Consider the following 132,128-nt stretch of genomic DNA (forward strand, 5'->3'; position numbering starts at 1 on the left):
AGTAAAACAAGACAAGGTCCACTGGTAGAAAGTAAAACAAACTCTGCAGACATAGCAAAGCAATCCCGGGCACCTGGTGTTTTTTAAGTAAGCCAGCTCCTTATACGTGCCTTCAAGTGAGCACAGGGGTCAAGATGACCTTAGAGCTTTACTGTCGGCTCCAAAAAAATATCAGAGGTAATATTAACATATTATACTAGGAAACGAGATCCACTAATATAGCTTACGGTTAGTAGATTTGAACTACTTTAATCATGGGATAATCTTATGTGTTAGTATATGATTTGATAAATGACTTTAACTATATGAAGATGTAATAGTCACACTGCAAATATTTTGAATCCCTTTTGTGACTTAAATGTACAAATATTTAAAATTCTGTTGCATTTCTGTTTTGCTGTTTAATAAAAAGATGTTTCACAAAAAAAAAGAAGATGTAGCGTATTTCCATCACAAAGTATGAGTAGGCCAGGAACAAGAAGGAAATGGTGTCATGTGCTGCCACATCTGTAGAACTACAGATCGCTGTGGAAAATGCAAGAAGTCAGACACAGAAAGGCAAATGCACTTTCTTGAAACAGACAAGAACGGGGCAGAGGAATTGTCAGCAAGTCCAGAAGGGTCCAGGTGAGAAATGGAGTCCATGCAATGAGGTTGACCAGAAACCCAGGGTGAGGAGTCACAGCTGATCCTCTTCTGAGCAGACTGACAAATTTCTGCTTCAAAATCACCACTACTAATGATGAAAATCAGTAGGGAATTAGAGAATGAAGCTACCTCCTCAGAAACAACCAGGCATGAAAAGAGATCACTCAACACCCTACGTTCAGGAATATGCATGAAATGCTTACCTCTAATCTCCAAATGGGGTCTCTAAGGATGAAAACATTTTTAGAAGAAAATGGCCATTATTGCCAAAGAAATTCATGTACAGGAATATCTCATTCTATTTTCTTTCTTGTTTTGTGCCAGTCCAGGGGTTTGAACTCTGGGCCTGATGTTGTTGCTGAGCTCTTTTATTCCAGACTGGCACTCTACCACCAGAGAGTGGAGATAAGAATTGGAGATAAGAATCTCATGGGCTTTCTTCACCAGGCTGGCTTTGAGCCTTGATTCTCTAATACCAGGCTCTGGAGTTTGCATCAGTACAGGCATCCACTTTTCTTTTCTAACAGCATATATTATGAAAAAACAAAAGGAGACTGAGATGAGGAGGGCTGGGAAGGTGGCTCAGTGGTAGAGTGCTTGCCTAGCATGCATGAAGCCCTGGGTTCAATTCCTCAGAAGCACATACATAGAAAAAGCCAGAAGTGGTGCTGTGGCACCAATGGTAGAGTGCTAGCCTTGAGCAAAAGCAGCTCAGGAACAGTGCCCAAGCCCTGAGTTCTAGTCTCTGAACGGGGAAAAAAAAGGAAGGGCACTTTGGGTAAGAATCTTTGGGGACACATGACTTACATACTGCTGATATTGTTTCCAGAAAGTAATATCAAGTTGAGCCTCAGTGTCTCCTCCTGGCCTGCTGGGATCCAGGAGAGATAAGCGACTGCACCCCTCCCCTGTCCCCTGGAGAAACACCCATGAGAACGTGAAAAGTGTCTTGATAATTGTCACATGGGGGAAAAGAAAAAGTTTACTGGGAACTTGGCTTGCCACCCCAGGTGAAGGGAAAATCACTGCTCTTGAGGGAGACGAACTCAGCTGCGGCCCTCCTGGACCCCTATCTAAGGAGCCCTCTGCAGCTCTGAAGTGCCCATGTGCATCTCAGAAACGACCCGCCCTCCCATACACATCCTAAGAGAAGAGGTGAGCACTTATGTTCACTGCCACTGGAGAGGCGCAGCCTGCAGGAGAGACCCCAGGTTCCACACTCTGGGTAAGGTATCACCTTAGGAGCAGGGATTCTTGATTGAACCCGGTTGCATAACAAAGAAACAGGAAGAATAGGAATGGGCTAGGCCAGTGAAAAGAACAGGAGTTCCAGGCCCCTCACCCCCAAGTCCTGTTGGTTTCTCACTTCGACTCCCCTCACAGAGTCTGTCCTGGTTTATGACAAGTGAGGAGGAATCCTGATTGTCTATGGACTGGGGAAGATATGTTCACATAAGTGACTCTAGAATAGGATTTGACCCTAACATTACCCCCTCTCTGTCTCTAAGTGCATGTGACCCCGGGAACATGTCAGACATGTTTCAAGTTTCTTTCTTTAGACAGTCAGAGAGCTTGAACTTGAGTCTTGCCCATGTTCCTTGAGCCCTTTTTGCTCAAGACTAGGCCTCTACCACTTTGTGCCACATATCTACTTTCGGTTTGCTGGTGCTTAACTGGAAAGAAGAGTCTCACAGACTTTCCTTCTATGGGTGGCTTTGAATTGGGAATCCAAGGTCTCAGCCCCTGAGTAGCTAGGATTACAGTCTTGAACCACTAGGGCCTTGCTTGTTTAGAAGCTTAGATCTGATTCTACAGAGGAGAAATGCAGCCGCCTTCACCTCAGAACCTGACTAACCTTCCCTTAATGCTATTTCTCCAGGTTCACCCATTTCTCTGGACATGCCATCTTCCTCTTCCCGATGGATGAATAGAATTGGATTTTTCCTAATACATGAGAGACAGTAGGAGATTATTTCCAGTGGTGTGAATGTTGGAAGGAAAATATTGTGATCCCTTGGCACCATGCAGGCCTCAGTTTCCCAAGCCAGGGCCTCTGAATGAGACTCAAGGAACAGAGAGGATGGGAGATGCTCATGTGTTTATGGGGGTGACCCTCTTAGCCCAGACTGTGGTTTGGTTTGTAGGTAATTTGTCTCTTCTCTCCCACTGTCTATTCCTTTCCTGCATGGGGAACAGGATGAGAGCCACAGACTTGATTCTTAGGCACTTAATTGTGGCCAACTTCCTAAGTCTTCTGTGTAGGGGTGTTCCCCAAACCATGGTGGCTTGGGGCTGGAGAAATTTCTTCAATGATGTGGGGTGCAAAATGGTCTTCTATCTTCACCGAGTGGGCAGGGGGGTGTCGATTGTTAGCACTTGCTCCCTGAGCATCTTCCTTGCTCTCAGCATCAGTCAGGGGCACTCCAGGTGGGCAGGACTGAAGGGGAGAGCCCACAAGCACATTGTCTCCACCGTCTACCTCAGCTGGGGGGTTTTCCTCCTGGTGAGCATTGTTAATATCAAGTTCATGACCGGACCCAAAGCATACGAAAACATGACGAGCTTTAAGGCCTATGGATACTGTTCTTCCGTGCGTCAGGACCCAGCTGCTGATGTGCTGTATATGACCATGCTCTCGTTGCCTGATGTTCTATGTCTGGGGCTCATGCTCTGGGCCAGCACCTCCATGCTTTTTATCCTGTACAGACACAAGCAGAGAATGAGACACATCCAGAGGATCAGCGTCTCCACCAGAGCCTCTCTCGAGTCCAGAGCTACCATAATCATTCTCTTCCTGTTGAGCGCCTTTGTCTCCTTTTATACCATGTCCTGCATCTGTCAGATTTGCTTGTCTGTGATTTACAACCCCAGCCCAGTGCTGCACCATATCTCGGTGTTTGCTACAGGCTGTTTCCCATCCCTCAGCCCTTTCCTGCTCATGAGCAGACATTCCACTCCCTGCAGCCTCCTCTTCACCTGCACAAAGAAGAAGAAAGTGGTCCTGCCCTGAGGACCACCAAGCTTGCATCTCTGCTGAACTTTGCTTGTCCATTCAACAATCTCCATACCTAGATAAAAGTCATCTGCTGAGGGATAGAAGTGTGCACACAGGTCCACATCTGCACATTTGTGTGCTATATATCTGTGTGTGTGTTCATCTGTCTCTATTGTGCTGGCCAACAAAATTATATGAAAGTGGAAATGTTAGATTTTGAACTAATGCTTATTAGTTCAGGTCAACTTCTTCCAGAGAATCTGCCCCATTAAATGGTAGTCGTATCAAATTCAAGATAAACTGGTTAAACTCACTTTACATGTTTTCCTAATTCCATTTTGAGTCTTTTGATTTTTTTTCTTTCTTTCTTAAAGTTCCCTATGCAATGAAACAAATAATTCTTAAAGCCCTTTCTGTTCTGGAGACGAAAGTAGTTGGAAGAAAATAGCACGTGGCAATTGTTTCTATCATATTTATAAGATGATTTCTATGCTGCTTTGTATGTCCTTCCCCCACAGTATAACCCATGCTTTCACTGTATTTGATGTTGGTATATTTTGTGGAGTGGAAGGGAAAAAACAACTCATTTAACTAGGGATACAGGTGGACCCATTGCAACAATGAGATGTACAGTCGTTATATCGAAAAATGAACTTTACAACTTTGGTGTGTGTGGGGGGAATCAGGTTGGGGGAGGGCTGGAGTATGGGAACGGATAGGAATGAGAAACAAAGAGGAGGCAACAATACCTGATAAGAAACGTACTCGTTATCTTGCCCATATAATTGTAACTCCTCTGCAGGGTATTCCCACAATAAAAAAAAAATAAAGAAAAGAAAATAGCAGCTGGGTGCGGTGATTAATGCCTGTGTTCTGAGTTCATGAGGAGGCGAGATCAAAGGATCACATTTCAAAGCCAGTCTAGGTAGAAATCTCTCTGAGACTCTCTTTTCCAATAAACCACCAAAAAACCCTGCAAACAAACATGGAGGTGGTGCTGTGGCTGAAGTGGTAGAGCACTAGCCTTGAGTCAAATTTCCCAGGGACAGAATGGAGGCCCAAATTTCAAGCCCCAGGCCTGGCACAAAGAAGGAAAGAGAGAATGAGGGACACAGACACACAGACAGAGACAAACAGAGAAGAGAGAGGGCAAGCCAGCAAAGAAGGAAGGAAAGAAGGAAGGAAGAAAGAAGGAATGAAGGAAGGAAGGAAGGAAGGAAGAAAGGAAGGAAGGAAGTGCTGCTGGTATAGCACTAACCACAAACATCAAGACTCCTTCCTGGCAGTTAGTCCATTAGTCTTGTCCTTGCTTATTTCTTACACATAATTTATTTTCACAACTCTTTCTTTTTCTTGGCAGTCTATGTTACATATCTCTAGACTCTGCTAATTCAACAAGCACATTAATTGTACTTCTGAAAAGCACCTTTGTTAATATAAAGTTGTTTTTAAAACACGAAGGCTCCTTGAGAATGTACCTTGCTTGGCTATTGTGACATTTCCTGCAGTGCTCCTCATGTCCGTTGTTATGAGGTCCCTTTACCACAGCCTCTGGGGTGCAGGTCAGGGCTGCTGTGCTGAATGTGAGGAGGGGTCTCCTGTCCAGGGCTCTCCACCTCCACCCTTTTCTTCTCAGGAATGAATTGAAAGGTGACAGCAAGCCAGAAGTAGCACTGATGTCCCGGGGACAGTCATCAGCCCTGAGAACAAAAGCTCAGGGATAGGACACAAGCCCTGAGTTCAAATCCTGGGACCAGCACAGAAAAGGAAAGCAAGCAGATGGCAGGCCTGCCACCAGGAGTCAGCCAGGGACTATGCCCGGTGCTGAGTGGACTCTGGGCTCTGAGCCAGGCACCTCCTCCTGATCCTGTAGTTTCCACAGCCAGGCCACCACAGAAAGGCTTGAATCACAAGCCTTGCCATCCCTGTACTCCCTCCCCCCACACTCGCTTTAGCCAGATTCCGTACCTGCCCCATGCCCTTAATCCAGCCTAAAGTCATTCCACCCAGCACACTCATGCTCTGGTCTCCTTGGGGAGCTGTGTGGTGTCATCATTAACCTCACACACACCTGTTTCTCTCCTCACCTGGTGTTCCCTTCCCCAGAGGTCTTCCCCGTCTGTGTCACCTTGGAGAGTGTGGATGTGGACTTAGCCTTCTGACCTAGGGGCAGCGTGTGTCCTCCACCAGCTCCCTGCCTTGTGAGGGGACGCAGGCTTTCCCTGTCCTCACTCCACCCCCTGTCAGCACTCGCTCCCCAGGAGCTCCCCACCCTCTACTGACCTCACCTTCTGTCTTTAGCAGGATCCAAATCCAAGACAACCCACGCCCTGTGCTTCCCCTACCCCACAGCTCTCAGCAATGCTCCTCCCTCTTTTCCTTTTTTTTTTTTTGGTCGGCCCTTGGGCTTGAACTCTGGGCCTAGGCACTGTCCCTGAGCTCTTCAGCTCAAGGTTAGGCTCTGCATCCCATGCATCCCTGCAGTCCACTGGAAGCACAGCTGCGCATCGTCATGCTGACATGCAGCCCTGCCTGGACTTGTTACTTCTGGAAAGTTCGCACATTCAGGTTGTCTTCCTCCATCTCTGTCTCCTTTCTTCCTGAGCACCCTCGGTTCTACGCCACTATCTTGTATGAATCCCTTTCCTGTTCCCTGTGTCCTTGCCACACAGTGGCCGGCCACCTGACTCCTGCTCTCCTGCTGCACACCTGCCAGGCAGAGCTCACAGCCAGCTCCTGACTTGGCTTCATTCACAGCAGCACCTGGTGACTATGCTCAATATCCAGGAGGGATGAGACATGCTCACCTCTTACTCCTGTTGATGAGTTGAAGCTCCTGACAAAGCCTTCCAGGAAAAATGGGTCAGGAATATGGAAACAACCTAGATGCCCCACCACAGATGAATGGATCCAAAAATTGTGGTATCTATACACAATGGAATATTATGCAGCCATTAGAAATGACAAAATAATGGCATTTTCAGGGAAATGGATGGAGCTAGAAGGAATCATGTTGAGCGAGGTAAGCCAAGAACGAAGAGACAAACGGTACATGGTCTCCCTGATAAGTGGATGCTAAATCCAAAAGGTTAGGTGATACGACAAAACTAACAGGACTTAAGAAACAAAGAACTCCCGCTCATCTGGTTGAACCACTACTAAATATCCCCATGCTGCTGATCACAAACATGGTATATAACATGTGAACACTGTTATATATTACAGACTATGGTAGACAATTTGCTCCAGGGAAGATAGAATGAACTTGTGACTTTGAAATTATGTAATCATTTAATCACAATCAAAAAAAAAAGAACCTCAGGGAAGGGAGGGAGGGAGGGGATGGTAGGGGGAAAACAATGGAGGGGGTAACAATGTTCAAGAGGAAGTGTACTCATTACCTCACTCATGTAACTGTAACCCTCTGTATAGTAGCTTTACAATAAAATAAAATTAAAAAAAAAAATGGGTCAAGAAGGGGGGACCAAGATGGCGACGGGGCAGTAGGGAAACGCCACACCTCTCTCCAACCAAAAAGAGAGTTCGAGTTCCAACGTTTAATCTCCCCAAGAGACCGACAACAACAAAAAGACGAACACTCAGAGAAAAACCAGAGGTGGAAAATAACAAAAAAAGAAAGAGAGGAAAAGAAGAAATTCAGAACAGAGAAGAGCGAAGACCCCTCCCCCAACCTTTACTGGCCGCGCGGCAGTGCGCCAAGCCGCCGGCCAGCTGGCCCAGCGGGGGCTGTCGGAGCCACAGAGACACAGGGGGCTGCTTGCAGATCACCAGGTACCGGATTGCAGAACAGCGGATCGCCAGGAACAGAGAAACCTACCAGCCGGGAGTCTCCACGAGGATCCCACCCCCACCCATCACTCTCCACTGGAGCGGAGAGGCTCCATCCCTCCAAAGCCGCCCGGCACCAGCAGCGCGACAAAGGGACCTGTCGGCAGACCACCCGCCCAATCGCCATCGCAACTACCCGGCGGGGGGCCGCCCAACCCAGCCCGCAACCACCCCAACTGAACTCGGATTGCAACAACAACTGACGACCTACAGGGTGAGTACCCAACAGGGGACAGTGAATCCCTCAAGGGAGACCAGAGCTGGAGGGAATCCCCAGACCCTGACCTAGACTCCCTACCCCAACACCCGGACCACAGGACCCACTAAAACTGGGAACTGTTCGAGAGCTCCACCAGCCGGTGGAGCACACTCTGTTGGCCAGGCCAGAGCAAGAGCGCCCCTGGAAGGGAGCTTAAATGCCCAAGCCAGGAACAGCGCCCCTGGGTCAAGACTACCAACAGTAGAAGAAATCTGAACTGTGTCCTCCAGGCTGCATAACCTAGGTGGTATACACATTAGCACAGGCCTAACGAGCGCGCTCCAGGCTGGGGCCGGAACCAGGCCCGGGGACCGGCGCCTGAACAAAGCAAAAAGGGTCAGAAGTGGGGCTGTGGCTCAAATGGTAGGGTGCCAGCCTTGAGCTGAAGAGCTCAGGGACAGCACCCAAACCTAGAGTTCAAGCCCACAACCAGCCCAAAACAAACAAACAAAAACACATCAGGAGCCCATAGCAGACTCCAGTATTTGGGAGAGTGCATCCAGAGCATCTGATCTTCCCAAGAGCACCCGCAGGAGCAAACACAAGCAGTCTAGGCTGCTCAACCCTTCCAAAGGCGGGAATTGCTACAGCAGAGAGCTGAGAATCCTAAGTAAGTCAGAATAGCAGCTGGAAATAGGCTCCCAACAGAATCCAGATCAGGCACAGACTCTCTCTACCAATACAGAATCAGCAACCAAGCAAAGACAGACACACCAAAACAAGATTGAAGAGCAGTCTCCTGAACCCCCATGCGAAAATCACAGAGAAAAATCACAAGGTTTACCACTACCCAGGACAGCAAGCTCACCTCAAAAGCCAGCAGCCACGCAGGGGAGAGCCCCAGTGGGAGCAAAGCAGGAATGGAAGACAAAAGCTACATCCAAGGGTTGCTGGAGGCAATGACTCAAGAAATAAAGCGAGAAATGGATCAGAAATTGAAAGAGCACAAGGATGAACTATCAAAAGATATACAGGACATCAAACAAAAGTTGGATGCAAAAATAGAAGCGGCACAAACCTCAGTAAGAAGTGAGATAAACGCCAAATTAGAGGTAATGCATATGATCTCACCTCATTGAGAGGTGAGATCAGTACTCTGAGAACCAACATTGAATCCATAAAGGGATCCATTTCCACCATGCAAACAACAATAGAAGCCACGGTCAACAGAGTGAATGAAATGGAAGGTAGAGTGTCAGATACAGAAGACAGAATACACCAACTGGACCAAAAAGTGACAGATATGGAAAAATCACTCAAATTAAACCAAAGGGAAATTCAAGAGCAAGCAGATAATGCTAAAAAATTTAACCTTCGCATAATCGGAGTGGACGAAGGTGAGGAATTCCAGAGCAAGGGAATGCAACACCTATTTAACAAGATAGTCAATGAAAATTTTCCCCACCTCAAAAACGACCATCTTAACTACATCACAAAAGCTTATCGAACACCCAACAAGCAATATCCCAGGAGAAACACTTCTAGGCACATTATAGTAAAAATGATGGATCTGAATAATAAGGAAACAATCCTGCATGCAGCAAAAATGAAGAAGGAGCTATACTACAACGGGAAAAAAATTAGAATCACTGCAGATCTCTCCACACAAACAATGAATGCAAGAAAAGCCTGGGAAAGCACCATACAAGCCCTGAGAGCCAATAACTGCCAACCCAGACTGATATACCCGGCAAAGCTAGCATTCACATTCGATGGAGAACTGAAAACTTTTAATAGCAAAGAAAAACTAAATGAATACATAAACATTAAGCCAGCATTACAAAGAATTCTAAGAGGGGGGACACAACCTGAAGAAAGCAACCAGGAACTGGGACCTGCCCCAAACAGGCATTACTCAAAGTCTAACTGAGCAAGCACAGGAGGAAAGGAAAGAAGAAAAACTTAGGAAAACGGAATGGCAGGGACAACAATGCATCTCTCTATACTTTCTCTTAATATAAATGGGCTGAATTCGCCAATTAAAAGAAAATGAACTGAGGACTGGATCAGAAAACAAGACCCATCCATCTGTTGCCTTCAGGAGACCCACCTCTCAGCCAAACATACAAACAAACTCAGAGTGAAGGGGTGGAAAAGGATCTACCAATCAAATTCCCCCAATAAGAAAGCAGGTGTAGCTATCCTGATATCTGACAAAATAAACTTTTCATTAAAATCAGTACAGAAAGACAAGGACGGACACTACATATTAATAAAGGGAACAATCCAAGAGGAGGATATAACCATCATCAACTTATATGCCCCAAATATCGGTGCACCCAGATATGTTAAACAAATGCTCTCAAACTTACAGAATAAAATAGATCCCAATACGATAATACTAGGAGACTTTAACACGCCACTCTCACCAAAGGACAGGTCTACCAACCAGAGGATTGGCAAAGAAGCTACCGAATTAAGTGAGGCCATACTTCAAGTGGAATTAACTGACATCTACCGAGTATTTCACCCTAAAGCAACACAGTACACATTCTTCTCAGCAGCTCATGGAACTTTCTCCAAAATAGACCATATCATAGTTCATGCAAGGAACTTAAGCAAATACAAAGGGATCGACATAATCCCCTGTATCCTATCTGACCACAGTGGACTCAAGCTAGCTCTCAATAACAAAGCATACTGCAGAAATTTCTCTAATACATGGAAATTGAACAGCACACTCCTTAACAAGGCCTGGGTAACAGAAGAGATCAGAGAAGAAATAAAGCATTTCCTACAACTCAATGAAAATGAAAACACCTCACAAAGAAACTTGTGGGACACAGCAAAAGCAGTCCTGAGGGGCAAATTTATTGCCCTCAGTGCCCACATCAAGAGAATGGAGACAGACCAAGTAAATAATCTCATGTTGCAACTAAAACAGCTAGAAAAACAAGAAAAAATGGGACCTAAAGCTACTAGACGAAGCCAGATAACCAAATTGAGAGCAGAGATTAACCAATTAGAAAATCAGAAAACCATAACCAAAATAAACCAAACAAAAAGCTGGTTCTTTGAAAAAATAAACAAAATTATGGCCCATTGGCAAGATTAATTAAAAAAAGAAGAGAGGAAACCCATATTAATAGGATTAGGGGTGCCACGGGAGACATCACAACACGTACCCAAGATATCCAAACAATTCTAACAGACTACTTTCAAAAGCTATACTCTCTAAAGGAAGAAAATCTGGCGGAAATGGATGCATTTTTAGAGAAATACAAGTTACCCAAACTGAGCAAAGAAGAAGTTAACCAATTAAATAAGCCAATATCCTATAATGAGATACAGGAAGCTATCAAAAGTCTTCCAACAAAAAAAAGCCCAGGACCAGATGGATTCACAGCAGAATTCTATAAGACCTTTAAAGAAGAACTAATACCCATACTCCTCAAGCTCTTTAGAGAAACCGAGAAGGAGGGAGCTATCCCAAACTCATTCTACGAAGCCAATATCACACTGATCCCCAAACCAGGCAAAGACCCAACCAAAAAGGAGAATTACAGGCCAATCTCCTTGATGAACACAGATGCAAAGATCCTTAACAAGATTCTAGCTAACAGAATCCAGAAACACATTAAAAAAATAATACACTATGATCAGGTAGGCTTCATCCCAGAGACACAGGGATGGTTTAACATACGTAAGTCAATAAATGTAATCCAGCATATCAACAGAGCCAAGGTCAAGAATCACATGATTATCGCCACAGATGCAGAAAAGGCCTTTGATAAAATTCAACATTCATTCATGCTAAAAGCTCTGGAGAAAATAGGAATAGAAGGAACATTTCTAAAAACAATAAAAGCCATTTATGACAGACCAATAGCCAATATTATACTTAATGGGGAAAAGCTACAACCAATCCTCCTAAAATCAGGAACAAGGCAAGGATGTCCACTGTCTCCACTCCTCTTCAACATAGTCCTAGAACCCTTAGCCAGGGCAATAAGGCAAGAAAAAGACATTAAAGGGATCCGCATAGGGAAAGAAGAAGTTAAACTATCCCTTTTTGCAGACGACATGATACTATACCTCCACGATCCCAAAAACTCCATCCCCAAACTTTTAGAAATCATAAGTCACTTCGGCAAAATAGCAGGATACAAAATAAACCCACAAAAAATCAGTTGCCTTCCTATACACTGATAACGCACAGGAAGAGAGGGAAATAAAGGGAGCAACCCCATTCACAATAACCTCCCAAAAAATAAAATATTTAGGAATTAACCTAACCAAAGATGTAAAAGAACTATTTAATGAGAACTATAAAAAGTTAAAGAAAGAAATTGCAGAAGACACTAGGAAATGGAAAGACCTCCCATGCTCCTGGATAGGCCGACTTAATATAGTAAAGATGGTGATACTTCCAAAACTAATATACAAATTCAATGCAATTCCTATTAAAATCCCAATGACATACATCACTGAAATACAGAAAACAGTCCAAAAATTTATATGGAACAACAAAAGACCTAGAATAGCCAAAACAATTCTAGGGAATAAAGACAATATGGGAGGGCTATCCATGCCGAACTTCAAACTCTACTACAGAGCTATAATCACAAAGACAGCATGGTACTGGCACAAAAACAGACCCGAAGACCAATGGAACAGAATAGAAGATCCAGATATAAATCCACAGGCCTACAGCCAGCTGATATTCGACAAAGGAGCCAAAGACATACAATGGAAGAAACACAGCCTCTTCAACCGCTGGTGCTGGGAAAACTGGGCAGGCACATGCAGAAAACTAAAAGTGGACCCCAGCCTATCACCATGCACCAACATCAACTCAAAATGGATTAAAGACCTTAACATTAAACCTGAATCTCTGAAACTACTACAGGACAGAGTAGGAGAGACACTTGAACTAATAGGCACAGGAAGGAACTTCCTGAACAGAGTCCCAGGGTCACAACAAGTTGGAGAGAGACTCGACAAATGGGACTACCTTAAAATAAAAAGCTTCTGCACAGCTAAATCTATCGCAACTAAGCTAGAAAGACAACCAACTAATTGGGAAAAGATATTTACCAGCAATATATCAGACAAGGGGTTAACATCCTGTATATACAGGGAACTCAAGAAACTAATCCCTCCCAAACCTAACAAACCAATTACTAAATGGGCAAGGGAACTAAAGAGGGACTTCTCAAATGAAGAAATAAAAATGGCAAAGAAACACATGAGGAAAGGTTCATCATCCCTGGTGGTGAAGGAAATGCAAATAAAGACAACCCTGAGATACCACCTTACCCCAGTCAGAATGTCCCACATCCACAAATCAGCCAATGACAAATGCTGGAGGGGATGTGGAGAAAGAGGAACCCTATTACACTGCTGGTGGGAATGTACACTTATACAACCACTTTGGAAAGCAGTCTGGAGGGTCCTTAGAAAGCTAAAGATTGACCTCCCTTACGACCCAGTCATACCACTTCTAGGCATCTACCCTGAACAACAGGAACCAATATACAAGGACACGTGCACCTCCATGTTTATTGCAGCACTGTTCACAATAGCTAGGATATGGAAACAACCTAGGTGCCCCACCACAGATGAATGGATCCAAAAATTGTGGTATCTATACACAATGGAATATTATGCAGCCATTAGAAATGACAAAATAATGGCATTTGCAGGGAAATGGATGGAGCTAGAAGGAATCATGTTGAGCGAGGTAAGCCAAGAGCGAAGAGACAAACGGTACATGGTCTCCCTGATAAGTGGATGCTAAATCCAAAAGGTTAGGTGATACGACAAAACTAACAGGACTTAAGAAACAAAGAACTCCCGCTCATCTGGTTGAACCACTACTAAATATCCCCATGCTGCTGATCACAAATATGGTATATAACATGTGAACACTGTTATATATTACAGACTGTGGTAGACAATTTGCTCCAGGGAAGTTAGAATGAACTTGTGACTTTGAAATTATGTAATCATTTAATCACAATCAAAAAAAAAAAAAAGAACCTCGGGGAAGGGAGGGAGGGAGGGGATGGTAGGGGGAAAACAATAGAGGGGGTAACAATGTTCAAGAGGAAGTGTACTCATAACCTCACTCATGTAACTGTAACCCTCTGTATAGTAGCTTTACAATAAAAAAAAATATTAAAAAAAAATTAAAAAAAGTTTTAGAAAAGAAAAAAAAATTTTGTAAAAGGTATTTAAAAAAGAGAAGAAGAAGAGGAAAAAGGGGGGAAAAAGTTCTTTGATATTTTGGGGAGGGTTGGGAAAAATCCTGTATCTCCCTTGTGTCTGTAATCAGTCTCTGGTTGGAGTCTCTGGTCTGCTTGTGGTCCTGTGGCTTGGTTGGTTTCTTAAGTCAGTTTGTTTGGACAGGCAGAAAAATGCTCTGCTTTACCCAGGATTTTGTGATCCTCCTCCCAAGTTAGTTCAATGGGAGGGGGATGTGCTTTGAGTATCACAAAGAGGGAGATGGCTTTTTCCTCAAGTTTGGAGATGCTGTGATGAGGCTAGGTTCTGGGTAGAGTTGAGGCCTTTCAGCAAACAGTAGCTTTTCCTGGGTGCTAGTTTGTGAGAAACTCACAGAGCCCAGCCTGGAGCCACTCTCAGGGTTTCTGTTTATTGATGTCAAGGCTACTAAAGAGAGGGTCAGCCTCTGGCTCTGATTACGCGGTGAAGAAAGCCACTCCTAGGGCTGGCGCCCAAACTGGGTGACTTTTCCCTGGGTGGAGCTGAGTCTGGCAGGTCACGCCATTAAGTTCTTGTGACCTGCTAAATGACCCTAGTTTTATTCCAAGGCCTGAGTTGGAGCTAGCAGCTCCGCTGAGCTTTATCAGTATCCAAGATGGAGATCTCCGGTCCTGGGGGGGGGGGGGGTGGATTGGTGGCCTTCCCTCCTCTGCTCCCTGAGAAGGAGTGAGGACATCAGGCTTCTACTCACGCCGAGTCTTGGTTCCTGGGTCGTCTCTGGTCTGCGAACTGCAGGATGAAGATGTCTGCTCCTTGTCAGTTCTTGCTGGTGTTGAGTAGAATCCACTCGCCCGCCACGCCTGGCTCTTTCGTCCCAGACTGTCTTTGTTTCAGGAATGGCAGCACCACTGGTGCCGCCGCTGACGCCACAGCGGCAGCAGCTGACAAGAGCTCCAATCTGTCTCCTTGTCTGGATTTTCCCTCTCTGGCCTAACTCTCTGTCCTGTGATGGCACACTTGGTGTGATTCTCTGGCTTAGGACTGTTCACTGGAACTCTAAAACTGCTTTCTAGGTGAGAGCTTGTTTTGCCTCCAGCTTCTCCTCCACCATCTTCCCAGAACTCTCATTTATGAAATCTTATACTAACACATAAGATTATCCCATGATTAAAGTAGTTCAAATCTAATAACCGTAAATTATATTAGTGGATCTCGTTTCCTAGTATAATATCTTAATATTACCTCTGATATTGATTCCTTTACCAAATGGAATCTATGAACTAAATTTTTAGAAATTGTTATGAGAATGACTAAAATTCTACCAACCAATTAGTTGAATTTACAGAGTGAGATAAAAATACTGAGCTTACCAATTATTATATATATAAAATTCTCTCATTCATGATTCTAAAACCAGTACACTCTTCAAGGAATTTGGTAATATTTAATTGGCTAGGTACAACAAATAAACTTTGCCACCAAACCCTAGAGCTGGAATAGCATAGCATGTGGTATATGTAAGATAAGTCAAACTTAACCCATTTTCATATATATATATATTCCCTGAAAGATCTGTTCTGTGCAGAGATAATACAAATCTGGAGAGAAAACATTTGGAATTGGTTGCTACATTTATCACATTATTTTTTACCTATTTCTGTGTATTCCTCCCAGACTTTCTACTTCTAATTGATACAAAACCAAAATTCTTTATTTTAGGGGGCGGGGGCCGGTCATGGGTCCTGAACTCTAGGTCTGGGTGCTGTCCCTCAGCTCTTCAGCTCAAGGCTAGCGCTCTACAACTTGAGCCATACTGCCACTTCCTGCTTTTTTCTTTTTGCTTATGTGGTGCTGAGGAATCAAACCCAGGGACTCATACATGCAAGGCAAGCACTCTACCACTGAGCCACCTTCAGCACCCATAACCAAAATTCTTATCTTTTCAGATAGCAAGTGCATTATTTCCTGCAAAAGCAAGTTGGTTCTTTGTTTTTAAACAGATCTCAATTTGATAACTTAGTTTCAACATAAAATCCTCTTTATAGCCCAAATCTGTTTTCAAATGATTAAAGAGAAACCATTGGTCCTATCTTATGCTTAGAAGGTACAACTGACAAACTTTAGGCAAGGTTTTGGTTAACTTCAGGACTTACAGATCAGATTACTGCCCGGTGATTACTACTCAAAGTACTTTTACAAATGTGAAACTATCTTGACTTAGGAGAAGGTAAATGGGGAGGATGAGGCAGATGGAGGAGAGGCACACAATGGTGAACAGATACATACATAAAGCTATGCATTCAGTACATGATTTTGGTCACATTTTCACAACATGGTTATTTTCTTGTATATCTTACTAAGTAAGCCTTTAATAAAAGACTAAGCCTATATATCAAAGCAAATTCAAAAAAACATTCATTTTCAAGTTTCATAAATATATGCAATTCTAAAGTCTCTACTACACATCTGCACATTTCCTTAGACTAACATAATACACAGACTCATGGAAGTCTCCTCTTAAGTAGTTAATTTTGCCTAGATTTGAAATTATTTTCATAAAAATTCAATGAAGCCACAAACAAAAGTACTGTAACGTTCGGAATCTACCAAAGTTTTAAAGGAGGAGAGAAGGAGGGTAGGTGAAGGGATGGAGAGAAGGAAAGGGAGAGAGAGAGAAGGAGAGAGAAGCAGCAATTCGATAAATGAGAACGGAACTCAATCCCTTACTTTCTTTTGCTTTTCATTTCAGTTGTTTGGAAAACACTAGAAGCAGACATGAGGTTTTCTATATATTGTCCCAAAACGTGGTCTTCTGATTTTAGCCTCAGGGTTTCTTCCTTAACTGCATCTACTCTTGCTGAGAGATCTTCAAGTGTGTGTTGGAGTTCCAACACTTGATTAATGTTGTGCTTTTTCCTCTCATTTTTGTACTTTTTTTAAATGCAGATTTCATTGGATGGGGAAGACTGTGTCAAAGTATGATCAAGCAGAAAGGGTGTGACAGGGTGCAGACAGGGTCAGGCTGGGGGCCTAGCAGCACCTCCACCTGCACCCTGTGGCCCTTCTGTTGGCACATTGGGTTGGACCCATCTCGTAACGGGTGTTGGGATGTACCATCTGACACTGATCACGGTTCTACTGCCATGGCTCTGAGATGGAAACGCTGGGCGCAGTAGTTACCATGGCCCTCTTCTGAAACAAAGCTCTGGTCCTATGGCCTGCATTCCGGAGGGAGTTAATGAGCAAGAAACTGTGCACCCAGACCCACCTGTACAGTCTTGGGTTTCTGTTCACCCATGGTGCTGTCCACAACACGGCTGAGGTTGCCCCTCTGTTGTCATTGTTAGTTTGAGAAAAGATCTTCCTATGTACCTCAGGCTGGTTTTGAAGTCACGATTCTTCCACATCACTCTGCTGAATACTGGGATTACAGGTGTGCATCAGCCTACATGACTTTTGCTTTTGTAGTAATAGTATCCTATGGTTTGTTCTCTCATCATCACCGTAAGTCACGTCTTGAGTTTAAATGACTGCTCTGCCAACTATCCTCTTAGCTCTGTCAGCTGGCAAGAGGTTCTGCCTTGTGCTGCGCCTCACAGGATTGACGCTGTGAGCCAGCTTCATGCCTTGTATGATTGCTTTGAGGGTTCAGTGAGGTCTCAGGTGTGTGTGCCTTGTCTAGGGCCGTGCCCAGAGCATGCTATGCAGCCGCAGTTACTAAGTGGAGTATGTGGTGTAGTAGCCAGTGGTGAGAAGCATGTGTGATCTTACGTGAACTCAGAAAGTGCGCTGTTTCTACTGAACTGTGAGATCCAGGTCAGAGGATTGCATGGAGGGTGTGCTGAGCGTCTGCTCCCAACACTGTGGAGCTCCCTTGAGTCTGGGATTACTGACATTCTCCCTTCTTATTCTCTCCTCAGCTTCGCCTCAACAGTATCAAGAAGCTTTCCACCATCACCTTGGCCTTTGGAGTGGAAAAGACCAGAAGTGAACTCCTCCCCTTAATTACAGGTGGGGACTCTTGTGGCACAGTGCAGTTGGGGTGCCTCGAGATGGCTTCTGCTTAATAAGAGAAGCCCACGGCAGGGGCCTTGGATAATGGGGTAAGAGGGTGAGGTGCAGGTAGACAAGCTTTATGTACTGCAGGACTGTGTTGAGGGGAAGGCTGAGGAAGAAGATGGAGGCAGGATGTCCTCTCGGAAGTCTGCTGGAAGACAGCTGCAGTCCCGGAGTGAGGCCCCCAGCCTGAGACCTGCCTTGGGCTCTGCAAGGTGGAAACAGTCACGTGACTCATACTAGAGACATGGAGAGCATTCAGTCCATTCAACACATAAGTGTCGGCTGTGAGGACAGTCTCATCAGACAATGTTCTGCTTGCCTGGATAGAAAGAACTGGGGCAGTGGATGGCGGGAATGTGGGAGCTTCAGACCAAGAGCTGCCAGGGAATCCAGACACTTGGGGTCAGAGTCCCAAGTGACTTTCAGTTCCTTCTTCTCTGTACTTGCTGCCTGGGAGCTTCTCCAGTCGCATGTGGCAGGAGCCGTCTATGGGAAAACGTGTTGCTGTCCACACAGAAAAGCAGAAGCCTTGGCCTCACGCCTGCAGAACATGCAGGATTGGTTTTCTGAGTGATTACTGCAGCATGATTGTGGACTAGAGCAAAATGCCAGGCTGGCATCTTAAAGGACAGCAGTGTAGTGTCGCTGTTCTGTAGGTGGTGCTCTGAGCCTGGGTGCTTCTCTTCCTGTGGTGAGTCCTAGGTCAGAAAGGAAGAATCCCTGAGATTGCCGGTGCCCCAGCCTCCCCTGCCCAGCCCTGAGGCCTGAGACTGTGGCTGGGCTTGGCGCTGTCTTCGGGTGGAAGCCGGGCAAGGGGCCGGTGGTTGGGGGCAGGCTGGGGGAGGGACAGCCTGCAAAGCCTCCAGGAGGCAGTAGCTGAACCGAGTCTGAACCGATAGAAAAGGATTTTTGGCAGAGAACAGTGCTGAGAGTGTAAGCTGTACCTGAGCAGGAAATCTGCATGCCACTGTGTTGCACAGGATGGGACTCAGTCTCCCCTCCCTGAGGGGTGTAGAGTGGCCCTGTCACACAGTGCTCCCCCACCCACCTCCAGCTCATATCTTTTTCTCTGTGCTGGCCATATGGGAAAACTCTGGGTACTGACAGCTAGCTTGTGCATCTTGGGGCCAGGATCCCAGGGTGCAGGACCCCAGGAAACTGGAAGTGGCACTAAGCTCCAAGTAGTAGAGCACTAGCCATGAGTAAAAGAGCTCAGGGACAGCACCCAGGCTCTGAGTTCAAGCTCCACTACTGATTTCCCGCTGCCAATCTCCCCCCAAAAAAGTCATTATAACAAGGATCCATCTGCTTTAAAGGTTTCTCTGCCAAAGCACTATCAGCTGTAAGAAGTGAGTAGTTGGGATTTTAATGAAGTAGAAACAATGGGAAAGTAGATACAGTCTGGCAGGGACTTGACTAGGCAAGGTGTGTGCAATGTGCAATAGTGGCTACCATAATGCCTGGACTCGGGTGTGACCCAGGAACAAAGTCAGATGGCGCCTGTCCTAGGCATCAGTCAATGGTTACTCCCAGATCTAACCAGGCATGAGGGCTTCCCCCCCAAAATTCCCCAGGACAAGACTTTCTTAGCCCTTCAGAATTCCACTGTTTTACTCCCAATGGCCGCACTTCTCCAGGCTGGTTCTTTTGCGAGGATTGCAACCACAGTGTGGCATGCTCTACCAGCAGGAGGTGCACAAGGGGTGGGGCCTGGAGCCCCCAAGCTAAGCATGCAGGGTGTGGGGGGGAGCTGACCTCCCAGCTGGTTCATGAGCTGAGTCGCACCTTTGTGTCACAACCCATTTTTCCTGGAAGGCTTTGTTAGGAGCTTCAAGTCATCCCCACGAGTGAGAGGTGAGCGTGTCTCATCCCTCCTTCATATTGAGCATAGTCACGAGATGCTGCTGTGAATGAATCCAAGTCAGGAGCTGGCTGTGAGCTCTTGCTGGCAGGTGTGCGGCAGGGGAACAAGAGTCGAGGGGTCCGGCCACAGTGTGGCAAGGACACAGGGGACAGGAAAGGGATTCGTACAAGATGGTGGCGCAGAACTGAGGGTGCTCAGGAGAAAAGGAGGAGACAGAGATGGAGAAATGCCACGCCTACTCCGGTGGAGTCTGCTTAGCATGGGAAACCTGCTTTCAGATCTGAGAATGGGGCTTCAAAGAGGCCTACTTCCTGGAAAAGGCTGGCAAACCCCTGGGAAAGATGTGTTTCTATTCCTGTTTTTCTTTTCTTCACTGTATAGGAGTGCCTATTAATCTTTTACTGTTTCTGCTGCTTGTTCTACTTACTCATGCTCAACGTTCCCTTATTCAAGGCTCTTTCTTGGAAGTGTTGACGACTCCAACATCTGATGAGTGTCCTGAGAATATGACTAACTCACCAGAGTTAAGTGCTACTCTGAAAGCCCCTCTTATGGAGGCTAGTAGACAAGTCATAAGTAAATATAAAAGTATTGGGGGTTTCATGACGTCACTTCAGCAGAAGGAATTGTTTGTAAGAGATTTACAAGAAGCTGTAGGCACAGCTAGAGCAGAAAGAGTGTATGGCTATTGGAGACTTCCGTTTAATCCTAAAGCATATACAATAGACTCATATAGATATCCTGTAGATAAGAAAGCTGTAGAGGGCTATTTAGACCAAAAGCTAAATAACATTCCTAAAAAGTTGGTAGATGGAAGGTGGCAATGGCATATCAGAGGAAAATGGTGGGATCCTCCATTATCTAGAGGACCCTAAAGACTTCCCCCAGATCCATAGCCTTTAACAGGTGTGTATGATAAGGATCACAACCGTTGGGAAAACTACTTAGGAGAAAGAACTTCCTATTACTCTCTTTCATTTACTGAGAGACTTGCTAGATCTAGGCCTCCTTGGTGCTTACTATCAAAGAAGGAACAAGAAAGATCTTATGAGACAGTTAAGGCCTCTATGGAGAAGAGTAAACGATTATGTGAAAGGGTTACAGAAAAGACACTATGAGCTTAAATTTGATATATGGCCAGATTTAACTAAGTATACTGAATATCATGATTTTGGGCCACAAATTGGGGACCCTCTAAAGAATGGCAAAGAAGCACAATTGCTCAGAAAAGATTTGAAACTTATAAAGTATAAAACTAAACAAAAGTAACTATGAAGTACTAGACTTCATGCCTTTCTGTTCAGCAGCTTGCCCATATGCTCTGGTTAGTGGTTAATAGGTGATAAACATCGAAACCAATTGTATTTCTTAAAAATAGAGGTAAAGCCTGGAACAAGTGCCTATCGTCATACCTCGTCATCCAAAAAACAAGATCAGGCGACCAGCTGGTGACCACCCAAGAATGAAGTCTTGCAGCAACATTGTGTAAACTTTTGCCCTTTCTCATGGAGACTTTTGCTATAAAAGCTTGTAATCCTCTGCAATAAATCGCACTCAGCATTCACCCCTCTTGTGTGTGAGTTGTCTGTTTGCCATCTCCCCACCTATTCCAGTTCCTCCACTAGGTGTCCTCCGTCGTCCGGACAAAGCCTCTTGTGTGTGAGTTGTCTGTTTGCCATCTCCCCACCTATTCCAGTTACCTCCACTAGGTGTCCTCCGTCATCCCGACAGAGCAGGTCCGCAGCAGAGAAAAACCTCCTAAATGTGGGAACTCTCCAGAAGTAATGAGTCCAGACAGGGCTGCATGTCAGCATGAGGATGGGTGTCTGTGCATCCAGTGTACTGCAGGGGTGCATGGGGTGCAGAGCCTAACCTTGAGCTGAATAGCTGAGGGACAGCACCTAGGCCCAGAGTTCAAGCCCCAAGGTCAACCAAAAAATAAAAGAGGAAAAGCATGTGGAGCTTGCGGAGCGCTGTGGGGGAGGGGTAGTGCAGGGCTTGGGTTGTCTTGGATTTGGATCATGCTCAAGACAGAGTGTGAGGTGGGTGGAGGGTGGGGTGCTGCTGGGGATCGGGTGCTGAGAGGGGGTGGGTTGGGGGCAGGGAATGCCTGTGTCCCCTCACAAGGCAGGGAGCTGGTGGAGGACACGCGCTGCCCCTAGGTCAGGAGGCTAAGTCCACATCCACACTCTCCAAGGTGACACAGACGGGGAGGACCTATGGGGACGGGAACACCAGGGGTCAGGAGAGGACCAGGTGTGGGTGAGGTTAATGATGACACCAGACAGCTCCCCATGGAGCCCAGAGCATGCGTGTGCTGGGTGGAATGACTTTGGGCTGGATTAAGGGCATGGGGCATGGAGGGAATCTAGCTAAAGCGAGTGTGGGAGGAGGGAGTGCAGGGACGGGACCTGTGGTTCAAGCCTTTCTGCGGTGGGGTGGCTGTGGGAACTTCAGGATCAGGAGGAGGCACCTGGCTCAGAGCCCACAGTCCACACAGCACCCGGCATAGTCCCTGGATGGCTCCTGGAGGCAGGCCTGCCATCTGCTTGCTTCCCTTTTCTGTGCCGGTCCCAGGACTTGAACTCAGGGCCTGGGTCCTATCCCTGATCTTTGTGCTCAGGGTTGTTGACTGTCCCCGGGAAATCAGTGCTACTTCTGGCTTGCTGTCACCCTGCAATTCATTCCTGAGAACAGAAGGGTGGAGGTGGAGAGCCCTGGACAGGAGGCCCCTCCTCATATTCAGCACAGCAACCCTGACCTGCACCCCAGAGGCTGTGGTAAAGTGACCTCATAACAAGAGACATGAGGAGCACTGCAGGAAATGTCACAATAGCCAAGCAAGGGACTTTCTCAAGGAGACTTCGTGTTTTAAAAACAACTTTATATTTAAAAGGTGCTTTTCAAAAGTACACTTCATGTCCTTGTTGAATTAGCAAAGAGTCTAGAGATATGTAACATAGACTGCCAAGGAAAAGAAAGAGTTGTGAAAATAAATTATGTGTAAGAAATAAGCATGGACAAGACGAAGGGAGTAACTGTCAGGAAGGAGCCTTAATATTTGTGGTCAGTGGTACACCAGCAGGACTCCCTTTTTTTATTCCTTCCTTCTTTTCTTCCTTCCTTCCTTCCTCCCTCCTTCCCTCCTTCCTCCTTCCTTGCTTCCTTCCTCCTTCCTTGCTTCCTTCCTTCCTTCCTTGCTTCCTTCCTTCCTTCCTTCCTTCCTTCCTTCCTTCTTTCCCTCCTTCCTTCCTTCCTTCTTTGCTGGCTTGCCCTCTCTTCTCTGTCTCTGTCTGTGTGTCTGTGTCCCTCATTCTCACTTTCCTTCTTTGTGCCAGGCCTGGGGCTTAAAATCTGGGCCTCCATTCTGTCCCTGGGAAGATTTTGCTCAAAGCTAATGCTCTACCACTTCAGCCACAGCACCACCTCCATGTTTGTTTGTTTGTTTAGTGGTTTATTGGAGATGAGAGTCTCAGAGAGTTTTCTGCCTAGACTGGCTTTGAAATGTGATCCTTATATCTCGCCTCCTAATGAACTCAGAACACAAGCATCAACCACCACACCCAGCTGCTATTTTCTTTTCTTTATTTTTTTTTTATTGTGAGAATACCCTACAGAGGAGTTACAATTATATGGGCAAGATAACGAGTATGTTTCCTATCAAGCATTGTTGCCTCCTCTTTGTTTCCCCTTCCCATCCCTTCCCATACTCCTGCCCTCCCCCAACCCGATTCTCCCCCACACCAAAGTTGTAAAGTTCATTTTTCCACATAACAACTGTACATCTCATTGTTGCAATGGGTCCACCTGTATCCCTAGTTAAAAGATTTGTTTTTTCCCTCCCCCTCCACAAATTATACCAACATCAAATACAGTGAAAGCATGGGTTATACCATGGAGGAAGGACATACAAAGCAACATAGAAATCATCTTATAAATATGTTAGAAACAATTGCCAGCTGGTATTTTCTTTCCAACTATTTTCTTCTCCAGAACAGAAAGGGCTTTAAGAATTATTTGCTTCATTGCATAGGGAACTATTATGAAAGAAAGAAAAAAAATCAAAAGACTCAAAATGTAATTAGGAAAACCTGTTAAGCGAGTTTAACCAGTATACCTTGAATTTGACACGACTACCAATTAATGGGGCAAATTCTCGGGAGGAACTTGACATGACCTAATAAGCATTATTCAAAATCTCATATTTCCACATTCATATAATTCTGTGGGCCAGCAGAATAGAGACAGATGAACACACACAGAGATATATAGCACACAAATGCACAGGTGTGGACATGTGCGCACACCTCTATCTCTCAGCAGATGACTTTTATCTAGGTGTGGAGATTGTTGAATGGCCAAGCAAAGTTAAGCAGAGATGCGAGCTTGGTGGTCCTCAGGGGAGGACCACTTTCTTCTTCTTTGTGCAGGTGAAGAGGAAGCTGCAGGGAATGGAGTGTCCGCTCATGAGCAGGAAAGGGCTGAGGGCTGGGAAACAGCCCATAGCAAATTCCGCTATATGGTGCAGCACAGGGCTGGGGTTGTAAATTACAGATAAGCAAATCTGACAGATGCAGGACATGGTATAAAAGGAGACGAAGGCACTCACCAGGAGGAGGATGCTTATGGTGGCTCTGGACTCCAGAGGGGCTCTGGTGGAGACACTGGTCCTCTGGATGTGTCGCATTCTCTGCTTGTGTCTGTACAGGATGAAGAGCATGGAGGTGCTGGCCCAGAGCATGAGCCCCAGACACAGAACATCAGGCACCGAGAGTATGGCCACGTGCAGCACGTCAGCAACTGGATCATTACACATGGAAGAACAGTATCCATAGGCTTTTAAGCTCATCATATTGTCATGTGCTTTGGGTCCGATCATGTACATGAGACAAACAATTCTCAGGAGGAGGAAGATCCCCCTCAGCTGAGGTACACTGTGGAGACAATGTGCTTGTGGGCTCTCCCCTTCAGCCCTGCCCACCTGGAGTCTCAATGACTGATGATGACAGCAAGGAAGATGCTCAGGGAGCAAGTTCTAACAATCGACACCACCCTGCCCACTCAGTGAAGATAGAAGACAATTTTGCACCCCACATCATTTAAGAAAATTCTCCAGCACAAAGCCACCATGGTTTGGGGAACACTCCTACACAGAAGACTTAGGAAGTTGGGGACAATTAAGTGCCTAAGAATCAAGTCTGTGGCTCTCATCCTGTTCCCCATGCAGGAAAGGAATAGATAATGGGAGAGAAGAGACAAATTACCCACAAACCCAACCACAGTCTGGCCTAAGAGGATCACCCCCATAGACACATGGGCATCTCCCATCCTCTCTGTTCCTTGAGTCTCATTCAGAGGCTCTGGCTTGGGAAACTGAGGCCTTCATGGTGCCAAGGGAACTCAACATTCTCCATCCTGCATTCACACCACTGGAAATACTGTCCTACTGTCTCTCATGTATTAGGAAAAATCCAATTCTATTCATCCATTGGGAAGAGGAAGGGAAATGGGTGAACCTGGAGAATGGCATTAAGGGAAGGTGAATCAGCTTCTGAGATGAAGGCAGCTACATTTCTCCTCTGTAGAATCAGATCTAAGATTCTAAACAAGCAAGGCCCTAGTGGCTCAAGCCTGTAATCCTAGCTACTCAAGGGCTGAGACCTTGGATGCCCAATTCAAAGCCAGACCAGAGAAGTAAAGTCTGTGAGACTCTTCTCTCCAGTTAAGCACCAGCAAACCAGAAGTAGACCTGTGCTCAAAGTGGTAGAGGCCTAGCCATGAGCAAAAAGGGCTCAAGGAAAATGGGCAAGCCCCAAGTTCAAGCTCTCTGACTGACTAAAGAAAGAAACTTGAAACATGCGTGACACATTCCTGGGGTCACATGCACTTATACCTCAATACACTGGCTGGGGGCGTGGGTCCCAGGTGTCACCGTTTCCTCAACACGGAGCCCACATTTCACAGAAGAAATACCAGGAAGATGAATCAGGTCTGCAGTGGGGATGGTGCAGTTGAAGGAGGAGGTGGATGACAGAGAAAGAGAGGGGCAATTTTAGGTTCAAATGCCATTCTAGAGTCACTGATGTGAACACATCTTTCCCAGCCCCTGGACAATCAGGATTCCTCCTCACTTGTCATAAACCAGGACAGACTCTGTGAGGAAGAGGAAATGAGGAACCCACAGGGCTTGGGGGTGGGGGGCCTAGAACCCCAGTTCTTTTCACTGTCCTAGCCCATTCCTATCCTTCCCTGTTTCTTTGTCATGCATCCGGTTTCAATCCAGAATCCCTGCTCCTAAGGTGATTCCTTACCCAGAGTGTGGAACCTGGGGTCTCTCCTGCAGGCTGCGCCTCTCCAGTGGCAATGAACACAAGTGCTCGCCTCTTCTCTCAGGATGTGCGTGGCAGGGCGGGTCATTTCTGAGATGCACATGGGCACTTCAGAGCTGCAGAGGGCTCCTTAGATAGGGGTCCAGGAGGTCGGCAGCCAAGGTCATCTCCCGCGGGAGCGGTGATTTTCCCTTCACCTGGGGTGGCAGACCAAGTTCTCAGTAAACTTTTTCTTTTCCCCCATGTGACAATTACCAAGACACTTTTCACTTTCATGTGGGTGCTTCTCCAGGGGGCAGGGGAGTGGTGCAGTCACTTACCTCTCCTGGATCCCAGTAGGCCGGCAGGAGACACTGAGACCCAACTTGAGATGACTGTCTGTAAACAACCTCAGCGGTGTGTAAGCCATGTGTCCCCAAAGTTTCTTACCCAAAGTGTCCCTTCTCTTTTTTTCCAGTTCTAAGACTTGAACTCTGGGCCTGGGCACTGTACCTCAGCTCTTTAGCTCAAGGCTAGCAGTCTTCCAGATGATACACAGCTCCACTTCCGGCTTTTTTTTCCTGCTTATGTGGTGCTGAGGAATTGAACCTAGGGCCTCAAGCATGCAAGGCAAGTGCTCTACCACTGAGTCACCTTCCCAGACCTTATGATTGTATTTCTATCCACTGTTCTGGATTTGCTTTCATATTGTGCTTCATCATTGATTGCATTTGAGACAACTGTTTTCATGCCAGGCCCAAATAGCTGTAAATTCCTGAGAAGCTTTTGCTGCATCCCAGAGGTTCTGGAAAGTTGTGCTATGGTTTTGATTCTTGAATTTGTAAACTTGTTCCTTTATTTGATCCTTAAGTCTTATGGCTGACTTTGGGCTCGACAGCCTATCACTTGATGAGAGGGGTCTTAAGCCAACATTCTAACTTGGCCTGGACTTAAGGGTCTATGGCCTCCAGTAGTACTAGCTCATGAAACCAGGGCAGCAGTAGGCATCTGTGCACTGGCTCACTGTCTTTCAGCAGAGGGTGACAGTCTTTATCTCATCAGCCTAACTTGGGTTTGATATCTCCCCTGCTCTCATGGGACATGCAACTGGGGCTCCCTTTCAGGTCAGTTCCCATTTGCTTGGCATGGTTTTCCACCCTGAACTTTCAGTTTTCAGTCTTGGCTGGTGAAATGTCATCTCTATGCAGTGCTGGTTTATAACTGGGCCAGGCCAGCTCTCCCTCCTGGCTGAGAGGCACAGGGTAGAGCTGGGTCATAGCTTTATAGTTCAGGCAGGTGTATACAGATCCGGAAAATACTGTCTGCTTTATGCTGTATATCAATTCCCCACCACCAAATAGCTCCAAATTTTTCATATGCTATCTATTGCCATCTACTCCTTTCTATCTCGTATATTTGTCTGTTCTGCTAAAAAAAACAACTTTCCATGAAGAACAAAGCCTGGCACCTGCAGGAAAATGGATGAACCTGTATTTCATCATACATCTTGGGAAGGAAAACAAGCCAGACAAGAAACGTAAATATGTTTTTCTCAAGTAGAATCCAGACTTTAAAAGACACAAACCTAGCCAGGTGCCGGAAAACCAGAAGTGAGGCTGTGGCTCAGGTGGTACAGTGCTCGCTCTCAGCTGATGAGCTGAGGTCCAGCAGCCAGGACCAGAGTTTAATACACATGAGAAACCAAAAAAAAAAAAAAAAAGATATAAAGCCGTAAAGGAGACTCACACTGATGTCCTCGACCACAGGGGCCTTGGGAATGCTTGCCGTACCCAGTGGGAAACCCAGGCTTTGGGACAATGCTATGTGCTCATCAAAATACATGGATGATTTTCCCAGGGCAGGGGTGTGGCTCAGTGAACAGTAAGAGGACTTGAGCAGTAGGAGGATGTGAATAATAGGAGGATGTGAACAGTAGGGCCTCCGCAGGCAGCCCGGGTCCTTGGCCAGCTCTGCCACAGCAGGCAGCATGCCTAGGGGTCAGGACACTCAGTGTGAGCACTTAGGACTAATTGTCCTCACAGAAAAGGGCAGAGACCAAGGCCCCAGGACACTCCCCAGAACCCTCACTAAGACCTGAGGGTCAACTGTTTCTATACCTTTATTTCTTTGTGAAAAGAGGGGGAAAGGAAATAAAATATAAAAAGTACAGTTGACACAAATAAACCACCAGGGTAGGGGGTGGGGGGAGGGAAGGGGAGGGAAGTGGGAGGCAGGTGGGAATGGGGTCCCCATCTCAGCAGCAAGAGGCAGTGACCCGGATACTCGCGTCTCTCCCTACAGGGCAGAGTGGCACCTTCCTCCTGGCTGCTGTCTATCCCATCGCGTGTCCCTCAGCCTTTGGGAGGGGGCCAGGTGCCGTCTCCCCAGGGACCTTAGGGAACCTGCATAGGGCCAGGTCTGGGTTCAGGCCATGCACAGGGAGGGCTGTCAGCGACACACTGGCTCCTTGAGGGAGGAGATCAGTGAGGGCTGAGCGGAGGGTGGGCCGGAGCCAGGCACTGGAGGCCCAAACACTGGCTCTTCTTCCAGCATCAGGCAAGAGACAGAATTAGAGGAACAGAAAGGGCCGGCTCAGAAGCCCAGCCTGGCCCTCTTGCGCTCCTGCCCAGGCCCCACGACCCTTTCCCCATCCACCTGCCTATCTGGCCCCCAGACCCTGCATGGGCACTGCCACACTCTGGCCCTCCCGGGCCCCTGCCTGGGCACCACCACCCCTCCCACCTGCCACTGCCCGCCCACCCACAGCCCGCACCAGTCAAGGCCTCCAGGGCAAAGTCCTGGTCCTGGGTCAGATTCTCCAGGACTGGCTTGACCTCGCTCTGCAGGGTGCTGGAAGCAGAGGTGAAAGGGCTGCAGCCTGAAGTTGATGGGGCCCACAGCTGGGAACTCAGTTCAGGCCTGGCCACCCCCTTGCATCTCCAGACTGCTAGCCATGCTGAGCCACCCCTCACCTCCCTTCCATTCACACCCCCTCCCCATTCGGCTCGCCACCTCCACTGCTGACTCTTCAGTCTACAGTGAAGCCAACACTGGCAGGAAGCAGCAGGGAGCAGTGGCAGCTGAACACAGTGGTGCACATCTGGAATCCCAGCCACTGAGGAAGCCCTAGCAATAGCTGGGTGTGGTGGCACCCCTATTCCTAGCAGTGTGAGCAGCATGCACAGACCAGGCAGCCTGGGCCTACACATGCACTCTGTGAAATATAACCAAGGTAAAAAGCACTGGGCGCATGGCTCAAGTGGCAGAATGCTTGCCAAGTGAGGTCAACCCTCTCTATCACTACAAAGGAAGGAACAGTGTAGCTGGAGAGGAGCATAACAACAGCGAGTCCCAGCTCACCTGTTGTGGAGGATGGGCCTGATCTTCTGCAGGGACTTGGCCACATTGAAGCGGACTTTGGTGACGGGGTCCCCTGCCATTCGAACAACGGTGGGCAACATGTGCTTGGTGGTGATGTCCTGCCTGCACACCTCTGACAGAACCTGGCCAAGCATGGGCACACAATCAGTACAGTCAGTGCCTGACAGCTGGGCCCGGGTGTCGAGGCGGCAAGAACCCTCACCGGCATCCAAAAGGCACACACAATTGACACCACCTCCCCGCAACTACGATTTACAATGAGCTCAACTCTGAACACGCAGCCAACGGTGTGTCTCACACCAGGTCACCCACACCCAGTCCAAGGTTGCCGGAGGCCTGGAGTCCACCCAGCTCTGGATGTGTAGAGCTGGCCCTGGCCCCCGGCCTCTCCACTCCCAAATTTGGTGTCACGACGGGGCTGTGTGTGCCTCTCCCCTGGCAATCCGGCTCCTGGGTGCAGTTGGGGAGCGAGCCACACTCACGTTTATGCAGAAGAGGGTGGTCATGCGATGCAGGTAGTTGGGGTCTCCGGACATGGCCAGCACTTTGGGGATGATGGTGGCATGGGCCCACTCCTTCCTGAACTTCTCCACCAGCTTCTTGAGGTTGCTGGTGGCTGCCTTACAGATGGCATAGACTGCAAGGGGGACAGGAAGGCTGCCACGCCGACTCCAGTGGAGTCTGCTTAGCATGGGAAACCATCTATCAGACCAAGATAAGGGCTTCAGAGACCTATCTCTGAGTTTTGGGACTTCACTGAAGTCTACCTCAGAGAATGGGGCTTTACAGAAACCTATCTCCAAGTTTTGGGACTTCACCGAAGTCTACCTTGGAGAATAGGGCTTCTAAGAGGCCTACTCCTGGAAAAAGGCTGGCAAGCCCCTGGGAAAGATGTGTTTCTGCCTTTCTTTTCCTCACTGTATAAGAGTGCCTATTAATCTTTTATTGTTTCTGCTGCTCATTGTGCTTACTCATTGTCAACGTTCCCTTATTCAAAGCTCTTTCTTAAGAGTGTTGACGACTCCAATATCTGATGAATGTCTCAAAAATATGACTAACTCACCAGAGTTAAGTGCTACCCTGCAACCCCTCTTATGAAGGCTAGTAGACAAGTTATAAGCAAATATAAAAGTATTGGGGGTTTCACAAAGTCACTCCAGCAGAAGGAATTGTAAGAAATTTACAAGAAGCTGTAGGCACGGCTAGAACAGAAGGAATGTATGGCAATTGCTGAGATAACTACTTAGGAGAAAGAACTTCCTGGTACTCTCATTTACTGAGACTTGCTAGATCTAGGCCTCCGTGACCTTACTATTAAAGAAGGAACAGGAAAAATCTTATGGGATAATTAAGGCCTCTATAGAAATAAGGTAATGGTTAGTTGGTGACAAATGTCGAAACCCATTATATTTCTTAGAGATAAGCTGGAAACAAGTGCCTTTCAGGCGACCAGCTGGTGACCACCTAAGAATGAAGCCCTGCAGCAAGATTGTGTAAACTTTTGCCCTTTCAGGCGACCAGCTGGTGACCATCCAAGAACGAAGCCTTGCAGCAAGATTGTGTAACCTTTTGCCCCTTTCTTATGAAGACTTCTGTTATAAAAGTTTGTTATCCTCTGCATTAAATCGCACTCAGCACTCAGCACTCAGCATCCACTCCTAATGTGTGTGAGTTGTCTGTTTGCCATCTCCCCATCCTATTCCAGGTTCCTCCCCTAGGTATCCTCCATCGTCCCCACAGAACCCGGTCCGTGGCAGAAGGCGATGGGGGAGTGTTAGAGTGGGTCAGGGCTCAGCACCAGCATCCCTCAAGGTTCCAACAGCAGGGGGCTACACAGACAGAACAGTGGTGTGCCCCGCCCACTGGCTGCCAGCTCCTTATGGCAGGACTCACCATGGTCCACCAGCCATGCTATGCACAATGAGTTGAGTTTCTCATCAAAGAATTCCACTCCCTGCCAGAGGAGAGAGGTGGTGAGGGCTCAGAGGGTGAAGGAGGATAGCCAGCCTCCTCTCCCCTCCCTGCCCTACCCGCCATGCCCTGGATCACGCACCAGCTGCCTAGCCACCAGGGACATGTACTCAATGATGGCCAAACGCACCCGCCACTTGGCGTTCTGGGCTAGCTCCACGATGGCTGGCAGAAGCGACTGGGACAGCTGCCGGATGGCGAAAATCTCCTTCACATAGTCCAGGTTGGAGATGATGTTCAGCCGCACCTCAAGGGACTGCAGAGGATGGGGATCCAGTGATGCCTGGCCCAAGGCGGCCCTGAATGGGGGGAGGGGTGTGCCACCCCACAGCAACACCCTACAGACCTGCCATCTCCCCAAGGTCACTGCCCCAGCCCCAAACTGGCCCTGGGGATACCTGCTGGACTCCGCAATGGCAATCGATCACCTGGGTGGGGGACTCGGGGAGGGAATACTCACCTGTCCCTCAGCTGGGCCAGGAAGAGTGGCAGGAGGTGATCAATGGTGTTGTCTTTGCCCAGAAGGGGAGAGAGGCCGATGATGACAGAGGCCAGGGTAGACTTCACGTGCTGGTTGGCATCTGACACCAGTTCCTGGGAGAGGGGAGGGAGGCCCAGGGGGACCTGCCTCAGCCTCCTCTGCACATGATTGGCAGGGGGTTTGGGGGCAGGCTGCAGGGGTCCTGTCTCCATCTCCTTGGCTGAAGACTATGACCCAGGTGCCTGGGGCATTTCCACAGCCTGTTCTGGGCCCTCTTTAATGCCCAGCTGACTCCCTCCTCCAATCCGGTTACCTTGATGCACAGCAAGATCTGGGTCATGATCACTTTCTCCCGACAATCTGCAGAGAGGTTCTCGCAGAACGCTGCAGGCCAGGGCGGGGGATGAGATGGTGCCGGCTACACCTCCACCCTGAGCCCCCCCTCCTCAAGCATGGGTCACGGGCACCCACCTTTCACCTTGTGGGAGTCCGCGGCCCTCACCTTGGCCTCGCAGTCCTTTATCAGCTTCTAGAAAGCAGGCACCAGGTCTGTCCTGGTGATCTCAAGCCCCACTGCTTTCTGGAGCTGTCAACCTGGAACCAGGGAGAGGCGGGATGTGTGGAGCGAAAGGGGGTCTGGCAGCCTCTCTCAGTTATTGAGGACAAAATCCAGGCAGAAGTGGTGCAGAGGTGTGGAGACTAGGCAGGCTGCTCTCCCCAGAGCCAGGCCACATCCCCAGCAGCGTGTGCCAAAACCAAAGAACTTAGTTCGCACTGTCCCAAGTGGGGCTTTCTGTGACCGGATCCACAAACATGCCAGTGATGCAGACTCTCCCGCTTTTACATTTATACTAAAATATAGTGGGCTGAGTCACTAAATGGGCAGGGGAGCTAAGGAGAGACTTCTCAGAAGAGAGAAGAATGGCAAAGAAACACAGGAGGATATGCTCATCATTCCTGGGCTTGAAGGAAGTACAAATCACAACAACCCTGAGATTCCATCTTAATCCAGTTAGATTGGCCAGCATTGTGAATTCGAACAAATGCTGGTAGGGATGTGGAGAAAAGGAGCCCTACTGTGCAGCTGGTGGGAATGTGAACTAGTGCAGCCACTCAGCACAGCAGTCTGCAGGTTCCTCCAAATACTAAACACAGACATTCCCTCCCACCCATTCCTGGGCATCTACGCTGAATGTCATGACAAGGACACCTGCACACCCATGTTCACTGCCACAGTACTCACAATAGCCAAGATATGGAAACAGCCCAGATGCTCCACAGTAGATGAGTGGACCCACAATGTGGCCAATGGAACTTTACACAGCCATTAGAAAGAATAAGATAATGTCACTTGCAGGGAAATGGATGGAACTAGAACAAATCATGTGAAGTGAGGTAAGTCAAGACTGGAGATAGATGGTGCACGTTCTCTCTGATATAAGGAAGTTAGATCTAAAATGCACTGGGATATGACAAATGCCACAGGATTCCAGAGACTCACACACAGTGAGACCAAAGGAGAATAGTCTTAGGAGAGAATCACAAAGGCCCAATGCCTAAGCGTCTCTTCATATTCATATAAAATATTACACATATGGAAACAAATCCCAAGATGTGGAAACAAAATACATATATATATTTTGGTTTTAGCTTTTGATTTTTCTGTGTTCTTTATCTGATAAACAGCCTGTTCTCATGTTATGTTTGGGAGGGTCCAAGGAGGGAAAAAGGATGGAAAAAAGTGCATCCATGGAGCTCACTGGACATTGATGAAAGTGAACTGCTCAGCTGGTGGGTAGAGACGGGAGGGAGGGGCTGGGAGGGAATGAGAGAACAGCAGGCACTCACTGCACAAAAGAAAATGTCCTGTCAAAACTAAACCAAGATGGGTTAAACCATCTTAACAGGGCCATATCAAGTATTGAAATAGAAACAGCAATAAGAGTCCTCCCATCTAAGAAAAGTCCAGGACCAGATGGCTTTACAGTGGAATTCTACAAGGCCTTCAAAGCAGAACTCACACCAACACTCCTCCAACTCTTCAATGAAATTGAAAGAGAAAGTTCACTACCGAACTCATTCTATGAAGCCATCATAACCCTCTTCCCAAAACCAGGCAGGGACTCATCAAAGAAAGAGAACTATACACCCATTTCTTTGATGAACATTGATGCAAAACTTCTAAACAAAAGTTTGGCCAACTTCAACAATTCATCCAAAAAATCATACACCACGATCAAACAGGATTCATTTCAGGGATGCAAAGCTGGTTCAATATACCCAAATCAATTAATATAATTCATCACATCAACAAGAGCAAGGATAAGAACCACATGGTTTTCTCAATAGGTGCAGAAAAAGCATTTGACAAGATCCAACACCACTTTGTGATAAAGGTTCTGGAAAAATTAGGAATCCATGGGACCTTCCTCAATACAATAAAGGCCGTATATGACAAACCTACAGTCAGCATTGTACTTAATGGTAAAAAACTAAAGCCATTTCCTCTAAACTCAGGAACAAGACAAGGATGTCCACTCTCTCCACTGCTCTTCAATCTAGTATTAGAATGCCTAGCTACAGCAATAGGACAAGATGCAAACATAAAGGGGATCCAAATAGGGAAAGAAGAAATAAAACTCTCCATATTTGCAGATGACATGATCTTGTATTTAAAGAAACCCACAGACTCCATTCCCAAATTACTCAAGCTGATTCAAAACTTTGGCAAAGCAGCAGGGTATAAAATTAACCCTCAAAAATCAATGGCTTTTCTGTATGCTAACAAGGAGAAAAGTGTGGCTAAAATTAGGAAAGCAACTCCATTCATAATAGCCCCACAAAAAATAAAATACCTATGAATTAACTTAACCAAAGAAGTGAAGGACCTCTATGATGAAAACTTTAAAAACTTGAAAAAGGAAATCAAAACAGAACATAGAAAGTGGCAAAAACTCCCATGCTCCTGGATTGGAAAATGGCAATACTTCCCAAAGCTAAGTACAAATTCAATGTGATACCTATCAATATTCCAACCTCATTCTTCAAGGAAATAGAAGAGGCAATCCAAAATTTCATATGGAACAATAAAAGACCCGAATAGCAAAAATAATCCTTAACAGAAAGAACAGTGCTGAAGGAATATCAATACCAAATTTCAAACTCTACTATAAAGCCATAGTAATCAAAACAGCTTGGTATTGGCACAAGAACAGAACTCAGGACCAATGGAATAGAATTGAAAACCCAGAAATGAACCTACAGATGTATAGCCATCTAATCTTCGATAAGGGAGCAAAAAAAAAAAAAATAGAATTGAAGAATGACAGCCTCTTCAGTAAATGATGTTGGCAAAATTGGTTAACTACTTGTAGAAAACTAAAACTAGATCCTTATATATCACTCTGCACCAGAATCAACTCCAAATGGATCAAAGACCTTGGAGTCAAAGCAGACACTCTGAAAATATTACAGGATGGAATAAGAGAAACCATCGGTCTCCTTGGCACAGGCAGAAATTTTCTTAATAGACATCCAGAAACACAACAAATCAAAGAAAGGTTGGACAAATGGGATTGCATGAAATTGCAGAGCTTCTGCATGGCAAAGGACATAGCTAGCAAGATCAATAGAAAGCCCACAGATTGGGAGAAGATCTGCACTAGCTATACAACAGACAAGCGTCTCATATCTAAAATATACCTGGAATTCATAAAATGAAATCCCCCAACAACAAATCTTCAAAGAAACAACTGCCCAATAAATAAGTGGACTAAAGACTTAAAGAGAAACTTCTCTGAAGAGGAAAGAAGGATGGCCAACAGACACATGAAGAAATGCTCAACCTCCCTAGCCATAAAAGAAATGCTAATCAAAACAACATTGAGATACCACCTCACCCCAGTTAGAATGGCAAAAATCAAGAACTCCAATAACAACAGATGCTGGAGGGGATGTGGACAGAAGGGAAGCTTACTTCATTGTTGGTGGGAGTGTAAACTTGTTCAGCCCATGAGATTCTTATCTCCAATTCTTATCTCCACTCTCTGGTGGTAGAGTGCCAGCCTGGAACAAAAAAGCTCAGCAACAGCATCCAGGCCCAGTTAAAACCACTGGACTGGCACAAAAGAAAGAAAATAGAATGAGACATTTCTGTGCAGGAATTTCTTTGGCAATAATGGCCATTTTTTTCTAAAAATGTTTTCATCCCCAGAGAACTCATTTGGAGATTAGAGGTAAGCATTTCATGCATATTCCTGAAAGCAGGGTGATCTCTTTTCATGCCTGGTCGTTTCTGAGGAGGTAGCTTCATTCTCTAATTCCCTACTCATTTTCATCTTAGCAGTGGTGATTTTGAAGCAGAAATTTGTCACTGTGCTCAGGAGAGGATCAGCAGTGACTCCTCACCCTGGGTTTCTGGTCTACCTCATTGCATGTGACTCCATTCCTCACCTGAACCCTCCTAGTCCTGCTGACAATTCCTCTGCCCTGTTCTTGTCTGTTTCAAGAACATGCATTTGCCTTTCTGTGTCTGACTTCTTGCATTTCCCACAGCGATCTGTAGTTCTACAGATGTGGCAGCAAATGACAGGATTTCCTTCTTGTTCCTGGCCTAGTTGTACTTTGTGATGGAAATAGACTACATCTTCTTTTTTGTGTGTGTGACACATCTTTTTATTAAACAGCAAAGCAGAAATGCAACACAATTTTAAATATTTGTAAATTTAGGTCACAAAAGGGATGCAAAAGGGATGTTTGCAGTACGACAATTACATCTTCATATAGTTAAAGTCATTTATGAAATCTTATACTAGAACATAAGATTATCCCATGATTAAAGTAGTTCAAATCTAATAACCATAAGCTATATTAGTGGATCTCATTTCCTAGTTTAATAACTTAATATTACCTCTGATATTGATTCCTTTACCAAATGGAATCTATGAACTAAATTTTTAGAAATTGTTATGAGAATGACTAAAATTCTACCAACCAATTAGTTAAATTTACAGAGTGAGATAAAAATACTGAGCTTCCCATGCTGCTGATCACATGTATGGTGTATAGTGTACACCACTGTATGTTATAGACTTTGATAGACAATTTGCCCCAGGAAAGTTAGAATGAACTTGTGACTTTAAATGAGCATCATTATTTCACAGTACTGTGAAATTTGGGAAATTATGTATTCACTTAACCACAATTTTTAAAAAAAAGAACATCAGGGAAAGTAGGGAGCGAAGGGATGGTAGGGGGAAAACAATGGAGGGGGAAACAATACTCAATAGGAACTGTACTCATTACCTTGCTAACGTAACTGTAACCCTCTGTATAGTATCTTTACAATAAAAAAATTAAAAAATACTGAGCTTACCAATTATTATACATATAAAATTCTCTCATTCATGATTCTACTACCAGTATACTCTTCAAGGAATTTGGTAACAGTTCATTGACTAGGTACAACAAATAAACCTTGCAACCAAATCCTAGAGCTGGAATAGCATAGCATGTGGTGTATGTAAGATCAGTCAAACTTAACCCATTTTCATATATATATATATATATATATATATATCCTGGAAGATCTCTTCTGTGCCAGAGACAATACAAATTGGGAGTGAAAACATTTGGAGTTGGTTGCTATGTTTATCACATTATATTTTTACCTATTTCTATGTATTCCTCCCAGACTTTCTACTTCTAATCAATACATAAACAAAAATTATTTTTGGGGGGGGGAGTCCAGTCATGAGGCCTGATCTCTAGGCCTGGGTGCTGTCCCTTCAGCTCAAGGCTAGCCCTCTACAACTTGAGCCATAGCGCCACTTCCGGCTTTTTTCTTTTTGCTTATGTGGTGCTGAAGAATCAAACCCAGGTCCTCATACATGCAAGGCAAGCACTCTATCACTGAGCCACCATCGCAGCCCATAAGCAAAATTCTTATCTTTTCAGATAGCAAGGGGGTTATTTCATGCAAAAGCAAGTTGGTTCTTTGTTTTTAAACAGATCTCAATTTGATAATTTAGTTTCAACAATCCTCTTTATAGTCCAAATCTGCTTTCGAATGATTAAAGAGAAACCATCAGTCCTATATTATTATTAGAAAGTACAACTGACAAACTTTAGGCAAGGTTTTGGTTAACTTCAGGACTTACAGATCAGATTGCTGTCGGGTGATTACTATCCAAAGAACTTTTACAAATGTGAAATTATCTTGACTTAGGAGAAGGTAAATGGGAAGGATGAGGCAGATGGAGGAGAGGCACACAATGGTGAACAGGTACATACATAAAGCTGAGCATTCAGTACATGACTTTGGTCACATTTTAACAACATGGTTATTTTCTTGTATATCTTATTAAGTAAGCGTGTAATAAAAGACTAAGCCTATATACCAAAGCAAATTCAATAAAACATTCATTTTCAAGTTTCATAAATATATGCAATTCTAATTATAAAGTCTTTACAACACATCTGCACATTTTCTTAGACTAACATAATACACAGACTCATGGAAGTCTCCTCTTAAGTAGTTAATTTTGCCTAGATTTGAATTTTAATAAACATTCAACGAAGCCACAAACAAAGGTACTGTAACGTTTGGAATCTTCCCTAATTTTAAAGGGGAGAGAGAAGGAGGGTGGGGGAAGGGATGGAGAGAAAGAAAGGGGGAGAGAGACAGGGAGAGAGAACCAGCAATTCCGTAAATTCGAAGGGAACTAAATCTCTTACTTTCTTTTACTTTTCATGTCAGTTGTTTGGAAAACACTAGAAGCAGACATGAGGTTTTCTATATATTGTCCAAAAACATGGTCTTCTGATTTTAGCTTCAGGTTTTCTTCCTTAACTGCATCTACTCTTGCTGAGAGATCTTCAAGTGTGTGTTGGAGTTCCAACACTTGATTCATGTCGTGCTTTTTCCTGCAGTTCCATCTGATTTTCAGCATCAACATCCATGTCAGCTTTCATCATCCTGGCACTGAACTGTGCCTCAGACTCAAAAATTCTGATGAAAGGTCCTCAAAGGCACCCGGAGGGGCAGCATCTCAAGATCATGCCTCTGGCCCGGGACTCAAGCACCGACTGACCAGGCTAAATCTTCTTTATGCATTCATCCACAGTTGGGCCTGTGACTCCACTGCTCTGAACCTGGCTGACTTTGCTACACATGACCATGTTCAGTGTCACTCATTTCTCTGCAGACACCATGGAGCTTCTGGGTTGTTTCTTGGCTGTGGTGAATAGTGCCCCAGTAGACATGGTGTTCAAGGACCTACATATTCTTGAGAATATGCCTACATATTTCATTTTCTGTTGTTTTTCTCGGTCAGTTGTTGGGCCTAAACTCTGGTACAGGGTGATGTTCTTCAGCTCTTCAGCTCAAGGCTAACACTCTACAACTTTAGCCACAGCACTACTTCTGGCTTTTTCTGCTTAGGTGATGCTGAGGAATTGAACCCTAGTCATCATGCATGCAAGGCAATCAGTCTACCACTGAGCTACCTTCTCAGCCCCTCATTTTCTATTCTTTTTTCTTGTGGTCAGTCATGGGGCTTGAACTCGGCCTGGGCACTGTCCCTGAGCTCTTCAACTCAAGGCTAGGGCTCTACCATTTGAGCCCCAGTGCCACTTCCAGCCTTTGCTGCTTATGTGGTGCTGAGGAATCAAACCCAGGGTCTCCTGTATGCAAGGCAAGCAGTCTATCACCGAGCCACCTCCCCAGCCCCTCTTTTGCTTTTGAAGACAGGGTCTCAACGCTGTAGTCCAGGCTAGCCTTGTACCTAGTATCCTCTTGCCTCAGCCTCCTCAGGGCTGGAATTTCAGGTGCATGTCACTAAGCCCAGCTGCATTATTTACCTAGCTGTTCATCAGTTCCATTGCGATCCCAAAGAGATGCTTAAATGTCTTGATGAGAGGATCATCTGCAGAGAAGCTCTCAGTCACTCTTTTCTTTCCCGGGGTGTAGGGCCTACTCTTCACCTCAGTGCAGCTTCCTGGTCTGCCATACCCTGGGGGAGGAGGCCTTCTGTGCCCACCAGGGTTAGCTGGTCTCAGTGATGTCGCTGCACTCAGCACACATGACATCATTGTGTTCCATGCACTGGAGCTAGGCAGGAGAAGCACACAAGGTAGGGTTTGCAGTCCACTGCAGTGGTCGCAATTGGAGCTATCGGGTTAGGAACCTGTCTACGCAGGCTGCCCTCGACAGGTGTCCCTTGTTCCCACCCTAGTTTCTTCAGGGGAGGGAGGGTCTCGCTGCTGCTTCTCCTTTCATCTAAACACACTACGAGAATTTGATGCACCTGTTCTCTGGGACTGCTGGGACAAATAGCCTCACCCAGTGGCTTACATTCACAGCTTCTATGGGGATCCCTCTGAGTTCCTCTCCTCACTTCAGGCCCAGTTATGGTTCTTGATTTTCTTGGGCTTATTGATGTATCCTCAGCCTCCCCCTGCCTCTGTTCCCAGGCTGTGCCCTGTGTGTACTGAGTCTTCTCCAGCTGGGGTGCCTAGGACACTGTGGTTTGCCCAAGGACCCACCCTCAATTCAGAGTGAACTTATCATGGGATGTTGAAACACTCACCCACAGACACTACTTTCCTATTCACCAGCACTGGCTCAGGACTTGGAAATAGCTTACAGCCCATGTGTAAAGACAAACAAAATTCCCTGATTTTTCTCCACATTTCCAGCACAGTCAACAGAAAAGCTGTGGCCCTGAAAAGTGGGATCATTTCTGCCCAGTAGAAAGCAAGCATTTCCTTTTTTTTTCTTTCTTTGTTTTTCTTTATCTGAGACTAGAACTTCAACTGGGTATCTGATGCTTTTGTTCATTGGCTGGTGCTCTACCACCAGAGTCATAACTCCCTCCCCGAGTATTTCCTTATGCAACAGCAGACACAGTCCGGCACCTCTAATTCGGTTCACTTCTCACCCTAACTTCCCCTGCTGCGGATGTGAAGTCCCAGGTTGCTTGCCTGTGTTTCTTACTCTGCCCCCACATGGGGCTGATCAGCTCAAAGGAATCAGGACCAGGGACAAATCCTCACGGGTTTACCATAAGGATGCCACTGAAAAGAAGTGTATGGCAAGGCCCCAGGAGCCGAGTGCTTTGTCTACACCCCCTATGCTCCATGAACCCTCACATCTTCAGCTTTCTGGAAGCTCTCCAAACCCTCTGGTTTTGTCCTATATATATATATATATATATATATATATATATATATATATATATATATATACAGACTTCATTGGATGGGGAAGACTGTGTCAAAGTGTGATCAAGCAGAAAGGGTGTGACAGGGTGCTGACAGGGCCAGGCTTGGGGCCTAGCAGCACCTCCGTCTGCACTCTTTGGCCCTCCTGTTGGCACGTGGGGCTGGACCCGTCCCGTAATTAGTCTTGGGATTTACCGTCAGACACTGGTCAGGATTCTGCTGCAATGGCTCTGAGATGGAAACTCTGGGTCCAGTAGTTATCATGGCCCTCTTCTTAAACAAACCTCAGGTTCTATGGCCTGCATTCCAGAGGGAGTTAATGAGCCAGAAACTGTGCACCCAGACCCACCTTTACAGTCTCAGGTTCCCATTCACCCATGGTGTTACGCACAGCACAGCTGTGGATGCCCCTATGTGGTCATTGCTATTTTGAGAAAAGATCTTACTATGTACGCCAAGCTGGATTGAAGTCATGATTCTTCCACATCAGTCTGCTGAGTACTGGGATTACAGGTGTGCATCAGCATAACTGACTTTTGTTTTTGTAGTAATAGTATCCTATTGTTTGTTCTCTTATCATCACCGTTAGCCACAAGTCTTGTGTTTAAATGCCTGTTCCACCAGCCGTCCTCTTAGCTCTGTGAGCTGACCAGTTTCTGCCTTGTGCTGAGCCTCACAGGATTAACGCTGTGAGCCACTTCACACATTATACGATGGCTTTGAGGGTTCAGTGAGGTCGCAGGTGTATGTGCCTTGTCTAGGGCCTGGCCCAGAGCATGCATGCATGCATGCTATGCAGTGGCTGCTACTAAGTGGAGTATGAGGTGTAGTAGCCAGTGGTGGGCAGCTTGTGTGATCGTACATGAACTCAGAAAGTGCGCTGTTTCTATTGAACTTTGCGCTCCAGGTCAGAGTAGGGCATGGTGGGTGTGTTGAACGTCTGTTCCCAGCACTGTGGAGCTCCTTTGAGTCTGGGATTACTGACATTCTCCCTCCTTATTCTCTCCTCAGCTTCACCTCAACAGCATCAAGAAGCTGTCCACCATCGCCTTGGCCCTTGGAGCAGAAAGGACCCAAAGTATACTCCTCTCCTTCCTTACAGGTGGGGACTCTTGGGGCCCTGTGCTGTGGGGGGTGCCTGGAGATGGCTTCTGCTTAATAAGAGAAGCCCATGGCGGGGGCCCTGGATGATGGGGTACAGAGGCTGAGGGGCAGATAGACAAGCTTTATGTACTGCAGGACTGTGTTGAGGGGAAGGCTGAGGAAGAGAAAGGTGGAGGCAGAATGTCCTCTCGAAAGTCTGCTGGAAGGCAGCCGCAGACCAGAGTGAGACTCCCAGCCTGAGACCTGCCTTGGGCTCTGCCAGGAGGACACAGTCGTGTTACTCGTATTAGAGATATGGAGAGCGTTCAGTCTGTTTAACACCTAAGTGTCGGCTGGGAGGACAGTCTCATCAATGTTCTGTCTGCCTGGATGGAAAGAACTGGGGCTTGGGATGGGGGGAATGTGGGAGCTTCAAACCAAGAGCTGCCGGGTATCCAGACACAATGGGCTCAGAGCCCCAAGGGACTTTAGGTCCCTTCTTTGGACTTGCTGCCTGGGAGCATCTTCAGTTGCATGTGGCAGGTGCCGTGTCCTTTGGGAAAAGGTGGTGCTGTCCAGACAGAAAAGCAGAAGCCTCAGTCTCACGCCAGCAGAACATACAGGATTGGTTTTGTTAGTGATTACTGCAGCATGATCGTGGGGTAGAGCAAAATGCCAGGCTGGCATCTTAAAGTATAGCAGTGTAGTGTCGCGGTTCTGGAGGTGGTGCTCTGAGCACTGGGTGCTGCACTTCCATTGGTAAGTCCTAGGTCTGAATGGAAGAATCCCAGAGATCACCTTTGCCCTGGCCTGCCCTGCCCAGCCCTGAGGCCTGAGACTGTGGCTGGGCTTGGCACTGTCTTCAGGTAGAAGCCAGGCACAGAGGACGGTGGTTGGGGCAGTCTGGGGAAGGGACAGCCTGCAAAGGCTCCAGGAGGCAGCAGCTGAACGTGTCTGAACAGATAGAAAAGGATTTTTGGCGGAGAACAGTGCTGAGAGTGTAAGCTGTACCTGAACAGGAAATCTGCTTGCCACAGTGTTGCACAGGATGGGACTCTGTCTCCCTACCCTATGGGGTGTAGAGTGGCCCTGTCATGCAGTGCTCCCCCACCCAACCCAAGCTCGTATCTTGTTCTCTGTGCTGGCCATATGGGAAAACTCTGGGTTCTGACAGCAAGCTTGCGATCTTGGGGCCAGGATACCAGGGTGCTGGGGCCCCTGAGTGTGCTGTGATGGGAATGCCCTGCCCCTGCAGATACCATCTACACTGAGGATGAGGTCTTTCTGGCCCTGGCTGAGCAGCTGGGACCCTTCACGGGCCTGGTGGGGGGTCCAGAGTATGTTCACTGCCTGCTGGTGAGTGGCATGCGTGGTCCTTGCTCCCATCCCCAGGGCAGAGACAGGAGCCATGGAGCTGGGATGGTAGAGGGGTGGGCTGCTGTCCAGGGGAATGGCTTCAGGGCTGGAGGGCTGAGCAGAGCATCAGTGCCACCCACCCCTCCCCCACCCCTGCAGCCCCCACTAGAGTCTCTGTCCACCTTGGAGGAGACGGTGGTGCGGGAAAAGGTAGTGGAGTCCTTGTGGGCCATCTCCCACAAGCACTAGCCCTCTGACCTCGTAGCCCACTTCGTGCCCCTGGTGAAATGGCAAGAGGGGGGTGACTGGTTCGCCTCCCACACCTCAGCCTGCCGCCTCTTCTCCATCTGCTACCCATGAGTGTCTGGCGCTGTGAAGGCAGAGCTCCACCAGTGAGTCCCGGGATCCCTTGCCACCACCTGCCCAACTGCCCCTGGCTGTATCCTCGGATCAGCTCACCTGCTGGGCCTCAGTGGCAGTACCCTCCCCTCCATGGGTGCCTGAATGTGCAGTAAACCTACCTGCTGCTCCGTTGAGCTGCCCAAGCCGAAGGCCCCCCCTCTCTTCCTCCTATCCTGTGTGAGGCCTCCAATGCCCTGGGCAGCAACCATGGAGCCCAATGGTCCATGCCCTCTGATCGCTCTGGGTTCCTTGAGTTCCTCCTGCCTAGTGCCACTCTGGATCCCCAGGTACTTCCAGAACCTCTGCTCAGATGACACCCCCATGATGCAGCGGGCTGCAGCTTCCAAGCTGGGGGAGTTCGCCAAGGTCCTGGAGCTGGACAATGTCAAGAGTGAGATCATCCCCATGTTCTCCAACCTAGCCTCTGATGAGCAGGTGGGTCTCTGCTCCGCCCTTCCTCCTCCCCCCCTTGGACCTTCCCCCATCCTGCCACTGTGCCCTCTGCCCTTATGCCCCATGGGCACTCAGCACCCCTTCTGAGAGAAGAGATGTTTGAACCCTGGGAAAGGCTGGCTTTGAGCCATGACCCACTCTAAAACTCCCCTATGGCCTTACTTTCCCCCGTGCAGTCTATGCCATTCATGAGGCAGCCACCAGCAACCTCAAGAAGGTGGAGAGGTTCAGGAAGGAGTCAGCACATGCCACCATCATCCCCAAGGTGCTGGATATGTCTGGAGACCCCAACTACCTGCACCGCATGACCACCATCTTCTGCATAAACATGAGTGCGGCACACGTGCCAACTGTACCCAGGAGCCGGCTTGCCAGGGGAGGGGCATGCACAACCCTGCCGTGACACCAAGCTTGGGAGTGGAGAGGCCCGAGGCCAAGGCCAGTGGTACACATCTGGAGCTGGGCGGACTCCTGGCATCTGACACCCTTGGCCTGGGCGTGGTTGAGCTGGTGTGAGATACACCATTGGCTGCATGTTCAGAGTTGAGCTTATTGTAAATCATAGTCTCGGGGAGGTGGTGTCAGTTGTGTGCAACCTTTGGATGCCAGAGAGGTTTTGCTCAGCCTCACCACCCGGGCCCAAGTGCCAGTCACTGACTGTACTGATTGTGTACACGTGCTTGCCAGGTTCTGCCGGAGGTGTGCGGGCAGGATATCACTACCAAGTACATGCTGCCCACTGTCATGCGCATGGGAGTGGACCCCGTTGCCAAGGTCCCCTTCAATGTGGCCTAGTCCCTGCAGAAGATCAGGCCCATCCTCCACAACAGGTGAGCTGGGACTCGCTGTTCTTATGCTCCTCTCCAGCTACACTGTTTCTTCCTTTGTGGTGATACTGAGGGTTGACCTCGCTAGGCAAGCATTCTGCCACTTGAGCCATGCCCCAGCACTTTTTGCCTTGGTTATATTTCACAGAGTGAATGTGTGGCCCAGGCTGCCTGGTCTGTGCATGCTGCTCACACCACTAGGATAACGGGTGCCACCACGCCCAGCTATTGCTAGGGCTTCCTCAGTGGCTGGGATTCCAGATGTACACCACTGTGTTCAGCTGCCACTGCTCCCTGCTGCTTCCTGCCAGTGTCGGCTTCACTGTAGACTGAGGAGTTGGCAGTGGCATTGGCAAGCCTTATGGGCAGGCGGGTGTGAAGGGAAGGGAGGTGAGGGGTGGCTCAGCATCGCTAGCCATCTGGAGATGCAAGTTGTAATTCGGCAGGGGTGGCCAGACCTGAACTGAGTTCCCAGCTGTGGGCCCCATCTGCCTCATGCTTCAGCCCTTTCCCCTCTGCTTCCAGCACACTGCAGAATGAGGAAAAGCCGGTCCTAGAGAAGCTGACCCACGACCAGGATGTGGACGTCAAGTACGGTGCCCAGGAGGCCTTGGCTAGTGCAGGTTGGGGGTGGGGGGCGGTGGCAGGTGGGAGGGTTGGTGGTGCCCAGGCAGGCGACGTGAGGGACAGAGGGTGGCACTGCCCAGGCAGGGGCTAGGGGGCCAGACATGCTGATGGATGGGGAGAGGGTGGTGGGGCCTGGGCAGGGGCGCAAGAGGGCCAGGCTGGACTTCTGTGCCATCCCATTCCTGTTCCTTCAGTTTTGTCTCTTGCCTGATGCTGGAAGAAGAGCCAGTGCTTGGGCCTCCAGTGCCCAGCCTTCAGCCCACCCTCGGCTCAGCCCTCCCTGAGCTCCTCCTTCATGTAGCCAGTGAGTTGCTGACAGCCCTCCCTGTGCATGGCCTGATCCCAGACCTGGACCCACTCACGTTCCCTGAGCAGCCTGGGGAGACATCGCCCGGCACCCCCAAAGGCTGAGGGACACACGGTGGGATGGACAGCAGCCAGGAGGAAGGCGCCACTCCTGCCCTGTAGAGAGAGACGCGAGCATCTGGGTCACTGCCTCTTGCTGCTGAGATGGAACCCCATCCCCACCTGCCTCCCACCTCCCTCCGCTTACCTCCCCCCACCCCCACCCCGGTGTTTTGTGTCAACTGTACTGTTTATATTTTATTCCTTTTTTCCCTCTTTTCAAAAAGAAATAAAGGTGTAGAAACAGTCGGCCTTCGGGTCTTAGGGGGTGTTGGGGGGAGTGTCCTGCGGCCTTGGTCTCTGCCCTTTTCTGTGAGGACAATTAGTCCTAAACACTCACACTGAGTGTCCTGACCCCTAGGCATGCTGCCTGCCGTGGCAGAGCTGGCCAAGGACCCAGGCTTCCTGTGGAGGCTCTACTGTTTCCATCCTCCTATTATTCACATCCTCCTACTGCTCAAGTCCTCTTACTGTTCACTGAGCCACACCCCTGCCCTGGGAAAATCATCCATTTTTTTGATGAGCACATAGCATTGTCTCAAAGCCAATTGATATACAACATAAAACTGACAGTATTTTCCAGATCTGTATACACCTGTCTGAACTGTAAAGCAGTGTCCTGGCTCTACCCTGTGCCTGTCAGCCAGGAGGGAGAGCTGGCCCGGCCCAGTTATAAACCAACACTGAATAGAGATGACACACTTCACCAGCCAAGACTGAAAAGTGCAAGTTCCGAGTGGAAAACTGTCGCAAGCAAATGGGAACAGACCTGAAATGGAGCCCCAGTTGCTTGTCCCATGAGAGCAGGGGAGACATCAAACCCAAGTTAGGTTGATGAGATAAAGACCGTTAACTTCTGCTGACAAACAGCGAACCAGCCCACAGATGCCTGCTGCTGCCCCAGTTTCATGAACTAGTACTACTGGATGCCGTGAACCTGTAAGTCCAGACCAAGTTAGAATGTTGGCTTAAGATACCCTCTCATCAAGAGATAGGCTGTCGAGCCCAAAGTCAGCCATAAGACTTAAGGATCAAATGAAGGAACAAGTTTACAAATTCAAGAATCAAAACCATACCACAACTTTGCAGAACCTCTTGGATGAAGCAAAAGCTTCTCTGAGGGAATTTACCGCTGTGCGGGCCTGCCAGGAAAAAAGTCAGGTGTCTCAAATGCAATCAATGATGAAGCACAGTCTAAAAACAAACCCAGAACAGTGGATACAAAGAGAATCATAAAAATCACGATAGAGCCAGCCAGGAACTGATGACTGCTCACCACTAATCAGAGCTACTTAAGAAGCTCAGATCTGAGGACTGTGGTTCAAAGGCATGAGAAAAGTCAATGAGGCTCATTTTCAATAAACTATCCCCAGAATGTACAAAGCAGAGCTGTGGCTCAAGTGGTAGCGCACTAGCCTGGAGCGAAAGAAGATTAGCAACAGTGCCCAGGCCCTGAGTTCAAGCCAAAGGACAGGCACACACATAAACACACACACACACACACACACACACACACACACACACAAATCAGGGTAAAACTGAAAGAAATGGTGATTAAAAGAACAATGTAAAAGAAAATCAGTGAAAGAAGCTGAGCTCTGGTGGCTCACTCCTGTATTCCTAGCTACTCAGAAGGCTGAGATCTGAGGATCATGGTTCAAAGCCAGCTGATTCAGCAAAGTCCATGAGACTCATCTCCAATCAACCACCAGAAAACTGGAAGTGGCGACTGTGGCTCAAGTGATAGAGTGCACACCTTAAGCTGAAGAGCTGAGGGACAGTGCCCAGGACCAAAATTCAAGCCTCAGGACTGACAAAAAAAAAATCAGTGAAGGTAAGAACTTTCTTTGGGAAGATAGCTAAGACTGACAAGCCTTCAGCCAAGAACAGTGAAGACATCAACCAAAAAAACTAGAATATCATAACAGTTAAAATTCAAGTTGTCACTGAAATATAGTAGAAAATTAATCCAACACATTAGTAAACATACAAGAAATGGATTCACCTCTTTGCACGTTGGACCCATCAGGTTTGATCCAAGATGATTTTAGTCACCTAACTTCATCTTCAATCAAGCAGTAAATAGAGTCACTGATGGGTTACACCAGGTGTTCAGAGTTACCACCAATGCCTCTCAGACAGGTTCAAAAACTAGCAAAGGAAGAATGCTAATAAACTCCCTCTCATATCAAAATGAGAACAGACTAGAGACAGGATTAGACACCCATTTCCTTGAAGAGCACAGATGTAAAATATTTAATATACCTGCAAGAAATATCAACAATGCATTTAAAGATCAGCACCATGCCCACTTTGCATTCCACCCAAAACTGCAAGTGTGGCTCAACCAGTCCTGGATAATTTGAAGAGTAAGTCCCTGGACACCTGTGGATCCCACCTGTCATCTTAGAGACTGAGGCTGAGATCTGAGGATCACAGTTCAAAGCCAGCCTGGGCAGAAAAGTCCAGGAGATTCTTCAGTTCCCTACCAGAAAACTGGAAGTGGCACTAAGCTCCAAGTGGTAGAGCACTAGCCATGAGTAAAAGAGCTCAGGGACATCACCCAGGTCCTGAGTTCAAGCCCCACAACTGATTTCCCACCCACACCCGCCAAAAATTCATTATAACAAGGATCCATCTGCTTTAAAGCTTTCTCTGCCAAGGCACTATCAGCTGTAAGAAGTGAGTAGTTAGGGATTTTAATGAAGTAGAAACAATGGGAAGGTAGATACAGTCTGGCAGGGACCTGACAAGGCAAGGTGTGTGCAGTGTGCAATAGTGGCCACCATCACGCCAGGACTCAGGTGTGACCCAGGAACAGAAGTCAGATGGCGCCTGTCCTAGGGGTCAGTCAATGGTTACTCCCATATCTGAACTAGCATGAGCGCTTCCCCCCAAAACCTCCCCGGGACTTTCTTGGCCCTTCTGAATTCCGCTGTTTTCATCACAATGGCAGCCATTGGCCAGGGTGGTTGTTTTGTGAGGATGGCAAACAGTGTGGCCTGCTCTACCAGCAGGAAGTGCACAAGGGATCGGGACAGAGCCCCCAAGCTAAGGGTGCAGGGAGTGAGGGAGAGCTGACCTCCCAGCTGGTTCACGGGCTGACCCATTTTTCTTGGAAGGCTTTGTCAGGAGCTTCAACTCATTCCCAGGAGTAAGAGGTGAGCATGTCTCATCCCTCCTGGATATTGAGCATAGTCACCAGGTGCTGCTGTGAATGAAGCCAAGTCAGGAGCTGGCTGTGAGCTCTGGCTGGCAGGTGTGCAGCAGGGGAGCAGGAGTCGGGTGGCCGGCCACTGTGTGGCAAGGACACAGGGAACAGGAAAGGGATTCATACAAGATAGTGGCGTAGAACCGAGGGTGCTCAGGAAGAAAGGAGACAGAGATGGAGGAAGACAACCTGAATGTGCGAACTCTCCAGAAGTAACAAGTCCAGGCAGGGCTGCATGTCAGCATGACGATGCGCAGCTGTGCTTCCAGTGGACTGCAGGGATGCATGGGATGCAGAGCCTAACCTTGAGCTGAAGAGCTCAGGGACAATGCCTAGGCCCAGAGTTCAAGCCCCAGGGCCGACCAAAAAAAAAAAAAAAGGAAAAGTGGGAGGAGCATTGCTGAGAGCTGTGGGGTAGGGGAAGCATGGGGTGTGGGTTGTCTTGGATTTGGATCCTGCTCAAGACAGAAGGTGAGGTCAGTAGAGGATGGGGAACTCCTGGGGAGCGAGTGCTGACAGGGGGTGGAGTGAGGACAGGGAAAGCCTGCGTCCCCTCACAAGGCAGGGAGCTGGTGGAGGACACACGCTGCCCCTAGGTCAGAAGGCTAAGTCCACATCCACACTCTCCAAGGTGACACAGACGAGGAAGACCTCTGGGGATGGGAACACCAGGGTCAGGAGAGGAACAGGTGTGTGTGAGGTTAATGATGACACCACACAGCTCCCCAAGGAGACCAGAGCATGAGTGTGCTGGGTGGAATGACTTTAGGCTGGATTAAGGGCATGGGGCAGGTACGGAATCTGGCTAAAGCAAGTGTGGGGGGAGGGAGTGCAGGGATGGCAGGGCTTGTGGTTCAAGCCTTTCTGTGGTGGCCTGGCTGTGGAAACTACAGGATCAGGAGGAGGTGCCTGGCTCAGAGCCCAGAGTCCACTCAGCACCGGGCATAGTCCCTGGCTGACTCCTGGTGGCAGGCCTGCCATCTGCTTGCTTTCTTTTTCTGTGCTGGTCCCAGGATTTGAACTCAGGGCTTGTGTCCTATCCCTGAGCTTTTGTTCTCAGGGCTGATGACTGTCCCCGGGACATCAGTGCTACTTCTGGCTTGCTGTCACCTTTCAATTCATTCCTGAGAAGAAAAGGGTGGAGGTGGAGAGCCCTGGACAGGAGACCCCCTCCTCACATTCAGCACAGCAGCCCTGACCTGCACCCCAGAAGCTGTGGTAAAGGGACCTCATAACAAGGGACATGAGGAGCACTGCAGGAAATGTCACAATAATCCAAGCAAGGGACTTTCTCATGGAGCCTTCGTGTTTTAAAAACAACTTTATATTAACAAAGGTGCTTTTCAGAAGTACACTTAAGGTGCTTGTTGAATTAGCAGAGTCTAGAGATATGTAACATAGACTGCCAAGAAAAAGAAAGAGTTGTGAAAATAAATTATGTGTAAGAAATAAGCAAGGACAAGACTAATGGAGTAACTGCCAGGAAGGAGTCTTGATGTTTGTGGTTAGTGCTACACCAGCAGGACTTCCTTCCTTCCTTCCTTCCTTCCTTCCTTCATTCCTTCTTTCTTCCTTCCTTCTTTCCTTCCTTCCTTCTTTGCTGGCTTGCCCTCTCTCTTCTCTGTCTGTCTCTGTCTCTGTGTCTGTGTCCCTCATTCTCTCTTTCCTTCTTTGTGCCAGGCCTGGGGCTTGAAATTTGGGCCTCCATTCTGTCCCTGGGAAATTTGACTCAAGGCTAGTGCTCTACCACTTCAGTCACAGCACCACCTCCATGTTTGTTTGCGGGGTTTTTTGGTGGTTTATTGGAGATGAGAGTCTCAGAGAGTTTTCTGCCTAGACTGGCTTTGAAATGTGATCCTTTGATCTCGCCTCCTCATGAACTCAGAACACAGGCATTAATCACTGCACCCAGCTGCTATTCTCTTTTCTTTATTTTTTTTTTATTGTGGGAATACCCTACAGATGAGTTACAATTATATGGCAAGATAACGAGTACGTTTCTTATCAAGTATTGTTGCCTCCTCTTTGTTTCTCATTCCTATCCATTCCCATACTCCAGACCTCCCCCAACCTGATTCCCCCGACACACACCAAAGTTGTAAAGTTCATTTTTCGACATAACGACTGTACATTTCATTGTTGCAATGGGTCCACCTGTATCCCTAGTTAAACGAGTTGTTTTTTCCCTTGCACTCCACAAAATATACCAACATCAAATACAGTGAAAGCATGGGTTATAATGTGGGGGAAGGACATACAAAGCAACATAGAAATCATCTTATAAATATGATAGAAACAATTGCCATGTGCTATTTTCTTTCCAAATACTTTCTTCTCCAGAACAGAAAGGGCTTTAAGAATTATTTGTTTCATTGCATAGGGAACTTTAAGAAAGAAAGAAAAAAAATCAAAAGACTCAAAATGGAATTAGGAAAACATGTAAAGTGAGTTTAACCAGTTTATCTTGAATTTGATATGACTACCATTTAATGGGGCAGATTCTCTGGAAGAAGTTGACCTGAACTAATAAGCATTAGTTCAAAATCTAACATTTCCACTTTCATATAATTTTGTGGGCCAGCACAATAGAGACAGATGAACACACACACAGATATATAGCACACAAATGTGCAGATGTGGACCTGTGTGCACACTTCTATCTCTCAGCAGATGACTTTTATCTAGGTATGGAGATTGTTGAATGGACAAGCAAAGTTCAGCAGAGATGCAAGCTTGGTGGTCCTCAGGGCAGGACCACTTTCTTCTTCTTTGTGGGTGAAGAGGAGGCTGCAGGGAGTCGAATGTCTGCTCATGAGCAGGAAAGGGCTGAGGGATGGGAAACAGCCTGTAGCAAACACCGAGATATGGTGCAGCACTGGGCTGGGGTTGTAAATCACAGACAAGCAAATCTGACAGATGCAGGACATGGTATAACAGGAGACAAAGGCGCTCAACAGGAAGAGGATGATTATGGTAGCTCTGGACTCGAGAGAGGCTCTGGTGGAGACGCTGATCCTCTGGATGTGTCTCATTCTCTGCTTGTGTCTGTACAGGATAAAAAGCATGGAGGTGCTGGCCCAGAGCATGAGCCCCAGACATAGAACATCAGGCAACGAGAGCATGGCCATATACAGCACATCAGCAGCTGGGTCCAACGCACGGAAGAACAGTATCAATAGGCCTTAAAGCTCGTCATGTTTTCGTATGCTTTGGGTCCGGTCATGGACTTGATATTAACAATGCTCACCAGGAGGAAAACCCCCCAGCTGAGGTAGACGGTGGAGACAATGTGCTTGTGGGCTCTCCCCTTCAGTCCTGCCCACCTGGAGTGGCCCTGGCTGATGCTGAGAGCAAGGAAGATGCTCAGGGAGCAAGTGCTAACAATCGACACCCCCCTGCCCATTCGGTGAAGATAGAAGACCATTTTGCACCCCACATCATTGAAGAAATTTCTCCAGCCCCAAGCCACCATGGTTTGGGGAACACCCCTACACAGAAGACTTAGGAAGTTGGCCACAATTAAGTGCCTAAGAATCAAGTCTGTGGCTCTCATCCTGTTCCCCATGCAGGAAAGGAATAGACAGTGGGAGAGAAGAGACAAATTACCTACAAACCAAACCACAGTCTGGGCTAAGAGGGTCACCCCCATAAACACATGAGCATCTCCCATCCTCTCTGTTCCTTGAGTCTCATTCAGAGGTCCTGGCTTGGGAAACTGAGGCCTGCATGGTGCCAAGGGAACACAATATTTTCCTTCCAACATTCACACCACTGGAAATAATCTCCTACTGTCTCTCATGTATTAGGAAAAATCCAATTCTATTCATCCATCGGGAAGAGGAAGATGGCATGTCCAGAGAAATGGGTGAACCTGGAGAAATAGCATTAAGGGAAGGTGAGTCAGGTTCTGAGGTGAAGGCGGCTGCATTTCTCCTCTGTAGAATCAGATCTATGATTCTAAACAAGCAAGACCCTAGTGGTTCAAGACTGTAATCCTAGCTACTCAGGGCTGAGACCTTGGATTCCCAATTCAAAGCCACCCATAGAAGGAAAGTCTGTGAGACTCTTCTTTCCAGTTAAGCACCAGCAAACCAAAAGTAGATATGTGGCACAAAGTGGTAGAGGCCTAGTCTTGAGCAAAAAGGGTTCAAGGAACATGGGCAAGACTCAAGTTCAAGCTCTCTGACTGACTAAAGAAAGAAACTTGAAACATGTCTGACATGTTCCCGGGGTCACATGCACTTATACTTCAATACTCTGGATGCAGGAGTGGGTCCCAGGTGTCATCCTTTCCTCAACACGGAGCCCACATTTCACAGAAGAAATACCAGGAAGATGAACCAGGTCTGCATTGGGATGTTGTGGGTTAAGAAGGAGGTGGATCACAGAGACAGAGAGGGGGTAATGTTAGGGTCAAATCCTATTCTAGAGTCACTTATGTGAACATATCTTCCCCAGTCCATGGACAATCAGGATTCCTCCTCACTTGTCATAAACCAGGACAGACTCTGTGAGGGGAGTCGAAGTGAGAAACCAACAGGACTTGGGGGTGAGGGGCCTGGAACTCCTGTTCTTTTCACTGTCCTAGCCCATTCCTATTCTTCCTGTTTCTTTGTTATGCAACCGGGTTCAATCAAGAATCCCTGCTCTAAGGTGATACCTTACCCAGAGTGTGGAACCTGGGGTCTCTCCTGCAGGCTGCGCCTCTCCAGTGGCAGTGAACATAAGTGCTCACCTCTTCTCTAAGGATGTGCATGGGAGGGCGGGTCGTTTCTGAGATGCACATGGGCACTTCAGAGCTGCAGAGGGCTCCTTAGATAGGGGTCCAGGAGGGCCGCAGCTGAGGTCGTTTCCCTCGAGAGCAGTGATTTTCCCTTCACCTGGGGTGGCAAGCCAAGTTGCCAGTAAACTTTTTCTTTTCCCCCATGTGACAATTATCAAGACACTTTTCACGTTCTCATGGGTGTTTCTCCAGGGGACAGGGGAGGGGTGCAGTCGCTTATCTCTCCTGGATCCCAGCAGGCCAGGAGGAGACACTGAGGCTCAACTTGATATTACTTTCTGGAAACAATATCAGCAGTATGTAAGTCATGTGTCCCCAAAGTTTCTTACCCAAAGTGCCCTTCCTTTTTTTTCCCCGTTCAGAGACTAGAACTCAGGGCTTGGGCACTGTTCCTGAGCTGCTTTTGCTCAAGGCTAGCACTCTACCATTGGTGCCACAGCACCACTTCTGGCTTTTTCTATGTATGTGCTTCTGAGGAATTGAACCCAGGGCTTCATGCATGCTAGGCAAGCACTCTACCACTGAGCCACCTTCCCAGCCCTCCTCATCTCAGTCTCCTTTTGTTTTATCATAATATATGCTGTTAGAAAAGAAAAGTGGATGCCTGTACTGATGCAAACTCCAGAGCCTGGTATTAGAGAATCAAGGCTCAAAGCCAGCCTGGTGAAGAAAGCCCATGAGATTCTTATCTCCAATTCCTATCTCCACTCTCTGGTGGTAGAGTGCCAGTCTGGAATAAAAGAGCTCAGCAACAACATCGAGGCCCAGAGTTCAAACCACTGGACTGGCACAAAAAAAGAAAGAAAATAGAATGAGATATTCCTGTACATGAATTTCTTTGGCAATAATGGCCATTTTCTTCTAAAAATGTTTTCATCCTTAGAGACTCCATTTGGAGATTAGAGGTAAGCATTTCATGCATATTCCTGAACGTAGGGTGTTGAGTGATCTCTTTTCATGCCTGGTTGTTTCTGAGGAGGTAGCTTCATTCTCTAATTCCCTACTGATTTTCATCATTAGTAGTGGTGATTTTGAAGCAGAAATTTGTCAGTCTGCTCAGGAGAGGATCAACTGTGACTCCTCACCCTGGGTTTCTGGTCTACCTCATTGCATGGACTCCATTTCTCACCTGGACCCTTCTGGACTTGCTGACAATTCCTCTGCCCCGTTCTTGTCTGTTTCAAGAAAGTGCATTTGCCTTTCTGTGTCTGACTTCTTGCATTTTCCACAGCGATCTGTAGTTCTACAGATGTGGCAGCACATGACACCATTTCCTTCTTGTTCCTAGCCTACTCGTACTTTGTGATGGAAATACGCTACATCTTCTTTTTTTTTGTGAAACATCTTTTTATTAAACAGCAAAACAGAAATGCAACAGAATTTTAAATATTTGTACATTTAAGTCACAAAAGGGATTCAAAATGTTTGCAGTGTGACTATTACATCTTCATATAGTTAAAGTCATTTATCAAATCATATACTAACACATAAGATTATCCCATGATTAAAGTAGTTCAAATCTACTAACCGTAAGCTATATTAGTGGATCTCGTTTCCTAGTATAATATGTTAATATTACCTCTGATATTTTTTTGGAGCCGACAGTAAAGCTCTAAGGTCATCTTGACCCCTGTGCTCACTTGAAGGCACGTATAAGGAGTTGGCTTACTTAAAAAACACCAGGTGCCCGGGATTGCTTTGCTATGTCTGCAGAGTTTGTTTTACTTTCTACCAGTGGACCTTGTCTTGTTTTACTGCATCTGTTTTTATTGAAATTTTCCTTGTTTTTCTGGACTATTATAACCTTATGTTACCTCTTGACTTCTAATAGTATATATTAGGGAAAGTTAAAAATAAACGATGCTGTAGTCTTGAGCTGCAGACCTCCTGACCCCATCATTTGTCTTATGTCTTTATTTTTCTCGTCCTTGCTCCCTAATTCAGGATTCCCTTTCGTTGCTGGCAGGCTCCGGCATGTGGCGCCCGATTCGGGACCTGAAAACCTGGGATCAAGGCAGAGGTCCCCGCTAAGGTAAGAGGACGCGTCCAGAAAAAGAAGAGTGGGTGAAAGTATAGTTGGGAGTAAGAAATTATGGGGCAAGGTAAGAACCGCACATCATATGTGCAGGCTCTTAAGGGCATGCTTCAAGTTCGAGGAGTGAAAGTTGGACAGAGGCAGTTAGAGAGTTTCATTCGCTTTGTCAAGGAAGTATGTCCATGGTTCCCAGAGTAAGGAACCCTTAGTTTAGAAACTTAGCAAAAAAAAAAAAAAAAAAAAAAGGAAGAAAGAATTCAGGGACACTATGATGCAAATGGCCTGTAAGTTAAAACATTGCTGCTTTGTGATTGTCTGGTTCTGTGTAGCCTGCAGGTTCTGTATTGGGTTTGGCTAGAGTCTTGGCAGACGCACTATAAGACAGCCAACTGCGCCTCGGGGAGACATCTCCCGGATCCCCATCAGGGTAAACTATCCACTAGTGCTGACATTTTGGCCTGTCTATAGTTAGGCACTTTCTGTCTGACAGTCTACAAAGCGCATGTTGTAAATGTGTTTTGTCTCAATGTTTGTGTGTATGTATTTTGGAATTCTTGGAATGTTTCTTCTCTCAGATTCATCCTGAAGCGAGAGCCCTGAGGAGGCTGGCTAACACCCCCTTTTAATATCTGTTTCTCTCTAGTTCCTTCTTTTTTACTTATACTTTAAACTGACCCCCCTTTCTACCCTTCACTGCCACCTCCTCCACCCTCTCTGGATCCAGAAGTAGGGGAGCGATGGGGGGTGAAAAACCTGGAGGATCTAACAATAACTTAAAAGGGCCAGGAGGGAGAACTTGCAGCCAGATGAAAATCCAACTGACCATCTGCAAGTGACACCAGCAAGATCTTAGCCTGGGGCCTTGGCCCAGGGGGTCAGAGCATTGGGGAGAACCTGTCAGTCTGATGGGACGACCACTAGGGACTTCTTTCCCTTGCCCCAAGATGACTGGGAATTCTCCACCTTGGAAGGCCCCTCTGTCAACGTTTGCAGGAATCTAAAAGAAAAATCCTCCAGAGGTGAGTAGAGGGGGTTCCAGTCCCCTGGTAAGTAGATTTGAGTCCCACTTGTGAATGGTAGTGAAATGTTGCCCCATTCACTGAGATCTGATTTTGTCTTTGTGGCCACTTGCCTGTTTTGTTTACTTCAGTGTGTTTTCTGTTATGTTTTCTGAGGTAGGGATAAACTGGGGGCCCATTAGCCCCCCAACTCAGCGTTTGGTTGTTGTCTTGTCTAGTTCTGTTTTAGAATTGGTACCAGTTTTAAATGTACATACAACTGATTTTCATTTTTGCACGGTTTAAGATCTGTGTGTGTTTTATATGTATTTGTGAACATGTTCAAGATAAAAATTATCAGTGTGCTGTAACAATTGGGTAAGTTTAAGTTAAAATTTAAAAGGTTATGAGGTTTGGACACTACCAAAAATTTTAAAGACTTTTTACATTGTTTTCAATGACTTTTTAAGGATTCTTTACCATAAAAAATTTAAAAAATCTGATATTTTAAAATGCATAAGGCTGTTTACACTGTTATCAGTTATCTGGCTTAAAAAATGCATTGGCTGTTTGGAATTTAGTTCTCTTGGCTAAAATTTGGGGATAAATAATAAAAGTTGAAATACCAAAGTTTGTTTAACACTGTCAAATACATTACCTGTTCTACCTTTCTAAAACTGTGTATGTTCATTCAAAAACCAAGAGATAAGAAAAGGAAAAACTTAAAATCCATCATCAACTGACCTATCTTTAGGTGTAAGGGGTAAACTCGTAAAAGTGCAGTTCAGCTGGTCATACATGGTGGGACGGGCCATGGGAGGAGTCCACACATGGTAAAAGAGGACAAGCTGGCACAAACGCAGTTCATCTTACCCTAAAGAGTGAGATTTGTTGCGTTCCCATTCAATAGGAGGGGCTAAGTGGCCCAGCTTTGTTCTGTCCTTTTTCTCTATAGATAAATACTAGCAACATGATGGTAAAAATTAGTGATGTGATGATCAGATTAGTATTGCTAAAACTGCCCCTTGGTCTTAAAAAGAGGGTTAAAAAATGTATTTGTATAATATGACTTTCTTTCAATGATGTTCTACAATTAGGATATGTTTTTAAACTCATAAATGTGTTGTTTAACTTCTTGGTACAGTGATGATTGTAATTCTTGCCTTAAGAAAAAAATTGTCATTTGAGTTTAAAAGTTTTAATGTGTATCTGTTTTAAAACAAACAGCAAAGAGACAATGAGTGACAGTTGCCCTCAAGATTTTAAGGGATTTTTTTAATGTAACTAAAAACTAAAATATAAAAGAATAAAAGAGATTAATAGGAGGCTTAAAAAATAAGAATGGATTTCTGGATATAAAGTTTAAAAGTAAAATTGTTCTTAACATTTGCCTCAAAGTAAAAAAATTAGGATTACCAAAATAATTGCTTAATTGCTATTCCAGTTTGCTCTTAGAGGTTTTCTAAGTTTCCAGCAAGCCAAGAACAAAACACAGAGGATTCTTATAAGTTTGTCAGATGTAACTTTGGCTCTTAATAATTTTCAGGTAAGAGCATGCTTAAAAGCTACTTATATGTTGACCACTTTGTTGTTTTTAATTGGAGTTAAGTAGCCTTTTATAAGACTCATTGATCTGCAAACTGGTTCAAAGCCAGCCCGGGCAGAAAAAGGTCCCTGTGAGACTGTCACCTCTACTCAGCCAGCAGAGTGCTGAAAGAGCAAGCAGAGTTGCCTTGGGACTCATAGTGGCAGAGTGCTAGCCTTGAGTTGTAAAGCTGAGGGACAGCACTCAGGCCCGAGTTCATGTCCAGCAACTAGCTAAGGAAAATACAGATAAGACATCTATCCCAGTGTAGAGAAGACATTCCTGGGACAAGAGCAATGGAGGATCATCCAGAGGCAGTAAGCCACTGCTTGGATGACAAAAATGTCAAATCCTAGAGTCATTTGTGCATGGCTCTTCAAAAATTGGTCAGAGCAAGGAGGTCATGTGAAGATAGTTTGTAAGCATGCCTAATATCTATGAGTATCTACTTTGTAGGGACAGAAACTTGTGATAGTATTAAAAAGCTAAAGTTATAAAATGTCGGCAATGGTTTAAATCCCAACCCCTGTATGTGTCAAAGGCCTTAATTGGCAATAACTTTTGAGCTAACACCAGCTACATAAAGTTTATCTGCTCAAGAAAAAGGTTTGTAAACCAAAGAGTGTGTTTCTATTAACATCTGTCTACAGGCCTGCACAGGTGACTTAGATATTGTTAGGGTTACTAGAGGTCACATTCCTAAAGATGCTGCAAAAGATGATTCTTTGCTCATCCTCCCCTTTTTTGAACAAGGGACCAAAGTCATAAAAAAAAAATGTGACAATATAGACAAAAAAAAGACGTGAAAAATAGTAGTACAGGCCTGAGCCCTCTATATCTGCCTAAAAAAGTCAGCTTTATTTTAAAAAAAAACTATCTAGTTAAAAAGGTTGTCATCTTGGTAATTTCTCCTGGGTTATTGTCTAAATAGTCTTAAAAACTCGTGGGGCCACAGTCTGTGAAGCCTATGTATTACTTGTATACTTAACCAGGCTGTGTAGAAATTTACAGCCCTGCAAGTGGTGTGACAGTCCCTTGGAGCCACTGAGAGACCCTGCTGCAGCCTGACAGTCACCTGGAGGAAATCTACATTGTTACCCTGACCACCTCCACCGTGGAAAAAGTAGACTAAACTCCTGCCTGATTCCATTTTTTTGGATGGCTTCCCATTGTCCATGTGACCATATACCTACTCTAATTTTATTATGGCTACTCCTCTTACCGGAGAGACTAGCAAACATTGTATTGCTCCTTCCCTACACTGTTTTGCCACTCTGGGACTTCCTAAATATATTAAAACTGATAATGGTCCGGGATATGTTGGACAAGCTTTTCAAACTTTTTATAAATCTTACCAGATTTTTCACTCTACAGGTATTCCCTGTATTCCTCAAGGACAAGAAATTGTTAAACAAGCCAACTGGCTATTAAAACACCAAATTTTTAAATTAAAAGGGGGAAATTATACCCCTTCTTTCCTGTTAATATTCTTCTCACACTTTATTTATACTAAATTTTTAAAGCTTAGACTGTAATGGCCTTTCCGCAACACAGCGGTTTTTGGGGGGAAAAAAAAGAGAGCAAAGAGCTTTTGCCCAAGTTACATGGAAGAATCCTTTAACGGGTGATTGCCATGGGCCCGATCCAGTTTTAACATGGGGTTGAGGACAGGTTTGTGTTATTTTGCAGGAAGTAAATAAATCCCGCTGGTTGCCTGAGTATTGCGTTAGGATTGTGGAAGCTCATACAGATGACACAAACACTGACACACTGGGCTTACGTGCTGGATCCCCCGATTGTGCACCCTACAACTTGGGAGGGAGTTGAAGTAATCATTCACGTCAATAGATCAGCATACAATACAGCTCCGGATCCCTTCATCCAACACAGCAAGATGGTAGATATCTCAGCCTCATACATTGAAATTCCTTTTTGTTTTACCACCAGCTCTAAAGGCTCCATTCCAAGCTGTATTATAATGCTATCCATGACTCATAAAATTTGGACCCCGGACAAAAATCAAATGTACAATATACAGATGACATCTTTACCAACTAAACACCCAGTTCATGCAAATTCTTCTCCATCCTATATGATACCCCGTTGCATTCATTCTTCACAAATAGTAGTATCTACAGGAAAGCCTCATCCAAAAGGTACAGACATGTACAGCTATTTTATTACCAATATTTCTGGAACTAACTCTGAATTAATGGACTGGTCTGGCGCTAATCTTACTAACAAGTACAATCTTGGACTGTGGTGGATGAATGGGCATCCTCAACATCATGTTTGCATACTGGTGGCTGCACTCAACTACATAACCTGGCCCAATTCATCCCTTTTAAAAAATATTATGAGATTACACGGGAAGATGGCGGAGGAGAAGCTGGAATCTGAACAAGCTCTTGAATAGAAAACAGTTTCAGAGAAAGTTCATTACTGAACACATTCTATGAATCCATCATAACCCTCATCCCAAAACCAGGCAGGGACTCATCAAAGAAAGAGAACTATAGACCCATTTCTTTGATGAACATTGATGCAAAACTTCTCAACAAAATTTTGGCCAACCGACTTCAACAATTCATCCAAAAAATCATACACCACGATCAAACAGGATTCATTTCAGGGATGCAAAGCTGGTTCAATATACGCAAATCAATTAATATTATTCATCACATCAACAGGAGCAAGAATAAGAACCACATGGTTATTTCAATAGACGCAGAAAAAGCATTCGACAAGATCCAACACCCCTTTATGATGAAGGTTTTGGAAAAATTAGGAATCCATGGAACATTCCTCAATACAATAAAGGCTGTATATGACAAACCTACAGCCAGCATTATACTCAATGGTGAAAAACTAAAGCCATTTCCTCTTAACTCAGGAACAAGACAAGGATGCCCACTCTCTCCACTTCTCTTCAATCTAGTATTAGAATGCCTAGCTACAGCAATAAGACAAGATGCAGACATAAAGGGGATCCAAATAGGAAAAGAAGAAATAAAACTCTCCCTCTTTGCAGATGACATGATCTTGTATTTAAAGAATCCCATAGACTCCATTCCCAAATTACTCAAGCTGATTCAAAACTTTGGCAAAGTAGCAGGTTATAAAATTAACCCCCAAAAATCAATGGCTTTTCTGTATGCCAACAATGAGAAAAGTGTGGCTGAAATTAGGAAAGCAACTCCATTTGTAATAGCCCCACAAAAAATAAAATACCTAGGAGTTAACTTAACTAAAGAAGTGAAGGACCTCTATGATGAAAACTTTAAAATCTTGAAAAAGGAAATCAACACAGAACTTAAAAAATGGCAAAACCTCCCATGCTCCTGGATTGGAAAGATTAACATCGTGAAAATGGCAATACTTCCCAAGGCTATCTACAAATTCAACGCAATACCTATCACAATTCCACCCTCATTCTTCAAGGAAATAGAAGAGGCAATCCAAAAATTCATATGGAACAATAAAAGACCCCGAATAGCAAAAACGCTCCTCAACGGAAAGAACACTGCTGGAGGAATATCAATACCAAATTTCAAACTCTACTATAAAGCCATAGTAATCAAAACAGCTTGGTATTGGCATAAGAACAGACCTCAGGACCAATGGAATAGAATTGAAAACCCAGAAATGAACCTACAGACCTATAGCCATCTAATCTTCGATAAGGGAGCTAAAACAATAGAATGGAAGACAGACAGCCTCTTCAGTAAATGGTGCTGGCAAAACTGGTTAACTACATGTAGAAAACTAAACCTAGATCCTTATATATCACCCTGCACCAGAATCAACTCCAAATGGATCAAAGACCTTGAACTCAAAGCAGACACTCTGAAAACATTACAGGATGGAATAGGAGAAACCCTAGGTCTCCTTGGCTCAGGCCGAAATTTTCTGAATAGAGACCCGGAAACACAACAAATCAAAGAAAGGTTGGACAAATGGGATTGTATAAGGTTGCAGAGCTTCTGCAGGGCAAATGACATAGCTAGCAAGATCAATAGAAAGCCCACGGACTGGGAGAAGATCTTTACTAGCCATACAACGGACAAGGGTCTCATATCTAAAATATACTTGGAACTCAAAAAATTAAACCACCCAACAACAAATCCTCAAAGAAACAACTGCCCAATAAGTAAGTGGGCGAAAGACTTAAAGAGAAGCTTCTCTGAAGAAGAAAGAAGGATGGCCAATAGACACATGAAGAAATGTTCAACATCCCTAGCCATAAAAGAAATGCAAATCAAAACAACATTGAGATATCACCTCACTCCAGTTAGAACAGCAAAAATCAAGAACTCTAACAACAACAGATGCTGGAGGGGATGTGGACAGAAAGGAACCTTACTTCATTGTTGGTGGGAATGTAAACTTGTTCAACCACTTTGGAAAGCAGTATGGAGGTTCCTCAAAAGACTCCACATAGAGCTCCCCTATGACCCAGCAATCCCACTTTTGGGCATTTACCCTAATGTCTACAAAAAAGACCACACTAAAGCTACCAGCACAACTATGTTTATTGCAGCATTATTTACCATAGCTAAGATATGGAACCAACCCAGATGCCCCTCAATAGATGAATGGATCAAGAAAATGTGGTATATATACACAATGGAATTCTATGCCTCCATCAGAAAGAATGACATTGCCCCATTTGTTAGGAATTGGAAAGGCTTGGAAAAAATTATATTAAGTGAAGTAAGCCAGGCCCAAAGAAACATAGGTCCCATGGTTTCCCTTATTTGCAATATCTAGTATAGGTATGAGTCAAGCGGAAAAAGTCAGAGAAGGTGATGTTAGGAAAACGAACCCTCAAATATGTATTTTAATGTTTTTGTTTCTTTCATGCATGTGTTTCTAATGCATTTATAAGATTATTTCTTTGTTGCTTTGTATGTCCCTCCCCCACAGTGTAACCCCTGCTTTCACTATATTTGATGTAAGTATAACATGTGGAGGAGATGGGGACAAACAAGTCGTTTAAGGATTCAGGTGGACCTGTTGCAACAATGAGAAGTAAGAAATGTCACGTCAAAACCAGCTTTACAATGTCGGAGGGGGGGAGGGGGGGTATGATTGGGTGGGGGGGAGGGGGGAGGCTGGGAAGGGAGGTGAAGGGTAAACAAAGGAGGAGGCTGCAATGCTTGGTAAGAAATGTATGCATTATCCTGACCATGTAATTGTAACCCCTCTGTACACTATGTTCTCAAATAAAATAAAATAAAATTTAAAAAAAAAATATTATGAGTTGCATATCACCACCCCATGTCATTATGTATTGACCGTTTAATATCTCTGTAGGAGCTAATTATTTTAATGTCACCTGTTCTAATTGTTCTTTTACTAATTGCTTGTATAGAGGCATAACTAAATCCATACTTATTGTTAGACAACCATCTTTTTTTATGCTTCCTGTAAATATTTCTAAAACTTGGTATAAAAATTCTGGCATTCAGGTGTTAAGACAATTGAAAGAACTAATGTCCCCTCATTGATTTGTTGGGCTACTTGTAGCTGATGTTTTGGCCTTTATTTTGTTAGCTGCCTCTGCAGTGGCAGCTGCTGTGATACTAACACAAAATGTACAAACAGTCCATTATCTTAATCAGCTTGCTCATAATACTACATAAGCCCTACCTCTGGACTCTAAGGTGGCAAAAACTGCTATAAAAAAAAAAAACTGTTTAAACAATTTCAATGCTATATCGCTTCCCTGAATTATGTCAAAGGATTGCTAATGTCATTCCTTGGCCTGGGAATGCTTTTACTGATGGTTTTTCTATGCCTTCCTTGTATTATACGTGCACTGCAAAACTCTCTTGAGTTTAGCCAGCCAGCTACGTAAGATCAAGCTCCATAAAAATAAATTCCCCCCGAGAGGAACTACAGCCAGAGATGGGTAAGAGAGGGTGCCAGTCTGACCAACCTAAGACAGGGCCTTCAGCTTCGCTCTGAAAAAGTTCCCGATGACGGGTAAGGCAGACAAGGTGATCCACCCAACCTGAGACAGGCGGGTTCGCTTCTTCAAAGACGGGGTGATATTGATTCCTTTACCAAATGGAATCTAGGAACTAAATTTTTAGAAATTGTTATGAGAATGACTAAAATTCTACCAACCAATTAGTTGAATTTACAGAGTGAGATAAAAATACTGAGCTTACCAATTATTATACATATAAAATTCTCTCATTCATGATTCTAATACCAGTACACTCTTCAAGGAATTTGGTAACAGTTAATTGACTAGGTACAACAAATAAACTTTGCAACCAAACCTTAGAGCTGGAATAGCATAGTATGTGGCGTATGTAAGGTCAGTCAAACTTAACCCATTTTCATATATTTAGATATATGTATTCCCTGGAAGATCTGTTCTGTCCCAGAGACAATACAAATCTGGAGTGAAAACATTTGGAGTTGGTTGCTACATTTATCACATTATTTATTACCTATTTCTATGTATTCCTCCCAGACTTTCTACTTCTAATCGATATATAACCAAAATCATTTTTTTTGGGGGGGGGGGGGTCCGGACATGGGGCCTGAACTCTAGGCATGGGCACTGTCCCTCAGCTTTTCAGCTCAAGGCTATCCCTCTACAACTTGAGCCAGAGCGCCACTTCCCGCTTTTTCCTTTTGCTTATGTGGTGCTGAGGCATCGAACCCAGGGCCTCATACATGCAAGGCAAGCACTCTCCCACTGAGCCACCTTCGCAGCCCATTACCAAAATTCTTATCTTTTCAGATAGCAAGTAGGGTATTTGGTGCAAAACAAGTTGGTTCTTTGTTTTTAAACAGATCTCAATTTGATAATTTAGTTTCAACTTAAAAATCCTCTTCATAGCCCAAATCTGTTTTCAAATGGTTAAAGAGAAACCATCAGTCCTATCTTATTATAAGAAAGTACAACTGACAAACTTTAGGCAAGGTTTTGGTTAACTTCAGGACTTACAGATAAGATGACTGTCAGGTGATTACTACTCAAAGTATTTTTACAAATGTGAAACTGTCTTGACTTAGGAGAAGGTACAAGGGGAGGATGAGGCAGATGGAGGAGAGACACACAATGTTGAACAGGTATATACATAAAGCTGTGCATTCAATACATGATTTTGGTCACATTTTCACAACATAGTTATATTCTTGTATATCTTAATAAGTAAGCCTGTAGTAAAAGACTAAGCCTATATATCAAAGCAAATTCAATACAACATTCATCTTCAAGTTTCATAAATATATGCAATTCTAATTATAAAGTCTCTACAATACATCTGCACATTTTCTTAGACTAACATAATACCCAGACTCATGGAAGTCTCCTGTTAAGTAGTTAATTTTGCCTAGATTTGAAATTATTTTAATAAACATTCAATGAAGCCAGAAACAAAGGTACTGTAACCTTTGGAATCTACCCAAGTTTTAAAGGGGGGAGAGAGGGAGGGAGGGGGAAGGGACAGAGAGAAGGAAAGGGAGAGAGAGAGAGGGAAAGAGAAGCAGCAATTCCATAAATGAGAAGGGAACTCAATCCCTTCCTTTCTTTTGCTTTTTGCATCAGTTGTTTGGAAAACACTAGAAGCAGACATGAGGTATTCTATATATTGTCCAAGAACTTAGTTTTCTGATTTTAGCTTCAGGTTTTCTTTCTTAACTGCATCTACTCTTGCTGAGAGATCTTCAAGTGTGTGTTGGAGTTTCAGCACTTGATTAGTAAGTCGTGTTTTTCGTTCAGTTCCATCTGATTTTCAGCATCAACATCCATGTCAGCATTCATCATCCTGGGCACTGAACTGTGCCTCGAACAGAAAAATCCTGATGAAGGGTCGTCAGAGGCAATGGGAGGGGCGGAATCCGAAGATCACGCCCCCGGCCAGGGACTCCAGCACTGACTGACCAGGCTCCATCTTCTTGATGCATTCATCCACAGTTGGGCCTTTGACTCCACTGCTCTGAACCTGGCTGACTTTACTCCACACAAACATGTCCAGTGTCACTCATTTTTCTGCAGACACCATGGAGCTTCTGGGTTGTTTCTTGGCTGTGGTGAATAGTGCCGCAGTAGATATGGTGTTCAAGGACCAACATATTCTTGAGAATATACCTACATATTTCATTTTCTATTGTCTTTTTTTTTCGGTGGTTGTAGGACCTGAACTCTGGGCCTGGGTGATGTTCTTCAGCCCTTCAGCTCAAGGCTAGTGCTCTACCATTTAAACCACATTGCCACTTCCAGTCTTTGCTGCTTATGTATTGCTGAGGAATCAAACCCAGGGCCTCCTGCATGCAAGGCAAGCAGTCTATCACAGAGCCACCTTCCCAGACCCTCTTTTGCTTTTGAAGACAGGGTCTCAACTGTGTAGTCCAGGCTAGCCTTGAACCTAGTATCCTCTTGCCTCAGCCTTCTCAGTGCTGGCATTTCAGGTGCACATCACTAAGCCCAGCTGCATTTTTTACGTAACTGTTCATCAGTTCCATTGTGATCCCAAGAGATGCTTAAATGCCTTGATGAGAGGATCATCTCCAGGGAAGCTCTCAGTCACTTTTCACCTTCCTGGGACATAGGACCACTCTTCACCTCAATGCACCTTCTTGGTCTGCCATGCCCTGGGGAAGGAGGCCTTCTGTGCCCACCAGGGTTAGCTGTTCTCAGTGATGTCACTGCACTCAGCACACGGGACGTCATTGTGCTCTGTGCACTGGAGCAAGGCAGGAGAAGCACAAAGGGGAAGGTTTGCAGTCTGCTGCTGTGGTCACAATCAGAGCCTTGAGGTTAGGACACTGTACCCCAGGCTGGCCTAGGCTGGTGTCCCTTGCTCCCAGCCTGGTTTCTGTAGGGGAGGGAGTGTCTCACTGCTGCTTTCTCTCTTCATGTGCACATACTATGAGAATTTGTTGCAACTGTTCTCTGGGTCTGTTGGGAGAAATAGCCTCACCCAGTGGCTTACATTCGCAACTTCTATGGGGATCTACTCTGCACTCCTCTCCTCACTTGAGGCCTAGTTATGGTTTTTGATTTTCTTGGGCTTATGGATGTATCCTCAGCCTCCCAGTCTCTGTTCCCAGACTGTGCCCTCTGTGTACTGAGTCTTCTCCAGCTGGAGTGCTTAGGAGGACACTGTGGTTGGCTCTAGGACCCACCCTCAATTCAGAGTGAACTTATCATGGGATGTTGAAACACTCACCCACAGACACTACTTTCCTGTTCACCAGCACTGGCTCGGGACTGGGAAATAGCTTACAGGCCATGTGTAAAGAAAAACAAAATTCCCTGACTTTTCTCCACATTGCCACCACAGTCAACAGAAAAGCTGTGGCCCTGAAAATCTGAGCATTTCTCCCCAGTAGCAAGCAAGCATTTCCTTTTTCTTTAATCTGAGACTAGGACTTGAAGTAGTTATCTGATGCTTTTGCTCATTGGCAGGTGCTCTACCACCTGAGTCATACCTCCCACCCCAAGCATTTCCTCATGGAACAGCAGACACAGCCTGACCCCTCTAATTCAGTTCACTTCTCACCCTAACTTCCCCTGCTATGGATGTGAAGGCCCAGGTTGCTTGCCTGTGTTTATGACTCTGCCCCGACGTGGGGATGATCAACTCAAAGGAATCAGGACTGGGGACAAATCCTCACAGGTTCACCATAAAGGATGCCACTGAAAAGATTTGGATGGCAAGGCCCATGGGAGCTGAGTGCCTTATCTACACCCACTATGCTCGTCGAACCTTCACATCTTGAGCTCTCTGCAAGCTCTCAAAACCTCTCATATTGTACTTTTTTAATGCAGATTTCACTGGATGGGGAAGACTGTGTCAAAGTGCGATCAAGCAGAAAGGGTGTGACAGGATGCTGACAGGGTCAGGCTGGGGGCCTAGCAGAGCCTCCGCCTGCACTCTCTGGCACTCCTGTTGGCATGTGGGGCTGGACCCTTCCCAAAAGTGGTAAAGGGATGTACTGTCAGACACTGGTCAGGATTCTGCTGTGATGGCTCTGAGATGGAAAAGCTGGGTGCAGTAGTTACCACGGCCATCCTCTGAAACAAAGCTCAGGTTCTATGGCCTGCATTCCAGAGGGAGTTAATGAGCCAGAAACTGAGCACCCAGATCCACCTGTACAGTCCAGTCCCACCTGTACATTCTTGGGTTCCCGTTCACCCATGGTGTTGCCCACAGCACGGCTGTGTGTAGAGCACATGGGCAGCAAAGATGGTGCTGAGAGAGGTAGTTGAGTGGGCAGAGCCCGATTTGCATTACGTTTATTGCAGAATCAGACCGTGGAAGCTTAGGTGCATGATAGGGTGTTAACTTGACAGTGATTGGTTCCTTTCCTACCCTGCCATGCCACCCGCTCTTTTTTGCTTTAAAAAGGGCTTGTTGTGTGTTAATAAATGAGTTTTTCTGCTTGACTTGACTCTCCACTGTGTCTGATTGTCTCCCAGGCAAAGGGAGGCTGGGGAACCGGTGAGCTGCCACACTTACATTTCCTTGGACCCCGTCCATCTTCGAGGAACAGACAAAGACCCGACATCTGGCACCCAACTTGGGGCATGAAAGGAAAAGATGCTGGCCGAGGCTAAGCAGTCCCTCAGGGTAAGTGAAACCCTTAGTATGGGTAATGCTATCTCACAGAAGAAGGAGGATGAGGCAACATTAGGCCTTAGGGAGTAATGGAGGACTTGGGAAGTGGGAAGGAAAAGGAATGGGTCAAATTCGACCAAGAATGCACTGAAACATGCACAGTGGAAGCCCAAACAAGGGTGAAAGTTACCCCTCTGACTCAGGTGCCCCTGATGGTCTTGGCCCCCTCCCTATTAACCTGATTGGAGTGGAGGTACCTCACCCTATGGGACCTCCGAGAGGGACCTGCAAGACCTGGACCCCTACCAACCTTCCACAGAGGGGCCAAGGGCTGGGGAAGTAACATACTCGGAGGCCTACCCTGCAAAGGAAGGGCCACCTGGGAGCCCGGATCCTAGGCCATAGGATTTGCTTCCCCAAGCATATCCTGTCAATCTGGCACCAGGAACTAATAGACACTTGGAATGGTATCCATGGAAAAGTAAGGACATTAAAGAGTGCTGCAAGGCAGTGGTGGAGGATCGCCCGAAATCTCCTTGGGCCCAGACCTTATTACAGGACATTGCTTATCACCCATGTGTCCCTAAGGACTGGCTGGATGTGGCCAAAGCCATCCTCACCAGTTCTCAGTTTATTAAATGGTGTGCTTTCTTTAAGGAGGAATGCAGAGTGTGGGTGGTGAATAACTGGCAGGTTCTACCTGAGATACCTATTACATCTGCCATGTTAACAGAGACGCGGGAAGGGCACTCCACTGGGCCCAACAGGCCACAATACCTGGTCAGTACTGTGACCAGGCGAGGCAGGCAGGACTTGCCGCATGGTACAAACTGGATGATGGGCCTACTGAGTCCCCCAAAGCAGGAGTGAGACAAAAACCTGGTGAGCCTCTAGCTGAGTTTGTAGACTGAGTCCAACAGAATATTACCTGCAAGCTGCAGCTAGGGAACCTCCGAGATCTGTTTGTAAAGCTGCTGGTCTGGGAAGGGATGAATGCAGACCACCACATGGCCTGTGCAGGATTGAGAGAGAGTTCCCTGAGCAGATGGATGGTGGCCTCGCAGGATATGGGAATGCAACAGCACCAGTCCTAATCACTAGCTTTAGCCTTACAGGCTCAGACATCGGCAATGACTGAGGCTATTACCCATCACCTGCAGCCCAGGGCCAAGGAACCCCAATACCATTGGGGAGAGGGACTTGTTTTAAATGTGGGCAGGACGGGCACTTTAAGAGGGACTCTTTACAGCAATCCCCCACCAACTGCCCCCTACACCCTGCCCCAGGTGCAGGAAGAGATACCATTTGGAAAAGGATTGTCGATCCAAGTTTGATTTAGATGGAAAGCCTTTAAACTAGGGTAGAGGCATTCTCCAGCCTCATTAACTCAAGGAGGGACACCCTCTGCTGCAAAGCCCAGGCAGCCTCGTGGCAGGATGACCCAGGCCCATTGGACCGCCCCCCTGGTGGAGGGACCCCGCCCTATAATGAGTATTCTCATAACATAGGTGGGAAGCAGTTTCACTGCTTAACTGACACTGGGGCAAATCGAACCATACTCAGGGAGGAGGAAGTGCCCTTGGACTGGAAGCTTGCACCTGGGCCTCCGATATTGGGGGTAGGGGGCAACTCCCAGTCCAAAGAGATGGTCACCCTTATGAAATGGACTAACCCAGATGGAGAACAGGGAAAGATACTCCCTTTAGTGGCAAAGAACCTCACTGCCAATGTACTAGCTCAAAACATGCTAAGACAAATGGATGCTGTGTTCACTACAGACCATGGAGCATCCTCTGATGATATCCTGGATGGGGAAGAAGCACAAAGGCTTAAACAGGATCTAGAGAGAATTAAGGAAATGGATTTTTTTAACTTTCATACTTACAGAGAAGAACATAGTGGACCCACTCGGGTGCACCCCCAATCCTAAAGGCCACTCCCCCACCCCAGTACCTCCCATTAGGTGGAAGCCAGGAAGCCCTATCTGGGTGGAGCAGTGGCCATTGACCAAACCTAAACTTGTAGCCCTCCAACTTCTGGTGGAGGAACAGAAAAACCTTGGGCACATACTCCCTTCTGTGAGTCCTTGGACACATCCCTATTTGTTATTCAAAAAGGCTCTGGGGCTTGGTAAAAGAAAGGATGGAGCTAGTAGGACCTCCCCTAAGAAGCAGGCCCTGGACTCCTGCTATACCTTCAGAATATACCTTGGTTGTGATTGATATTCAAGTTTTTTTAAAAAAAAAATATCCCCCTGCATCCACATGACTGCGAGAAGTTTGCTTTCTCCATCCCTTCTAGCCCGGCCTTTTGCCAACAATACTTGGCCACACTTTTAGGTCCTATGCTTGGTTCAGATACCTCCCTTGCCTATGCCTACATGGATGATATAATCTTGGGGCACCAAGACCCAGGCTGCCTGGAGGGCCTTCTGGCCCCAGTTCTCGCCATATTAAAAAAGGGGAGTTTTACCATAGCCCTCAATAAAATTCAAAAGGTACCTCCTTTTAAGGTGTTTGGAACCCACGTTACCTTGTCTCAGGCCAGGCCCTTAAGCCTTTGCTGGACATTCCAGCCTCTCTGACCTTAACCCAACTTCAGAGCCTTTTAGGGAAATCATTTGGCTGTTGCCGTGGGTTCCTGTCCCTAAAGATAGTTTTGTGCCCTTATTTGCCATACTAAAAGACTGGATGCCCCACGAAGTTATTACAATTACAGACAGCCATCAGGCAATATTTTTGCAGTTCCAAGAAGCCCTGGATGCAGTTTCCCTGAGGAGGTATTCTATTTTTGACCCATTTACCTTTGGTTGTTTTTAGGTGTTACACTGATTTCTGCAGTTTTAATTCAAAGAGGGGAGCCATTAGAGTGGGTTCACACTCCCCTGGGGGGGCACACCTCGGGTGTACTCCCAGGCACACCAACTTGCTATTGTCAAGTGAAGGACCCAAGCCTAAAGGCATTATGGCTTGGATCCTCACTAAATTGTTTTTCTTTTTCGGGTGGCAGACCAACGTCTTAATTGAGCTTAATTGAGCCAATGCTAGTCTTGCTCTCTCCTTGGAGGGGTTTCTAGGCCAAATTGACTGCATTGACCGGGAGCCTTTCCAGTCGCATGTGGCAGGCGCCGTGTCTTTTGGGAAAGGTAGTGCTGTCCAGACAGCAAAGCAAAAGCCTTGGCCTCATTCCTGCAGAACATGCAGGATTGGTTTTGTGAGCAGTTACTGAAGCATGATTGTGGGCTAGAGCAAAATGCCAGGCTGGCATCTTAAAGGACAGCAGTGTAGTGTTGTAGTTCTGGAGGTGGTGCTCTGAGCACTGGGTACTGTGCTTCATGTGGCAAGTCCTATGTCAGAAAGGAAGAATCCCAGAGATCGGTGGTGCCCTGGCCTGCCTTGCCCAGCCCTGAGGTCTGAGACTATGGCTGAGCTTGGCGCTGTCTTCGGGTGGGAGCCGGGCACAGTGGCTGGTGGTTGTGGGCAGGCTGGGGGAGGGACTGCCTGCAAAGCCTCCGGGAGGCAGTAGCTGAACCGAGTCTGAACAGAGAGAAAGGATTTTTGGCAGAGAACAGTGCTGAGAGTGTAAGCTGTACCTGAACAGGAAATCTGCTTGCCACAGTGTTGCACAGGATGGGACTCAGTCTCCCCTTCCTGAGGGGTATAGAGTGGCCCTGTCATGCAGCACTCCCAACCCACCCCCAGCTCCTATCTTGTTCTCTATGCTGGCCATATGGGAAAACTCTGGGTACTGACAGCAAGCTTGGGTATCTTGGGGCCGAGATCCCAGGGTGTCGGGGCCCAGGGTAGGCTGTGATGGGAATACCCTGCCCCTACAGACACCATCTACAATGAGGATGAGGTCCTTCTGGCCCTAGCTGAGCAGCTAGGAACCATCACCAGCCTGGTGGGGGGCCCAGAGAATGTGCACTGCCTGCTGGTGAGTGGCATGTAGGGTTCCTGTTCCCATCCCCAGGGCAAAGACAGGAGCCATGGAGCCGTGTTGGGAGTGGGACGGGGTGCTGTCCTGGGGTATGGCCTCAGGGCTGGAGGGCTGAGCAGAACATCAGTGCCACCCCACTGACCCGCCCCTGCAGCCCCCACTGGAGTCACTGGCCATGGTGGAGGAGATGGTGGTGCAGGCAAGGTGGTGGAGTCCTTGTGGCCAGAGCCTTGTAGCAATGAAAGGGAATCCTGAATTAGGAAAACCATCCGAAAGATGGAATCAGGTAGGAGTTTAGTCTACTTTTTCCATGAGGAGGTGGTCAGGGTAACGATGTAGATTTCCTCCAGGTGACTGTCAGGCTGTAGCAGCAGCTGCAGAAGGGTCTCTCAGTGGCTCCAAGGGACTGTCACACCTCGTGCTGGGCTGTAAATTTCTACACAGACTGGTTAAGGATACAACTAATACATAGGCTTGGTAGGGTGTGGCCCCACTAGTTTTTAAGACTGTTCAGATGATAGCCCAGGACAAATTACCAAGATGACAGGTTTTTAAATAGATAGTTTTTTTTTTAAATAAGGCTGATTTTTTAGGCAGATATAGAGGGCTCAGGCCTGTATTAGTATTTTCCGTGTCTTTTTTTGTGTGTGTCTATTTTGTCACATTTTTTTGATGACTCTGGTCCCTTGTTTTATTTTTTTTTTTTTTTTGGTCCAGTCATGGGCCTGAACTCTGGGCCTGGAGGCTGTCCCTCAGCTCTTCAGCTCAAGGTTAGCATTCTACCACTTGAGCCACAGTGCCACTTCCAGTTTTTTCTTTTTGCTTATGTGATGCTGAGGAATCAAACCCAGGGCCTTAAGCATGCAAGGCAAGCGCTCTACCACTGAGCCACCTTCCCAGCCCTGGTCCCTTGTTTTAAAAAGGGGAAGATGGGCAAAGATTCATCTTCTGTAACTTCTTCAAGCTGACTCAGTAGGGTTGATCCTACCTACCTAGGAACCTATAATCTTAGTCTATTTTACAAAGAGGTTTACCAGGGTTAGATGTCATTAAGAAAAATATTTTAACTCTTTTTTTTTTTTGGGGTCCGGTCGTGGGGCTTAAACTCTGGGCCTGGGCACTGTCCCTCAGCTCTTCAGCTCAAGGCTAGCGCTCTACCACTTGAGTCACAGCCCCACTTCTGGCTTTTTTCCTTTTGCTTATGTGGTGCTAAGGAATCGAACCCAGGGCCTCATCCATACAAGTCAAGCGCTCTACCACTGAGCCACCTTCCCAGCCCCAAATATTTTAACTTTTGATAAATGCTGGACTTTTTTTTTTAGCTACAGCAGTGTAGCTTGTTTAGCACTTTGGTTTGTAAAAGCATCTTTAGAAGGACCTCTAGTGACCCTAACAATGCCTAAGTTACCTGTGCAGGCCTTTAGACAGATGTTAATAGAAACACACTCTCAGGTTTACAAACTTTTTTCTTGAGCAGATAAATTTTATGTAGCAGGAGTTAGCTCAAAAGTACTGCCTATTAGGGCTTTGGGCACATACAGGGGTTGGGATTTAAACCATCCCCCATGTGTTATAACTTTAGCTTTTTAGTACTATCACAGATTAATGACAAGTTTCTGTCCCTACAAGGTAGATAGTCATGAACTTTAGGCATGCTTACAAACTATCTTCCCATGACCTCCTGGCTCTGACCAATTTTTGAAGGGTCATGCACAAATGACTCTGGGATCCGACATTTCTGTCATCTAAGCAGTGGCGTACTGCCTCTGGAGGCTCCTTCATTCCTCTTGTCCCAGGAATGACTTCTCTACACTGGGATAAATGCCTCATTGGTATTTCCCTTAGCTGGTCTCTGGACTTGAACTCGGGGCCTGAGTGCTGTCCCTCAGCTCTACAACTCAAGGCTAGCACTCTGCCACTATGAGTCCCAAAACAACTCTGCTTGCTCTTTCAGCATTCTGCTGGCTGAGTAGAGGTGACAGTCACACAAGGACCTTTTTCTGCCCGGGCTGGCTTTGAACCAGTTTGCAGATCAATGAGTCTTATAAAAAGCCACTTTACTCCAATTAAAAGCAACAAGGTGGTCAACATAGAAGTAGCTTTTAAGCATGCTCTTACCTGGAACTTATTAAGAGCTAAAGTTACATCTGACAAACTTATAAGACTCCTCTGTGCTTTGTTCTTGGCTTGCTGGAAACTTAAAAAACCTATAAGAGCAACTGGAATAGCAATTAAGCAATTATTTTCGTAATCTTAATTTTTCCACTTTGAGACAAATGTTAAGAACAATTTTACTTTTAAACTTTATACCCAGAAATCCATTCCTATTTTTTAAGCCTCCTATTAATCTCTTTTATTATTTTATACTTTAGTTTTTAGTTACAATAAAAAAAAAAAAGTTAAAATCTTGAGGCCAAGTGTCACTTATTGTCTCTTGGCTGCTTGTTTTAAAACTGATACACATTAAAACTTTTAAATCAAATTACAACTTTTCCTTAATTCAAGAATTACAATCACCATCACTGTACCAAAAGCTAGACTTAACACCTTTATGACTTTTAAAAACATATCCTAATTGTAGAACATCATTGAAAGCAAGTCATATTATACAAATACATTTTTTAACCTTCTTTTTAAGTCCAAGGGGCAGTTTTAGCAATACTAAGCAGATGATCACATCACTAATTTTTACCATCATGTTTCTAGTATTTCTCTGTAAAGAAAAAGGACAGAACAAAGCTGGGCCACTTGGCCCCTCCTATGGAATAGGCAAGCACCTAGTCTCACTCTTTAGGGTAAGATGAATTGGGTTTGTGCCAGTTTGTCCTCTTTTACCATGTGTGGACTCCTCCTATGGCCCGTCCCACCATGTATGACCAGCTGAACTGCACTTTTGCCTGTTTACCCCTTGTCCCTAAAGATAGGTCTTTTGTTGGCTTTTAAGTTTTTTCCTTTTCTTATCTCTTGGTTTTTGAATGAAAATACACAGTTTTAGACAGACAGAACAGGGAATGTCTTTGACAGTGTTAAACAAACTTTTATTTTTAAACTTTTAATATTTATCCCCAAATTTTAGCCAAGAGAACTAAATTCCAAACAGCCAAGGCATTTTTGTTGAGCCAAATAACTTGATTACAGTGTAAACAGACTTATGCATTTTAAAATACCAGAATTTTTAATTTTCTAAGTTAAAAAATCCTTAAAAAGTCATTTAAAACAATGGGAAAATTCTTAAAAATTTTAGTAATGTCCAAAGCTCATAACCTTTTGAATTTTAAACTTAAACTTACCCAATTGTTACAGCATGCTGATAATTTTTCCATTGAACATGTTCACAAACACATACAAAATGCACACAGATCTTAATGCGCGAAAAAATCAAAATCAGTTGTACGTACATTTAAAACTGGTATCAATTCTAAAACAGAACTAGACAAGACAACAACCAAAGGCTGAGTTGGGGGCTAATGGGCCCCCAGTTTATCCCTACCTCAGAAAACATAGCAGAAAATACACTGAAGTAAACAAGACAGACAAATGGCCACAAAGACAAAATCAGGTCTCAGTGAATGGTGCGACATCTCACCACAATTCACAAGTGGGACTCAAATCCACTTACCAGGGGACTCGAATCCCCTTTACTCGCCTCCGGAGGATTTTTCTTTTAGATTCCTGCAAACATTGACCCAGGGGCCTTCCAAGGTGGAGGAGAATTCCCAGTCATCTTGGGGCAAGTGAAAAAAGTCCCTAGCAGCCCTCCCCTCAGACTGACAGGTTCTCCCCCATACTCAGACCCCCTGGGCCAAGGCCCGAGGCTAAGATCTTGCTGGTGTCACTTGCAGGTGGTCAGTGGCAGTTTCATCAGGCTGCGAATTCTCCCTGCCAGCCCTTTTAAGTCATTTTTAGATCCTCCAGGTTTTTCACCCCTCACCACTCCTTTACTTCTGGATCCAGAGAGGGTGGAAAAGGTGGCAGTGAAAGGGAGAGAAAGGGTTCAGTTTAAAGTGTAAGTAACAAAGAAGGAGCTAGAGAGAAACAGATATTGAAGGGGTGTTAGCCAGCCTACACCGGGCTCTCCCATGAGGATGAATCTGAGAGAAGAAACATTCCAAGAATTCCAAAATACATACACACAAACATTGAGACAAAACACATTTACAGCATGCACGTTGTAGACTGTCAGACAGAAAGTGCTAGACTAAGGAGGGCCCAAATGTCCCCACTAGTGGATAGTTTACCCTGATGGGGATCCGGGGGATGTCTCCCACTGGCCCAGTTGGCTGTCTTATAGCGCGTCCGCTAAGACCCTTGCCAACCCCAATACAGAACCTGCAGGCTACACAGATACCTGACAATTACAAAGCAGCAATGTTTTAACTTACAAGCCATTTGCATCATAGTGTCCCTGAATCCTTTTGTCCATTTTTTTTTTTTGCTAAGTTTCTAAACTAATGACTCCTTACTCTGAGAACCAGGGGCATACTTCCTTGACAAAGCAAAAGAAACTCTCTAACTGACTCTGTCCAACTTTCACTCCTCGAGCTTGAAGCATGCCCTAAAGAGCCTGCACATATAATGTACAGCTGTTACCTTGCCCCATAATTTCTTACTCCCGACTATACTATCACGCGCTCTTTTTCTCCAAACACGTCCTCTTACCTTAGCAGGGGCCTCTGCCTTGATGCCAGGTTTTCAGGTCCGTGTGCGGGTGTCACTAACCGGAGCCTGCAGGCAACAAAAGGGAATCCTGAATTAGGGGGCAAGGTTCCGGAAAAATAAAGACTTAAGACAAAGGATGCGGTCGGGAGGTCTGCAGCTCAAGACTGCAAAACCGTTTATTTTTAACTTTCCCTAATATATACAATTAGAAGTCAAGAGGTAACATAAGGTTACAATAGTCCAGAAAAACAAGGAAAATTTCAGTAAAAACAGAGTGCAGTAAAAACAGGACAAGGTCAACTGGTAGAAAGTAAAACAAACTCTGCAGACATAGCAAAGCAACTCCAGGTACCTGGTGTTCTTCAAGAAAGCCAGCTCCTTGTATGTGCCTTCAAGTGAGCACCAGGGTCAAGATGACCTTTAAACTTTACTGTCGGCTCCCAACACCTTCTGGGCCATCTCCCACGAGCTCTAGGCCTCTGACCTCGAAGTCCACTTCATGCTGCTGGTGAAATGGCTGGTGGGGGCAACTAGTTCACCTCCCGCACCTCTGCTTGTGGCGTCTTCTCCGTCTGCTACCCAGGAGTGTCCAGCGCTGTGAAGGCAGAGCTCCCCCAGTGAGTCCCGGGTTCCCCTGCCACCACCTGCCCCACCACCCCTGTCCTGCCCCCTCGGGACAGCTCACCTGCTGGGCCTCAGTGGCAGTCCCCTCCCCCCCCCCACAGGTTTGTGAATGCACAGTAACCCTACCTGCTGCTCCCTTGACCTGCCATGGCTGAAGTCCCCCCTCTTCCTCTTCCTATTATCCTGCGTGAAGCCTCCTATACTCTAGGCAGCAAGCATGGTGCCCAGGGGTCCACCCCCTCTGATCTCTCCTGGCTCCGAGTTCGTCCTGCCCAGCATGTCTCATCCCTCCTTCATATTGACCATAGTCACCAGGTGCCGCTGTGAATGAAGCCAAGTCAGGAGCTTGCTGTGAGCTCAGACCGGCAGGTGTGCGTCAGGTTAACAGGAGTCGGGGGTCCGGACACCACATGGCAAGGACACAGTGGACAGGAAACAATATGGTAGCGCAGAACTGAGGGTGCTCAGGAAGAAAGGAGGAGACAAATATGGAGAGAGACGTCCTGAATGTGCGAACTCTCCAGAAGTAACGAGTCCAGGGAGGGCTGCATGTCAGAGTGAAAACGGAAGGCTGTGCTTCCAGTGGACTGCAGGAGTGCATGGGATGCAGAGCCTAACCTTGAGCTGAAGAGCTGAGGGACAGCGCCTAGGCCCAGTGCTCCAGCCCCACGGCCAACCAAAAAAAAAAAAAAGATGAAAAGCGCATGGAGCGTTGCTGAGCGCTGTGTGGGAGGGGAAGCACGGGGCGGGGTTGTCTTGGATTTGGATCATGCTCAAGACAGAGTGTGAGGTGGGTGAAGTGTGGGGTGCTCCTGGGGAGCTGGTGTGAAGAGGGGGTGGGGTGGGGACAGGGAAAGCCTGCGTCCCCTCAGCAGGCAGGGAGCTGGTGGAGGGTGCGCGCTGCCCCTAGGCTACGAGCCTAAGTCCACATCCACGCTCTCCAAGGTAACACAGACTGGGAAGACCTCTGGGGACGGGAATACCAGGGGTCAGGAGAGGACCAGGTGTGTGTGATGTTAATAATGACACCAGACAGCTCTCCAAGGAGACCCCAGCATGTGTGTGCTGGGTGGAATGACTTTTGGCTGCATAAGGGCATGGGTGTGGAGGGAATCTGGCTAAAGCCAGTGTGAGGGGAGGGAGTGCAGGGACAGCAGGGCCTGTGGTTCAAGCCTTTCTGTGTTGGGGTGGCTGTGAGAACTTCAGGATCAGGAGGAGGCGCCTAGCTCAGAGCCCACAGTCCACTCATCACCTGGCATAGTCCCTGGATGGCTCCTGGAGGCAGGCCTGCCATCTGCTTCCTTTCCTTTTCTGTGCCCATCCCAAGAATTGAACTCAGGGCCTGGGGCATGTCCCTGAGCTTTTGTGTTCAGGGCTGGTGACTGTCTCCAGGGCATCAGTGCTACTTCTGGCTTGCTGTCACCCTGAAATTCATTCCTGAGAAGAAAAGGGTAGAGGTGGAGAGCCCTGGACCAGAGGCCCTCCTGTCATTCAGCACAGCAGCCCTGACCTGCACCCCAGATGCTGTGGTAAGGTGGCCTCACAAAAAGGGACATGAGGAGCACTGCAGGAAATTTCACAATAGCCAAGCAAGGGACTTTCTCAAGGAGCCTTCGTGTTGCAACAATAACTTTACATTAAAAACTGTGCTTTTTCAAAAGTACACTTAATGTCCTTGTTGAATTAGCAGAAAGTCTAGAGATATGTAACATAGACCACACAGGAAAAGAAACAGTTGTGAAAATAAATTATGTATAAGAAATAAACACGGACAAGACTAAGGGAGTAACTGTCAGGAAGGAGCCTTGATGTTTGTGGTCAGTGCTACACCAGCAGGACTTCCTTCCAACCTTCCTTCCTTCCTTCCTTCCTTCCTTCCTTCCTTCCTTCCTTCCTTCCTTCCTTCCTTCCTTTCTTTCTTTCTTTCTTTCTTCTTTCCTTCCTTCCTTCCTCTTTGCTTCCTTCTCCTTCTTCCTTCTTTCCTTCTTTCCTACCTACCTTCCTTTGTTTCTTTCTTCCTTCCTTCCTTCCTTCCTTTTTTGCTGGCTTTCCCTCGCTCTCCTCGGTCTGTCTCTGTCTATCTGTCTATCTGTGTCCCTCATTCTCTCTTTCCTTCTTTGTACCAATCGTGGGGCTTGAACTCTGGCATCTCTTCTATCCCTGGGACGATTTTGCTCAAAGGTAGTCCTCTATCACTTCAGGCAGAGCACCACCTCCATCTTTTTTTTCTTTTAGTGGTTTATTGGAAACAAGAGTGTCAGAGAGTTTTCTGCCTAGACTCGTTTTGAACTGTGATTCTTATATCCCGCCTCCTCAGAAAATCAGAACACAGCCATCAACCACCACCATCCAGCTGCTATTTTCTTTCCAACTACTTTATTCTCCAGAACAGAAAAGGCTTTAAGAATGATTTGCTTCATTGCATAGGGAACTATTAAAGAGAGAAAGAAAAAAAAAATCAAAAGACTCACAATAGAATTAGGAAAACATGTTAGGTGAGTTTAACCAGTTTATCTTAAACTTGACACCACCAACACATAATGGGGCAGATTCTCTGGAAGAAGTTGACATGATCTAATAAGCATTATTTCAAATTTTAACATTTCCACTTTCATATAATTTTGTGGGCCAGCAAAATAGAGCAGATGAACACACACACAGATATATAGCACACAAATGTGCATGTGTGGACATGTGTGCACACTTCTATCTCTCAGCAGCTGACTTTTATCTAGGTATGGAGATTGTTGAATGGCCAAGCAAAGTTCAGCAGAGATGCAAGCTTGGTGGTCCTCAGAGGAGGACCTGGTTCTTCTTTGTGAAGGTGAAGAGGAGGCTGCAGGGAGTGGAGTGTCCGCTCATGAGCAGGAAAGGACTGAGGGCTGGGAAACAGCCCATAGCAAATGCTGCCATATGGTGCAGTACAGGGCTGGGGTTGTAAATCACAGACATGCAAATCTGACAGATGAAGGACAACGTATAAAAGGAGACAAAGGCGCTCACCAGGAGGAGGACGCTTATGATGGCTCTGGACTCGAGAGAGGCTCTGGTGGAGACACTCGTCCTCTGGATGTGTCGCATTTTCTGCTTGTGTCTGTACAGGACAAAAAGCATGGAGGTGCTGCCCCAGAGCATGAGCCCCAGACACAGAACATCAGGCACCGACAGTATGGCCATGTACAGCACATCAGCAGCTGGATCGTGACGCACGGAAGAACAGTATCCATAGGACTTTAAGCTCGTCATGTTGTCATGCGCTTTGGGTCCAGTTATGTACATAAGAAAAATAATGCTCACCAGGAGGAAGACCCCCCAGCTGAGGTAGATGGTGGAGACAATGTGCTTGTGGGCTCTCCCCTTCAGCCCTGCCCACCTGGAGTCCCCCTGGCTGATGCTGACAGCAAGGAAGATGCTGAGGGAGCAAGTGCTACCCATCGACACTCCCCTGCTCACTCGACAAAGATAGAAGAACATTTTGCACCCCATATCATTGAAGAAAATTCTCCAGCCCCAAACCTCCATGGTTTGGGGAACACCCCTAAATAGAAGAGTTAGGAGGTTGGCCACAATTAAGTGCCTAAAAATCAAGTCTGTGGCTCTCATCCTGTTCCCCATGCAGGAAAGGAATAGATAATGGGAGAGAAGAGACAAATTACCCACAAACCCAACCACAGTCTGGCCTAAGAGGATCACTCCCATAAGCACATGGGTATCTCCCATCCTCTCTGTTCCTTGAGTCTCATCCAGAGGCTCTGGCCTGGGAAACTGAGGCCTGCATGGTTCCAAGGGAACTCAACATTCTCCATCCAGCATTCAGACCACCAGAAATACTTTCCTAATGTATCTCATGTATTAGGAAAAATCCAATTCTATTCATCCATGGAGAAGAGGAAGATGGCATGTTCATGGAAATGGGTGAGCCTGGAGAAATGGCATGAAAGGAAGGTGAGTTAGGTTCTGAGATGAAGACGGCTCCATTTCTCCTCTGTAGAATCAGATCTAAGATTCTAAACAAGCAAGGCTCTAGTGGTTCAAGCCTGTAATCCTAGCTACTCAGGGGCTGAGACCTTGGATTCCCAATTCAAAGCTAGCCCAGAGAAGGAAAATCTGTGAGACTCTTTTCTCCAGTTAAGCACCAGCAAACCAGAATTAGACCTGTGGCTCAAAGTGGTAGAGGCCTAGCTTTGAGCAAAATGGGTTCAAGGAACATGGGCAAGACTCAAGTTCAAGCTCTCTGACTAACTAAAGGAAGAAACTTGAAACATGGGTGACACATACCCATGGTCACATGCACTTATACCTCAATACACTGTCTGTGGGCGTGGGTCCCAGGTGTCACCCTTTCCTCAACACCGAGCCCATATTGCACAGAAGAAATACCAGGAAGATGAACCAGGTCTGTGGTGGGGATGGTGCGGGTGAAGGAAGAGGTGAATGACAGATAACGAGAGGGGCAATTTTAGGTTCAAATGCCATTCTAGAGTCGCTGATGGGAACACATCTTCCCCAGCCCATGGACATTCAGGATTCCTCCTCACTTGTCATAAACCAGGACAGACTCTGTTAGGAAGAAGAAGGGAGGAATCAACAGAGCTTGGGGGTGGGGGGCCTAGAACCCCAGTTCTTTTCACTGTCCTAGCCCTTTCCTATCCTTTCCTGTGGCTTTGTTATGCATCCAGGATCAATGCAGAATCCCTGATCCTAAGGTGATACCTTACCCAGAGTTGGGAACCAGGGGTCTCTCCTGCAGGCTGCGCCTTTCCAGTGGCAGTGAACACAAGTGCTCGCCTCTTCTCTCAGGATGTGCGTGGCAGGGCGGGTCATTTCTGAGATGCACATGGGCACTTCAGAGCTTCAGAGGGCTACTTAGATAGGGGTCCAGGAGGGCGGCAGCAGTGGTCGTCTCCCGCGGGAGTGGTGATTTTCCCTTCACCTGGGGTGGCAAGCCAAGTTCTCAGTAAACTTTTTCTTTTCCCCCATGTGACAATTATCAAGACACTTTTCACTTTCATGTGGGTGCTTCTCCAGGGGACAGGGGAGTGGTGCAGTCGCTTAATTCTCCTGGATCCCAGTAGGCTGGCAAGAGACACTAAGGCCTGAAGCGAGATGACTGTAAACAACCTCAGCGGTGTATAAGCCATGTGTCCCCAAAGATTCTTACCCAAAGTGTCTCTTCCCTTTTTTTTTTTCCAGTTTTGAGACTTGAACTCAGGGTTTGGGCACTGTTCCTGAGCTGCTTTTGCTCAAGGCTAGCACTCTACCATTGGCGCCACAGCACCATTTGTCTTTTTTCATGTGTGTGCTGCTGAGGAATTGAACCCAGGGCTTCATGCATGCTAGGCAAGCACTCTACCCCTGAGCCACCTTCCCAGCCTTCCTCATCTCAGTCTCCTTTTGTTTTATCATCATATATGGTGTTAGAAAAGAAAAATGGAACCCTGTACTGATGCAATCTCAGGAGCCTGATATCAGAGAATAAGGTGCAAAGCCAGCCTGGTGAAGAAAGCCCATGAGATTCTTATCTCCAATTCTTATCTCCACTCTCTGGTGGTAGAGTGCCTGTCTGGAATAAAAGAGCTCAGCAACAGCATCCAGGCCCAGAGTTCAAACCCCTGGACTGGCCCAAAAGAAAGAAAGAAAAAAGAATGAGACATTTCTGTACAGGAATTTCTTTGGCAATAATGGCCATTTTTTTCTTAAAATGTTTTCATCCCTAGAGACCCCATTTGGAGATTAGAAGTAAGTATTTCATGCATATTCCTGAAAGCAGGTTGATCTCTTTTCATGCCTGGTCGTTTCTGAGGAGGTAGCTTCATTCTCTAATTCCCTACTCATTTTCATCATTAACAGTGGTGATTTTGAAGCAGAAATTTGTCACTGTGCTCAGGAGAGGATCAGCAGTGACTCCTCACCCTGGGTTTCTGGTCTACCTCATTGCATGGACTCCATTCCTCACCTGGACCCTACTGGTCTTGCTGACAATTCCTCTGCCTTGTTTTTGTCTGTTTCAAGAACATGCATTTACCTTTCTGTGTCTGACTTCTTGCATTTCCCACAGCGATCTGTAGTTCTACACATGTGGCAGCACATGACAGGATTTCCTTCTTGTTCCTGGCCTATTCGTACTTTGTGATGAAAATAGGCTACATCTTTTGTGTGTGTGTGAAACATCTTTTTCTTAAACAGCAAAGCAGAAATGCAACACCATATTAAATATTTGTAAAATTAGGTGACAAAAGGGATGCAAAAGGGATGTTTGCAGTATGACTATTACATCTTCATATAGTTAAAGGCATTTATGAAATCTTACACTAACACATAAGATTATCCCATGATTAAAGTAGTTCAAATCTAATAACCATAAGCTATATTAGTGGATCTCGTTTCCTAGTATAATCTCTTAATATTACCGCTGATATTGATTGGTTTACCAAATGGAATCTATGAACTAAATTTTTAGAAATTGTTATGAGAATGCCTAAAATTCTACCAACCAATTAGTTGCCTTTACAAAGTGAGATAAAAATACTGAGCTTACCAATTATTATACAAATAAAATTATCTCATTCGTGATTCTAATACCAGTATACTCTTCAAGGAATTTGGTAACAGTTAATTGACTAGGTACAACAAATAAACCTTGCAACCAAACCCTAGAGTTGGAATAGCATAGCATGTGGTGTATGTAAGATCAGTCAAACTTAACCCATTTTCATATATTTATATTTATATTTATATATATATATATTCACTGGAAATCTGTTCTGTGCCAGAGACAATACAAATCTGGAGTGAAAACATTTGGAGTTGGTTGCTACACTTATCACATTATTCATTACCTATTTCTATGTATTCTTCCCAGACTTTCTACTTCTAATCGATACATAACCAAAATTCTTTTTTTTAGAGGAGGGGTTCCGGTCGTTGGGCCTGAACTCTAGGCCTGGGGGCTGTCCCTCAGCTCTTCAGTTCAAGGCTAATGCTTTACAACTTGAGCCATAGCACCACTTCCGGCTTTTTTCTTTTTGCTTATATGGTGCTGAGGAATGGAACCCAAGGCCTCATACATGCAAGGCAAGCACTCTACCACTGAGCCACCTTCACGGCCCATAACCAAAATTCTTATCTTTTCAGATAGCAAGTGAGTTATTTGGTGCAAAAGTAAGCTGGTTTTTTGTTTTTAAACAGATCTCAATTTGATAATTTAGTTTCAACTTAAAATCCTCTTTATAGCCCAAATCTGTTTTCAAATGGTTAAAGAGAAACCATCACTCCTATCTTATTATTAAAAAGTACAACTGACAAACTTTTTTTTTTTTTTAATTTTATTTTATTTTATTTGAGAACATACTGTACAGAGGGGTTACAATTACATGGGCAGGATAATGCATACATTTCTTAACAAGCATTGCAGCCTCCTCCTTTGTTTACCCTTCACCTCCCTTCCCAGCCTCCCCCCTCCCTCCCACCCAATCATACCACCCGCCCCTCCCCCGCCCCTGCAGCCCCCACTGGAGTCGCTCGCCACGGTGGAGGAGACAGTGGTGTGGGACAACGCGGTGGAGTCCTTGCGGGCCATCTCCCATGAGCACTTGCCCTCTGACCTCGAAGCCCATTTCATGCCCCTGGTGAAATGGCTTGCGGGGGGCGACTGGTTCACTTCCCACACCTTGGCCTGCGGCCTCTTCTCCCTCTGCTACCTGTGAGTGTCCAGCGCTGTGAAAGGAGAGCTCTACCAGTGAGTCCGGGGCTCCATTGCCACCACCTGCCCAATTGCCCCTGTCCTGTCCCCTCAGGTCAGCTCACCTGCTGGGTCTCAGTGGCAGTCCCCTCCCCCTCCCATGTGAGTATGAATGCGCAGTAACCGTACCTGCTGCTCCCTTGTCTGCCCTGGCCAAAGGCCCCCCTCCTACTCTTCCTCCTATCCTGAGTGAAGCCTCCTATGCCCTAGGAAACAACCATGGCACCCAAGGGTCCACGCCCTCTGGTCTCTCCTGGCTCCTTGAATTCTTCCTGCCCAGCGCCAGTCTAGATCCCCAGGTACTTACAAAACCTCTGTTCAGATGACACCCCCATGGTGGGACGGGCCGCATCTTCCAAGCTGGGGGAGTTCGCCAAGGTCCTAGAGCTGGACAACGTCAAGAGTGAGATCATCCCCATGTTCTCCAACCTAGCCTCTGATGAGCAGGTGGGTCCCTGCTCCACCCTTCCTCCTCCCCCGTTTTCCCCCTCCCCCATTCCGCCACTGGGCCCTCTGCCCTTATGTCCCATGGACACTCAGCACTCCTTCTGCTCCCCAGGTCTCTGTGCGGCTGCTGGCGGTGGAGGTGAGTGTGAACATTGCCCAGCTCCTGCCCCAGGAGGACCTGGGGGCCCTGGTGATGCCCACACTGCGCCAGGTGGCCGAGGACAGGTCCTGGCATGTCCGCTCCATGGTGGCCGACAAGTTCACTGAGGTGCGTGAGGCCTGCAGTGCACATGCAGGGCCAAGGCTGAAGGGAAGAGGGACGCGTGTCTGTCCTGCATGGGAGCGGGCAGCCTGACATCCCTGGGCAGAGAAGCCAGGGCTGGATCTTGGCAGGGTCAGGGGGGCACATTCACACTGGGAAGCTGTCACTCGCCCTGCTTTGTACACGGCAAGGACCTGGAAAGGTGGGAAAGTGAAGCTCTCTGTCCTGAGCTCCAAGGGAGACTCTTGTCCTGCCCAGGAGTAGAAGCTGCAGACAGACAAGGAGCTGAGGTAGAAACAGGACTGCCCACTCGCACTCCATACCACTTACACTGGTAAAAGAGCATGAGGCCCTTGGGGGGCTACCCTTGTGTGTGCCCTTAGTGTGGACCCATCGGCTCTGGTGGTGGTCCGGAGCAAGCGATGGTCAGGAGCAAGTGTAAGGCATCTCTGGCAACCAAGAAAAGGCAGAGTCACTAGGCACACATTCATCCAGACGTGTGTTCATACTGGAAACTGGGGCTGTGAACTGGGGCCTTGTGCTCACTGGGCAGGTGCCCCCCTTCTTGAGGCACACCTACCCTTTGGATTTATTTTTCAGCTAGGATCTCCACCTTTGCCTAGGCTAACCTTGGACTCCAAATCTCCTAACTCTGCCTCCTGTATAGCTAGCTAGATTGTAGGTGTGAGCTGCTGTGCACAGCCCATTTTATACATGTGTACTGTTATTATAGAGGGGATGTACAGAGGGATTACAATGGCATGCATGAGTCAGAGAATGAGGACATTTCCTTTTGTACAGTGAGTGTCTGCTGTTCTCTCATTCCCTCCCAGCCCCTCCCTCCCATCTCTACCCACGAGTTGTGCCGTTCACTTTCATCGGTGTCCTGTGAGCTCCATGGATGCACTTTTCTTTCTATCCTTTTTCCCTCCCTGTACCCTCCCAGAGATAACATGAGAACAGACTCTTTATCAGATAAAGAACACAGCAGTATCAAAAGTTAAAAACCAAAAAATATAGATGTATTTTGCTTCCACATTTTGGGTTTTGTTTTAGTATGTGTAATATTTTATATGAATATGAAGAGACACTTAGGCATTGGGCCTTTGTGATTCTCTCCTAAGACTACTCTCCTTTGGTCTCACTGTGTGTGAGTCTCTGGAATCCTGTGGCATTTGTCATATCCCAGTGCATTTTAGATCTAACTTCCTTATATCAGAGAGAACGTGCACCATCTATCTCCAGTCTTGACTTACCTCACTTCACATGATTTGTTCTAGTTCCATCCATTTCCTTGCAAATGACATTATTTTATTCTCTCTAATGACTTGTAAAGTACCATTGTTCACATTTTGTGGGTCCACTCATCTACCGTGGGGCATCTGGGCTGTTTGCATATCTTGGCTATTGTGAGTACTGTGGCAGTGAACATGGGTGTGCAGGTGTCCTTGTCATGATGCTCAGTGTAGATGCCCAGGAGTGGGTGGGAGGGAAGGTCTGTGTTTAGTATTTGGAGGAACCTGCAGACTGCTGTGCTGAGTGGCTCTACTAGTTCACATTCCCACCAACTGCACAGTAGGGCTCCTTTTCTCCACATCCCTGCCAGCATTTGTTCGAATTCACAGTGCTGGCCAATCTAACTGGATTAAGATGGAATCTCAGAGTTGTTGTGATTTGTAATTCCTTCATGCTCAGAGATGATGAGCATTTCCTCATGTGTTTCTTAGCCATTCTTCCCTCTTCTGAAGAGTCTCTCCTTTGCTCCCCTGCCCGTTTACGGACTCAGCCCACTGTATTTTAGTATAAATGTAAAAGCAGGAGACTCTGCATCGCTGGCATGTTTGTGGATCAGGTCACAGAAAGCCCCACTTGGGATAATGTGAACTAAGGTCTGTGGTTTTGGCGCACGCTGCTGGAGACGAGGGCTGGCTCTGGGAAGAGCAGACTGCCCCATCTCCACACCTGTACCGCTTCCACCTAGATTTTGGCCTCAATAGCTGAGAGAGGCTGCCAGACCCCCTTTCACTCCACACACCCCGCCTCTTCCTGGTTCTGGGTTTACAGCTCCAGAAAGCAGTGGGGCCTGAGATCACCAAGACAGACCTGGTGCCCACCTTCCAGATCCTGATGAAGGTCGGTGAGGCCAAGGTGAAGGCCACGGCCTCCCACAAAGGAAAGGTGGGTGCCCGTGACCCATGCTTAAGGAGGGGGGTTCAGGGTGGAGGTGCAGCCGGCTCCATCTCATCCCCCACCCTGGCCTGCAGAGTTCTGCAAGAACCTCTCCACAGATTGTCGGGAGATCGTGATCATGACCCAGATCTTGCCGTGCATCAAGGTAACTGGTTTGGCAGAGAGAGTCAGCTGGACAGGAAAGAGGGCACAGAACAGGCTGTGGAAATGCCCCAGGCACCTGGGTCACAGGCTGCAGCCAAGGAGATGGAGGCATGGACCCTGCAGCCCATCCCCATGCCCCCTGCCAGTCATGTGCAGAAGAGGCTGAGGCAGGTCTCCCAGGGCCTCCCTCCATTCTCCCTCCCAGGAACTGGTGTCAGATGCCAACCAATAGGTGAAGTCAGCCCTGGCCTCCATCATCATGGGCCTCTCTCGCATCCTGGGCAAAGACAACACCCTCGAGCACCTCCTGCTCCTCTTCCTGGCCCAGCTGAAGGACTAGGTGAATCTCCCCTCCCCTAGCCCCCTGCCAAGTTGATTGATGGCTATCATGGAGTCCAGCGGGGCTTCTGAGCTGAGTGATGAGTCGATGTGTGATGGGTAAGCATGCACATGTGGGCTTGATCAGAGGCAGAAGCAGTTCAAACTCTTTCTGTCATGGAGCACCTGCTGTGTTTGCCCCGGCCCTGCTGGATAGTGGGGGCATGGCATGGATGAGGCTTGCCCTGGAGGCAGGGCTGTGCTCTGGTGGGGGCTCATTTCAGTGGAGGGAGTTGAGGTGACAGGAATGAAAGGGGCAAGTCTCAGTACTGGTGGGCCAAGTGCCATGACTCCGCCTTCCTGCCTCCAACCTCAATTGGGTCCTGACACAGCTGTCCTGGGCGGAGCTGGGGCTCACATTTCTTCTCCCATTGTGTTATTTTTCCTCATGATTCCTGCAAGTTCTCCCAGAATGACTGTAGGTGTCATATGATGCCCAAGCCTCCATCACTTAATGTCAAGTGGGGCTCTGTATGTGGCCTTGTCACTGTGTCCCTGGGGCCAGGTTGGGGCTGGGCAGTGGTCCTGGGGAGATGGCAGGTCTGTAAGGTGTTGCTGTGGGGTGGCACTCCCCTCTTCCCATTCTTTGCTGCCTTGGGCCAGGCATCACTGGAGCCCCATCCTCTGCAGTGCCCAGAGCTGCGGCTGAACATCATCTCCAACCTGGACTGTGTGAACGAGGTGATCGACATACAGCAGCTGTCCTAGTCACTGCTGCCCGCCATGGTGGAGCTAGCCGAGGATGCCAAGTGGCGGGTGTGGCTGGCCATCATCGAGTACATGCCCCTGCTGGCTGGGCAGCTGGTGCGTGATCCATGGCATGCTGGGTAAGGTGGGGAGGGGAGAGGAGGCAGGCCAGACTCCCTCACCCTTGGAGCCCTCACCACCTCTCTTATGGCAGGGAGTGGAATTCTTTGACGGGAAACTCAACTCGTTGTGTATGGCATGGCTGGTGGACCATGGGGAGTCCTGCCACAAGGAGCTGGCAGCCAGTGGGTGGGGCCACGCAGCTGTTCTGTCTGTGCCCTGCCCCCCCCTGTTGGGACCCTGGGGAAGGCTGGCGCTGAGCCATGACCCACTTTAAAACTCCCCCATGGCCTTCCTGTTCCACTTGCAGTCTATACCATCCATGAGGCAGCCACCAGCAACCTCAAGAAGCTGATGGAGAAGTTTGGGAAGGAGTGGGCACATGCCACCATGATCCCCAAGATGCTAGCTATGTCCGGACACCCCAACTACCTGCACTTCATGGCCACCCTCTTCTGCATAAACATGAGTGTGGCCTGCACCACACCTGCACCCAGGTGCCAGCTTGCCAGGGGAGGGGCACGCATGGCCCCACTGTGAAACCAGGCTTGGGAGTGGAGAGGCTGGGGCCAGGACCAGCGGTACACTTCTGGAGCTGGGCGGGCTCCAGGCCTCCGGCACTCTTGGCCTGGGCGTGGGTGAGCTGGTGTCAGACACATCGTTGGCTGAGTGTTCAGAGTTGAACTCGTAAATCATAGTCGCAGTGAAGTGGTGTCAGTTGTGCACACCATTTCCATGCCGGTGAGGATTGGCGTAGCCTCGCCACCCGGGCCCAGGTGGCAGGCGCTGACTGTACTGATCGTGTGCCCGTGCTTGGCCAGGTTCTGTCGGAGGTGTGCGGGCAGGACATCACTACCAAGCACATGCTGCCCACCGTCGTGCACATGGCTGGGGACCCCATCGCCAACGTCCGCTTCAATGTGGCCAAGTCCCCGCAGAAGATCGGCCCCATCATACACAACAGGTGAGCTGGGACTTGCTGTTCTTATGCTCCTCTCCAGCTACACTGTTTCTTCCTTTGTGGTGATACTGAGGGTTGACCTTGCCAGGCAAGCATTCTGCCACTTGAGCCATGCCCCAGCGCTTTTTGCCTTTGTTATATTTCACAGAGTGCATGTGTGGCCCAGGCTGCCTGGTCTGTGCATGCTGCTCACACCGCTAGGATAACGGGTGCCACCACGCCCAGCTATTGCTAGGGCTTCCTCAGTGGCTGGGATTCCAGATGTGCACCACTGTGTTCAGCTGCCACTGCTCCCTGCTGCTTCCTCCCAGTGTCGGCTTCACTGTAGACTGAGGAGTCAGCAGTAGCCGTGGTGAGTCTTCTGGGGAGGGGGAGGTGAAGGGAAGGGAGGGGAAGGATGGCTTAGCATCGCTAGTCATCTGGAGATGCAAGTTGTAATTCCGCAGGGGGTGGCCAGGCCTGAACTGAGTTCCCAGCTGTGGGCACCCATCTGCTTCATGCTTCAGCCCTTTCCCCTCTGCTTCCAGCACCCTGCAGAGCGAGGTCAAGCCGGTCCTGGAGAAGCTGACCCAGGACCAGGATGTGGCCGTCAAGTACTTTGCCCAGGACACCCTGACCGGTGCAGGCTGGGTGTGGGCGGGCGGTGGCAGGTGGGAGGGGTGGTGGTGCCCAGGCAGAGGACCGGGAGGGCCAGAGGGTGGCAGTGCCAGGCAGGGGCTAGGAGGCCAGACATGCAGGTGGATGGGGAGAGGGTAGTGGGGCCTTGGCAGGGGCGCAAGTGGGCCAGGCTGGGCTTCTGAGCCAACCTATTCCTGTTCCTCCAGTTCTGTCTCTTGCCTGATACTGGAAGAAGAGCCAGTGCTTTGGCCTCCAGTGCCCGGCCTCCCGCCCACCCTAGGCTGAGCCCTCCCTGAGATCCTCCCTCAGGGAGCCAGTGTGTCCCTGACAGCCCTCCCTGTGCTTGGCCTGATCCCAGACCGGGCCCCACCCACATTCTCTGAGCTGCCTCGGGAGACGGCGCCTGGACCCCTCCCAAATGCTGAGGGACACGCAGTGGGATGGACAGCAGCCAGGAGGAAGGCGCCACTCCTGCCCTGTAGGGAGAGATGCGAGCATCCGGGTCACTGCCTCTTGCTGCTGAGATGGGGACCCCATGCCCACCTCCCTCCCACCTCCCTCCCCTTTCCTCCCCCCACCCCCTACCCCGGTAGTTTATTTGTGTCAACTGTACTGTTTATATTATATTCCTTTTTTCCCTCTTTTCACAAAGAAGTAAAGGTGTAGAAACAGTCAGCCCTCAGGTCTTAGTGGGGGTTGGGGGAGTGTCCTGGGGCCTTGGTCTCTGCCCTTTTCTGTGAGGAGACTTAATCCTAAACATTCACACTGAGTGTCCTGACCCCTAGGCATGCTGCCTGCTGTGGCAGAGCTGGCCAAGGACCCGGGCTGCCTGCGGAGGCCCTACTGTTCACATCCTCTTATTATTCACATCCTCCTATTGCTCAAGTCCTCTTACTGTTCACTGAGCCACACCCCTGCACTGGGAAAATCATCCATTTTTTTGATGAGCACGTAGCATTGTATCAAAGCCTCAGTTTCCCACTGGGTACCTCCAGCATGCCCAAGGCCCCTGTGGTCCAGGACATCAGTGTGAGTCTCCTTTACGGCTTTATACCTTTTTTTTTTTGTTACTCATGTGGATTGAACTCTGGTCCTGGCTGCTGTGCCTCAGCTCTTCACTGAGGGTGAGCACTCTACCACCTGAGCCACAGCCTCACTTCTGGTTTTCTGGTGCTTTATTGGAGATAAGAGTGTCATGGACTTTCCTGCCCTGGCTGGCTTTGAACCATGATCCTCATATATCAGCCTTCTGAGTAGCTAGGATGACAATAGTGAGCCACTGGCATGCGACTAGGTTTTTGTCTTTTAAAGTCTCGATTCTACCAGAGAAAAACATATTTACATTCTTGTCTGGCTTGTTTTCCTTCCCAAGATGTATGATGAATTACAGTTCCATCCATTTTCCTGCAGGTGCCAGGCTTTCTTGTTCATGGAAAGTTGTTTTTTAGGAGAACAGACAAATATACAAGATAGAAAGGAGTAGATGGCAATAGATAGCATATGAAAAATTTGGAGCTATTTAGTGGTGGGGAATTGATATACAACATAAAGCTGAAAGTATTTTCCAGATCTGTATACACCTTTACGAACTGTAAAGCAGTGACCCAGCTCTACCCTGTGCCTATCAGCCAGGAGGGAGAGCTGGCCCGGCCCAGTTATATACCAACACTGCATAGAGATGACACTTCACCAGCCAAGACTGAAAACTGAAAGTTCAGGGTGGAAAACTGTCCCAAACAAATGGAAACTGACCTGAAAGGGAGCCCCAGTTGCTTTTCTCACTAGAGCAGGGGAGACATCAAACCCAAGTTAGGTTGATGAGCTGAAGACCATTACCCTATGCTGACAGACAGCGAGCCAGCACACAGATGCCTATTGCTGCCCCGGTTTCATGAACTAGTACTACTGGATGCCATGGACCATAAGTCCAGGCCAAGTTAGAATGTTGGCTTAAGATTCCCTCTCATCAAGTGATAGGCTGCCGAGCCCAAAGTCAGCAATAAGACTTAAGGATCAAATGAAGGAACAAGTTTACAAATTCAAGAATCAAAACCATACCACAACTTTCCAGAACCTCTGGGATGAAGCAAAGGCTTCTCAGGGAATTTACAACTGTGCGGGCCTGGCATGAAAACAGTCAGATATCTCAAATGCAATCAACGATGAAGCACAGTCTAAAAGCAAACCCAGAACAGTGGATAGAAAGATAACCATAAGGTCTGGGAAGGTGACTAGGTGGTAGAGCACTTGCCTTGTATGCTTGAGGCCCTGGGTTGAATTCCTCAGCACCACATAAGCAGGAAAAAAAAAGCCGGAAATGGCACTGCGGCTCAAGTGGTAGAGTGCTAGCCTTGAGCTGAAGAGATGAGGGACAATGCCCAGGCCCAGAGTTCAGGCCCCATGACTAGACCCCTCCTCAGAAAAGAAAGATAATCATAAAAATCAGCATAGAGCCACCAGGCACTGATGGCTGCTCACCACTAATCAGAGCTACTCCAGAAGCTCAGATCTTAGGATTGTGGTTCAAAGGCAGCAGAAATATTCATGATGCTTTTTATCAATAAACTAATTGAGTTGTGGCTCAAGTGGTAGCACACTAGCCTGGAGCTGAAGAAGCTTAGCAACAGTGCCCAGGCCCTGATTTCAAGCCCTAGGACAGGCACACACATAAACACACACACACACACAAAAATCAGGGTAAAAATGAAAAAAATGGAGTTTAAAAGAACAATGTAAAAAAATCCGTGAAAGAAGCTGAGCGCTGGTGTTTCATGCCTGTAATCCTAGCTACTCTGGAGGCTGAGATCTGAGGATCATGGTTCAAAGCCAGCCCAGGCAGGAAAGTCCATGTGACTCATCTCCAATAAACCACCAGAAAACTGGAAGTGGCAACTGTGGCTCAAGTGATAGCGTATTTGCCTTGGGCTAAAGAGCTGAGGGACAGTGCTCAGGCCCAGAATTCCAGCCTCAGGACTGACAAAAAAAAAATCAAGGAAGGTAAGAACTTTCCTTGGTAAGATAGCTAAGACTGACAAGCCTTCATCCAACAACAGTGAAGACATCAACTAAGAAAACTAGAATGTCATAACAGTTTAAATTCCAGTTGTCACTGAGAAGTATATTAGAAACTTAATCCAATACATTAGAAAATATACAAGAAATGGATTCACTTCTTTGCATGTTGGACCCATCAGGTTTAATCCAAGATGATTTTAGTCACCTAACTATATCTGTAATCAAGCAGTAAATAGATTCACTAACAGGTTCCACCAGATGTTCAGTTACCACCAATACTCCTCAGACAGGTTCAAAAATGAGGAAAGGAAGAAGGCTACCAAACTCCCTCTCATACCAAAATGAGAACAGACTAGAGACAAGATTAGACACCTACTTCCTTGAAGAGCACAGATGTAAAACATTTCATAACATACCTGCAAGTAATTTCAACAATGCATTGAAAGATCATGCACCATGCCCACATTACATTCCACCCAAAATTGCAAGTGTGGCTCAACCAGTCAGGGATAATTTGTAGAGTAAGACCCTGGACACCTGTGACTTGCACCTGTCATCCTAGCGACTGAGGCTGAGATCTGAGGATCACAGTTCAAAGCCAGCCTGGGCAGAAAAGTCCAGCAGACTCTTCAATTCCCTACCAGAAAACTGGAAGTGGCACTAAGCTCCAAGTGGTAGAGTGCTAGCCATGAGTAAAAGAACTCAGGGACAGCACCCAGGTTCTGACTTCAAGCCCCACTACTGATTTCCAGCTGCTCCCCTCCCCCTAAAAAAGTCATTATAACAATGATCCACCTGCTTTAAAGGTTTCTCCACCACGGCTCTATCAGCTGTAAGAAGTGAGTAGTTATGGATTTTAATGAAGTAGAAACAATGGGAAGGTAGATACAGTCTGGTAGGGACCTGACAAGGCAAGGTGTGTGCAGTGTGCAATAGTGGCCACCATCACGCCAGGACTCGGGTGTGACCCAAGAACAGAAGTCACATGGCGCCTGTGCTAGGAATCAGTCAATGGTTACTCCCAGATCTGACCTGGCATGAGCGCTTCCCCCCAAACCCTCCTCAGGACAGGACTTTCTTGGCCCTTCGGGATTCCGCTGCTTTGATCCCAATGGCAGCACTTCTCCAGGCTGATTGTTTTGCGAGGGTGGCGACCACAGTGTGGCCTGCTCTACCAGCAGGAGGTGCACAAGAGGTGGGGCCAGAGCCCTCAAGCTAAGGGTGCAATGTGGGGGGGGGAGCTGAACTCCCAGCCAGTTCACAGGCTGAGTCACACCTTTGTGTCACAACCCATTTTTCTGGAAGGCTTTGTCAGGAGCTACAACTCATCCCCAGGAGTGAGAGGTGAGCGTGTCTCATCCCTCCTTCATATTGAGCATAATCACCAGGGTGCTGCTTTGAATGAAGCCAAGTCAGGAGCTGGCTGTGAGCTCTGGCTGGCAGGTGTGCGGCGGGGGAGAAGAAGTCAGGGGTCCAGCCATCGCATGGCAAGGACACAGGGGACAGGAAAGGGATTGGTACAAGATGGTGGCACAGAACCGAGGGTGCTCAGGAAGAAAGGAGGAGACAGAGATGGAGAGAGATGTCCTGAATGTGTGAACTCTCCAGAAGTAACGAGTCCAGGCAGGGCTGCATGTCAGCATGACGTCGGGAGGCTGTGCTTCCAGTGGACTGCAGGGCTGAATGGGATGCAGAGCCTAACCATGAGCTGAAGAGCTGAGGAACAGCGCCTACGCCCAGAGTTCAAGCCCCACGACCGACCAAAAATAAAAAAGAGGAAAAGCACATGGAGCGTTGTGTGGTGGTGGGTGTGTGTGAGGTGGGTGGAGGGTGGGGTGCTCCTGGGGAGCCGGCGCTCAGAAGGGGTGGGGTGGGGGCAGGGAAAGCCTCAGAAGGCAGGAAGCTGGTGGAGGACGCGCTGCCCCGAGGTCAGGAGGCTAAGTCCACATTCACGCTCTCCATGATGATACAGATGGGGAGGACCTCTGAGCATGGGAACACCAGGGGTCAGGAGAGGACCAGGTGTGTGTGAGGTTAATGATGACACCAGACAGTTCCCCAAGGAGACCAGAGCATGCCTGTGCTGGGTGGAATGACTTTGGGCTGGATTAAGGGCATAGGGCAGGTACAGAATCTGGCTAAATCCAGTGTGCGGGGAGGGAGTGCAGGGACGGCAGGGCCTGTGGTTCAAGCCTTTCTGTGGTGGGGTGGCTGTGGGAACTTCAGGATCAGGAGGAGGTGCCTGGCTCAGAGCCCACAGTCCACTCAACACCCGGCATACAGTCCCTGGATGGCTCCTGGAGGCAGGCCTGCCATCTGCTTGCTTTCCTTTTCTGTGCAGGTCCCAGGACTTGAAATCAGGGCCTGGGTCCTTCCCTGAGCTTTTGTGCTCAGGGCTGGTGACTGTCCCTGGCAAATCAGTGCTACTTCTGGCTTGCTGTCACCCTGATACTCATTCCCGAGAAGAAAAGGGTGGAGGTGGAGAGCCCTAGACTGGAGGGCCTTGCGTGTCATTCAGCACAGCAGCCCTCACCGGCACTCCAGAGGCTGTGGTAACATGACCTCATAACAAGGGACATGAGGAGCACTGCAGGAAATGTCACAATAGACAAGCAAGGGACTGTCTTAAGGAGCCTTCATGTTGTAAAAACAACTTTACATTTAAAAATGTGCTTTTCAAAAGTACACTTAATGTCCTTGTTGAATTAGCAGAGAGTCTAGAGATATGTAACATAGACTGCCAAGGAAAATAAAGAGTTGTGAAAATAAATTATGTGCAAGAAATAAGCACGGACAAGACTAAGGGAGTATCTGTCAGGAAGGAGCCTTGATGTTTGTGGTCAGTGCTACACCAGCAGGACTCCCTCCCTCCCTTCCTTCCTTCCTTCCTTCCTTCTTCTTTCTTTCCTTTCTACCTACCTTACTTCCTTACTTTCTTCCTTCCTTCCTTCCTTCTTTGCTGGCTTACCATCTCTCTTCTCTGTCTGTCTGTCTGTCTGTCTGTCTGTCTGTCTGTCTGTCTATGTCCCTCATTCTCTCTTTCCATCTTTGTGCCAGTCCTGGGGCTTGAACTCTGGGCCTCTGTTCTATCCCTGGGACCATTTGGCTCAAGACTAGCGCTTTACCACTTCAGCCACAACACCACCTACATTTTTTTTAGTGGTTTATTGGAGATGACAGTCTCAGAGACTTTTTTACCTAGACTGGCTTTGAACTGTGATCCTTAGATCCCACCTGCTCAGGAACTCAGAACACAGACATCAACCACCACCACCCAGGTGCTATTTTCTTTCCAACTACTTTCTTCTCCAGAACAGAAAGGGCTTTAAGAATGATTTGCTTCTTTGCATAGGTAACTATTAAAGAAAGAAAAAAAATCAAAAGACTCAAAATGGCATTAGGAAAACATGTTAGGTGAGTTTAACCAGTTTATCTTGAACTTGACACCACCACCAGGTAATGGGACAGATTCTCTGGAAGAAGTTGACATGATCTAATAAGCACTATTTCAAAATCTAACATTTCCACTTTCATATAATTTTGTGGGCCAGCAAAATAGAGACAGATGAACACACACACAGATATATAGCACACAAATGCGCAGGTGTGGACATGTGTGCACACCTCTATCTCAGCAGATGACTTTTATCTAGGTGTGGAGATTGTTGAAGGGCCAAGCAAAGTTCAGCAGAGATGCAAGCTTGGTGGTCCTCAGGGGAGGACCACTTTCTTCTTCTTTGTGCAGGTGAAGAGGAGGCTGCAGGGAGTGGAGTGTCCGCTCATGAGTAGGAAAGGGCTGAGGGCTGGGAAACAGCCCATAGCAAATGCCGCCATATGGTGCAACACAGGGCTGGGGTTGTAAATCACAGACAAGCAAATCTGACAGATGCAGGACACAGTGTAAAAGGAGACAAAGGCGCTCACCAGGAGGAGGATGCTTATGGTAGCTCTGGACTCGGGAGAGGCTCTGGTGGAGACACTGGTCCTCTGGATGTGTCGCATTCTCTGCTTGTGCCTGTACAGGACTAAGAGCATGGAGGTGCTAGCCCAGAGCATGAGCCCCAAACATAGAACATCAGGCACTGAGAGCATGGTCACATAAAGCACATCAGCAGCTGGATCGTGACGCACGGAAGAACAGTATCCATAGGCCTTTAAGATCGTCATGTTGTCGTGCTCTTTGGGTCCGGTCATGTGCATGGGAAAAACAATATTCACCAGGAGGAAGACCCCCCAACTGAGGTAGACGGTGGAAACAATGTGCTTGTGGGCTCTCCCCTTCAGCCCTGCCCACTTGGAGTCCCCCTGGCTGATGCTCACAGCCTGGAAGATGCTGAGGGAGCAAGTGCTACCTATCGCCACCCCCCTGCCCACTCGGTAAAGATAGAAGACCATTTTGCACCCCACATCATTGAAGAAATTTCTCCAGCCCCAAGCCACCATGGTTTGGGGAACACTCCTACACAGAAGACTTAGGAAGTTGGCTACAATTAAGTGCCTAAGAATCAAGTCTGTGGCTCACATCCTGTTCCCCATGCAGGAAAGGAATAGATAATGGGAGAGAAGAGACAAATTACCCACAAACCCAACCACAGTCTGGCCTAAGAGGATCACCCCCATAGACACATGGGTATCTCCCATCCTCTCTGTTCCTTGAGTCTCATCCAGAGGCTCTGGCTTAGGAAACTGAGGCCTGCATGGTGCCAAGGGAACTCAACATTCTCCATCCAGCATTCAGACTACCGGAAATACTTTCCTACTGTCTCTTATGTATTAGGAAAAATCCAATCCTATTCATCCATTGGGAAGAGGAAGATGGCATGTACAGGGAAATGGGTGAACCTGGAGAAATGGCATTAAGTGAAGGTGAGTCAGGTTCTGAGATGAAGGCGGCTACATTTCTCCTCTGTAGAATCAGATCTAAGATTCTAAACTAGCAAGGCTCTAGTGGCTCAAGACTGTAATCCTAGCTACTCAGGGGCTGAGACCTTGAATTTCCAATTCAAAGCCAGCCCAGAGAAGGAAAGTCTGTGAGACTCTTCTCTCCAGTTAAGCACCAGCAAATCAGAAGTAGACCTGTGGCTCAAAGTGGTACAGGCCTAGCCTTGAGCAAAAAGGGCTCAAGGAACATGGGCAAGCCCTGAGTTCAAGCTCTCTGACTGACTAAAGAAAGGAACTTGAAACATTCGTGACACATTCCTGGGGTCACTTGCACTTAAACCTCAATACACTGGCTGCAGGAGTGGGTCCCAGGTGTCACCCTTTCCTCAACATGGAGCCCACATTTCACAGAAGAAATACCAGGAAGATGAACTAGGTCTGTGGTGGGGATGGTGCGGGTGAAGGAGGAGGTTGATGACAGAGACAGAGAGGGGGCAATTTTAGGTTCAAATGCCATTCTAGAGTCGCTGATGTGAACACATCTTTCCCAGCCCCTGGACAATCAGGATTCCTTCTCACTTGTCATAAACCAGAGCAGACTCTGTGAGGGAGATGAAAGTTAGGAACCAACAGGGCTTGGGGGTGAGGGGCCTAGAACCCCAGTTCTTTTCACTGTTCTAGTCCATTCCTATCCTACCCTGTTTCTTTGTCGTGCAACCGGTTTCAATCTGGAATCCCTGCCCCTAAGGTGATCACTTACTCAGAGTGTGGAACCTGGGGGTCTCTCCTACAGGCTGCGCCTCTCCAGTGGCAATGAACACAAGTGCTCGCCTCTTCTCTCAGGATGTGCGTGGCAGGGCGGGTCGTTTCTGAGACAAACATGGGAACTTCAGAGCTTCAGAGGGCTACTTAGATAGGGGTCCAGGAGGGCGGCAGCTGTGGTCGTCTCCTGCGGGAGCGGTGATTTTCCCTTCACCTGGGGTGGCAAGCCAAGTTCTCAGTAAACTTTTTCTTTTCCCCCATGTGACAATTATAAAGACACTTTCCACTCTCATGTGGGTGCTTCTCCAGGGGATAGGGGAATGGTGCAGTCACTTACCTCTCCTGGATCCCAATAGGCTGGCAGGAGACACTGAGATCTGAAGCGAGATGACTGTAAACAACCTCAGTGGTGTGTAAGCCATGTGTCCCCAAAGTTTCTTATCCAAAGTGTCCCTTCCCTTTTTATTCCAGTTCTGAGACTTGAACTCAGGGCTTGGGCACTGTTCCTGAGCTGCTTTTGCTCAAGGCTAGCACTCTACCATTGGTGCCACAGCACCACTTCTGGCTTTTTCTATGTATGTGCTGCTGAGGAATTGAACCCAGGGCTTCATGCATGATAGGAAAGCACTCTACCACTGAGCCACCTTAGCAGCCCTCCTCATCTCAGTCTCCTTTTGTTTTATCATCACATATGCTGTTAGAAAAGAAAAATGGAACCCTGTACTGATGCAATCTCAGGAACCTGATATCAGAGAATCAAAGTTCAAAGCCACCCTGGTGAAGAATCTGTATACACCTGTCTGTATACACCAGATCTGTATACACCTGTCTGAACTGTAAAGCAGTGTCCTGGCTCTACCATGTGCCTGTCAGCCAGGAGGGAGAGCTGGCCCGGCCCAGTTATAAACCAACACTGCATAGAGATGACACTTCACCAGCCAAGACTGAAAACTGAAAGTTCAGGGTGGAAAACTGTCCCAAGCAAATGGGAACAGACCTGAAATGGAGCCCCAGTTGCTTGTCCCACGAGAGCAGGGGAGACATCAAACCCAAGTTAGGTTGATGAGATAAAGACCGTTAACTTCTGCTGACAAACAGCGAGCCAGCAAACAGATGCCTACTGCTGCCCTGGTTTCATGAACTAGTACTACTGGATGCCATGGACCGGTACGTCCAGACCAAGTTAGAATGTTGGCTTAAGACACCCTCTCATCAAGAGATAGGCTGCCGAGCCCAAAGTCAGCCATAAGACTTAAGGATCAAATGAAGGAACAAGTTTACAAATTCAAGAATCAAAACCATACCACAACTTTCCAGAACCACTTGGATGAAGAAAAAGCTTCTCTGAGGGAATTTACAGCTGTGTGGGCCTGCCAGGAAAAAAGTCAGGTGTCTCAAATGCAATCAACAATGAAGCACAGTCTAAAAACAAACCCAGAACAGTGGATACAAAGAGAATCATAAAAATCAGGATAGAGCCAGCCAGGAACTGATGACTGCTCACCACTAATCAGAGCTACATAACAAGCTCAGGTCTGAGGATTGTGGTTCAAAGGCATCAGAAAACTCCATGAGGCTCATTTTCAATAAACTATCCCCAGAATGTACAAAGCAGAGCTGTGGCTCAAGTGGTAGCGCACTAGCCTGGAGCGAAAGAAGATTAGCAACAGTGCCCAGGCCCTGAGTTCAAGCCAAAGGACAGGCACACACATACACACACACACACACACACACACACACACACACACACACACACACACACACACAAATCAGGGTAAAAATGAAAGAAATGGAGATTAAAATAACAATGTAAAAAAAAAATCAGTGAAAGAAGCTGAGCTCTGGTGGCTCACGCCTGTATTCCTAGCTACTCAGAAGGCTGAGATCTGAGGATCATGGTTCAAAGCCAGCTATTTCAGCAAAGTCCATAAGACTCATCTCCAATCAACCACCAGAAAACTGGAAGTGGCGACTGTGGCTCAAGTGATAGAGTGCACACCTTAAGCTGAAGAGCTGAGGGACAGTGCACAGGACCAAAATTCAAGCCTCAGGACTGACAAAAAAAAATCAGTGAAGGTAAGAACTTTCTTTGGGAAGATAGCTAAGACTGACAAGCCTTCAGCCAAGAACAGGGAAGACATCAACTAAGAAAACTAGAATATCATAACAGTTAAAATTCAAGTTGTCACTGAAATATAGTAGAAAATTAATCCAACACATTAGTAAACATACAAGAAATGGATTCACCTCTTTGCACGTTGGACCCATCAGGTTTGATCCAAGATGATTTTAGTCACCTAACTTCATCTTTAATCAAGCAGTAAATAGAGTCACTGATGGGTTACACCAGGTGTTCAGAGTTACCACCAATGCCTCTCAGACAGGTTCAAAAACTAGCAAAGGAAGAATGCTAATAAACTCCCTCTCATATCAAAATGAGAACAGACTAGAGACAGGATTAGACACCTATTTCCTTGAAGAGCACAGAAGTAAAATATTTAATATAACATATCTGCAAGAAATTTCAACAATGCATTTAAAGATCATGCACCATGCCCACGTTGCATTCCACCCAAAACTGCAAGTGTGGCTCAACCAGTCCTGGATAATTTGAAGAGTAAGTCCCTGGACACCTGTGGCTCGCACCTGTCAACTTAGAGACTGAGGCTGAGATCTGAGGATCACAGTTCAAAGCCAGCCTGGGCAGAAAAGTCCAGCAGATTCTTGAGTTCCCTACCAGAAAACTGGAAGTGGCACTAAGCTCCAAGTGGTAGAGCACTAGCCATGAGTAAAAGAGCTCAGGGACATCAACCAGGTCCTGAGTTCAAGCCCCACAACTGATTTCCCACCCACACCCGCCAAAAATTCATTATAACAAGGATCCATCTGCTTTAAAGCTTTCTCTGCCAAGGCACTATCAGCTGTAAGAAGTGAGTAGTTAGGGATTTTAATGAAGTAGAAACAATGGGAAGGTAGATACAGTCCGGCAGGGACCTGACAAGGCAAGGTGTGTGCAGTGTACAATAGTGGCCACCATCATGCCAGGACTCAGGTGTGACCCAGGAACAGAAGTCAGATGGCGCCTGTCCTAGGGGTCAGTCAATGGTTACTCCCATATCTGAACTAACATGAGCACTTCCCTCCAAAACCTCCCCGGGACTTTCTTGGCCCTTCTGAATTCCTCTGTTTTCATCACAATGGCAGCCATTGGCCAGGGTGGTTGTTTTGTGAGGATGGCAAACAGTGTGGCCTGCTCTACCAGCAGGAGGTGCACAAGGGATGGGACCAGAGCCCCCAAGCTAAGGGTGCAGGGAGTGAGGGAGAGCTGACCTCCCAGCTGGTTCACGGGCTGACCCATTTTTCCTGGAAGGCTTTGTCAGGAGCTTCAACTCATCCCCAGGAGTGAGAGGTGAGCATGTCTCATCCCTCCTGGATATTGAGCATAGTCACCAGGTGCTGCTGTGAATGAAGCCAAGTCAGGAGCTGGCTGTGAGCTCTGGCTGGCAGGTGTGCAGCAGGGAAGCATGAGTTGGGTGGCCGGCCACTGTGTGGCAAGGACACAGGGAACAGGAAAGGGATTCATACAAGATAGTGGCGTAGAACTGAGGGTGCTCAAGAAGAAAGGAGACAGAGATGGAGGAAGACAACCTGAATGTGCGATCTCTTCAGAAGTAACAAGTCCAGGCAGGGCTGCATGTCAGCATGACGATGCGCAGCTGTACTTCCAGCGGACTGCAGGGATGCATGGGATGCAGAGCCTAAGCTTGAGCTGAAGAGCTCAGGGACAGTGCCTAGGGCCAGAGTTCAAGCCCCAGGGAGGACCAAAAAAAAAAAAAAAGGAAAAGTGGGAGGAGCATTGCTGAGAGCTGTGGGGTAGGGGAAGCATGGGGCGTGGGTTGTATTGGATTTGGATCCTGCTCAAGACAGAAGGTGAGGTCAGTAGAGGGTGGGGTGCTCCTGGGGAGCGAGTGCTGACAGGGGGTAGAATGGGGACAGGGAAAGCCTGTGTCCCCTCACAAGGCAGGGAGCTGGTGGAGGACACACGCTGCCCCTAGGTCAGGAGACTAAGTCCACATCCACACTCTGCAAGGTGACACAGACGGGGAAGACCTCTGGGGATGGGAACACCAGGGTCAGGAGAGGACCAGGTGTGTGTGAGGTTAATGATGACACCAGACAGCTCCCCAAGGAGACCAGAGCATGCCTGTGCTGGGTGGAATGACTTTGGGCTGGATTAAGGGCATGGGGCAGGTAGGGAATCTGGCTAAAGCGAGTGTGGGGGGAGGGAGTGCAGGAACGGCAGGGCCTGTGGTTCAAGCCTTTCTGTGGTGGGGTGGCTGTGGGAACTTCAGGATCAGGAGGAGGCGCCTGGCTCAGAGCCCAGAGTCCACTCAGCACCGGGCATAGTCCCTGGCTGACTCCTGGTGGCAGGCCTGCCATCTGCTTGCTTTCCTTTTCTGTGCTGGTCCCAGGATTTGAACTCAGGACCTGTGTCCTATCCCTGAGCTTTTGTTCTCAGGGCTGATGACTGTCCCCGGGACATCAGTGCTACTTCTGGCTTGCTGTCACCTTTCAATTCATTCCTGAGAAGAAAAGGGAGGAGGTGGAGAGCCCTGGACAGGAGACCCCTCCTCACATTCAGTACAGCAGCCCTGACCTGCAACCCAGAGGCTGTGGTAAAGGGACCTCATAACAAGGGACATGAGGAGCACTGCAGGAAATGTCACAATAGCCAAGCAAGGGACTTTCTCAAGGAGCCTTCGTGTTTTAAAAACAACTTTATATTAACAAAGGTGCTTTTCAGAAGTACACTTAAGGTACTTGTTGAATTAGCAGAGTCTAGAGATATGTAACATAGACTGCCAAGAAAAAGAAAGAGTTGTGAAAATAAATTATGTGTAAGAAATAAGCAAGGACAAGACTAATGGAGTAACTGCCAGGAAGGAGTCTTGATGTTTGTGGTTAGTGCTACACCAGCAGGACTTCCTTCCTTCCTTCCTTCCTTCCTTCCTTCCTTCCTTCCTTCCTTTCTTCCTTCCTTCCTTGTTTCTTCCTTCCTTCCTTCCTTCCTTCCTTCCTTCCTTCCTTCCTTCCTTCCTTCTTTGCTGGCTTGCCCTCTCTCTTCTCTGTCTGTCTCTGTCTGTGTGTCTGTGTCCCTCATTCTCTCTTTCCTTCTTTGTGCCAGGCCTGGGGCTTGAAATTTGGGCCTCCATTCTGTCCCTGGGAAATTTGACTCAAGGCTAGTGCTCTACCACTTCAGCCACAGCACCACCTCCATGTTTGTTTGCAGGGTTTTTTGGTGGTTTATTGGAGATGAGAGTCTCAGAGAGTTTTTACCTAGACTGGCTTTGAAATGTGATCCTTTGATCTCGCCTCCTCATGAACTCAGAACACAGGTATTAATCACCACACCCAGCTGCTATTTCCTTTACTTTATTTTTTTTTATTGTGAGAATACCCTACAGAGGAGTTACAATTATATGGGCAAGATAACGAGTACGTTTCTTATCAAGTATTGTTGCCTCCACTTTGTTTCTCATTCCTATCTGTTCCCATACTCCAGCCCTCCCCCAACCTGATTCCCCCCACACACACCAAAGTTGTAAAGTTCATTTTTTGACATAACGACTGTACATCTCATTGTTGCAATGGGTCCACCTGTATCCCTAGTTAAACAAGTTTTTTTTTCCCTTCCACTCCACAAAATATACCAACATCAAATACAGTGAAAGCATGGGTTATACTATGGGGGAAGGACATACAAAGCAACATAGAAATCATCTTATAAATATGATAGAAACAATTGCCACGTGCTATTTTCTTTCCAACTACTTTCTTCTCCAGAACAGAATGGGCTTTAAGAATTATTTGTTTCGTTGCATAGGAAACTATTAAGAAAGAAAAAAAAATCAAAAGACTCAAAATGGAATTAGGAAAACATGTAAAGTGAGTTTAACCAGTTTATCTTGAATTTGATACAACTACCATTTAATGGGGCAGATTCTCTGGAAGAAGTTGACATGAACTAATAAGCATTAGATCAAAATCTAACATTTCCACTTTCATATAATTTTGTGGGCCAGCACAATAGAGAGAGATGAACACACACACAGACATATAGCACACAAATGTGCAGATGTGGACCTGTGTGCACACTTCTATCTCTCAGCAGATGACTTTTATCTAGGTATGGAGATTGTTGAATGGACAAGCAAAGTTCAGCAGAGATGCAAGCTTGGTGGTCCTCAGGGCAGGACCACTTTCTTCTTCTTTGTGCAGGTGAAGAGGAGGCTGCAGGGAGTGGAATGTCTGCTCATGAGCAGAAAAGGGCTGAGGGATGGGAAACAGCCTGTAGCAAACACCGAGATATGGTGCAGCACTGGGCTGGGGTTGTAAATCACAGACAAGCAAATCTGACAGATGCAGGACATGGTATAACAGGAGACAAAGGCGCTCAACAGGAAGAGGATGATTATGGTAGCTCTGGACTCGAGAGAGGCTCTGGTGGAGACGCTGATCCTCTGGATGTGTCTCATTCTCTGCTTGTGTCTGTACAGGATAAAAAGCATGGAGGTGCTGGCCCAGAGCATGAGACCCAGACATAGAACATCAGGCAACGAGAGCATGGCCATATACAGCACATCAGCAGCTGGGTCCTGACGCACAGAAGAACAGTATCCATAGGCCTTAAAGCTCGTCATGTCTTCGTATGCTTTGGGTCCGGTCATGAACTTGATATTAACAATGCTTACCAGGAGGAAAACCCCCCAGCTGAGGTAGACGGTGGGGACAATGTGCTTGTGGGCTCTCCCCTTCACTCCTGCCCACCTGGAGTGCCCCTGACTGATGCTGAGTGCAAGGAAGATGCTCAGCGAGCAAGTGCTAACAATCGACACCCCCCTGCCCACTTGGTGAAGATAGAAGACCATTTTGCACCCCACATCATTGAAGAAATTTCTCCAGCCCCAAGCCACCATGGTTTGGGGAACACCCCTACACAGAAGACTTAGGAAGTTGGCCACAATTAAGTGCCTAAGAATCAAGTCTGTGGCTCTCATCCTGTTCCCCATGCAGGAAAGGAATAGACAGTGGGAGAGAAGAGACAAATTACCTACAAACCAAACCACAGTCTGGGCTAAGAGGGTCACCCCCATAAACACATGAGCATCTCCCATCCTCTCTGTTCCTTGAGTCTCATTCAGAGGCCCTGGCTTGGGAAACTGAGGCCTGCATGGTGCCAAGGGAACACAATATTTTCCTTCCAACATTCACACCACTGGAAATAATCTCCTACTGTCTCTCATGTATTAGGAAAAATCCAATTCTATTCATCCATCGGGAAGAGGAAGATGGCATGTCCAGAGAAATGGGTGAACCTGGAGAAATAGCATTAAGGGAAGGTGAGTCAGGTTCTGAGGTGAAGGCGGCTGCATTTCTCCTCTGTAGAATCAGATCTAAGATTCTAAACAAGCAAGGCCCTAGTGGTTCAAGACTGTAATCCTAGCTACTCAGGGGCTGAGACCTTGGATTCCCAATTCAAAGCCACCCATAGAAGGAAAGTCTGTGAGACTCTTCTTTCCAGTTAAGCACCAGCAAACCGAAAGTAGATATGTGGCACAAAGTGGTAGAGGCCTAGTCTTGAGCAAAAAGGGCTCAAGGAACATGGGCAAGACTCAAGTTCAAGCTCTCTGACTGACTAAAGAAAGAAACTTGAAACATGTCTGACATGTTCCCGGGGTCACATGCACTTATACTTCAATACTCTGGATGCAGGAGTGGGTCCCAGGTGTCATCCTTTCGTCAACACGGAGCCCACATTTCACAGAAGAAATACCAGGAAGATGAACCAGGTCTGCATTGGGATGTTGTGGGTTAAGAAGGAGGTGGATCACAGAGACAGAGAGGGGGTAATGTTAGGGTCAAATCCTATTCTAGAGTCACTTATGTGAACATATCTTCCCCAGTCCATAGACAATCAGGATTCCTCCTCACTTGTCATAAACCAGGACAGACTCTGTGAGGGGAGTCGAAGTGAGAAACCAACAGGACTTGGGGGTGAGGGGCCTGGAACTCCTGTTCTTTTCACTGTCCTAGCCCATTCCTATTCTTCCTGTTTCTTTGTTATGCAACCGGGTTCAATCAAGAATCCCTGCTCCTAAGGTGATACCTTACCCAGAGTGTGGAACCTGGGGTCTCTCCTGCAGGCTGCGCCTCTCCAGTGGCAGTGAACATAAGTGCTCACCTCTTCTCTCAGGATGTGCATGGGAGGGCGGGTCGTTTCTGAGATGCACATGGGCACTTCAGAGCTGCAGAGGGCTCCTTAGATAGGGGTCCAGGAGGGCCGCAGCTGAGGTCGTCTCCCTCAAGAGCAGTGATTTTCCCTTCACCTGGGGTGGCAAGCCAAGTTGCCAGTAAACTTTTTCTTTTCCCCCATGTGACAATTATCAAGACACTTTTCACGTTCTCATGGGTGTTTCTCCAGGGGACAGGGGAGGGGTGCAGTCGCTTATCTCTCCTGGATCCCAGCAGGCCAGGAGGAGACACTGAGGCTCAACTTGATATTACTTTCTGGAAACAATATCAGCAGTATGTAAGTCATGTGTCCCCAAAGTTTCTTACCCAAAGTGCCCTTCCTTTTTTTTCCCCGTTCAGAGACTAGAACTCAGGGCTTGGGCACTGTTCCTGGGCTGCTTTTGCTCAAGGCTAGCACTCTACCATTGGTGCCACAGCACCACTTCTGGCTTTTTCTATGTATGTGCTTCTGAGGAATTGAACCCAGGGCTTCATGCATGCTAGGCAAGCACTCTACCACTGAGCCACCTTCCCAGCCCTCCTCATCTCAGTCTCCTTTTGTTTTATCATAATATATGCTGTTAGAAAAGAAAAGTGGATGCCTGTACTGATGCAAACTCCAGAGCCTGGTATTAGAGAATCAAGGTTCAAAGCAAGCCTGGTGAAGAAAGCCCATGAGATTCTTATCTCCAATTCCTATCTCCACTCTCTGGTGGTAGAGTGCCAGTCTGGAATAAAAGAGCTCAGCAACAGCATCCAGGCCCAGAGTTCAAACCCCTGGACTGGCACAAAAAAAGAAAGAAAATAGAATGAGACATTCCTGTACAGGAATTTCTTTGGCAATAATGGCCCTTTTCTTCTAAAAATGTTTTCATCCTTAGAGACCCCATTTGGAGATTAGAGGTAAGCATTTCATGCATATTCCTGAACGCAGGGTAATGAGTGATCTCTTTTCATGCCTGGTTGTTTCTGAGGAGGTAGCTTCATTCTCTAATTCCCTACTGATTTTCATCATTAGTAGTGGTGATTTTGAAGCAGAAATTTGTCAGTCTGCTCAGGAGAGGATCAGCTGTGACTCCTCACCCTGGGTTTCTGGTCTACCTCATTGCATGGACTCCATTTCTCACCTGGACCCTTCTGGACTTGCTGACAATTCCTCTGCCACATTCTTGTCTGTTTCAAGAAAGTGCATTAACCTTTCTGTGTCTGACTTCTTGCATTTTGCACAGCGATCTGTAGTTCTACAGATGTGGCAGCACATGACACCATTTCCTTCTTGTTCCTGGCCTACTCGTACTTTGTGATTGAAATACACTACATCTTCTTTTTTTTTTGTGAAACATCTTTTTATTAAACAGCGAAACAGAAATGCAACAGAATTTTAAATATTTGTACATTTAAGTCACAAAAGGGATTCAAAATGTTTGCAGTGTGACTATTACATCTTCATATAGTTAAAGTCATTTATGAAATCATATACTAACACATAAGATTATCCAATGATTAAAGTAGTTCAAATCTAGTAACCGTAAGCTATATTAGTGGATCTCGTTTCCTAGTATAATATGTTAGTATTACCTCTGATATTTTTTTGGAGCCGACAGTAAAGCTCTAAGCTCATCTTGACCCCTGTGCTCACTTGAAGGCACGTATAAGGAGCTGGCTTACTTAAAAAACACCAGGTGCCCGGGATTGCTTTGCTATGTCTGCAGAGTTTGTTTTACTTTCTACCAGTGGACCTTGTCTTGTTTTACTGCATCTGTTTTTATTGAAATTTTCCTTGTTTTTCTGGACTATTATAACCTTATGTTACCTCTTGACTTCTAATAGTATATATTAGGGAAAGTTAAAAATAAACGATGCTGTAGTCTTGAGCTGCAGACCTCCTGACCCCATCATTTGTCTTATGTCTTTATTTTTCTTGTCCTTGCTCCCTAATTCAGGATTCCCTTTCGTTGCTGGCAGGCTCCGGCATGTGGCGCCCGATTCGGGACCTGAAAACCTGGGATCAAGGCAGAGGACCCCGCTAAGGTAAGAGGACGCGTCCAGAAAAAGAAGAGTGGGTGAAAGTATAGTTGGGAGTAAGAAATTATGGGGCAAGGTAAGAACCGCACATCATATGTGCAGGCTCTTAAGGGCATGCTTCAAGTTCGAGGAGTGAAAGTTGGACAGAGGCAGTTAGAGAGTTTCATTCGCTTTGTCAAGGAAGTATGTCCATGGTTCCCAGAGTAAGGAACCCTTAGTTTAGAAACTTAACAAAAAAAAAAAAAAGGAAGAAAGAATTCAGGGACACTATGATGCAAATGGCCTGTAAGTTAAAACATTGCTGCTTTGTGATTCTCTGGTTCTGTGTAGCCTGCAGGTTCTGTATTGGGTTTGGCTAGAGTCTTGGCAGACGCACTATAAGACAGCCAACTGCGCCTCGGGGAGACGTCTCCCAGATCCCCATCAGGGTAAACTATCCACTAGTGCTGACATTTTGGCCTGTCTATAGTTAGGCACTTTCTGTCTGACAGTCTACAAAGCACATGTTGTAAATGTGTTTTGTCTCAATGTTTGTGTGTATGTATTTTGGAATTCTTGGAATGTTTCTTCTCTCAGATTCATCCTGAAGCGAGAGCCCTGAGGAGGCTGGCTAACACCCCCTTTTAATATCTGTTTCTCTCTAGTTCCTTCTTTTTTACTTATACTTTAAACTGACCCCCCTTTCTACCCTTCACTGCCACCTCCTCACCCTCTCTGGATCCAGAAGTAGGGGAGCGATGGGGGGTGAAAAACCTGGAGGATCTAACAATAACTTAAAAGGGCCAGCAGGGAGAACTTGCAGCCAGATGAAAATGCAACTGACCATCTGCAAGTGACACCAGCAAGATCTTAGCCTGGGGCCTTGGCCCAGGGGGTCAGAGTATTGGGGAGAACCTGTCAGTCTGATGGGACGACCACTAGGGACTTCTTTCCCTTGCCCCAAGATGACTGGGAATTCTCCACCTTGGAAGGCCCCTGCGTCAACGTTTGCAGGAATCTAAAAGAAAAATCCTCCAGAGGTGAGTAGAGGGGGTTCCAGTCCCCTGGTAAGTAGATTTGAGTCCCACTTGTGAATGGTAGTGAGATGTTGCCCCATTCACTGAGAACTGATTTTGTCTTTGTGGCCACTTGCCTGTCTTGTTTACTTCAGTGTGTTTTCTGTTATGTTTTCTGAGGTAGGGATAAACTGGGGGCCCATTAGCCCCCCAACTCAGCGTTTGGTTGTTGTCTTGTCTAGTTCTGTTTTAGAATTGGTACCAGTTTTAAATGTACATACAACTGATTTTGATTTTTGCACGGTTTAAGATCTGTGTGTGTTTTGTATGTGTTTGTGAACATGTTCAAGATAAAAATTATCAGTGTGCTGTAACAATTGGGTAAGTTTAAGTTAAAATTTAAAAGGTTATGAGGTTTGGACACTACCAAAAATTTTAAAGACTTTTTACATTGTTTTCAATGACTTTTTAAGGATTCTTTACCATAAAAAAAAATTAAAAATCGGGTATTTTAAAATGCATAAGGCTGTTTACACTGTTATCAGTTATCTGGCTTAAAAAATGCATTGGCTGTTTGGAATTTAGTTCTCTTGGCTAAAATGTGGGGATAAATATTAAAAGTTGAAATATCAAAGTTTGTTTAACACTGTCAAATACATTACCTGTTCTATCTTTCTAAAACTGTGTATGTTCATTCAAAAACCAAGAGATAAGAAAAGGAAAAACTTAAAAGCCATCAACTGACCTATCTTTAGGTGTAAGGAGTAAACTCGTAAAAGTGCAGTTCAGCTGGTCATACATGGTGGGACGGGCCATGGGAGGAGTCCACACATGGTAAAAGAGGACAAGCTGGCACAAACGCAGGTCATCTTACCCTAAAGAGTGAGATTTGTTGCGTTCCCATTCCATAGGAGGGGCCAAGTGGCCCAGCTTTGTTCTGTCCTTTGTCTCTACAGATAAATACTAGAAACATGATGGTAAAAATTAGTGATGTGATGATCAGATTAGTATTGCTAAAACTGCCCCTTGGTCTTAAAAAGAGGGTTAAAAAATGTATTTGTATAATATGACTTGCTTTCAATGATGTTCTACAATTAGGATATGTTTTTAAACTCATAAATGTGTTGTTTAACTTCTTGGTACAGTGATGATTGTAATTCTTGCCTTAAGAAAAAAATTGTCATTTGAGTTTAAAAGTTTTAATGTGTATCTGTTTTGAAACAAACAGCAAAGAGACAATGAGTGACAGTTGCCCTCAAGATTTAAGGGATTTTTTTAATGTAACTAAAAACTAAAATATAAAAGAATAAAAGAGATTAAAAGGAGGCTTAAAAAATAAGAATGGATTTCTGGATATAAAGTTTAAAAGTAAAATTGTTCTTAACATTTGCCTCAAAGTAAAAAAATTAGGATTACCAAAATAATTGCTTAATTGCTATTCCAGTTTGCTCTTAGAGGTTTTCTAAGTTTCCAGCAAGCCAAGAACAAAACAGAGGATTCTTATAAGTTTGTCAGATGTAACTTTGGCTCTTAATAAGTTTCAGGTAAGAGCATGCTTAAAAGCTACTTATATGTTGACCACTTTGTTGTTTTTAATTGGAGTAAAGTAGCCTTTTATAAGACTCATTGATCTGCAAACTGGCTCAAAGCCAGCCCGGGCAGAAAAAGGTCCCTGTGAGACTGTCACCTCTACTCAGCCAGCAGAGTGCTGAAAGAGCAAGCAGAGTTGCCTTGGGACTCATAGTGGCAGAGTGCTAGCCTTGAGTTGTAAAGCTGAGGGACAGCACTCAGGCCCGAGTTCATGTCCAGCAACTAGGTAAGGAAAATACAGATAAGACATCTATCCCAGTGTAGAGAAGACATTCCTGGAACAAGAGCAATGGAGGATCATCCAGAGGCAGTAAGCCACTGCTTGGATGACAAAAATGTCAAATCCTAGAGTCATTTGTGCATGGCTCTTCAAAAATTGGTCAGAGCAAGGAGGTCATGTGAAGATAGTTTGTAAGCATGCCTAATATCTATGAGTATCTACTTTGTAGGGACAGAAACTTGTGATAGTATTAAAAAGCTAAAGTTATAAAATGTCGGCAATGGTTTAAATCCCAACCCCTGTATGTGTCAAAGGCCTTAATTGGCAATAACTTTTGAGCTAACACCAGCTACATAAAGTTTATCTGCTCAAGAAAAAGGTTTGTAAACCAAAGAGTGTGTTTCTATTAACATCTGTCTACAGGCCTGCACAGGTGACTTAGATATTGTTAGGGTTACTAGAGGTCACATTCCTAAAGATGCTGCAAAAGATGATTCTTTGCTCATCCTCCCCTTTTTTGAACAAGGGACCAAAGTCATAAAAAAAAAATGTGACAATATAGACAAAAAAAAGACGTGAAAAATAGTAGTACAGGCCTGAGCCCTCTATATCTGCCTAAAAAAGTCAGCTTTATTTTAAAAAAAAACTATCTAGTTAAAAAGGTTGTCATCTTGGTAATTTCTCCTGGGTTATTGTCTAAATAGTCTTAAAAACTCGTGGGGCCACAGTCTGTGAAGCCTATGTATTACTTGTATACTTAACCAGGCTGTGTAGAAATTTACAGCCCTGCAAGTGGTGTGACAGTCCCTTGGAGCCACTGAGAGACCCTGCTGCAGCCTGACAGTCACCTGGAGGAAATCTACATTGTTACCCTGACCACCTCCACCGTGGAAAAAGTAGACTAAACTCCTGCCTGATTCCATTTTTTTGGATGGCTTCCCATTGTCCATGTGACCATATACCTACTCTAATTTTATTATGGCTACTCCTCTTACCGGAGAGACTAGCAAACATTGTATTGCTCCTTCCCTACACTGTTTTGCCACTCTGGGACTTCCTAAATATATTAAAACTGATAATGGTCCGGGATATGTTGGACAAGCTTTTCAAACTTTTTATAAATCTTACCAGATTTTTCACTCTACAGGTATTCCCTGTATTCCTCAAGGACAAGAAATTGTTAAACAAGCCAACTGGCTATTAAAACACCAAATTTTTAAATTAAAAGGGGGAAATTATACCCCTTCTTTCCTGTTAATATTCTTCTCACACTTTATTTATACTAAATTTTTAAAGCTTAGACTGTAATGGCCTTTCCGCAACACAGCGGTTTTTGGGGGGAAAAAAAAGAGAGCAAAGAGCTTTTGCCCAAGTTACATGGAAGAATCCTTTAACGGGTGATTGCCATGGGCCCGATCCAGTTTTAACATGGGGTTGAGGACAGGTTTGTGTTATTTTGCAGGAAGTAAATAAATCCCGCTGGTTGCCTGAGTATTGCGTTAGGATTGTGGAAGCTCATACAGATGACACAAACACTGACACACTGGGCTTACGTGCTGGATCCCCCGATTGTGCACCCTACAACTTGGGAGGGAGTTGAAGTAATCATTCACGTCAATAGATCAGCATACAATACAGCTCCGGATCCCTTCATCCAACACAGCAAGATGGTAGATATCTCAGCCTCATACATTGAAATTCCTTTTTGTTTTACCACCAGCTCTAAAGGCTCCATTCCAAGCTGTATTATAATGCTATTCATGACTCATAAAATTTGGATCCCGGACAAAAATCAAATGTACAATATACAGATGACATCTTTACCAACTAAACACCCAGTTCATGCAAATTCTTCTCCATCTTATATGATACCCCGTTGCATTCATTCTTCACAAATAGTAGTATCTACAGGAGAGCCTCATCCAATAAGGTACAGGCATGTACAGCCATTTGTTACCAATATTTCTGGAACTAACTCTCAATTAATGGACTGGTCTGGAGCTAATCTTACTAATAAATACAATCTTGGACTATGGTGGATGAATGGGCATCCTCAACATCGTGTTTGGATGCTATTGGCTGCAATCAACAACATAACCTGGCCCAATTCATCCATTTTAAAAAATATTATGAGTTGTGTATCACTATCCCATGTCATTATGTATGGACTGTTTACTATCTCTGTATGAGCTAATTATTTTAATGTCACCTGTTCTAATCGTTCTTTTACTAATTGCTTGTATAGAGGCATAACTAAATCCATACTTATTGTTAGACAACCATCTTTTTTTATGCTTCCTGTAAATATTTCTAAAACTTGGTATAATAATTCTGGCATTCAGGTGTTAAGACAATTGAAAGAACTAATGTCCCCTCATTGATTTGTTGGACTACTTGTAGCTGATGTTTTGGCCTTTATTTTGTTAGCTGCCTCTGCAGTGGCAGCTGCTGTGATACTAACACAAAATGTACAAACAGTCCATTATCTTAATCAGCTTGCTCATAATACTACATAAGCCCTACCTCTGGACTCTAAAGTGGCAAAAACTGCTATAAAAAAAAAAAACTGTTTAAACAATTTCAATGCTATATCGCTTCCCTGAATTATGTCAAAGGATTGCTAATGTCATTCCTTGGCCTGGGAATGCTTTTACTGATGGTTTTTCTATGCCTTCCTTGTATTATACGTGCACTGCAAAACTCTCTTGAGTTTAGCCAGCCAGCTACATAAGATCAAGCTCCATATAAATAAATTCCCCCCGAGAGGAACTACAGCCAGAGATGGGTAAGAGAGGGTGCCAGTCTGACCAACCTAAGACAGGGCCTTCAGCTTCGCTCTGAAAAAGTTCCCGATGACGGGTAAGGCAGACAAGGTGATCCACCCAACCTGAGACAGGCGGGTTCGCTTCTTCAAAGACGGGGTGATATTGATTCCTTTACCAAAGGGAATCTAGGAACTAAATTTTTAGAAATTGTTATGAGAATGACGAAAATTCTACCAACCAATTAGTTGAATTTACAGAGTGAGATAAAAATACTGAGCTTACCAATTATTATACATATAAAATTCTCTCATTCATGATTCTAATACCAGTACACTCTTCAAGGAATTTGGTAACAGTTAATTGACTAGGTACAACAAATAAACCTTGCAACCAAACCTTAGAGCTGGAATAGCATAGTATGTGGCGTATGTAAGGTCAGTCAAACTTAACCCATTTTCATATATTTAGATATATATATTCCCTGGAAGATCTGTTCTGTGCCAGAGACAATACAAATCTGGAGTGAAAACATTTGGAGTTGGTTGCTACATTTATCACATTATTTATTACCTATTTCTATGTATTCCTCCCAGACTTTCTACTTCTAATCGATATATAACCAAAATCATTTTTTTGGGATGGGGGCCGGATATGGGGCCTGAACTCTAGGCATGGGCACTGTCCCTCAGCTTTTCAGCTCAAGGCTATCCCTCTACAACTTGAGCCATAGCGCCACTTCCGGCTTTTTTCCTTTTGCTTATGTGGTCCTGAGGCATCGAACCCAGGGCCTCATACATGCAAGGCAAGCACTCTCCCACTGAGCCACCTTTGCAGCCCATTACCAAAATTCTTATCTTTTCAGATAGCAAGTAGGGTATTTGGTGCAAAACAAGTTGGTTCTTTGTTTTTAAACAAATCTCAATTTGATAATTTAGTTTCAACTTAAAAATCCTCTTCATAGCCCAAATCTGTTTTCAAATGGTTAAAGAGAAACCATCAGTCCTATCTTATTATAAGAAAGTACAACTGACAAACTTTAGGCAAGGTTTTGGTTAACTTCAGGACTTACAGATAAGATGACTGTCAGGTGATTACTACTCAAAGTACTTTTACAAATGTGAAACTGTCTTGACTTAGGAGAAGGTACAAGGGGAGGATGAGGCAGATGGAGGAGAGACACACAATGCTGAACAGGTACATACATAAAGCTGTGCATTCAATACATGATTTTGGTCACATTTTCACAACATAGTTATGTTCTTGTATATCTTAATAAGTAAGGCTGTAGTAAAAGACTAAGCCTATATATCAAAGCAAATTCAATACAACATTCATCTTCAAGTTTCATAAATATATGCAATTCTAATTATAAAGTCTCTACAATACATCTGCACATTTTCTTACACTAACATAATACCCAGACTCATGGAAGTCTCCTGTTAAGTAGTTAATTTTGCCTAGATTTGAAATTATTTTAATAAACATTCAATGAAGCCAGAAACAAAGGTACTGTAACATTTGGAATCTACTCAAGTTTTAAAGGGGGGAGAGAGGGAGGGAGGGGGAAGGGACAGAGAGAAGGAAAGGGAGAGAGAGAGAGGGAAAGAGAAGCAGCAATTCCATAAATGAGAAGGAAACTCAATCCCTTACTTTCTTTTGCTTTTTGCATCAGTTGTTTGGAAAACACTAGAAGCAGACATGAGGTTTTCTATATATTGTCCAAGAACTTAGTTTTCTGATTTTAGCTTCAGGTTTTCTTTCTTAACTGCATCTACTCTTGCTGAGAGATCTTCAAGTGTGTGTTGGAGTTTCAGCACTTCATTAGTAAGTCGTGTTTTTTCGTTCAGTTCCATCTGATTTTCAGCATCAACATCCATGTCAGCATTCATCATCCTGGGCACTGAACTGTGCCTCAAACAGAAAAATTCTGATGAAGGGTCGTCAGAGGCACTGGGAGGGGCGGAATCCGAAGATCACGCCCCCTGCCAGGGACTCCAGCACTGACTGACCAGGCTCCATCTTCTTGATGCATTCATCCACAGTTGGGCCTTTGACTCCACTGCTCTGAACCTGGCTGACTTTACTCCACACAAACATGTCCAGTGTCACTCGTTTCTCTGCAGACACCATGGAGCTTCTGGGTTGTTTCTTGGCTGTGGTGAATAGTGCCGCAGTAGATATGGTGTTCAAGGACCAACATATTCTTGAGAATATACCTACATATTTCATTTTCTATTGTCTTTTTTTTTCAGTCGGTTGTAGGACCTGAACTCTGGGCCTGGGCGATGTTCTTCAGCCCTTCAGCTCAAGGCTAACACTCTACCACTTGAGCCACAGCAACACTTCTGGCTTTTTCTGCTTAGGTGATGCTGAGGAATTGAACCCTGGTCATCATGCATGCAAGGCAATCAGTCTACCACTGAGCTACCTTCCCAGCCCCTCATTTTCTATTCTTTTTTTTTTTGGTCGGTCATGGGGCTTGAACTCAGTCTGGGCACTGTCCCTCAGCTCTTCAGCTCAAGGCTAGTGCTCTACCATTTAAACCACATTGCCACTTCCAGCCTTTGCTGCTTATGTGGTGCTGAGGAATCAAACCCAGGGCCTCCTGCATGCAAGGCAAGCAGTCTATCACAGAGCCACCTTCCCAGACCCTCTTTTGCTTTTGAAGACAGGGTCTCAACTGTGTAGTCCAGGCTAGCCTTGAACCTAGTATCCTCTTGCCTCAGCCTTCTCAGTGCTGGAATTTCAGGTGCACATCACTAAGCCCAGCTGCATTTTTTACATAACTGTTCATCAGTTCCATTGTGATCCCAAAGAGATGCTTAATTGCCTTGATGAGAGGATCATCTGCAGGGAAGCTCTCAGTCACTTTTCACCTTCCTGGGGCATAGGACCACTCTTCACCTCAATGCAGCTTCTTGGTCTGCCATGCCCTGGGGAAGGAGGCCTTCTGTGCCCACCAGGGTTAGCTGTTCTCAGTGATGTCACTGCACTCAGCACACGGGACGTCATTGTGCTCTGTGCACTGGAGCAAGGCAGGAGAAGCACACAGGGGAAGGTTTGCATTCTGCTGCTGTGGTCACAATCAGAGCCTTGAGGTGAGGACACGGTACCCCAGGCTGGCCTAGGCTGGTGTCCCTTGCTCCCAGCCTGGTTTCTGCAGGGGAGGGAGTGTCTCACTGCTGCTTTCTCTGTTCATGTGCACATACTATGAGAATTTGTTGCAACTGTTCTCTGGGTCTGTTGGGAGAAATAGCCTCACCCAGTGGCTTACATTCGCAACTTCTATGGGGATCTACTCTGCACTCCACTCCTCACTTGAGGCCTAGTTATGGTTCTTGATTTTCTTGGGCTTATGGATCTATTCTCAGCCTCCCCCTGTCTCTGTTCCCAGACTGTGCCCTCTGTATACTGAGTCTTCTCCAGCTGGAGTGCTTAGGAGGACACCGTGGTTGGCTCTAGGACCCACCCTCAATTCAGAGTGAACTTATCATGGGATGTTGAAACACTCACCCACAGACACTACTTTCCTGTTCACCAGCACTGGCTCGGGACTGGGAAATAGCTTACAGGCATTGTGTAAAGAAAAACAAAATTCCCTGACTTTTCTCCACATTGCCACCACAGTCAACAGAAAAGCTGTGGCCCTGAAAATCTGAGCATTTCTCCCCAGTAGCAAGCAAGCATTTCCTTTTTCTTTAATCTGAGACTAGGACTTGAAGTAGTTATCTGATGCTTTTGCTCATTGGCAGGTGCTCTACCACCTGAGTCATACCTCCCACCCCTAGCATTTCCTCATGGAACAGCAGACACAGCCTGACCCCTCTAATTCAGTTCACTTCTCACCCTAACTTCCCCTGCTGTGGATGTGAAGGCCCAGGTTGCTTGCCTGTGTTTATGACTCTGCCCCGACGTGGGGATGATCAACTCAAAGGAATCAGGACTGGGGACAAATCCTCACAGGTTCACCATAAAGGATGCCACTGAAAAGATTTGGATGGCAAGGCCCATGGGAGCTGAGTGCCTTGTCTACACCCACTATGCTCCTCAAACCTTCACATCTTGAGCTCTCTGCAAGCTCTCAAAAGGTCTCATATTGTACTTTTATAATGCAGATTTCACTGGATGGGGAAGACTGTGTCAAAGTGCGATCAAGCAGAAAGGAGTGTGACAGGATGCTGACAGGGTCAGGCTGGGGGCCTAGCAGAGCCTCCGCCTGCACTCTCTGGCACTCCTGTTGGCATGTGGGGCTGGACCCTTCCCAAAAGTGGTAAAGGGATGTACTGTCAGACACTGGTTAGGATTCTGCTGTGATGGCTCTGAGATGGAAAAGCTGGGTGCAGTAGTTACCATGGCCATCCTCTGAAACAAAGCTCAGGTTCTATGGCCTGCATTCCAGAGGGAGTTAATGAGCCAGAAACTGAGCACCCAGATCCACCTGTACAGTCCAGTCCCACCTGTACATTCTTGGGTCCCCGTTCACCCATGGTGTTGCCCACAGCACGGCTGTGTGTAGAGCACATGGGCAGCAAAGATGGTGCTGAGAGAGGTAGTTGAGTGGGCAGAGCCCGATTTGCATTACGTTTATTGCAGAATCAGACCGTGGAAGCTTAGGTGCATGATAGGGTGTTAACTTGACAGTGATCGGTTCCTTTCCTCCCCTGCCATGCCATCCACTCTTTTTTGCTTTAAAAAGGGCTTGTTGTGTGTTAATAAATGAGTTTCTCTGCTTGACTTGACTCTCCACTGTGTCTGATTGTCTCCCAGGCAAAGGGAGGCTGGGGAACCGGTGAGCTGCCACACTTACATTTCCTTGGACCCCGTCCATCTTCGAGGAACAGACAAAGACCCGACATCTGGCACCCAACTTGGGGCATGAAAGGAAAAGATGCTGGCCGAGGCTAAGCAGTCCCTCAGGGTAAGTGAAACCCGTAGTATGGGTAATGCTATCTCACAGAAGAAGGAGGATGAGGCAACATTAGGCCTTAGGGAGTAATGGAGGACTTGGGAAGTGGGAAGGAAAAGGAATGGGTCAAATTCGACCGAGAATGCACTGAAACATGCACAGTGGAAGCCCAAACAAGGGTGAAAGTTACCCCTCTGACTCAGGTGCCCCTGATGGTCTTGGCCCCCTCCCTATTCCCCTGATTGGAGTGGAGGTACCTCACCCTATGGGACCTCCGAGAGGGACCTGCAAGACCTGGACCCCTACCAACCTTCCACAGAGGGGCCAAGAGCTGGGGAAGTAACATACTCGGAGGCCTACCCTGCAAAGGAAGGACCACCTGGGAGCCCGGATCCTAGGCCATAGGATTTGCTTCCCCAAGCATATCCAGTCAATCTGGCACCAGGAACTAATAGACACTTGGAATGGTATCCATGGGAAAGTAAGGACATTAAAGAGTGCTGCAAGGCAGTGGTGGAGGATGGCCCGAAATCTCCTTGGGCCCAGACCTTATTACAGGACATTGTTTATCACCCATGTGTCCCTAAGGACTGGCTGGATGTGGCCAAAGCCATCCTCACCAGTTCTCAGTTTATTAAATGGTGTGCTTTCTTTAAGGAAGAATGCAGAGTGTGGGTGGTGAATAACTGGCAGGTTCCACCCGAGATACCTATTACTTCTGCCATGTTAACAGAGACACGGGAAGGGCACTCCACTGGGCCCAACAGGCCACAATACCTGGTCAGTACTGTGACCAGGCGAGGCAGGCAGGACTTGCCGCATGGTACAAACTGGATGATGGGCCTACGGAGTCCCCCAGAGCAGGAGTGAGACAAAAACCTGGTGAGCCTCTAGCTGAGTTTGTAGACTGAGTCCAACAGAATATTAACTGCAAGCTGCAGCTAGGGAACCTCCGAGATCTGTTTGTAAAGCTGCTGGTCTGGGAAGGGATGAATGCAGACCACCACATGGCCTGTGCAGGATTGAGAGAGAGTTCCCTGAGCAGATGGATGGTGGCCTCGCAGGATGTGGGAACGCAACAGCACCAGTCCTAATCACTAGCTTTAGCCTTACAGGCTCAGACATCGGCAATGACTGAGGCTATTACCCATCACCTGCAGCCCAGGGCCAAGGAACCCCAATACCATTGGGGAGAGGGACTTGTTTTAAATGTGGGCAGGACGGGCACTTTAAGAGGGACTCTTTACAGCAATCCCCCACCAACTGCCCCCTACACCCTGCCCCAGGTGCAGGAAGAGATACCATTTGGAAAAGGATTGTCGATCCAAGTTTGATTTAGATGGAAAGCCTTTAAACTAGGGTAGAGGCATTCTCCAGCCTCATTAACTCAAGGAGGGACACCCTCTGCTGCAAAGCCCAGGCAGCCTCGTGGCAGGATGACCCAGGCCCATTGGACTGCCCCCCTGGTGGAGGGACCCCGCCCTATAATGAGTATTCTCATAACATAGGTGGGAAGCAGTTTCACTGCTTAACTGACACTGGGGCAAATCGAACCATACTCAGGGAGGAGGAAGTGCCCTTGGACTGGAAGCTTGCACCTGGGCCTCCGATATTGGGGGTAGGGGGCAACTCCCAGTCCAAAGAGATGGTCACCCTTATGAAATGGACTAACCCAGATGGAGAACAGGGAAAGATACTCCCTTTAGTGGCAAAGAACCTCACTGCCAATGTACTAGCTCAAAACATGCTAAGACAAATGGATGCTGTGTTCACTACAGACCATGGAGCATCCTATGATGATATCCTGGATGGGGAAGAAGCACAAAGGCTTAAACAGGATCTAGAGAGAATTAAGGAAAAGGATTTTTTTAACTTTCATAATTATAGAGAAGAACATAGTGGACCCACTCGGGTGCACCCCCAATCCTAAAGGCCACTCCCCCACCCCAGTACCTCCCATTAGGTGGAAGCCAGGAAGCCCTATCTGGGTGGAGCAGTGGCCATTGACCAAACCTAAACTTGTAGCCCTCCAACTTCTGGTGGAGGAACAGAAAAACCTTGGGCACATACTCCCTTCTGTGAGTCCTTGGACACATCCCTATTTGTTATTCAAAAAGGCTCTGGGGCTTGGTAAAAGAAAGGATGGAGCTAGTAGGACCTCCCCTAAGAAGCAGGCCCTGGACTCCTGCTATACCTTCAGAATATATCTTGGTTGTGATTGATATTCAAGTTTTTTTTAAAAAAAATATCCCCCTGCATCCACATGACTGCGAGAAGTTTGCTTTCTCCATCCCTTCTAGCCCGGCCTTTTGCCAACAATACTTGGCCACACTTTTGGGTCCTATTCTTGGTTCAGATACCTCCCTTGCCTATGCCTACATGGATGATATAATCCTGGGGCAACAAGACCCAGGCTGCCTGGAGGGCCTTCTGGCCCCTGTTCTCGCCATATTAAAAAAGGGGAGTTTTACCATAGCCCTCAATAAAATTCAAAAGGTACCTCCTTTTAAGGTGTTTGGAACCCACCTTACCTTGTCTCAGGCCAGGCCCTTAAGCCTTTGCTGGATATTCCAGCCTCTCTGACCTTAACCCAACTTCAGAGTCTCTTAGAGGAAATCATTTGGCTGTTGCCATGGGTTCCTGTCCCTAAAGATAGTTTTGTGCCCTTATTTGCCCTACTAAAAGACTGGATGCCCTACGAAGTTATTACAATTACAGACAGCCATCGGGCCATATTTTTGCAGTTCCAAGAAGCCCTGGATGCAGTTTCCCTGAGGAGGTATTCTATTTTTGACCCATTTACCTTTGGTTGTTTTTAGGTGTTACACTGATTTCTGCAGTTTTAATTCAAAGAGGGGAGCCATTAGAGTGGGTTCACACTCCCCTGGGGGGGCACACCTCGGGTGTACTCCCAGGCACACCAACTTGCTATTGTCAAGTGTAGGACCCAAGCCTAAAGGCATTATGGCTTGGATCCTCACTAAATTGTTTTTCTTTTTCGGGTGGCAGACGTTGAGTGGCTTAATTGAGCCAATGCTAGTCTTGCTCTCTCCTTGGAGGGGTTTCTAGGCCAAATTGACTGCATTGACCGGGAGCCTTTCCAGTCGCATGTGGCAGGCGCCGTGTCTTTTGGGAAAGGTAGTGCTGTCCAGACAGCAAAGCAAAAGCCTTGGCCTCATTCCTGCAGAACATGCAGGATTGGTTTTGTGAGCAGTTACTGAAGCATGATTGTGGGCTAGAGCAAAATGCCAGGCTGGCATCTTAAAGGATAGCAGTGTAGTGTTGTAGTTCTGGAGGTGGTGCTCTGAGCACTGGGTACTGTGCTTCATGTGGCAAGTCCTATGTCAGAAAGGAAGAATCCCAGAGATTGGTGGTGCCCTGGCCGGCCTTGCCCAGCCCTGAGGTCTGAGACCATGGCTGAGCTTGGCGCTGTCTTTGGGTGGGAGCCGGGCACAGTGGCTGGTGGTTGTGGGCAGGCTGGGGGAGGGACTGCCTGCAAAGCCTCCGGGAGGCAGTAGCTGAACCGAGTCTGAACAGAGAGAAAGGATTTTTGGCAGAGAACAGTGCTGAGAGTGTAAGCTGTACCTGAACAGGAAATCTGCTTGCCACAGTGTTGCACAGGATGGGACTCAGTCTCCCCTTCCTGAGGGGTACAGAGTGGCCCTGTCATGCAGCGCTCCCAACCCACCCCCAGCTCCTATCTTGTTCTCTATGCTGGCCATATGGGAAAACTCTGGGTACTGACAGCAAGCTTGGGTATCTTGGGGCCGAGATCCCAGGGTGTTGGGGCCCAGGGTAGGCTGTGATGGGAATATCCTGACCCTACAGACACCATCTACAATGAGGATGAGGTCCTTCTGGCCCTAGCTGAGCAGCTAGGAACCATCACCAGCCTGATGGGGGGCCCAGAGAATGTGCACTGCCTGCTGGTGAGTGGCATGTAGGGTTCCTGTTCCCATCCCCAGGGCAAAGACAGGAGCCGTGGAGCCATGTTGGGAGTGGGACGGGGTGCTGTCCTGGGGTATGGCCTCAGGGCTGGAGGGCTGAGCAGAACATCAGTGCCACCCCACTGACCCGCCCCTGCAGCCCCCACTGGAGTCACTGGCCATGGTGGAGGAGATGGTGGTGCAGGCAAGGTCTGGAGTCCTTGTGGCCAGAGCCTTGTAGCAATGAAAGGGAATCCTGAATTAGGAAAACCATCCGAAAGATGGAATCAGGTAGGAGTTTAGTCTACTTTTTCCATGAGGAGGTGGTCAGGGTAACGATGTAGATTTCCTCCAGGTGACTGTCAGGCTGTAGCAGCAGCTGCAGAAGGGTCTCTCAGTGGCTCCAAGGGACTGTCACACCTCGTGCTGGGCTGTAAATTTCTACACAGACTGGTTAAGGATACAAGTAATACATAGGCTTGGTAGGGTGTGGCCCCACTAGTTTTTAAGACTGTTCAGATGATAGCCCAGGACAAATTACCAAGATGACAACCTTTTTAACTAGATAGTTTTTTTTTAAAAATAAGGCTGATTTTTTAGGAAGATATAGAGGGCTCAGGCCTGTATTAGTATTTTCCGTGTCTTTTTTTGTGTGTGTCTATTTTGTCACATTTTTTTGATGACTCTGGTCCCTTGTTTTATTTATTTATTTTTTTTTTGGTCCAGTCATGGGCCTGAACTCTGGGCCTGGAGGCTGTCCCTCAGCTCTTCAGCTCAAGGTTAGCATTCTACCACTTGAGCCACAGTGCCACTTCCAGTTTTTTCTTTTTGTTTATGTGATGCTGAGGAATCAAACCCAGGGCCTTAAGCATGCAAGGCAAGCACTCTACCACTGAGCCACCTTCCCAGCCCTGGTCCCTTGTTTTAAAAAGAGGAAGATAGGCAAAGATTCATCTTCTGTAACTTCTTCAAGCTGACTCAGGAGAGTTGATCCTACCTACCCAGGAACCTATAACCTTAGTCTATTTTACAAAGAGGTTTACCAGGGTTAGATGTCATTAAGAAAAATATTTTAACTCTTTTTTTTTGGGGTTCCGGTCGTGGGGCTTGAACTCTGGGCCTGGGCACTGTCCCTCAGCTCTTCAGCTCAAGGCTAGCGCTCTACCACTTGAGCCACAGCCCCACTTCCGGCTTTTTTCCTTTTGCTTATGTGGTGCTAAGGAATCGAACCCAGGGCCTCATCCATACAAGGCAAGCGCTCTACCACTGAGTCACCTTCCCAGCCCCAAATATTTTAACTTTTGATAAATGCTGGACGTTTTTTTTAGCTACGGCAGTGTAGCTTGTTTAGCACTTTGGTTTGTAAAAGCATCTTTAGAAGGACCTCTAGTGACCCTAACAATGCCTAAGTTACCTGTGCAGGCCTTTAGACAGATGTTAATAGAAACACACTCTCAGGTTTACAAACTTTTTTCTTGAGCAGATAAATTTTATGTAGCAGGAGTTAGCTCAAAAGTACTGCCTATTAGGGCTTTGGGCACATACAGGGGTTGGGATTTCAACCATCCCCCACATGTTATGACTTTAGCTTTTTAGTACTATCACAGATTAATGACAAGTTTCTGTCCCTACAAGGTAGATAGTCATGGACTTTAGGCATGCTTACAAACTATCTTCCCATGACCTCCTGGCTCTGACCAATTTTTGAAGGTTCATGCACAAATGACTCTGGGATCCGACATTTCTGTCATCTAAGCAGTGGCTTACTGCCTCTGGAGGCTCCTTCATTCCTCTTGTCCCAGGAATGACTTCTCTACACTGGGATAAATGCCTCATTGGTATTTCCCTTAGCTGGTCGCTGGACTTGAACTCGGGGCCTGAGTGCTGTCCCTCAGCTCTACAACTCAAGGCTAGCACTCTGCCACTATGAGTCCCAAAACAACTCTGCTTGCTCTTTCAGCATTCTGCTGGCTGAGTAGAGGTGACAGTCACACAAGGACCTTTTTCTGCCCGGGCTGGCTTTGAACCAGTTTGCAGATCAATGAGTCTTATAAAAAGCCACTTTACTCCAATTAAAAGCAACAAGGTGGTCAACATAGAAGTAGCTTTTAAGCATGCTCTTACCTGGAACTTATTAAGAGCTAAAGTTACATCTGACAAACTTATAAGACTCCTCTGTGCTTTGTTCTTGGCTTGCTGGAAACTTAAAAAACCTATAAGAGAAACTGGAATAGCAATTAAGCAATTATTTTCGTAATCTTAATTTTTCCACTTTGAGACAAATGTTAAGAACAATTTTACTTTTAAACTTTATACCCAGAAATGCATTCCTATTTTTTAAGCCTCCTATTAATCTCTTTTATTATTTTATACTTTAGTTTTTAGTTACAATAAAAAAAAACCGTTAAAATCTTGAGGCCAAGTGTCACTTATTGTCTCTTGGCTGCTTGTTTTAAAACTGATACACATTAAAACTTTTAAATCAAATTACAATTTTTCCTTAATTCAAGAATTACAATCACCATCACTGTACCAAAAGCTAGACTTAACAGCTTTATGACTTTTAAAAACATATCCTAATTGTAGAACATCATTGAAAGCAAGTCATATTATACAAATACATTTTTTAACCTTCTTTTTAAGTCCAAGGGGCAGTTTTAGCAATACTAAGCAGATGATCACATCACTAATTTTTACCATCATGTTTCTAGTATTTCTCTGTAAAGAAAAAGGACAGAACAAAGCTGGGCCACTTGGCCCCTCCTATGGAATAGGCAAGCACCTAGTCTCACTCTTTAGGGTAAGATGAACTCTGTTTGTGCCAGTTTGTCCTCTTTTACCATGTGTAGACTCCTCCTATGGCCCGTCCCACCATGTATGACCAGCTGAACTGCACTTTTGCCTGTTTACCCCTTGTCCCTAAAGATAGGTCTTTTGTTGGCTTTTAAGTTTTTTCCTTTTCTTATCTCTTGGTTTTTGAATGAAAATACACAGTTTTAGACAGACAGAACAGGGAATGTCTTTGACAGTGTTAAACAAACTTTTATTTTTAAACTTTTAATATTTATCCCCAAATTTTAGCCAAGAGAACTAAATTCCAAACAGCCAAGGCATTTTTGTTGAGCCAAATAACTTGATTACAGTGTAAACAGACTTATGCATTTTAAAATACCAGAATTTTTAATTTTCTAAGTTAAAAAATCCTTAAAAAGTCATTTAAAACAATGGGAAAATTCTTAAAAATTTTAGTAATGTCCAAAGCTCATAACCTTTTGAATTTTAAACTTAAACTTACCCAATTGTTACAGCATGCTGATAATTTTTCCATTGAACATGTTCACAAACACATACAAAATGCACACAGATCTTAAAGCGCGAAAAAATCAAAATCAGTTGTACGTACATTTAAAACTGGTATCAATTTTAAAACAGAACTAGACAAGACAACAACCAAAGGCTGAGTTGGGGGCTAATGGGCCCCCAGTTTATCCCTACCTCAGAAAACATAGCAGAAAATACACTGAAGTAAACAAGATAGACAAATGGCCACAAAGACAAAATCAGGTCTCAGTGAATGGCGCGACATCTCACCACAATTCACAAGTGGGACTCAAATCCACTTACCAGGGGACTCAAATCCCCTTTACTCGCCTCCGGAGGATTTTTCTTTTAGATTCCTGCAAACATTGACCCAGGGGCCTTCCAAGGTGGAGGAGAATTCCCAGTCATCTTGGGGCAAGTGAAAAAAGTCCCTAGCAGCCGTCCCCTCAGACTGACAGGTTCTCCCCCATACTCAGACACCCTGGGCCAAGGCCCGAGGCTAAGATCTTGCTGGTGACACTTGCAGGTGGTCAGTGGCAGTTTCATCAGGCTGCGAATTCTCCCTGCCAGCCCTTTTAAGTTATTTTTAGATCCTCCAGATTTTTCACCCCTCACCACTCCTTTACTTCTGGATCCAGAGAGGGTGGAAAAGGTGGCAGTGAAAGGGAGAGAAAGGGTTCAGTTTAAAGTGTAAGTAACAAAGAAGGAGCTAGAGAGAAACAGATATTGAAGGGGTGTTAGCCAGCCTACACCGGGCTCTCCCATGAGGATGAATCTGAGAGAAGAAACATTCCAAGAATTCCAAAATACATACACACAAACATTGAGACAAAACACATTTACAGCATGCACGTTGTAGACTGTCAGACAGAAAGTGCTAGACTAAGGAGGGCCCAAATGTCCCCACTAGTGGATAGTTTACCCTGATGGGGATCCGGGGGATGTCTCCCACTGGCCCAGTTGGCTGTCTTTAGCGCGTCCGCTAAGACCCTTGCCAACCCCAATACAGAACCTGCAGGCTACACAGATACCAGACAATTACAAAGCAGCAATGTTTTAACTTACAAGCCATTTGCATCATAGTGTCCCTGAATCCTTTTGTCCATTTTTTTTTTTGCTATGTTTCTAAACTAATGACTCCTTACTCTGAGAACCAATGGCATACTTCCTTGACAAAGCAAACGAAACTCTCTAACTGACTCTGTCCAACTTTCACTCCTCGAGCTTGAAGCATGCCCTAAAGAGCCTGCACATATAATGTACAGCTGTTACCTTGCCCCATAATTTCTTACTCCTGACTATACTATCACCTGCTCTTTTTCTCCAGACACATCCTCTTACCTTAGCAGGGGCCTCTGCCTTGATGCCAGGTTTTCAGGTCCCTGTTCGGGCGTCACTTACCGGAGCCTGCAGGCAACAAAAGGGAATCCTGAATTAGGGGGCAAGGATGCGGAAAAATAAAGACTTAAGACAAAGGATGCGGTCGGGAGGTCTGCAGCTCAAGACTGCAAAACCGTTTATTTTTAACTTTCCCTAATATATACAATTAGAAGTCAAGAGGTAACATAAGGTTACAATAGTCCAGAAAAACAAGGAAAATTTCAGTAAAAACAGAGTGCAGTAAAAACAGGACAAGGTCAACTGGTAGAAAGTAAAACAAACTCTGCAGACATAGCAAAGCAACTCCAGGTACCTGGTGTTCTTCAAGAAAGCCAGCTCCTTGTATGTGCCTTCAAGTGAGCACCAGGGTCAAGATGACCTTTAAACTTTACTGTCAGCTCCCAAAACCTTTTGAGCCATCTCCCACGAGCTCTAGGCCTCTGACCTCGAAGTCCACTTCATGCTGCTGGTGAAATGGCTGGTGGGGGCAACTAGTTCACCTCCCGCACCTCTGCTTGTGGCGTCTTCTCCGTCTGCTACCCAGGAGTGTCCAGCGCTGTGAAGGCAGAGCTCCCCCAGTGAGTCCCGGGCTCCCCTGCCACCACCTGCCCCACCACCCCTGTCCTGCCCCCTCGGGACAGCTCAACTGCTGGGCCTCAGTGGCAGTCCCCTCCCCCCCCCAACAGGTTTGTGAATGAACAGTAACCCTACCTGCTGCTCCCTTGACCTGCCATGGCTGAAGTCCCCCCTCTTCCTCTTCCTATTATCCTGCGTGAAGCCTCCTATACTCTAGGCAGCAACAAGCATGGTGCCCAGGGGTCCACCCCCTCTGATCTCTCCTGGCTCCGAGTTCGTCCTGCCCAGCATGTCTCATCCCTCCTTCATATTGACCATAGTCACCAGGTGCCGCTGTGAATGAAGCCAAGTCAGGAGCTTGCTGTGAGCTCAGATCGGCAGGTGTGCGTCAGGTTAACAGGAGTCGGGGGTCCAGACACCACATGGCAAGGACACAGTGGACAGGAAACAATATGGTAGCGCAGAACTGAGGGTGCTCAGGAAGAAAGGAGGAGACAAATATGGAGAGAGACGTCCTGAATGTGCGAACTCTCCAGAAGTAATGAGTCCAGGAAGGGCTGCATGTCAGAGTGAAAACGGAAGGCTGTGCTTCCAGTGGACTGCAGGAGTGCATGGGGTGCAGAGGCTAACCTTGAGCTGAAGAGATGAGGGACAGTGCCTAGGCCCAGAGCTCCAGCCCCACGGCCAACCAAAAAAAAAAAAAAAGTGGAAAAGCATGTGGAGCGTTGCTGAGCGCTGTGGGGGAGGGGAAGCACGGGGCGTGGGTTGTCTTGGATTTGGATCATGCTCAAGACAGAGTGTGAGGTGGGTGAAGGGTGGGGTGCTCCTGGGGAGCTGGTGTGAACAGGGGGTGGGGTGGGGACAGGGAAAGCCTGCGTCCCCTCAGCAGGCAGGGAGCTGGTGGAGGGTGCGCGCTGCCCCTAGGCTACGAGGCTAAGTCCACATCCACGCTCTCCAAGGTAACACAGACAGGGAAGACCTCTGGGGACGGGAATACCAGGGGTCAGGAGAGGACCAGGTGTGTGTGATGTTAATAATGACACCAGACAGCTCTCCAAGGAGACCCCAGCATGTGTGTGCTGGGTGGAATGACTTTTGGCTGCATAAGGACATGGGCGTGGAGGGAATCTGGTTAAAGCCAGTGTGAGGGG

The 132,128-nt window shown here is 46.6% G+C and overlaps 3 protein-coding genes and 2 pseudogenes across 3 annotated transcripts; 2 read left to right on the plus strand and 3 right to left on the minus strand.

The window, feature by feature from the left end:
- The first annotated feature begins 2,845 nt into the window (after positions 1-2,845).
- LOC122125517 (vomeronasal type-1 receptor 4-like) lies at positions 2,846-3,658 on the plus strand. Its single transcript, XM_042700057.1, has one exon. It carries the CDS (start codon positions 2,846-2,848, stop codon positions 3,656-3,658), a length of 813 nt encoding a protein of 270 aa, XP_042555991.1.
- A 22,620-nt stretch (positions 3,659-26,278) lies between these two features.
- LOC122125518 (serine/threonine-protein phosphatase 2A 65 kDa regulatory subunit A alpha isoform-like) lies at positions 26,279-41,581 on the minus strand. Its single transcript, XM_042700058.1, has 11 exons — positions 41,552-41,581; positions 32,452-32,509; positions 32,294-32,364; positions 31,957-32,093; positions 31,582-31,753; positions 31,422-31,482; positions 30,011-30,165; positions 29,508-29,650; positions 28,921-28,997; positions 27,894-28,138; positions 26,279-26,365 (listed from the first exon to the last, which is right to left on the minus strand). The coding sequence occupies exons 1-11, from the start codon at positions 41,579-41,581 to the stop codon at positions 26,279-26,281; spliced, it is 1,236 nt and encodes a 411-aa protein (XP_042555992.1).
- Positions 41,582-42,064: 483 nt separating this feature from the next.
- On the plus strand, positions 42,065-92,706 carry LOC122125519 (annotated as a pseudogene).
- Positions 92,707-99,049: 6,343 nt separating this feature from the next.
- LOC122125520 (vomeronasal type-1 receptor 4-like) lies at positions 99,050-107,682 on the minus strand. Its single transcript, XM_042700060.1, has 2 exons — positions 107,400-107,682; positions 99,050-99,849 (listed from the first exon to the last, which is right to left on the minus strand). Exons 1-2 carry the CDS (start codon positions 107,680-107,682, stop codon positions 99,050-99,052), a joined length of 1,083 nt encoding a protein of 360 aa, XP_042555994.1.
- A 10,832-nt stretch (positions 107,683-118,514) lies between these two features.
- On the minus strand, positions 118,515-118,760 carry LOC122125475 (annotated as a pseudogene).
- Positions 118,761-132,128: the final 13,368 nt, after the last annotated feature.

This window comes from Dipodomys spectabilis, unplaced genomic scaffold (assembly GCF_019054845.1).
Source record: "Dipodomys spectabilis isolate Male_0828 unplaced genomic scaffold, ASM1905484v1 ptg000266l, whole genome shotgun sequence".
In the NCBI taxonomy this organism is placed as follows: Eukaryota; Metazoa; Chordata; class Mammalia; order Rodentia; family Heteromyidae; genus Dipodomys; species Dipodomys spectabilis.

What these genes read in the sequence shown, in the direction of transcription:
- LOC122125517 (XM_042700057.1), top strand. Translation starts at nt 2,846, where the DNA reads ATGAGAGCCACAGACTTGATTCTTAGGCACTTAATTGTGGCCAACTTC.
- LOC122125518 (XM_042700058.1), bottom strand. Translation starts at nt 41,581, where the DNA reads ATGGGTGAATGGGAACCTGAGACTGTAAAG. An exon ending in GGACTCCCACAAGGTGAAAG is followed by an intron (nt 32,365 to 32,451) that starts GTGGGTGCCCGT and finishes CCTGGCCTGCAG; the next exon opens with CGTTCTGCGAGAACCTCTCT. An exon ending in CCACCCTCTTCTGCATAAAC is followed by an intron (nt 29,651 to 30,010) that starts GTGAGTGTGGCT and finishes ATGCTTGGCCAG; the next exon opens with GTTCTGTCAGAGGTGTGCAG.
- LOC122125520 (XM_042700060.1), bottom strand. Translation starts at nt 107,682, where the DNA reads ATGACGAGCTTTAAGGCCTATGGATACTGTTCTTCTGTGCGTCAGGAC. An exon ending in TTATACCATGTCCTGCATCT is followed by an intron (nt 99,850 to 107,399) that starts GTCAGATTTGCT and finishes TGTGAGCCACAG; the next exon opens with ACTTGATTCTTAGGCACTTA.